Raw genomic sequence first — 143,237 nt, forward strand, 5'->3', positions numbered from 1 at the left:
AACAAAATACAAATATTACCATTAATCCTTTTTTTACTCACTAAATACAAACAACACATTAAAACCCAAAATATACAATGATTTTCATAAAACCGATGAAACACAAAAAATTTCCATTAATAATGCAATATAGACCTCAAACTCGAACAAAAATCAACCCACACAATATTTAAATAAGTAAAATAGTAAAAAAAAAAAAAAAAAAAAAAGTAAAGTTGGTATAAACCACTTTTTTTGTCCAACTTTATTGAAAAAACCACTTGTTTTTTTTTTAACCAAACCACCTTTAATTTAAGTACTTAAGTTTTTTATTGCATCACCCCGATTTCAAATCTAACGGATTGCATCTCAACCATCCACTTCCAAATCATCAACCACAGCAAAACCTTCCCTTTCATCCCAACCATCCACTTCAATTACTTCAATTTAGGGTTTGAGAATAAACAAAGACTACAATTTAATTTTTGTAGCAAAAATAGGTTTGATATTTAGAGCTTTACTCAATTTAGTCATACATTTATATAGAGGGAAGGGCCGAATGTTTTTAAGAGGGAAAAAATAAATGACTTAGGAGGGAAAAACACAAGTTGTTGGCCCCTTTGACGTCTTAGTTAAAATTTTCGTCAAAATTTGATATAGGAGTGGTGCAATAAAAAAATTTAGGTACTTAAAAGTAGGGCTGGCAAAAACTGACCCGACCCGAAAACCCGACCCGAACCCGACACGAAAAGAGCGGGTTAGGGTTGAGATTTTCGACCCGAAAACTTAAATGGGTTGACACGAACCCGAACCCGAAATTAAATGGGTTAGGTTAAGGTTGAATATCTCAACCCGAAAACGACCCACCTAACCCGAAAAAAAATTCAGGTCAATATCAGGTCGGGTCAACCCGAACCCGACCTGATAACTCGAAATAAATTAAGTTACAAAACCAAAAAAAATCGGAAAAACCTTCTAATGGGCCAGCCCAATAAACTAAAGAGGCTCCATATATACTATCAAAACCCTAAATCCTCTTCACTTCCCTCATTTCATTCAGCCGTTTTCAACCTTCTCTCTCTTAAATTTTCTCTGTCCTCAAAAACACTAAAATCCATTAGACATTGTTGAATCCGAATACTCCATCATTGTTGAATTCGAGTTTTCTCCTCTCTTCTCACTCTCATACGGTATTTAACTATTGTTTTCATGCTTCTTCTTGATAATTTATGAATTTATGCGAATAGATCTTGTTAGTTTACAAGTATACTAATTATTCTTGCTAATTTATGAATTTATGCGAATTGATCTTGTTAGTTTATGTATTTTTGTTGTTTATTTTTGCTAATTTATGAATTTATGTGAATTGGTCTTGCTAGTTCATGTATTTTTGTTGTTTATTTTGCTAATTTATGAATTTATGCGTTCTTAATTGTTCATTTTCAGCATAATCTGTTCGAAATTGTTCTGTTTTAAATTATTTTAATTCTGCATGCTCTTGTAACTGTTAGTTTCCTTTTCTTGTGACTGAAACGCATGTTATCATATGAGGTTTAATTATTCATTATTCTAATTTATGAATTAAATGCATGTTATGAGATTTAATTAGTCTTGTGACTTGTGACTGTATGTTGGCAGGAAGTAATGTCCAACGAATCATGTTCAATTGGAAATTCTTGGTGGATCAATTAGAGGTGGAGAACAAGAATGATACGCCCCATGATGACCCGATCTTGATCCAATTGCAAGCCATATTGAATCCCTAATCTGATTTGAGAACTAGAAATTTGAACTTGTGTTTTTGAAACTTGGTTTGTAATTTGTTAAGTACACTCTTGGTTTGTAATTAATAATTAGGTATCGTACTTAACTATGCGTTTTATTTTGGACTATTTGTTAGGATTGAAGCACTAAATGTTTGAACCTTTGCTTTGTTTGCCTGAAAATATAAGGGTTAGAAAAATTTAGGTGGTTTGAAACTTTGAAAAATTAGAGGTCATTTTCAGATCAGTTTCAGGTTAATTTCAGGTTAACATAACCTTATTTAAACCCAAATAAAAATTCAGGTCAAATAAGGTCCTTTTCAGGTTGACCCGAACCTGAAAAAATCAGGTTCAGGTTGAGGTTTTCAACCCGAAATGTTAAACGGATCAGGTTCAGGTCAGGGGGTAGCTGACCCGAAATCAGCTAACCCGAACACGGACCTGACCCGACTTGATCCGATTGCCAGCCCTACTTAAAAGGTGGTTTAGTAAAACATAAAAACATAAAAAGTGGTTTTTTCAAAAAAGTTGGCCAAAAAAGGTGGTCATACTAATTTTAATCAATCACTTTTTATTGTTATTTCACTATAAAGATTGGATAGTTAGCTCGCAATAAATATTACTCCCTCCTAGCACTGTCAAAACGGTTTGACAGTTCGGTTTCGGTTTGAAATCGGTTCGGTTTTTAATCGGGTCGGTTTGGAATCGGTTTAATTGTCTCACGGGTCGGTTTTGGTTCGGTTTAAATAGTTATCGGTTTCGGTTTATTCTTAAGAGGTTTTAATTCGGTTCGGGTTGTAAACAGTCCGGGTAGTAAACGGTTCGGTGCAGACGGGTTGCGATTTGTTAATGGTGCGGTGTAAACGGTTTTTATCCCGGTTCAAACAGTTTCGGGTTGGAAACAGTTTCGGGTTAGAAACAGTTCGGTTCTTTTTTGGTTCAGTTTATAACTGGTTCGGTTCTTTTTCAGTTCAGTTTTTAACTGGTTCGGTTCTTTTTCGGTTCAGTTTATAACTGGTTCGTTTCTTCGATGGTTTAACCACTTTAACGTTATTCATATCGGTTCCATTTCAAGTTTACTAAATTACGGTTCGGGTCGGTTTTCGGTTTCAAAAAATAAATTGTTTATCGAGTTGTTTGGATTCGGGCAATTAAATGGTTTTGGTTTGAAATTTGATAGTACTTGCTAACCTTTTGCGTTCACAAGTTTTATATAAAGTCGCGAATCATTTCATATTTAGGCATCATATTATAAACAAATTCTCATTGATTTTATAAATACATATTATGTTCTGTTTCAACTCTAGTCATACTGATCTTACTAGTTATATTCCCGTAAAAAAAATAAGTTTGTAAACGGTTCGATTTAATTATATTCCCGTAAAAAAAAAATCCATGTAATTATATAAAAAAGTTTGTAAACGGTTCGATTTAGAAGCAGTTTGGTTCATAAACGGTTCGGTTTATAACCAGTTCGGTTTACAATCAGTTCGGTTTTTAAATGGTTCGGTGCAAACGGGTAGCAGTTTGCTAACAGTTCGGTGTAAGCGGTTTTTTTGCCATTTTAAACGGTTTCGGGTTGGAACCGGTTTCGGGTTAGATACGGTTCGGTTCTTTTTCGATTCGGTTTTCTTTCAGTTCGGTTTATATTTGGTTCGGTTTGTTAGCGGGTTCGGTTTTTATACGGTTTAACATTATTCGGGTCGATTCGGTTTTGGGTTTACTAAAATACGGTTCGAGTCGGTTTTCGGTTTCAAAAAAATCGGTTAAAATCGGTTCGGTTCTCATTTGGGTCGGTCGGTTTCGGGCAGTTAAACGGTTTCGGTTTGAAATTTGACAGCAGTACTCTCTCCATTTCAATTTGTTAGTCCCACATACTATTTTGAGTGTTTCAAAAATAGCTACCTATATTGAATGTATTCCACTTTTAACTTAGTTTTTATCTCCTATTTTATACATATTAAATTCTAATTGGTTAAATTAAGGGAAATTCCCAACGGTAACCCTCTACTTTTTTAATTTCTCAATGGTAACTTCCAATTTTCAAAATTATCAAATATAACCCCAAATTAATAATTAATCATTAAATGTGACATTAGTAGGTTATATGCATGTTTAATGAACCTTTTTCTGTTAAATAGTCCTAACCTTGGTTAATTATTATAGTTAATCTAATTTCCTCCATGATAATTGACCAATTAACCAGAAACTGTCTTACGTTCATGATAATTAATTATGCTTTGCCTCCATGAAATGAAAGAAAAAGTGGCGGCTACTAGCAACTAGCAATAGGCCCTTAAAAGGCAAATAAAAATTATATTTAGAATTTCAATCAAGTTCCCGCAAAAAAAAAAAATTAAAAAAAAAAATCAATCAAGTTGGAGTACTATGTGAGTAAATGGAAAACCTGCTTCCCCATATCTTTACATAGATTTTGTAAAATAGTACTCCAACTTAAAATAGTATGAAGTAGAATATGATGTAAGACATATGATAATGATAAACAATAAAAAAAAAAAATGTAAATGATGATATATAACATGTCAGGTCCACTTAAATAAATAATTTAAACTAAACTACTTAAATTAAGATTAAAGCTAAATCTAAGCTTAAACACAAAAGTAGTCCAATAATAAACTAGCGGAAACTAACGCAATAGTATAATGAAAACTAATGTTCTTATTGAATGGGACAATCAACAATGCTCTACATTGCATTCTTCTTCTTGCTTTGTGCCTTTTTCTGCTTTTGTGTTGGGGCTCTCTGACAAGTCAAAATATTGTGGCCAAAATCACCACAATTACCACACCGTAAAGTCTTAGGTCTTTTCCCTTTTCTCTGCTCTTCCTCACCTCTTTTTCTATTTTTCACTGGTCTTCCAACTCCTCTTTTCATCACGGGAGGTTGAATGACTAGCACATCGGTTTGAGGCCACTGCTCTCTATCCGGCACTAATTTTATACCATTAGCATATGCCATCTTATACCTCTTTACAGAGTACCACTCGTGCACAAATCTTAAGGGGTCCAAACCTGCATGTAATATGGCCCTCATGCCATGCTTGCATGGTATTGCAGTCAATTGCCAAGCATTGCAAAGGCATGTGTGGTTGTTAAGACTCACCGAAAGAGATGACTTCCCATCCACAATTTCATACTCCCCTTGACTTGATAAGTATGCCCTACAAGTTCTTGAATCACTACAAAGTACTTGAACCATCTTAACAATGTTTGGACATACATCAAGCCTATCCCATTTTTCACACATTTCTCTTCTTGTAGCCAGCCTAACCATAGTGGCCCTCCTTATACCTATTCAGAATTCAAAAACAAAAGCATACAATTTTAAGTATCAAGTCAACAGTACGTAGTTTAATAAATTTACAATTTTAAATAACATATACATGGTTTTACTATTATTTACCTTCAAGTAAGGTTAGAACAGGTCTACACCTATCAATCCCAAGAGTGGCATTGAAGCTTTCAACAAAATTTGTCTTGTTAACATCACATTTTAGTGTTGGATTGAATTTGTGCTTTGTCCATCTCTCTTGGCCACCTAAATTGGCCAACCAAATTCTTGCAGCAGGTTTAACCTTCTGAATTTGTGTCATTGCCTTTTTGAAGGTGAATTCTAAATATGCACCACAAGCTAACCAGAATAGTTGCAACATCTTTGGTCCTGAGAAGGGTTTCTTCCAATTAACACTTAGATGCTTACAACAATACCTTCTTCCAACTTTTGGCCATAATTCTGCACAAGCCTTTTCAATGGCCTTTTTTTTAAAAAAAAAAATCAAATAATAAAACAAGTTAGTGTAACAAAAGCAAGTAGTTATAAACAATTTTCATTAATAGAATTTAATTAATATATTAATTAGTATATAATATTACCTTGTGCCTATCAGAAATTATACACCAGTCATCACCTCTATCACCTTGATGTAGAGCGTTTTTCAACTGCAGTGATCTCAATGTTATTCCAATATTCCATGTTATCAACAATCAACTCATTTATGTTAATAGGAGAGCGAGGAGGAGCCATGTCAAATGTAACCTCGGCTTGCTTTAAAGTTTCAGTTTCTTGTTTTTTGGTGAGGCGAGGTTCATTAGATTGGTCTAGAGTGGATGGGCTGAGGTTCAATATGATCACTACTTTCAGTGGCATTCACTCTTCTTGAAGCTTTAAGTGATTGTGCAATTTCAACTATTGGAGTTGATTTTTGAAGCTCCCCCACCCATATGTAAATCAAATCCCTCCCAGATAAGTCAACAAACATCTTCATTAGCGCCATGTCATTTTTGAGCTCAACATGTTCCATTTTGTGAATGTATGTAAACTCAGGATGCTTAGGCATTGGGGTTTGTTCTCGCTCAGCTATTTCCCAATACTCGATAATAAGGTCTACTAAATTGACCTTGTCAACATCTTGCACAACGATGTCAGTGTCTTTACCAGAGTATTGAAATCTCAAAACTACATTATCACCCATATTTTAGGCTAAATTATCTGTAGAAACGAAGAATAAAACCCAATAATTATTTTAGCAAAGTAGCATTTCATTGTAGTAGAATGAAAACCAATATATATTAAAGTAGCAACATAAAAAGTAACTTGTTAGTTGTTAGCTTAATTAGCATCTGTTGCATCATATATATATATATATATATATATATATATATATATATACTTGTATTAGTTAGCTTGCCATTTGTCCATTCAATATATACTTGTACAATTTAGCTTGCCATTTGTCCATTGATTACTCCAAACATATGACTATTTTGTATATAAGACACTACACATATCAATCGGAGAATACATATGCCAACACATTTTTTTCCCTTTCTATTCAATTGTATTTGCCATTCACTACCTTTTGTTTTATGTCAAAGTTTACTGATATTATCTAGCCTCGTCTTCTACTGCAATTAGTCAATGACTCTACACTAGTTGGTTAGGCAGTGTAAATTGATTACCAACATGTCGTTGGTTCTTCAATTGGGTCCAACAAGTTATCAATTTCCAGGTAAGATCACAAATTTGACCAAAAGAGTACTCTGATATAAAAATTATAAATAAAAACTAATAGCTAATTACAAGAATTTTCTCACAATTCCGTCAATTTCTATTGTCATAATCCACCCATTAATTTCTATATATTTAATCAAATAAATTTTCAGCAAAATTGACACAAATTATACAAACCCAACCTAGAATTCTACCAAAAATTTTGAAACTTTAACCTAAAATTGAGAGAATGCACTTACTTGTAATCTGAAGCCCTAAACAATTTGAAGGTAAAAAATTGGAATGAAAACACCAAGACCCCAAAAAAAACCCTTTGAATATGTTGTGTCCCTCGTTTTCAATCGTTTTCCACAAAAACTTGAATGGAGAATTTGCTAGTTTTTTTTTACGAAGAGAAGAATGTCTATAGCAGGAAATTGGTTGGCGGCACTAGCAATAAATCGATATAGTAGTAGTAATACATATATGATAATTTAACTTTTAACCATGGTTAGCAAAATAACTCATTCACCCACAACTTAACGGAAAATATTGTAATTTCCCTTTTTTTAACCCACTAATGTCACATTTAATGATTAATTATTAATGTGGGGTTATATTTGATAATTTTGAAAATTGAAAGTTACCATTGAGAAATTAAAAAAATAGAGGGTTACCATTGGGAATTTCCCTTAAATTAATTGATTATGATTTGATGACATGACTTTTAGTAAAAAAATTATTCCCTTGAATTATGCAATTATGGTTGACGGTTTCCTAAAAAAATTAAAAAAAAAAATTTAATTAAGGCAAAACTATTTATGAATTGTTTTTTACTTTAAAGTTAGATTCCAAATATTCTTCTTTTCTTATTTAATGTGATTGGTTCCATACAAATTCTTAAATGGACGTTGTTCACACTAATTTATTGTGGACCACTAACATTAGAGAAACTATAGTTGTTTTATTAGTAAAAAAAAAAAGGGTCACTATTATAGAAAAAAGGTCTCTATATTGAAATAAAAGTCATTTTGGTAATATATAGGTTATAAGATGTTATTTTTTTTAAAAAAAAATATTTTATATACCGATTAATATGAATAATAAAGGTCACTATGTTAAAATTAGAGTCATAACGTTGCACTTTAAGTTTACAATAATATTAAACGTTATACTAGTTTTAATAAAGGTTATTATGTTAAAAATAAGGTTACTATGTTAAAATTAAGGGTCACTATGTTCAATATTATGTCGGTTACGTGTTTATAAACCTCGGGTCCACAATAACATTATTGTGGACCAGGTTCACGCAAGTCTTTTTGTTGATTCCATATGGGACTATCATATTGAAACGGAGGGAGTATCTTGTTTATGTCAACCTGTTAAAATAAACAAGCATAACAGATCAAGTCTAATCTAGCTAACTATTCGAATGATTTCATAAATTGTTGTACAAACATGCCTTTTTCGTGGCCGGATGAGGCAACATTAGTTGGTGGTCTCGGGGATTAGCAACTTAACTCACCGCTCTCTCATATTCGAATTTTCTTATACTTCTGTGTGTGGATCGATCGACCAATATGGTCTCTTAAAGAAAGAGTGTCATACTCATACTCCGAAATTAAAGTTTGGGTTTTGTTTCGTAGTTTCTATGTATGGAAGAATTCCACAGGCCACAATGCCCACAAACAACCAAAATAAAGACTTCGAAGACTTTGAAAATATTAGGAGTCATACATTAATAGTTGACGTTTTATTTTTCTTTCTTAGACTTTGCCTTGTCTTTCCCTAAGAAAAGGAAAGTCCTATCATGTACTAATTTACGTATTCATTAGTATAAAGCTTCAAAATTCTGCTTTAAATTAAAAATTAACTCCTATAATACAATATATCTGAGTATATAGGTATCTAGGTAGGCTGGTATGATCTCTTATGTATGTAATAATAAAAAGTTGTGTAAGATGAGCATAAAATTAAACTATAGTTCACTTATAGCAGGATAAATCTTATAAACCTAGTAAATATATGTAGTTGTGTACTACTGAAAATGTGTTGAGCCCATGAGCAAACCTACATGTGACTGAAAGTGTTGTCCCACATTGAAAGAGAAATATTGGGATGTGTATCCCACATTAAAGAAAGAAAAAATTCGTGTCCACTTTATAAGGTTAAGGGGCTACTCCCCTCATTGCCATATGGTTTTGAGGTGGAACCTCCTTGGTCGTATAAAGTGGATACTTGTGACGGGTATGGCCCAAGCTCGTTTATCAAAATGCATCTACATTATTAGATGTTGCATGTAATTAAATTAAATGAGTACTACAAATATAAGTCACACATAGCCTAGGGTATCTACTGATGCAGTTTCATCTTGACAATCTGCAAAGTCCTATCTCGATCAACTTAGCAGCTTGATTCTTGCTGAATTTTCCTTCCAACCTTGGATCGACCATGTCTTCCATCCATGAGTCCTCTCCATTTTGCAATTTTGTTTTCGCGAAGCTTACAAAGGTTGAAAATTCTGTAACCTCTTCTTCACCAAGGCTATCATCAACTGCACAACTCGTTAGACGAGTTCCTTTCACAAGCTCTAGTACCACGACAACCCCATAACTATATACATCAATCTTTGCAGTGAGTGGCAGGTTCGTTGTCCATTCAGGAGCCATATAGCCTTTTGTGCCTCGTATTTGTGTTAAATTTGATAGTCCATGACCACCTCGATGACACAATTTTACAAGGCCAAAGTCTGAGATTTTAGGCTCAAAACCGGAGTCTAAAAGTATGTTTCCGGGCTTAACATCACAATGGATAACCCATTCGAGGCACTCATGATGAAGGTAAGCCAAACCTTTCGCCGTGCCTAATGCAATTTTAAACCTCTTTTCCCATTCAAGAACAACAGAGTTGTTAGAGGACGAGAACAAGTGGTTGTCCAAAGATCCATTCTCCACGAACTCATAAACCAAGAGCCTATGTTTCCCTTCGGAACAAAAGCCCCAAATTCTTGCTAAGTTCATGTGGTTGATCCTGCCAAAAATGCTCACTCCTATCCTTGAAAGACGTTTTCCAATTTCTTTACTGCAACCACCCTTTCATCGGCCAAAACACCCTTGTAAACGGCTCCAAACCCTCCTTTTCCTAGAACTTGCTTAAATTTTCCGGTTGCCCTCTTGAGCTCGCCATAGCTAAAATTCCTAAACTGAGTAGTAAGCATATGATATCCCTCCTCCAAAGAAGCCGAAATCACATGTTTTCTAAAAAAGAAACACCAACTTGCAACCAACATTATGACTTCGATTGTACCAATAGCTCCACCAAATGAGTATACATACACCCACTTAAAGCTTCGAGTTGAGGCAACATTATATGAATTAGGCAAGAGTACTACCTTTGAATCCCCACAAGCCAAACGCGACACATTAAGGATACTTCGATTGACCTCTAATACTTTTACCCTTGTTGGAATTCTAAGGTACAAACTATCATCTGCCATATTATACCCATTAAAAAGATCACCTTTCGTGTAACAAGACCATGACTCACCTCTTATTACATGTTTAAATGCTCGACAATGACAATCCCCTAAGCATAATTGTTGACAATCATTAAATGTAACGTTTCTTGTATAATTGAGATCAAATCCATAGTAATCGACATGGGGTAACTTAAGAAACTGAGAATCATTACACCCCTTTTCGAATTTAGGCTTGCATCCCCTGCTCCAATCACTCGAATTTACGGGTTCATAGTATGGAGGGCACGCACATTTTGGGTCCGGTGTATAAATACAAATCCCATTCCTACCACATAAACCATGAACATTACATTGTTTAGCAATAGCCTGCCATGTTACAACCCATAACCCCGACGAATTATTCAAGCTATATAACCTCAAATTACCATCATAATCCATTGTTAACCTTCTTTTAACCCCCAAACTCGAATCTAGACTACGAAATTCTAGCGAATCACTAGAAACAAAGGTTCCTATATCATTAAAACTTGCAACCCTACTACTATAGTAACTAGTTCTACCATTACCCCATATGGTATAATCAGGATTAGGCCAATATATGCTCGTAAATTCGGGGCCATCATAAACCATTTTAAGCACATTATCATTATCTAAAAAGAAACTATAATATCCAGGATTAAAAACAAAGGGTGATATTCGAGAAATCAGTTTATTGTTCTTAGTAAAAGGTTGATTAGGGAGCAAAGTATCAGTAGGAAAATCAAAGCTTTGCCAAAGAATATTACCACTTTTGTTCTTAAGGACAAGGTTCCCGGAGTCTAGTAGCTCGACTCGATCAACACTTGTTGAGGAAGTGTTTGTTTGCCAAACATTTGAGCCATCAAGGTCAGTTAAGACTAATGCACCATCTTTCCTTAGGGTGAACCTCGAGGCTCGGCCATTGACGGGTTTTACGGGATTAGCCGTCCAAATGACGGTTTTATCCTTGGTGTTGGTGTACCAAATTGAGAGATAGTAAGCATGGGTGGTTTCATTGAAAGTGTAGAAGCCACAAGTGAAGGTTTTATCAGGGGAGAAGAGAAGGTTTGAAACCGATTGCGAATTTTCGACTAATAAGGAAGATCCTCTTGAGATATAACTTGAAGATGTTGCTAAAATGAAGAAAAAAGTGGTGAAGAAGAAGATAGTTAGGATGCCCATGTAAGATTTTTCATAAGCTAGCTAGTGTTTTATAATGCCCAAAATAGCAGGTACTTCATATTTATAAGTTGATCCATTTCAACTGTTCACATTTGGTCATTTTCCAACGTAAAACCAACTTAAACTTCTTTAATTAAATCTTAATTTTGTAGTCAATTTTCAACTCGTATGAGCTAAAATTACAAAAAATTAATACAATGAAACATTGAAACTAATGAAATTAATGTAATAAAATCTAAATGCAATTGTGTTTATTATTATTGTATATGTAAATAACGTGGAATATGCGACTAATGTTACGAATAAATAAATAAACGAATAAATAAATAAATAAATTCACATAAAAATACAAAGGAAGTACTCGTATGTATGTATGTCGTTGATAAAACTCATCGAAAGTCATGATAAGAAATCGAAGTCGGTCTATTCAACAATTGCAAGCACTATAGCACTAATAGTAGCACTAGCACTACTAGCACATCAAATACGAAACTTCAAACTTCATTTGTTGGGTTGATTTTGTATACTGTATTTATTTGTCTCATTTAAAAAATATTCTATTCACAAATAGAGTAAATGAAATTTTGATCATGAATTTATTCATCTATTTTAACCAAAAAAAAGGGACGAAACATGATAAACGGGTCTGGACCACACCCGTCACAGCTATTCACTTCACACAATCAAGGTGGTTTCACCTCAAAACCATATGGCAATGAGGGAAGTAGCCCCTTAGCCTTATAAAGTGGACACAATTATCTTCTTTCTTTAATACTACGTGTGAAATACACATCCCAATACAAACTCTCACTTATAAACTCAATTGATGTTGGACAACACACCACTCACATGTGGGTTATCTCATGAGCTCAAAAAACATGCTAAATTCCCTAAATTCAAAGTGTTTTATTTAACACTATGTTATTAGCCTATATGGCTATATGTGCTGAAATTACGTCAATAAATCTAATACAGTACTAGTATACACTTCGTATGTATCTGTAATATCCCTACCTTATAAAAAGTAGAAAATTACTCTTATGAATAGTGTAATGCCAATTATACCCTTTAAAATGTGTATTTACATATATACCCTCATTAATATGTATAAGTTTTTTTAATGAATAGTATTTTGACAATTATACCCTCTAAAATATTTAATTATGTACTTATTTGCTCTCATGCATTAATGTTAGTTGTATTGGACATTTATACCCATAAACATAGTTGTTTACATACCAAAAACTAAATTTGTTATCTTAAAACAATCCGAAAGAGCTTCTAGATATGACTAGCTATGCGCGCGATAGCTGCCCTAGTTACTTGAAATGAGTAACAATGCTTCTGTCTTCAATGCTTTTAGATTTAATGTCTATGGTGATATTGATGTTGATTGGAATTTCTTTGATGTATGTTTAGTTTCTCATGTTAAACTAGCATGTAATGCCGTTGCTCATCTTATAGCAAGGTGGGATACGGGTGTGAACTCTGAATATGTACGGTTGAGTTCCTTTCCCCAAAGCATTCTTACTTTGGCGGAAATGGATATTTCCTAAGTATTAAAAAAATAAAAATAAAAATAAAAAGTTCAGAGGATGAATGACGACATTGAAAAGGCCATGTATGAATATGCTGTTTTTTTTTTTTTTTTTTTTTTTTTTTGAGGAAAATATGAATATGCTGTTGTCATTTATCAACCAAATATTTTTGGTCCATAATAATTTGATGGTCCCAAAGTTTCATATAGAAATCCTTTTTAATAAGATATTTTTTTTTTAAATTATATTTTTGACATTATACTTGAAGTTAGATCAGAAATGGGCATTCCCTCAATAAAAAAAAAAATAAATAAATAAAAAATCGGAAATGCACATTATATTTTTGACATTATATTTTTGGCGGAAATGGACACATTTCCTAAGTATTATATGCTCCGTTTGCCTCAAAAAAATAAAATCAGAGGACGAATGACGACATTGAAAAGGCCACGCACGAATTTGCTGTTGTCATTTATCAACCAAATATTTTTGGTCCATAATAAGTTGATGGTCCCAAAATTTCATATAGAAATCCTTTTTAATAAGATATTTTTTTTAAATTATATTTTTGACATTATACTTGAAGTTAGATAGGAAAAAACCATATTTAAGTCTTGTTCTATTCACCTTTAAAGAAATTATATTTAGTAAATAATTTCAATTCATTACAAAAAAAAGTAAAATTTCAGTAATAATTATTTTAGTTCAAATTTTGAAAATTGTACATAAAAAATATAATAAGAAATCGAAAAATAATTTAAATTCAACAAATTTTAATTTGGAAATAAGGTGAAGCAAATAAGTCCTTAATTACTATATAGTATTATTTTACTTATGAAGGTAAAAATATCATATCCTAGAAGCTAGGATAACACGTTTGAAGTACATATTATTGTCGAACAATTTATAATTTTAAACAACTTTTTGAATTTTTTTTAAAAGAATTACTTCTCTGATTTCAATTAGTATTATATACTCATGGATCACAATACTCCACTACTCTATACCCAATATAAACTTTGTGTTATTTTTCTAAAATAATATGTTATTCATTTATATACTTTAACATCATGTAAAAAAAAAAATGCATTTATTAAAATAACATGTACTTATTTTAAAAATAACATATATAAAAATTGAAATAATTAAAGGTTCATATCAAAGTAATTTAATTTTATAAATCTGGAGTACGGTGAAAGGATCAAAGTTGGAAAAAAAAAAAAAAAAACAACTTGCAAATATAAAATAACATATATTTATTTTAAAATAACATATAAATAAATTAAAATAACAAGAAATTCATATTAAAATAACATAAATTTTATAAACCTGAAATACCATGAACACGGTACCCTAGGAGTAGAGTAGAATTTGCGTTTTGATTTATGTTTTTAATTTATATGCATACAATAACACATTAACATACATACAAGCATTCTCGCCAAAAAAACAAAAAAACAAATAAAAAAACTTACATCCAAGCATTTTGCTAAAAAAAAAATAGAATAAATATCCAAGCATTATTTTTAAGGAGTATATACTAAGCACTCGAACATAACCAAATTGTAGTTAATTATTGTTGAGTCACATATTTGCAACTTCATCTTCACACTCGGCAAGAGCTTGGGCAACTGATTCCATAGTTGGACGCTGGTTCCTGTCATCCTCGACACACAAAAGACCTATCTCAATCATTTTACCTGCTTGGTTTCGACAGAATTTTCCTTCCAATCTCGAATCTACCAAGTCGTCGATCCATGAATTCCCTCCATCTTGCATCTTACCTTGTGCAAATCTCACAAAACTTTTCAATCCAAGCATCTCCTCTTCTTTAGCATTATCATCGACTACCCAACTCGATAGTCTAAGCCCTCTCACTAGCTCTAGTATCACTACTCCGTAGCTGTAAACATCAACCTTTGATGTAAGAGGAAGGTTTGTTGTCCACTCGGGAGCCATATACCCTTTCGTGCCTCTCATCATGGACAACTGGGATAGCCCTTGGCTATCGCGTTGGCATAACTTTGCTAACCCAAAGTCTGATATTTTAGGCTCGAAATCACTGTCCAAAAGTATGTTTTCAGGCTTTACATCACAATGGATAACCCATTCTAAGCACTCGTGATGAAGGTATGCTAAGCCTTTCGCGGTACCTAGTGCTATCTTGAATCTCTTTTCCCACTCAAGAAGGATGCTTCTAGTGGGGGAAGAGAACAAGTGTTTGTCTAAGGATCCATTCTCGACGTACTCATAGACCAAGAGCCTTTGTATCCCTTCCGAACAAAACCCCCACATTCGAGCTAAGTTCATATGATTGATCCTACCAAATGTGCTCACTTCTGCCCAAAATTCTTCCTCCCCATGGACTACATTTTCGAGTTTCTTCACTGCTACCACCCTTTCATCCGCCAAAACACCCTTGTAAACGGCTCCAAACCCGCCTTCTCCTAGAACTTGCTTGAATTTCTCCGTTGCCCTCTTGAGTTCCCCGTAGCTAAAGCTCCTAAATTGACTAGAAATATTCCGGTACCCTTCTTCCAAAGAACCCAAAGTCCCATGTTTCCTGAAAAAGAAACACCAGCTTGATACGAAAAGAATGACTTCAATTGCTCCAATAGCCGCACCAAATGAGTATAAATATGCCCACTTAAAGCTTCGAGTTGAGGCATCATTATACGACTTGGGTAGGAGTACTATCTTCGGATCTCCACCTCCACAATCCAAACGCGATACATTAAGGATATTATTGGACTCCGATGTTTTCACTCTTGTTGGAATTCTAAGGTACACACTTTCATCATATATGTAATTGTGCCCATTGAAAAGGTCACCTTTCGTGTAACAAGTCCATAACCCGCTTCTTATTGCATGTTTAAATGCTTCGCAACGACAATCCCTTAAGCAAAGTTGTTGACAATCCTTAAATGAAATGTTTTGAGTATAATTGATCTCGAAACCATAGTAATCAACATGAGGTATCTCAATAAATTGAGTATCATTACATCCCCTTTTAAATATAGGCTTGCATCCCTTGCTCCAATCAGTCGAATTTACAGGTTCATAGTACGGAGGGCATGAACATTTAGGGTCAGGTGTATATATACAAATCCCATTCCTACCACATAGACCATGTATATTACATTGTGGAGTAATAGCTTGCCATGTTACGGTCCATAACCCGGACATATCATTCAAGCTAAAAAGCCTCAAATTCCCATCATGATCCATTGTTAACCTTCTCTTAACCCCTAAGCCAACATCGGAAGCACTGAATTGTAGTTTATCACTCGATACAAGAGTGCCTGTATCATCAAGAACTGCAACCCTAGTACTATTGTAACTTGTTCTACCATTTTGAAAGACATTGTTATCAGGATTAGGCCAATATATGTTTGAAAATTCAGGGCCGTCGTAAATCATTATAAGTACATTTTCATAATCAAAATAAAAACTAAAATAGCCAGGACTAAAAACTTGTGGGGATATTCTAGAAATCAATTTTTGGTTCTTTGTAAAAAATTGATTAGGTAACAAAGTATCAGTTGGAAAATCAAAACTTTTCCAAAGAATTTTACCACTTTTGCTCTTAAGAACAAGGTTTCCGGAGTTAAGAAGCTCGGCTCTATCAACCGCGAGTGATGAAGTATTTGTTTCCCATGCAAATGAGCCATCACGGTCAGTTAAGACTAGTGCACCATCTTTCCCTAGGGTCAACCTCGAGCCACGGCCGTTTACGGGTTTATCTCGATTAGCCGTCCATACAACGGTTTTTTCCTTGGAGTTGGTGTACCAAATTGAGAAGTAATAGGCATGTATGGTGGCATTGAAAGTGTAGAAGCCACAAGTGAAGGTTTTGTCCGGCGAGACGAGAAGCTTCGATGAAGCATCTTCGACAGTCAATGAAGAGCCTCTAGGTAGATAATTTGAAGGTTTGGAAGATGCTGAAAAGAAGTAAAAATTGCAAGTAATTAAGAGGAAGAAGATTATTTGAGCTCTCATGATGATGGTTTAGTGGGTGTATTAGGCAAATATTATTTTATTAGTGAAATAGTGAATAGTAATCGTAATATATACAATAATAGTACTCTATATTCCTTCAATCCCTCTAAGTTTGTCTAAAGGTTTGGTGTCGTGTTGAGTTTGCCTCATACCCTCTTTATAGGGAAAGCGAATGAGATTAAAGACAAGAAAATGACAAAAAATAAATAAATTCCACATCCGAAAGTTCCAAAAAATAAATGACAAAAAATAATTAAATTAATACAAAGTTTAAATTTGAAAATTATTCTTTGGAGGGACGAATAGAGAAAGAAGGGTTCAAGAGAATAGTTGCTTTCCGATTCTTATGAGTTTCGTTTGTTGAATAGTTGTGACTTGAGACTTGCTAGTAAATGGTGAAATGTATGTTACAATTCTGCTAAACTTCACGATTACGTAACTAATACGGTCCAAAGTAATAACAAGTCAAAGGTAGTACAATTTTTGTGACATTGAACATGATTTATACGTAGTACATACAACCATCCGCACAAAATAGGGAAAGCAAATGAGATTAAAAATAAGAAATGACAAAAAATAAATAAATAAACCCCGCATGCGAAAGTTTCAATCAAGTTTTTTAAACATTTGAAAATTATTCTTTGGAAGGACGAATAGAGAAAGAAGGATTCCAGGGAATAGTTGCTTTCCGATGGCCATGAGTTTCATTTGTTGAATAGTTGTGACTTGAGACTTGCTAGTAAATGGTGAAATGTATGTTACAATTCTGCTTAACTTCACAATTACGTGACTAATACGGTCCAAAGTAATGACAAGTCAAAGGTAGTACAATTTTTGTCACATTAAACATGATTTATACATAGTACATACAACCATCCACACAAAATAAAATAAAATAAAAATCTTCATGAAAATAATGGTTGGCTCTAATAGTGTCGTAGGCTCAACGGTGTGTTAAAGCCACTTGTATCATTATCACCCTTACCTTGATGTCTTGAACTTTTCAAAGATATTTGGGTCTTAATTTTTTGTACTATAGAATTATGTAAGAATATTTTTTTGAAAAAAGTTATGTTCTAGATTGAATCAAATTGCCCCGTCAAAGAAATTGAATTAAAATGGATTAATCCGTATAAATTATTGTAGGGTTCTAAGACCTGGGTTACATTGTCTGATCGATTGATTTACATGCCACAACATCCAACACTTTCATACAACATGCGTAATAACAATACTAGTGTGGCATTCTCACTATAATTCACAGTGGAGTTTCAATTACACTTCCATTTATCGTTCTTCTATATTTGACGTACACATTTTCGTGTCGGGCTTGTGATGAACTCGTGTCAAGTTGAACCATATTCGTGTTGGGCTTGTGAGTGACTTGTGTTGAGACGGACCATTTTTGAAATTTGCTTGTGTCAATTTAGTGACGGACTTGAATTGTGTGGAGTCGAACCATTTTCGTGCCAGGTGAGATAGGATCATGCTCTTTAACTACCAATTCCTAGTATGTTTTTAGATCAACCTTGTTTTGACTATTGAAAGTCTTACTGGCATGTTTTTTGAATATTTGGGCAAGACAAAGGGTCAAACCAAGGAAGACCTTTGAGCTATTCACACCGAAGGACCAAAAACCTTCTTTGAATTTATACTCGTAATTAAAAACTACTGAGTAACTCATACGTTTAGAATTATTGTATTTATGTGCAGTGGCTATGTGCGCAAGGACCCAAGAGAGTTTACTTAGAATATTATGAGCAGAAGATATTTTATAGAAATTTTTTTTTTTTTGAGGGAAATTATTAGAAATATTTCTTCCTTCTAAATTGATAACTGTAAAATGATTTAATAACTTTTTAAGTGTTACTTGTATATGTAAGCTTTTATTTTTAAAAATGTAAAAGTAGCCAATAGCCATATTAATTGAATATTTTTAGCACGAGAATACCGCTACTATAAATATGAAATACCCTTGGCCTTATACTGTGTCATGTGTGCATTTAAATAACAAAACTACTCAGGCCCATAGTTTGTACATTAAATTAATACAAAGTATAAACTATAGGATACTGCCTATGCAGAGAAATTGAAAATTAAGGAATTGAGGGTTTGTGGTTGAAATTGGCCGATTGACAACGAAGAATTATATTAAGTCAAAGCATCTCGCACATATAGAATTCAAAAATACTGGTCATCTGAGCAAACATGCATTAAAACGAATCTAAAAATTCCCTAAACTTATATAGAGTATTATTTTTTATATATAGATAAGGATTCATAAAAATAATTTTTAAAGGATGAAAGAAATACAAAATTTTGCATCACTCTATAGTCTAAACTTAAACTTATAAATTCTTTTTTTTTTTAACTTAATATCAAATTAATAAATACCAAGTTGTCAATAAATAATTTAACCTATGCCATTATTGAAAAAAGTCAATGGTCAAACTGTCAAATGTCAAAAAACATACCAATAATTCAAATGATAGCCGCCATTAAAACACCTTCCACCACTCACACCTCAAACCCCTCCAAAATCCCAAACAATCCCTCCAAAAAATTAAAAAAAAAATGAAATTCCAATTAATTCTCCTTAATTTCCTAATAATCAACCTTCTAACATCTTCACCATCTTCCTCTGCTCAATCTCTTTCCTCCTTCAACACCTCAAACTTCCCATGGCAACCATCTCAGAACAAAACCCTTGTCTCCCCTCACTCGGCTTTCGCAGCCGGCTTTCGACACTTCCCGGGTTCTTCAAACCTATTCACATTCTCAATTTGGTACCACAACATATCTGATCAAACCATAGTTTGGTCTACCAACTGGGATATCCCTGTTCAAGCATCGGCTTCCTTAATCATCACTTCTAATGGTCAGCTTCGGCTAACCAACGGCTCTTCTGGGCCCACGATCTGGTCCACCCCAGCTTCGTGAACTCGAACTCCACCGGATTGTTTCTCAGGGATGATGGGAATTTGGTGTTTGGTGTTGGAATTCTTGAAGTAAAACCAAGAAAGTTACGGTGTTTATTCCTTTGACGGTTGGGATTTAATGGCTATTGAAATCCCTTAATTTTAGCTTCCTCTTATTGCTAATTTAATGGGCATTATTGCTGATTAATGTTGTTACTTAAAGACTAGCCGTTACCCTTTTAATGTTGATTAAAGCTAGCTCTTATTGGGGATTAATGGGTGGATGTTACACCACTTGATTGATGACTATTTCCCCTTAATTGTTGGTTGTTTTTACTCCCTCCATTGCCTTATAAATCAACATTATTCACCTCCGAAAGCTATGACAACAAAACCATCCATCTTTAACTTCTTACCTTCTCTTAAAATATATCCCTTCGGTTTTTGGGCAAGTATTTTGAATTCCAGTCGGGTTTGTGAGTGCACACAAATTCCGGCGCCGTGCTTATCTTGGAGGGCGACCGCTTGATGTCTACTGCACCGGGGTAGTGCGGAATCGTCTTTTAGGTCAGTGGTTTACCACGACGCGGCAATTGTCAATTGGTCTACACAACATTGAGATAAGTACTTTCGTTTAATTTGCTTATCTACTAACATTTGGTTCTTGGCAGAGTTTTGATCACCCAACTGATACTTTTCTTCCAAATCAAACTTTTGGAAACGGCACTGTTTGGTTTCTAGAAATGGGAAGTTTAGCTTTAACGGGTCAAGTAGTTTGGTTTTTAATGGGTCGGATTCGTATTGGACTGCCGCTAATCCATTTGTGAGTTTTGGTGTTGATGGGCTAGTCCAACAAAATGGTGGGAACCCGATTACTTTGGCGGATTTCGGGCATAACCAAACCCGAAGACTTACCTTGGGTGATGATGGGAACCTTCGTTTCCTTAGTTATGACCCGAATAAGCACACATGGGCTCCTGTTTGGATTGCTGTGCTTGATATTTGTCAAATACATGGTTTATGTGGGCCGGGTTATATTTGTTATAGTGATGGGTTAACTTTTTCGGGTTACAAATGTGTGTGCCCACTGGGTTATAGGCGGAGCACTGGGTCAGACTCATGTGTGAGAAAGAATCCGATTGTTGATATGGGTAAAACCAAGTGATTGTTGATATGGGTAAAACCAAGTTTTTAGGCTCGATTATGTTAACTACTCGGGTGGGTCAAATCAAACTAGTGTAAAAACACTTAAATTGGCTAATTGCAAGTCTAAGTGTAGGGCAAATCAAAGATGCCTCTGGTTCGGATTTAAGTTTGATGGGTTGGGCTATTGTGTGCTCCAACTCGATAGACTGTTGAACGAGTATTGGTCCCCGGGTACGGAGATGGCTTTCTATCTTAGGGTGGACAATTCGGAAACCGATCCAAGTAACTTTACGGGCATGTCGAAAGTACTTGATACTACATGCTCGATCCAATTTAGTTTACCGGATCCTTCTGCGGAGTCCAACAGGATGACCCGAAATATAGTAATCATAATTATCCTATTTACCACTGAAATTGCTGGTGCAGGATTCTTGTAATATTATTGTCAAAAATATTTAACAACCGTCAACCGTGCATTGCACGGGATTTTAACCTAGTATATTATATATATATATATATATATATATATATATATATATATATATATATATATATATATATATATATATATATATATATATATTATAAGTTCAGAGGACGAATGACGACATTGAAAAGGCCACGTACGAATATGCTGTTGTCATTTATCAACCAAATATTTTTGGTCCATAATAAGTTTATGGTCCCAAAATTTCATATAGAAATTCTTTTTAATAAGATATTTTATTTAAATTATATTTTTGACATTATACTTGAAGTTAGATCGGAAATGGACATTATATTTTTGGCAGAAATGGACATTTCCTAAGTATTATATGCTCCGTTTGCCTTAAAAAAATAAATAAAAAAGATTTAGAGGACGAATGACGACATTGAAAAGGCCACGCACGAATATGCTGTTGTCATTTTAATAAGTTGATGGTCCCAAAATTTCATATAAAAATCCTTTTTAATAAGTTTTTTTTTTAATTATATTTTTGACATTATACTTGAAGTTAGATCAGAAAAAACCATATTTAAGTCTTGTTCTCTTCACCTTTAAAGAAATATTATTTGTAAATAATTTCAATTCAGTACCCCCCACAAAAAAAATAAAAAAAAATAAATAAAAAATAAAAAAAAAAAACAAAAAATCAGTAATAATTATTTTAGTTCAAATTTTGAAATTGTAAAGAAAAACTATAATAAAAAATCGAAAAATAATTTAAATTCAACAAATTTTAATTTGAAAATAAGGTGAAGCAAATCATTCCTTAATTACAATACAGTATTATTTTTCATTATGATGGTAAAAACATCATGTCCTAGAAGCTAGGATAACACGTTTGGAGTACATATTATTGTCAAACAATATATAATTTTAAACAACTTTTTTAATTTCTTAAAAGAATTACTTCTTTGATTTATGTTTTTAATTTATACGCATACAATAACACATTATACAAGCATTCTGGCCAAAAAAAACAAAAAAACTTACATCCAAGCATTTTGCTCAAAAAAAATATATATATGTATCCAAGCATTATTTTTAAGGAGTATTTGTCACATATTTGCAACTTCATCTTCACACTCGGCAAGAGCTTGGGCAACTGATTCCATAGTTGGACGCTTGTTCCTGTCATCCTCGACACACAAAAGTCCTATCTCAACCATTTTATTTGCTTGGTTTCGACAGAATTTTCCTTCCAATCTCGAATCTACCAAGTCGTCGATCCATGAATTCCCTCCATCTTGCATCTTACCTTGTGCAAATCTCACAAAACTTTTCAACCCAAGTATCTCCTCTTCTTTAGCATTATCGTCGACTACCCAACTCGATAGTCTAAGCCCTCTCACTAGCTCTAGTATCACTACTCCGTAGCTGTAAACATCAACCTTTGATGTAAGAGGAAGGTTTGTTGTCCACTCGGGAGCCATATACCCTTTCGTGCCTCTCATCATGGACAACTGGGATAGCCCTTGGCTATCGCGTTGGCATAACTTTGCTAACCCAAAGTCTGATATTTTAGGCTCGAAATCACTGTCCAAAAGTATGTTTTCAGGCTTTACATCACAATGGATAACCCATTCTAAGCACTCGTGATGAAGGTATGCTAAGCCTTTCGCGGTACCTAGTGCTATCTTGAATCTCTTTTCCCACTCAAGAAGGATGCTTCTAGTGGGGGAAGAGAACAAGTGTTTGTCTAAGGATCCATTCTCGACGTACTCATAGACCAAGAGCCTTTGTATCCCTTCCGAACAAAACCCCCACATTCGAGCTAAGTTCATATGATTGATCCTACCAAATGTGCTCACTTCTGCCCAAAATTCTTCCTCCCCATGGACTACATTTTCGAGTTTCTTCACTGCTACCACCCTTTCATCCGCCAAAACACCCTTGTAAACGGCTCCAAACCCGCCTTCTCCTAGAACTTGCTTGAATTTCTCCGTTGCCCTCTTGAGTTCCCCGTAGCTAAAGCTCCTAAATTGACTAGAAATAGTCCGGTACCCTTCTTCCAAAGAACCCAAAGTCCCATGTTTCCTGAAAAAGAAACACCAGCTTGATACGAAAAGAATGACTTCAATTGCTCCAATAGCCGCACCAAATGAGTATAAATATGCCCACTTAAAGCTTCGAGTTGAGGCATCATTATACGACTTGGGTAGGAGTACTATCTTCGGATCTCCACCTCCACAATTTAAACGCGATACATTAAGGATATTATTGGACTCCGATGTTTTCACTCTTGTTGGAATTCTAAGGTACACACTTTCATCATATATGTAATTGTGCCCATTGAAAAGGTCACCTTTCGTGTAACAAGTCCATAACCCGCTTCTTATTGCATGTTTAAATGCTTCGCAACGACAATCCCTTAAGCAAAGTTGTTGACAATCCTTAAATGAAATGTTTTGAGTATAATTGAGATCGAAACCATAGTAATCAACATGAGGTATCTCAATAAATTCAGTATCATTACATCGCCTTTTAAATATAGGCTTGCATCCCTTGCTCCAATCAGTCGAATTTACAGGTTCATAGTACGGAGGGTATGAACATTTAGGGTCAGGTGTATATATACAAATCCCATTCCTACCACATAGACCACGTATATTACATTGTGGAATAATAGCTTGCCATGTTACGGTCCATAACCCGGACATATCATTCAAGCTAAAAAGCCTCAAATTCCCATCATGATCCATTGTTAACCTTCTCTTAACCCCTAAGCCAACATCGGAAGCACTGATTTGTAGTTTATCACTCGATACAAGAGTGCCTGTATCATCAAGAACTGCAACCCTAGTACTATTGTAACTTGTTCTACCATTTTGAAAGACATTGTTATCAGGATTAGGCCAAGATTTGCTTGAAAATTCAGGGCCGTCGTAAATTATTATAAGCACATTTTCATAATCAAAATAAAAACTAAAATAGCCAGGACTAAAAACTTGTGGGGATATTCTAGAAATCAATTTTTGGTTCTTTGTAAAAAATTGATTAGGTAACAAAGTATCAGTTGGAAAATCAAAACTTTTCCAAAGAATTTTACCACTTTTGCTCTTAAGAACAAGGTTTCCGGAGTTAAGAAGCTCGGCTCTATCAACCGCGAGTGATGAAGTATTTGTTTCCCACGCAAATGAGCCATCACGGTCAGTTAAGACTAGTGCACCATCTTTCCCTAGGGTCAACCTCGAGCCACGGCCGTTTACGGGTTTATCTCGATTAGCCGTCCATACAACGGTTTTTTCCTTGGAGTTGGTGTACCAAATTGAGAAGTAATAGGCATGTGTGGTGGCATTGAAAGTGTAGAAGCCACAAGAGAAGGTTTTGTCCGGCGAGACGAGAAGCTTCGATGAAGCATCTTCGACAGTCAATGAAGAGCCTCTAGGTAGATAATTTGAAGGTTTGGAAGATGCTGAAAAGAAGTAAAAATTGCAAGTAATTAAGAGGAAGAAGATATTATGAGCTCTCATGATGATGGTTTAGTGGGTGTATTAGGCAATATTATTTTATTAGTGAAATAGTGAATAGTAATCGTAATATATACAATAGTACTCTGTATTCCTTCAATCCCTCTAAGTTTGTCTAAAGGTTTGGTGTCGTGTTGAGTTTGCCTCATACCCTCTTTATAGGAAAAGCGAATGAGATTAAAGACAAGAAAATGACAAAAAATAGATAAACCCCACATGCGAAAGTTTCAATCAAGTTTAAATTTGAAAATTATTCTTTGGAGGGACGAATAGAGAAAGAAGGGTTCGAGGGAATAGTTGCTTTCCGATTGTTATGAGTTTCGTTTGTTTAATAGTTGTGACTTGAGACTTGCTAGTAAATGGTGAGATGCAGGTTACAATTCTGCTAAACTTCACGATTACGTAACTAATACGGTCCAAAGTAATAACAAGTCAAAGGTAATACAATTTTTGTGACATTGAACATGATTTATACATAGTACATACAACCATCCGCACAAAATAGGGAAAGCGAATGAGATTAAAGATAAGAATTGACAAAAAAAATAAATAAATAAACCCCACATGTGAAAGTTTCATTCAAGTTTTTTAAACATTTGAAAATTATTCTTTGGAAGGACGAATAGAGAAAGAAGGATTCCAGGGAATAGTTTCTTTCCGATGGCCATGAGTTTCATTTGTTGAATAGTTGTGACTTGAGACTTGCTAGTAAATGGTGAAATGTATGTTACAATTCTGCTTAACTTCACAATTACGTGACTAATACGGTCCAAAGTAATGACAAGTCAAAGGTAGTACAATTTTTGTCACATTAAACATGATTTATACATAGTACATACAACCATCCACACAAAATAAAATAAAATAAAAATCTTCATGAAAATAATGGTTGGCTCTAATAGTGTCGTAGGCTCAACGGTGTGTTAAAGCCACTTGTATCATTATCACCCTTACCTTGATGTCTTGAACTTTTCAAAGATATTTGGGTCTTAATTTTTTGTACTATAGAATTATGTAAGAATGTTTTTTTTTTTTGAAAAAAGTTATGTTCTAGATTGAATCAAATTGCCCCGTCAAAGAAATTGAATTAAATTGGATTAATCCGTATAAATTATCGTAGGGTTCTAAGACCTGGGTTACATTGTCTGATCGATTGATTTACATGCCACAACATCCAACACTTTTATATAACAACATGCGCAATAACAATACTAGTGTGGCATTCTCACTATAATTCACAGTGGAGTTTGAATTACACTTCCATCTATCGTTCTTCTATATTTGACATACACATTTTCGTGTCGGGCTTGTGATGAACTCGTGTCAAGTTGAACCATATTCGTGTTGGGCTTGTGAGTGACTTGTGTCGAGACGGACCATTTTTGAAATTTGCTTGTGTCAACTTAATTAGTGACGGAATTGAATTGTGTCGAGTCGAACCATTTTCGTGCCATGTGAGATAGGATCATGCTCTTTAACTACCAATTCCTAGTATGTTATTAGATCAACCTTGTTTTGACTATTGAAAATCTTACTGGCATGTTTTTTGAATATTTGGGAAAGACAAAGGGTCAAACCAAGGAAGACCTTTGAGCGGCTATTCATACCGAAGGACCCAAAACCTTCTTTGAATTTATACTCGTAATTAAAAACTACTGAGTCACTCATACGTTTAGAATTATTGTATTTATGTGCAGTGGCTATGTGCGCAAGGACCCAAGAGAGTTTACTTAGAATATTATGAGCAGAAGATATTTTATAGAAATTTTTTTTTTTTTTTGAGGGAAATTATTAGAAATATTTCTTCCTTCTAAATTGATTACTGTAAAATGATTTAATAACTTTTTAAGTGTTATATGTAAGCTTTTATTTTTAGAAATGTAAACGTAGCCAATAGCCATATTAAATATTAATTGAACATTTCCAGCACGAGAACACCGCTACTATAAATGAAATACCCTTGGCCTTATACTGTGTGCCTTTAAATAACAAAACTACTCGGTCCATAGTTTGTAAATTAAATTAATACAAAGTACTCGTATAATCTATAGAGAAATTGAAAATTAAGGACTTGAAGGTTTGTGGTTGAAAATTGGCATATTGACCATTTTTTTTCGAAGAATTATGTTAAGCCAAAGCATCTCGCACATATAGAAATTCAAAAATGTTGGTCATCTGAGCAAACATGCATTAAAACGAATCTAAAAATTCCCTAAACTTGTATAGAGTATTATTTTTTATATATAGATAAGGATTCATAAAAATAATTTTTAAAGGATGAAAGAAATACAAAATTTTGCATCACTCTATAGTCTAAACTTAAACTTATAAATTCTCTTTTTTTTTTTAACTTAATATCAAATTAATAAATACCAAGTTGTCAATAAATAATTTAACCTATGCCATTATTGAAAAAAGTCAATGGTCAATCTGTCAAATGTCAAAAAAATACCAATAATTCAAATGATAGCCGCCATTAAAACACCTTCAACCACTCACACCTCAAACCCCTCCAAAATCCCAAACAATCCCTCCAAAAAATAAAAAAAAAAATGAAATTCCAATTAATTCTCCTTAATTTCCTAATAATTAACCTTCTAAAATCTTCACCATCTTCCTCTGCTCAATCCCTTTCCTCCTTCAACACCTCAAACTTCCCATGGCAACCTTCTCAGAACAAAACCCTTATCTCCCCTGGCTCGGCCTTCGCAGCCGGCTTTCGACATTTCCCGGGTTCTTCAAACCTATTTACATTCTCAATTTGGTACCACAACATATCTGATCAAACCGTAGTTTGGTCTGCCAACTGGGATATCCCTGTTCAAGCATCGGCTTCTTTGATCATCACTTCTAATGGTCAGCTTCGGCTAACCAACGGCTCTTCTGGGCCCACAATATGGTCAACCCCAACTTCAGTGAACTCGAACTCCACCGGATTGTTTCTCAGGGATGATGGGAATTTGGTGTTTGGTTCTTGGCAGAGTTTTGATCACCCAACTGATACTTTTCTTCCGAATCAAACTTTTGGAAACGGCACCGTTTTGGTTTCTAGAAATGGGAAGTTTAGCTTTAACGGGTCAAGTAGTTTGGTTTTTAATGGGTCGGCGTATTGGACTGCCGCTAATCCATTTGTGAGTTTTGGTGTTGATGGGCTAGTCCAACAAAATGGTGGGAACCCGATTACTTTGGCGGATTTCGGGCAGAACCGAACCCGAAGACTTACCTTGGGTGATGATGGGAACCTTCGTTTCTTTAGTTATGACCCGAATAAGCACACATGGGCTCCTGTTTGGATTGCTGTGCTTGAGATTTGTCAAATACATGGTTTATGTGGGCCGGGTTATATTTGTTATAGTGATGGGTTAACTTTTTCGGGTTACGAATGTGTGTGCCCACCGGGTTATATGCGGAGCACTGGGTCAGACTCGTGTGTGAGAAAGAATCCGATTGTTGATATGGGTAAAACCAAGTTTTTAAGGCTCGATTATGTGAATTACTCGGGTGGGTCAAATCAAACTAGTGTAAAAACACTTAACTTGGCTAATTGCAAGTCTAAGTGTAGGGCAAATCAAAGATGCCTCGGGTTCGGATTTAAGTTTGATGGGTTGGGCTATTGTGTGCTCCAACTAGATAGACTCTTGAACGGGTATTGGTCCCCGGGTACGGAGATGGCTTTCTATCTTAGGGTGGACTATTCGGAAACCGATCCAAGTAACTTTACGGGCATGTCGAAAGTACTTGATACTACATGCCCGATCCAATTTAGTTTACCGGATCCTTCTGCAGAGTCCAACAGGACGACCCGAAATTTAATAATTATAATTATCCTGTTTACCACTGAAATTGCTGGTGCAGGATTTTTGTTTTGGGCCTTCTTGAAGAGGTATGTGAAGTACCGAGATATGGCCCAAACACTTGGGCTTGGGCTATTGCCAACATCTGGGCCCAAAAGGTTTAGCTATGCTGAAATAAAATTAGCAACAAAGGATTTCTCTAAGGAAAACATCATAGGAAACGGTGGTTTTAGTGATGTTTACATAGGAAAGTTGCAAGATGGTCGTCCAGTGGCTGTTAAGTGCTTGAAAAATGTCACCGGAGGTGACGCGGAGTTTTGGGGTGAGGTGACTATCATAGCACGTATGCACCATCTTAATTTGGTTCGTTTATGGGGCTTTTGTAATGAGAAGGGTCGTAGGATTTTGGTCTACGAGCATGTCCCTAATGGATCACTCGATAAATATCTCTTTAGATCAGGTCACGATGTGTGTGATGGAAGAGACGAAACAAATGAGACAGCAGCAATGACCGGTGTCAAGCAAAAGCCGATACTTGATTGGAATATCAGGTATAGGATTGCCCTCGGTGTGGCAAGAGCAATTGCATACCTGCATGAGGAGTGTTTAGAATGGGTCTTACATTGTGACATTAAGCCAGAGAATATACTTTTAGGGGATGACTTTTGCCCCAAGGTAGCGGATTTTGGGCTGTCTAAACTGAAGAAGAAGGAGCAGATTGTAACCAAGTCAAGGATTCGTGGCACACGAGGCTACCTAGCGCCTGAATGGGTGAAAAATGACTCAATCACCTCCAAAGTTGATGTGTTTAGTTTTGGCATGGTACTTTTGGAAATTGTGACTGGGGCAAGGAATCTAATTCAAGGACCTTCCTCTGTTGCAAGTGAAGAATGGTATTTGCCACATTGGGCATTTGAAATGGCAATCGAAGAAAGGAGGATAGAGGAAATTCTAGATCGTCAAATTAAACACTCTTATGATGGTAAGACGCACTTCAAATTGATTGAACGTATGGTGAAGACAGCAATGTGGTGCGTTCAGGAGAGGCCGGAGATGAGACCATCCATGGGAAAGGTTGCTAAAATGCTTGAAGGCACTGTGGAAATCATGGAACCACCAAAACCAACAATTTTCTACATAATCTAAGCAATGAGAATAACTATGTTAATACTCTTTCCAAAGATCTTGTAAAATCATAATATTGGTTAAGCACAACTTAAATTGTTTGTTTATATTATCTCAATGTATGAACCAAATGGCAGATTTTTTAAATAGTATTTCCTGAAAAATGGATCAATATCATCAACAAGCAAAAGGACTTCTCCGGCAGATTAGTTCTAAAATAAGGACATTCATCTATAAATAAGTATTGAGGTTCAAAATCAAGCATTTATATGAATACCAAAAATAATTTTCATCAAAATTACCAAGCAGTTTGTTCATTTATCCCAGTTGCAATGGACATTCACCTGATAGGCACCGGAGATGGCAACATGGCTTGCCTCTTATATAAAATCCATTGAATTACAGTTAAATAAAAGCATACCACAAAACTATCTACAAAAGCTACGTGTCGTAGCCATCAAGTTCAGATTCTGGGGTTTCGTTCAAATTTACTCATATGGGTTTCTAAAATTCTTGAGTAACTCTGGAATATCATAGCCAAGCATGTCATCAACAGCTTGAATCATCTTAGGTTTCAACTTTTCAAATTTGTCAATACTATAGCCACCTAGAACTTCCCTGAAATGCTCCACATATGGAAAATCGCCTGCTGGCAAATGGAATTCCCTCTGAACCTGTTTCGCAAAGTTTCAACGTACATAGCATGTGAGGATAGAAATGGAAAAATGAGAAAAGACAAAAAAGAGAGATACAGAAATGAATATAAACCTTGAGAAATTCATCTTCAAGATTATCAATTAATCGTTGTTGAGCTTTAGCCTTCCCCATCATCGAAGGCATCTCTTTCTTCAAGTGACTAATTATGTAAGCGTGAATCTTAGCTGCTCGAGCACGTTTCACAAATTCATTTATCTGTATGATAAGACAGTAAAATTAGTCTCTGGTCAAGGAGGGAAAAGATATGAGCAAAATTTTTTTAAAAAATAAGGGGCATACTCGTCTATCACAAGCTTTCTTTGGAATGTCCTTCAAATCAGTAAGAAGGTCATTCTGCTCTCTCTCAAAAAGATCCTTTCCCATTGGACCAATTGCTTCAGCGTCAATAGGCTTGTCATTGAATGAACTGAAAAAGATGAATCATGGCTTGATTATATTGATTTAGCACATATTAACATCTCCAATGTTTAATTGCATTAAATTACATATTAAAGCTTAGGTCACAAAACCTCAAACCACCAAAAGAAAGAGAATAAATTAATATAGAGGACTCAGCTCTGAAGAAAATATAATTAAGGCTTTAAGCACTAGGAGGGAGTAAATGACATGAGCTGAAGCCTGAAAAGTCGGTTAAATGAATGACAAAAGCTAGTCTAAGCAACAATGATTAACAGTAGTAATATAGTATACAAAGGACCCAGCAGTTTGTTACCATGGATTAAGATATTTCAGACATAAGATAAACATGCAAATCTGATTAGCCAATAAGTTAGAACCAAAAGGCAATACTTACCCAATATAAACACGAGAGACCTCAGGGGTATTTAGGACCTTCCCAAGCGACCACATCAACGCACCATATACTCTCATTAACTGCAATATATAAAATAGGCCACAATCATTAAATCCTTTTTAAAAAGTTATTTTAGATAAGTAAAAATCCATAGCCTATAGGACTAAGGATTTGTAAATCAAAGATCTTACCTGCTGGGTATCGACTTGGTCAGCTTTATTCAGAACAACACGGATTTTGTCATCATGACCGCGCAGAGATGAAATTACTCGCTTAAACTCATCACTTATGTCAAGTTTGTGAGGATCAAACAACAAAAGGATAAGGTCACACTTTGCAGCAAACCATGAGATCACTCCAGTAAAGTCATAGCTTCTCTGAGTTCTCTGCTTCTCTCCAGACAGAACTCCGGGTGTGTCAACAAAAGTTATGTGCTCCAACAGCTGATAAAAAAGATGAAAGTTTTTTAAATTAGCAAGACGCAAATTAACAGCTCGACTGCTTGACAGTAAAAATGAACTGTAGATTAATCCCTTACAGGATGTGGCATTTGCGAACACTGGAATTTTGATAAGAATGCCCCGCCAAAGTTTGTGAGACCACTGAATGGCATGTCCGCTTGAACAGCAATCGTGTTCCCAGGAACGCTCCTCTCATCAGGTCCAGACTGAACATATGACAAAACTTAGTTAACAAAAGGAAGAAGAAAGAAATGGACATTGCTTTTGATCTGCAGGATCCAGACTCGACAAAAAATATAATGCAAGCTGGAGAATACCATGACGACAACAAAACGATCTGTAGTAGGCTCTGGTCCAATATGAGCTCCTGTTGAAAGTCGGACAGCAAATAGTTCATCAGATAACCGAAAATAATGGGTCTGAACACAACTGGATGCACATGTATGCAACGTAAATGACCTGGATATTCACATTTCAGCAAATGCTTTATGAAGGTAGTTTTCCCAGTAGAATATTGTCCCAATAGCATAACCATCGGTTTGGCATCAAAATCACTGTTTGTCTGCAAAAAAAAAATACTGACTTCAAATTCAACAGCATAAATACTGTATTCATACAATCACACCGCTTACAAAAAAAAAAAAAAAAAAAAAAAAAAAAAAAAAAACACTGACTTCTAACTCACCAGTGGAGGTGAAACAAAGTCATGAAAGCGGTAGGTAGTCTCCAATGGCTTCAACTTCTCAATGTATAATCTCTTCAAACCATCAACTATGGAAGTTACTGCACTAAGGGGTATCTGGCACAAGATAATATTGAGGGGAAAACATCACTGAAACAATCAAAATCAATAACTCTTATATGGAGTATGTACGTAGTACATAATTTTAAAAATACCCACAAGTATATCATATTACTAAAGAAAACAAAAATTGCCTACCAAGAAAATAAGCTTATAAGTCTATTACAAAGATTCATTTCTAATGATTCTGCTTAATATTTAAAAAGACATTCCTGGAAACACTATTTTAAAAGAATAACACACACTCACATTGCAAAACAACACTTGTGGGTAATTCGAGGAAATAAGAAGAATATAGAAAATTATAACAAGAAAACAAATGGTAGCAAATGCATTGTTGCAAGCCTTCTTAAAAGACACATGCATACATGCTCCAAGTTCCTCAGAGAAACAAAAAACAGCAACTGAAACCAGAAAATATAGAGAAATGAGTGAAATTTCTGCTACAACTAAGCATGTCATTACCTTCTTTGAGGGCTTTGAACTGAACCAATTCGATGTAGGTGGTGACTGTTGTTGAGGAGATCCTTCAACATTAATAATAAAATGATTAGTAATAACTTAGATGGAGCCTTTTTACAACTTGTGCCAAATGAGCAGGCCTAACCATTTATTTCAGGTTCAACATATGTTGTCGTAGTCTTCTTCTTCTTCTAATAACAGAACAAGCATATTAGCTATATATTGATAATAGATAGAGTTAAATCAGTTATAATTTTAAGAGATAATACTCACAGCAAGTAGCGCATCCAGCCCTGCCATGATAGGGAGTTGGATGTCCTCCATAGCTAAAAATCACCGCCAATAAAATACAGTTAATTAATCGTATGATGGAAATATAAAGTATGATACCAGGATACAAATTTGCAGTTTATCAGGCAAATGCTACAATAGAAGTATGAAGGTTGTCCAGTTCATAATGCTTACTTTAAGTACAAGAGCAATGGATAACAAATTATGACAAAAACAAGTTCTAACTGCAGGCAACATGCCTAAGAAATCACTACCATTAAGGAAGTAAAAAAAAGTTGGAAATTCTATCTTGAGCTTGTATTATCGATTAGATTCACCCATAACCCATGATTTAAATAAAAAAATACTAGTATAAAAAATAATTGAAGCAAGCAAACCAATCAGTACATATAGACATGGTCTGACATGTGATATGATACAACAAAATCAAGATTTTAATGGTATGTACAATGCAATCATTTATTAAAGCCATTTAAATTCTTAACAAAATATGTCAAAAGTCATAACAACTTGATATATCAAAAATAGGGGAGAGGGTGGCTGAGCAAAACAGGTAGGAAAGAATGGTAAAACTTTTTTGCAATGACTTTTAGGCTAAATCTGCAATTTAATGAGCAAAAACAAAATATTCACTTAGACACTTACCTGCATTACTCAGAAGATCAGAAGTCAGCTCCTTTCCAGCTTGAGCCAAAGATATAAGCTGTAAAGATAAAATAAAAAACATTCCATCTAAGAATATCGAATCACTATATTCACTATAACAGTGAATAATTCACATAGTGCCATAAGTTACACCTATGACTTAAACTACGCTATACAAAATAAGCATTGACTTCAACTAATATATACCAACCTGCATCGCAGCAACAAATTCTTTAAAGCCCAAGTAACCTTGTCTCTTGGTATCTGCTAGTGCCCATACCTTAAAAGGATATATGTTAGAACCATGTCAAAAAGCAATCACTTTCCACTCATGCTTAGTAATAAATGTGTTGATCACCAAAACTTTTATAGCCTACATATTGAGCTGATTAACATCTACTCAATAGACAATAAGTTGATTGACAAAATTATAACACCTATTGTATAATAGACGGTAACTTGAGAATTCCCCATCTACGTCATGTTGTCACCCTAGGTGAGCACATCGTTACAGCATTTGGAATACAAAGATCGGAATAACTGAATGATCTTCCGAGATAATTTTATGGAGAAGCCATAACATCACAGCTCATGACACAAGATAATATTTCGTAGGAGATTACATAATCATTTAACATGAACCATAATCAAGCTTCACTGAGCTCAACTCCTATCAAAATACTCTTTGATCACTAAAACATTCACCAGTCAAGTAAAATAAGAGAATGAATATTGAGTAAATACACAACAAAACAACACCACCAATTGGCTTACATCGAATTCGGAACAATCCCATTATCAAACAGTTTAACATTCCATAATCCATACAGTTAGTGAGTTAGAGGTTGTTAACAAAGTTTTAGTGAAATGCTCAAAATGAAACAGGCAATAGAATACTATAATTCTCAAAATTAAATAATTGAGCAAATATCAAAACTCAAAATACCCATTCATCAAAACTAAAACATAAAATTTCAACTGAAAACTTCAGCTGAAATAAGAACCCTAGAAAATGTATAATTTGAAAGAAAAAAAAAAATCGACAAATTGTGTAAAATTACCTGCTTAAGGTCAGATCGGGACAAATTAGACATGGAAAAAAACTTGGTTGCATCATTTCCAGTAATACGACCATCTCCATCTACCCAGAAAAAATAAATAAATAAAAACACAGTAATTCATAAAATTAATTCAAACAACAAAACCCAAATTCAAAAAACAACAAAAATAAAAATAAAAAAATGGGGAAATTGATGAAAAAAAAAATACCTGAATCAGCAACTGGAAACCATAGCTGATAAATTTTCTGGTGTTCTTTAGAGCATGTAGAAATTGGGCCAGTAGTTATCTCCATTTTTTAGGGGTTTTTTTTAAAGAATTTTTAAAAATTGAATGAAATTGATTGTTTTACTTGAATATATAATGCAAAAATTCAACGAGAAAACTTAAATCAATTGAAAAAAAAAAAAGAAAAAAAAATTAAAAAATTGGGGAAGCTCCACTTTTAGTGTGATTTGGAAGAAGAGCTAACTTTAAAATTTTGAAATGGAGGAAGAGACAAACAGGAGAGGCGGAAATTTTCAGAGGCTTTATTTAATGGAAAAAGTGTCACTGTTTACTTCATTTTTACTGTAATTTTTTCTTTTTTTTTCAGGATGAACTCATGTGAAACGACGTCGTTCGTGACTTTTTTTTCACATTTTTAAATTTTTTGGTTGCATTTGTGGTTTAATAAAAATAATCATTTTGAATTTGAGTTATTGGGTAAGTATGAATTCAAATAAAATTATCTCAAGTATAATTCAAATCTAATAATTAATTTAAATTAATTATAACTAATATGGGATGCGTATTGAGCCTCATGATAGACATGGCTTTTAAAGTTTTAAGTCACATGTATTTTATTGTAACCTTTATCGGCATGTATCATGCATGTTTAATATGGCGATATTGGATTATGATATAAATTCGGTTAAAGAAAATTATGATATGATGTGACTCATGTGAGTGTACCATAAATTCAAAATTAGCAAGAGATTTAACTATTTCATTGCTCTTTTTAACGATTTAAGTTAATATGTTGATAATTACTTAACGAAATAAAAGCTGGAATCATTGAAATGTTCAAAATTCCAAAATGAAATGTAAAATCAGTTTGAGATAAACAATTTAGCACCACAATATGATTGTTGTGATAAATATTTAACTCAAAAACAAATGATCATCTAAAGGAATTGTTGAATTAGTTCACAATCCAAAAACATTACAATTACATTGTATATGTAAAGCAGGAATCAAACTTTGCTTGCCATGGTTCGATCCAAGATTCAATGATTTACAAATATCGTTTTGGAGATATGCATTAGAACAACAACAATTGCAAATATACTAAATAGAAACTTAACCAAAGCAGTAGAAAAAGATTTCATAATATGGACTGGAAATGTTCCAAAGTTATCTTTTCTAATAGGATTCAAGGGTTATAAAATCTATGTAAAATGTTTACAAAGATGACATAATAAGACCCTAAATCAGAGGTATTATTCCTACAATTGCGTAGAAACAAAATGTTTGTTGCTCGCGATAGTGTCTTTATAGAAAAAAAATGTCTTCCTACAAAGCCAAGTGGGAGTAAAGTTAGATCTCGATGAGACGAGCAACAAATGGATGTGGATAACACTACATCAGAGACGAAGGCGCATGAAATCAGCTAATTTGATAAAACATGTGTCGAAGCAAGCTAATTCAAGTAGTGAGACTTCCCGTCCTACGAGAATAAAAGGCTTCAAAGAGTTGAAGAGAATAATTCTATTGTCACTCATACCTATCGTAGGTTACTTAGGATCGAAACAAACAGTTTGTTGAAATTATGGTGGATTCTAAAATTTTCTTATTGGAATGGTTGGAATCCATACCTACAAGCAAGCTTTGGACAAGTGCCAACTCGAGAAATGTGTCATGGCCGCTTGAAGAGGAATAATTCAGAAAATACGTGGCCGCGTTCAAATGCATTACTCAGTAATCATTTGGTTTTGTAATTCTAACTCAACTTTCAAGTAACGATTTGTAGATTAATATGATCTCGACATGTGATGCAATCATATTATCAAATCGACACATGTATTGACTTAAGGAATTTGAAGTGGGAGATTGAAGGAGTTATGTCTTCGTCGAGTGCAATTACTAGATATATAATTGGATCAAATTATGGAGATAATTAAGTCCGGACATTTGGGTCGTCGTTTTGCCATAGCTATAGGTACTTACGATCTTTGGACTAGTAAAATAGGCCAAAACCCAATTGGACGGATCCTATAAGGTCACACAAAGGGGCTAGATCGAGCATTAGAGGACGAGGCCCATCATGGGCCTCATCACTCTAGGTGGCCGGCCATATAGAGGATTAAAAGGAGTTTGGGCTTCGTGCCCTAGTCTAATTATATTGAGATTATAAATAGACTAGGTGCCTAGGTTTGCAAGTATGCAATTTACTGATCTTTTGATCAAACCCGAATTAGCAAACACGAAACCCAACCCCTCTCATATTCCTCTCTCTCACGGCTCTCTCCTCCTCCTCGGCGCACGGTGGTGTCTCGTGGTGGTGGTGGTTCGTGTGGTGGTCGGTTGTCCGAAAAGGTGGTGATCGCGGTTTTCTTCAATCTCTCGACCAATCTAGTATTGGTGGACGGCTCGTTCGAATCTCGTGGACTAAGTAGAGGAGCAACACTTAGGGCTCTATTCTCTCCCTGATTTGCTTGTCGAATAGCTTCGTGGAATTCACGCTTCAAAGGTATGATTATGTGTCTTGTGTGTTATGCATGTGATTCTTGGGATTAGTTGCTTAATTGAATATGATTCAAATTATTTCCGCTGCGTAGTACCTATAAACTCCTACAACACCCTATCGCACTGTGCGGCTAGCTGCACCAGAAACGCACTGAAAAAAGTGTATATACGACTCAAAAAAAAAAAGGAAAGGTGGAAGTTATTAAAAAAAATGATGGAAGTTTTTAATGGGAGGTTATAGCTAAAAAAAAAATCTAAATTCTTGAGAGTCGAGGATTGAGGTTTTGGAGAAACTTCATTAACTGACTCTGTAATTATGTTATACTTCGTAGATTTTTTTTTTTTTTTTTTTTGCTATTAACAAATATTATACTTCGTTGCAAAAAAAAAATTCTTGTTGTTGCGAGTGATCGAACAAACACGACTACACGAGTTCTCCTACTAAGTGTAGTCCCAAATCAACAGCCAATTGGTACCACTCGACGATGTTGTATAACATAAACAAGCTTAACAAAACGGCGTCATGGAATTGAATTGATGGATGTTGGATACATGTGGTTTGTGGAATGAGTAATAGCTAATTCATATCAACGTATGGAGTCTCATGACTTTGCAAAATAGATTGACAAGTTAATTCAATCAAAAAGATTGACCGGGCAGCCCTTGTTGATAAAGTCATATATTCACCATATATTTCTTGGATTATTATCTTGACTTATTGAACTTGACTCATTACTGTCATTACATTCTTACTGTCCACTACTTTAAATTCCAAGAATTTTTTTATCTCGCATCTTCTATCATATACTTATGATCTACTAGACTCACATACTTCTTTCACTGTATTTATCGTACTATATACATTATAAAGTGTATGTGTTGTGAAGACCATTAAGCAAATAATTCTAATCTAACCCAAAAAATCAGAATGCTTCCTAGCATTTACAGCGGCAACCATATACTTGTATAAGAAACCTGTGAACAAACTAGATTAGTACCCATTACTATATGAGTGTAATTAAAAAATCAACACTTCAGAAGTGAGAACAACATCTACAATCTACATATAGAAAATGAAACATTGATGAAAAGGTGCCAATAATTAAATAATATAACTACTCAATATAACTAATGAATAGTTTTTTTTTTTTTTTTATAACTAGAGAATTATATTAAGAAAAAGACAAAGAGTCTATCAAAACATACAAGTTAATCTCACACAGGCAATGATTAACTCGTACTAGTTCTACTCCAAAAGGAACAATGAATATCTTGTACGTTAAGTGAATTGTTGCCTTGTTAAGCCTCGTCGTCACAAGAGAAAGTTATCAGAGTCGTTAACAACCTTGTTGATCCCATATTTTCTTGCTAACTTTGGTGCCAAAACTACAGCTTTCACTTGTGCCATAATCGGCTCACAAAAGCCTCAGACCCTCCTTGTAGCTGCAAGAAGAAGAGCCCCTAGAGCCTTCCAACCCAACCATTGAGCCTTCCAACCCAAGAGCATCACAATTAAGTTTTATAGTGTCAAATCCGCAGCTAGTTCGTTTAACAACAACAAGGTGTGGGACATCGATATCCGATCCCCCCATTATTGTTAAAAACTTGTATTCCATATTTGCCATAACAAAATTGCTCCTTCCATTATCCAGCTGCCAACTGGGTTTCAAACTTGTAACATACAATCTATGAGATGTGACTATGTGAGCAACAACCAAATCAACCAAATTACATTCCCTTTTACTTTTAAATGGTATGTATTTTTAAATAATTATATTATATTATTTTTGTACCGGACATATATTGTACATGTATCGTTATATGTTGTTTGCATCTATTGGCTCATATAAGTTGTGTAAAGTAAGATTTTACGTCAAACTCGCATATTGTTTTCTTATAGTGATTTATTATTTAATTATCATATTTGAATTGTATGTAACAAGTTTCTATAATAGTTAACTGAGGTCGATTGATGTCATTTATTTTAAACTTGACACCGGTCAGATTATTGTTTTTTGTAAATAGTTATATATATCTATAATTTTAATTAGAAGTTACTAAATTTTATAACTTGGCCTCCCATATAGTTTAGTCTAAGATCTGCTACTGATCCATAAGCCACCCACCATGTAATGAAAATCCTTGGTTCGTGCTCGGGACAGTCACACACCGTGATGCCTGACACAGACTTTTGGGTCATTGTAGAGCAAGAAGGACAAAGTCGGATGGAGGAGAGGGAGGCGGTGGAGGATGAGGATGTGATGGAGATGGAGGCGAAGGAGCAGCTACTATAATGGTAGAGCTAGCTTAATTAGTACTCATATAAAGTATATGAAGTACTTTTTTTTTTTTTGCAACCTAATATGAAGCACTAATAAGCTCCAATTTATAGAGTACATGTCGGTGAGTAATTGTCATATACTTTACGAAGTTACTAACCCATTATTGTATCTGTGGCTTCCATTTATGGAATACAATATATTTCTATGATTATCTCGTCAATATAATCGCTTAAAGGGTATGCCTTGGTGCGAGAAGGGGTAACGCCTATAACCAACGAACATAAACACATAATAAGCACATAACAAACTTTATAATCAACCACATAATAACTTAACACAATTTTACAAAATTCACTACCTTTTATTTTAAGAGCCGGCAAAAGTTTAGGGGCGTTAGTCTTTGCCAAATTTAAGTTATTATGGAAATATTCCACAAGAGACAGATCGGAACAAGTTCCATGTTTATTCCACTCATGTTCCTAGAATGCCTCGTCAGTGCGTGTGGTATAAGAAGCTAGGCCAGTATGCGACCAAGTCAGTAGCAAGAGGCTAAATAGCATGAGGAATAAATAAAAAAAATAATATCTACAATTGTAACAATTGGACATCTAAACTTACTTGCACGCAATTTTATTTTACTAATCAATACGAAGTACAAGTATTATCATTGACCAAAGAAAATAAAAAATGGTGAGCAAAAGAAGAGAGAGATGATTCTTTCCAGTGAGGAAGGCGAGTAGATCAGAAGACATAACATAACAGATAGAGTAAGCAAGTCAATGAACTCATGAATTCAGAATCCCAGATTTCCGGCCTCTTGCATAATATAACATAAAAGCTCTTTTATCATAACATAAAAATTTTAGGGAAATTATCAATGATACCCTTGTGGTTTTGGCTTTTATCAATGGTACACTTCATTAAACTTTCATTATCAGTAGTACCCTTATAATTTACCCTTAATTATTACTACAGTGATCTCAACGTTAAACAAACGTTAAGTTTGTTTAATTAGGAGGGTTAATGGGCTGGGGAACGCTAACTAGAACTAACAAAAATGCCCCCCTGGTCATTAATACCCCCAAAGCCCAACCACTACCATTTAATACTTCAAATTTTTTTTGATCATTCAACTTCATTGCACCCTCCCCTGTTCTTCTTCCTCTGAGCAACCCTAACTGACGCACGAGTGAAGCCTTTTCTTTGCAATTCTAAAGGTTAGTTCTCACTTCTTTAATGATTTTTGGGAATTTTGGTTGAGATTTGTTAGGTTTTACATAATGTATACATGTTTGCAAAATGTGTTTGCTTTTGTGGAGAATTTGAAATTGTTGTAGGATTTAGATCTGAATTATGCTCAATTTACATATGATCCTGTTAGATTGCTAAATTTTAAATTTTTTTTATATATTAATGGTGTAATTGTGTGCATGTAACAGTAACTTATGGTGTAATTTGCAATTGTGTGCATGTAACAGTGTAACTTATGAATTATGCTCAGTGATTGCTTAAATTTCAGTCTTTTCATATATTTAAATTGGTGTTGAGTGTGTTATTCATGATGAGTTTCTAAAGAAAGTGATTTTATACTGAATTTGCAGAATGATTGAGCATGATAGGGTTGTGTTTCGATTTAAGTACAAGATGCATAGAATTGACATTGAGGTGGACCTTGATGAGTGTAACTTAATGGATTTAGTCATAGAATTTGAGGATAGGTTACAGAAAAAAGGAGTAGTTATACTTAACCCTATTTTTGCATATGCTTATAGAGGTAAGAACTGGCCAATAAATGATGATGTGGTATCGTAAGGTTTTTTAGGACATTTCCCCAAGCTAATGTCTATGAGATTTTAGTTGGAACTGTTGTGAATTCAACTTCCCTCAATGATCTAGTGTCTGAATTTAGGAGGAACAAACTAGCTGCTGAAAGAGCTATGCAAGCAATTGGACATGTACTTGCACCTATCCATAACCCACCTCCTGTCATTGAACCTCAACCTGATAATCAACCAATTGAACATGAACTACTTGTCAATGAACCTCAACATGATAATCAACCAATTCTTGATGATGCTGCACTTGTTCTTGAACCTCCAGTTGAGATTGATCATGAAGCCAACCCTCTTGAAGCTACTCCTTCTACTAGGAGTAAACTGAAACCCAGGAGGAGATTGGTGCTTAAATACCAATCAGAACCTCAACCAACAAGGCATGCCTCTCTAGTTATCCCTTCATTGGAAGACTCAGACCCTAGGATTATAAACTATGATCCAGATGCTACTTTCACTGAAATAGAAGACATGTATGAACAGAATAGTGCTAAGCAGACTGAAAAAGAGTATAGAAGGGGTAGAAAGGAGTTTGAAAAGTACATGGACAAGGAAAAGGGTAAGGGTAAGTCTCTAGATAATGCTGAGGGAGAAGAAGTAGGTGGCTCTGTTGGTGGTACAACAAAGGGAAAGGGTAAAGGCAAGGGTAAGGGCAAGGGAAAGGGTAAGGGTAAGGGTAAGGGTAAGGCAAAGCTGTTAGTGTCTGATGGTGAGAAGTTACCCCATCTCCCATTTCCCCACACACTGTTTCCCCTGTTGAAACTAATACCAAGCAACCCACCATTTTACTGTCAACTAGTCCAAACACAAGAGGTCCAAATCCAACCACTAATCCCACACTTTTTACTAGAAAAATGCCTAAGAGTACAGTTGTTAGGAAAGGGCTATGGGTTAAGGGTAAGGCTAGAGAGTTGCAAAAGCCAAATGAGAGTGGGGAAGGTAGTCAACCAACTGCTACAAGGAAAGTCATTTTTTATGTTGATGGTGATGGTGGGGATGATCCCAGTGATTCTAGTGACTCAAGTGAGGATGCTGATGGTGGAGGCTTTGGAGATAAGCTTGATGATTCAGATGGTGAAGTGATCCCAGATGGTGATGTGCCAGAAGATGAGAGGGAAGGCATAGGACAACTTCCCCACATTGAAGACAACTGGGAGTAGGGATTCTAGTCTGGATTTATAGATGATGATGATGATGATAACTATTTTAAACAGCTTTACGGTAATGGTGAAATGTATGAGGATGTGAAATTTGGGAAGATTGTTCTTAGACCTTGGATGTTGTTCATAGACAAGGCACACTTAAGAGAGACTTTGAAAGATTATGCAGTCCAAGAAGGTTTTGCTCTGCATGTTGTAGCTGCAGATAACACTAGATACACAGTGACATGCTATGTTGAATGTTGTGAGTGGAGATTGCATGCCAGTAGGTTAATTGATGGTAAAACTTGGGCTATCAAGAAATTATGGCCTGATGTACACAACTGTACGGGCTTGGAAACATATAATCCTATATGTACTGTGAAATGGGCTGCCCCAAAAGTAATGGAAGATATTAGGGCTGCCCCTGATATTCCAGGAAAAGCATTGAATGAATTGTTGTTTCAGAGATATGGGATATACATGAAACAAGCTTCTTTATATAGGCTGAAAAGGTATGTGATTCAGGAACTGTTTGGTGGACATGATGAGTCCTACTCCTTGATGCCAAGGTATGCTAACATGATTTGCCAAACTAATCTTGAGTCAAAGGCATTTGTAGCTTGGCAGCTGAGTGAGAGCATTCCTAGGGTGAATTTGTTTACAAGTGTGTTTATCAGTTTTGCTGGGCAATGGAAGGGTTTTCTGGCAGGTTGCAGACCCTTGATTGGAGTTGATGGGGCTCATTTAAAGGGAAATTATGGTGGAATACTCTTGTCTGCAGTTGGATCAGATGGCAACAATGAAATTTACCCAATAGCATTTGCCATTGTGAGTGTTGAAGATAAGGAAAGTTGGTCTTACTTCTTCTGGCATCTCTACAACATAGTGAAGCAATCCAACAGGCAACATTGGACAATTATATCTGACAGACAAAAGGTATACACTTTGTTCACCATTTTTTTGTATACTATTTTGTGTGCACTTGTAATAATATACTACTTGCACTGACATTACTTGTATTAACAGGGTGTTGATCTAGCCCTAAAAGATGTGTGGCCTGATGCTAAGAGGAGATACTGCTGCAGATACTTGAGCAGGAACTACAAGAAAGAATTCCTAGGCCCTTTGATGTACACCACACCTTATTCTGGAGGGCATGCAATGCCACAAACAAGTTCACCTTCAGGAAAGCAATGGAAAGATTGCAAAAGGAAAGAGGAGAGGATGTTATGGTCTGGTTTGCAAACTTAGGTGATCAATCAAAATGGAGCAAACACAAATTTGATCCTAATGTATGCAATGACTCAAACACCTCTAACTTTGTGGAGAGTTTTAACTCCACTTTGGGAGTTGACAGGTGCAGACCTGTTTTGACACTTATTGAAGGTACAATTTTTTTTTTTTCAGTTAATACACAACTCTTATGGTTAGGATTACTTATGAATCGTATATGGTTGATTAGCAGGAATTAGAAGAGTGTGTATGGTTAGGATTGCTTCAAGGCATGGCAGAGCACAAAGCTGGGGGGATAATGACTTATGCCCCAAGATTGCAAAGTTGGCCAGGGACATTAGCAAAGCAATTTCCACCTACAGAGCCTTCCAGTCAAGTCCAAGTGAATATGAGATACATGAGGGAAGGTCTCAGTTCTCTCTAAGCCTAAACCAAAAAATATGCTCATGTGGGGCTTGGCAACTGTCTGGTATATGACAGGCTAAAGTCGTATCACCTAATCAAAAGAAATACCTAAATCCTCTAACTAAAGTAGATAGGGAAGTAGGGTCGAATCCACAGGGAAACTGGTCTTTCTACTCCTAATTAACTAATATAGTCTAAATTATCAAGGTAACCAAATTGTTGTTATAATATGAAACTATACTACGAAGATTAAGTTTAAGGAGAAAATCAGATATAAGAAGGTCTAGGGTCACAGGTTCACCAATAATTAATATTCCGGGATAAAACATAACAATCAATCAATCAACATTGCACAAATAACATGATTAACAGGCTCTCGCAATTTATTAACCAGCATAGATCTAACAGGCTCTCGCAATTTACTAGATCTAAGTTCCTATTGAAAATAGCCTTTAATATCGAATTAACATCTGCTCGATTCATCAATTCAATATTGCTAAACATTCACAATCAAATTACATCTGCTCGATTCATAATCCAATTGCAAAGAATTAGAACAATTCAATAAGAAATTATTATGCAAAGTCAATAATCAATAATAATAAATTACCCCTTCATATTAATTATGGATCCCCATAAACCCTAGAATTAAACTACTCGGACATAATCAAAACTAAACAAAACATAATAATTAAACAAAACATAACAGAAATCGGAAAGAGTAAAATACTGAGATTAATTAAAGGAGAAATCGTACCAAGACGGCGGAATTACAAGAGTGTGAGGAACAAGGAAAGGAAATAAAATCTAGAGAGAGAAAGTTAAGTAGAGAGAAGGGGGAGAAAAAACTAAACTAGAGTAATAATAATGATAAGATCTCCTAATCTTGCCTAATAGAATTACATTAATACTAAGCAAGAGTTAACGCTAAAACAAAACAAAACGGAAAGCTAATCGTCTCTGAGGAATGACACGCGCCCGGTCGGGCAAGGGCTCGCCCGACCGGGCCCGCCTTTTTCTCCCCAAAAGCTTTCTCGCGCCCGGCCGGGCGCGTGCACCGGGCGCATGTTGATTTGGCCCGCCCGACCGGGCGCGCCTCCGGGCGGAGAGAGTGGACTTGGGCGATGCTCATGGGCTTCGAAATCTCCAACTCTTGGGCCTCCGAACTTGGCCCAAGTCCTCAAATCTTCATAACCGAGCCCTTAATCACCGATTTGATCCCTCCAATCGGCCTTGGGCTATCGAAAGCGGTCGCGGTCTTCCAATACTTGTAGATGCTCCTCGAAAAACCCGGGAAATTGCTCCAAGTACGCAAATTCCTACAAAACTCAAGCAAAACTACCAAAGCACTGGAAAACACAAATTAGTAATAAAAGTGGCTCGTAGGTGCCAAAAACACTACTAATTACGACCAAGGGACGGGGATAAATATATATATAAAATGAACACATCAAACTCCCCCAAGCCAAACCTTTGCTTGTCCCTAAGCAAAGAGCTCCTCAATGAACAAATAAAACATGCCTCACCCCAATACAAAAATCAAGCACAAACGATTCAAGGTAAATCAAGTGAACATGCTTCAAAATCAACCAATCTTATCCATCTAATCACCCTTCATCCCCAACAATTGTCAAATAGAGCAAACCACAAGAGCATATAGAATTCAAGACTAGTGCTCACACACTCAACTCTCATTTATGTGGCGAGTAAAAGATGTACTCGATCGCTCTCCATCCCAACCCCTTTAATGTGAACAATGCCCTCCCAAACTCACAACACTCGTGTGTTTAAAAAGACATACACTCAACCTAATAGTCGACTCGGAATATGTCAAGTCTTAACTTGCATTGATAAACAACACTTTCATATTTACACAACCCTATGCACAAGGTCAAAAGGTCTTTAAAGCTTTTAATGTAAGGTTAGGGAAAAGGGTAGGATAAATTTGGGAATATGTGAGAGAAAAGCTATGCATTAAGGGATCCATATCCTAATAAACACATGACCAAAAATAATGGTCATAATCATCTCCAACAAAACTAACTCCAACATAAATCACCAAACATACTCCAATCATAAAAAACAATCCCAATACTTACAAAAATTCACTCATAAAAATATGATAATATAGAACAAGAGTGAATAAACAAACTTTGAACTCAAACTCAAATATTTACAACGAAACTCAATTTTTTTTTTTTCTTTTGATCAACCTTCACTTAGAACATTTGAACATCAAACACTTTTTTTTTTTCTTTTGCTCTTTTTTTTTTCTTAGAAGTTCACTTTCTTTTTTTGAACTTCTTCCTTTTTTTTTTCATATCATCATATTTTATTTTTTTTCAAGAAAATTCAACTTTTAAACTCATCTTGCTTTAAAATACGATCAAGAACAAATAACTTCTTAAAACCGCCCAAGTTGTGCAAATAATGTGCACACTACAAACTCTCTCTCACCTCACTCACTAATAGCTCCCCCAAGCCAAGCTTGGGACTAGTAACCAATGGGGCAAAATAGGCTTGTAATGTGGCCAAAAACAATAAAAAGTCAAGGCAACAACATGGGTAGCAAGAAGGGAACAAATGTATCTAAATAAATCTGAAGGCTACCTAAAAGAACAAATGCCTTCGTCCTCCACATGTGCATAATAATGAGTTATGAAACACTACTCATAGTTGCAAATCAATACTCAAATTCATTGACATACCAGGAACTAACACACATTCCTAACCAAATCAACTAGTCAAGCACTATATTCACAAGTAGTTGGACAAAATTGACGCATGTTTAGGAATCCAAGCAATTAAACTTCAAATCATGATCAACAAATCCACAATGCTCACAATCAAATACCAAGAATCAAAACAATTTTTCTCAAGTATGGGGCACAGGGAAGCATGATTTACAGTTCATTGGTTCGTATTTTTTTATTTTTTTGATTTTTCAATTTTTTTTTGTATTTTTCATATAAGGAAAGCAATAACCTAAACTAAAAAGCAATAAATCTAAACTAACAAAACACACCAAAAATAAACAAAAATAAAGAAAAGGAAAGAGAAAAGTATATACCAAATCCAAAAATCCTCCCCCAAGCCAAGATCGGACAATGTCCTCATTGGCTCGAAAGTAGCCCAGCTGGCTACTCATCCTCATCCTGGTCCATATGAGAGGACCCACCTGCTCCACCACTGGAACCTGCACCATCTGCACCAAAAGAGCTACCACCAAAATAGTTAGCGTGAAAAGTCCCCCCCGGCGGTCCCCCAAAAGGAATGTCCTGGCCGTACCCATGGAACGAGGAATAGTCTGTGTAAATACCATGGGCAGTGGGATCCCTATCATATCCCTGAGGTGGGGGCTGGAACCAGTCTGGGTAAACAGCATCGTCGGGAATGTTGCCCCGACGAGCATAATCATCATAAATGGGGTAGAGTCCCCTACCCTGGTTCCTCTCTAGGTAGCCTAGCCTCTGGTCGACAGAACCAATCATCTGTCTGAACTCGGTCTGGGTCTGCTCTATGCGACCTATGGCCTGGCCAATACTCTGCAAGTCCCAAACTGGGTCAGAGTCACCGTGAGGGACGGAATGGGACTGTCGGGGTGGTGATGGTGGCTGTGGAATGGGTTGAACTACGAGCTGTGGTTGAGCCTGGGCCTGCTGTGGATCCTCACCCCTAGCATGGGCAACTAACAGGGCGTAAGCGTAGGACTCTTGCCCTGGGGGAAAGGCGGTCAGGTCTGGGTTGGGCAAAGGAAAAATGGGCAAGGGTTGTTCAGTCCCTGTCCTAATGCACCAATGGGTGACCTGGTTCTCGTCTACCCGCAACCACCCAAGCTCCTCAAGGTACCTAGAGGTCATGTAGGTGTCGGGTCCCATGTTAGTCATTCGGTGGGGTCCACTCTCTACAAAACCGGCCTTCTTGATGGCTATCCTAGTGATAAGGCCACCAAGACGGATGGGGGTAGTGTGGTGGTTGCTGGCCGTAGCGTGCCTACCTAGGTGGTAGATGATATACCGGGCTATGTTCAATTTCTCATACCCAAACATGTAATGGCCAATTACAGCTAGTTCATTGGTCTGACAGTTATGGGGTTCATTTCTACCTAGGAAACATACACCGGCAAATCTTTGCCACATTTTAGGGACGGGGTGGTGGATAGGCCTAGCACTAGCATGTTGTGCAGAAACATGAGGAATACCAGTCAAAGCTAAATACACATCCTCCATTTTAAACTCAGCATGCCATTGTCTGTTTAATTCCGGTTCCAGTTCAAACAATTTACAAAATTCCACAAAAGAAAGAGTGATATTTTTATTGTTAAGCCTAAATATTAATTTAGGACCACTTTTATGGTTTTGAATAACAAGATAAGACAAAAATTCACAAGTTAATTCACGGTATGTCGCATAATGCATATCTACAAATTTACGCATACCAATATCGTTTAAAAATCTCCTAACAAAACCATATAAACCTAAAGCTTCTAAAGTGGGACGGTGTAACCACCGTGAGGGAATTACCTCTCTTCCGTAGAGCACCTCCAATTTCTCCCGTTGCTCCGCCGTCGCGATCTTGATCGTCGGCCACTGAGCGAGTTGAAGAGCTGGATCGTACTGTTGGGACGAGCTGGAGCTACCCCCGAGCAAATTTCGAGCCCTTTTAGCCGCCATTAGGTAGTAGTCGAAAATTGAATTTGTGGAAATGTAGAATTTTTTTATGTAGGAATGTAGAGGATGAAGAGAGGAGTAAGAAAATGTAAGAAGTTTTGGATTTGGGTAAGAGAAGGAGGAGAAATCTTAGAGAGAAGTCAGAGGAAATTTAGAGTTTTTAGAGAGATAAAGCCGAAGGAAGAGAAATAAAATGAGAAAAGAGGAAGAAGACGGGAAGAAAAAGAGATGGGGAAGGCGCGCCCGGCCGGGCTAGAGGGCGCCCGGTCGGGCGATCTTGATTGGCACTCAGTTCAGTTCTCGCGCCCGGTCGGGCGCCGTTTCGCCCGATCGGGCGATCACATTCGTCATGAGCTCCCTCTCTCGCGCCCGGTCGGGCGCCATTTCGCCCGATCGGGCGATCAGAGGGACCTGGGTTCCTTTCGCCTCGCGCCCGGCCGGGCGTCTCACTGCCCGGTCGGGCCAATTTCTCAAGATTTTCGATCTTCTTCTCGCGCCCGGTCGGGCGACCTTCCGCCCGGTCGGGCCAATTTTTAGTCCGTATACGTCAACTCTCGCGCCCGGTCGGGCGAAACTCCGCCCGGCCGGGCCCGAGAGCAAGTTTTGACGAACTTTTCTTCCTCAAAAATTGACTAACTCTTTCCTGTAAACTGTACCAAAAACTCATAAAACTCATTAAATTCCCTCCTCTCTCCTCTCATAAGAAAAAGAAAGAAAAACAAAAAAAAAGCAAGTAAAATACGGGTTGCCTCCCGCAAAGCGCTGGTTTATCTAGGTCCCGCACGACCTTTTTACCTCCATTGAGCTCATTTAGGAAGTGGAGTTAGGAGAGTCTCCTCCACATCCCTAATGGTAGCACCATCATGATACACTTTGAGTCTTTGACCATTGACCTTGAACTCTTCACCTTTGTTATTCACCAACTCCACCGAACCGAATTTGTTCACTTTTGTGACAGTGAAGGGACCGGACCACCTAGATTTCAACTTTCCTGGAAAAATCTTCAATCTAGAGTTAAAGAGAAGGACCTTATCACCCGGTGTAAACTCTTTTGGTAGGATCCTCTTGTCATGCCACTTCTTGGTCTTCTCCTTGTAGATGCGTGCATTGTCATAGGCCGACAATCTAAACTCATCCAACTCATTGAGTTGGAGAAGTCTCTTCTTGCCCGCGGCCTTAGAATCCATGTTAAGCTCCTTGATTGCCCAAAAAGCTTTGTACTCCAATTCTACGGGAAGATGACATGCCTTACCATAAACTAGCCTATAAGGTGAAGTACCAATTGGTGTCTTGAATGCCGTTCGGTATGCCCAAAGTGTGTCATCTAACTTCATACTCCAGTCCTTCCTAGACTTGGCTACTACCTTCTCTAAAATCGCCTTGATTTCTCTATTAGAGACCTCAACTTGACCGCTAGTTTGGGGATGGTAACCAAGCCCGGTTCTATGATATACACCATACTTCTTAAGTAAGTTGTCCAACTGTCTCTCGTGGAAGTGGGAACCTCCATCACTAATAATAGCTCGTGGGACACCAAACCTGGGAAATATGATTCTCTTGAATAGCTTGATGACTACCTTGGAGTCATTTGTTGGTGATGCTATGGCTTCAACCCATTTGGACACATAATCGACGGCCACAAGTATGTAACAATTCCCATTGGAAGATGGGAACGGCCCCATATAATCGATACCCCAGACGTCAAATATTTCAACTTCAAGTATCCCAGTTTGGGGCATCTCATGCCTCCGCGAAATGTTGCCAGTCCTCTGGCAAGAGTCACAAGCCTGCACAAAAGTGTTAGCATCTTTAAACATGGTAGGCCAAAAGAAGCCTGACTCGTTAATCTTGGCCACCGTTCTAGAGGGGCCGTGATGTCCACCATAGGGTGAAGTGTGGCAACTAGTAAGGACGCCGTGAACTTCCCATTCGGGAACACACCTGCGAAATAATCCATCTGCACACTCACGAAACAAAAAAGGATCATCCCAAAAATAATGTTTAACATCAGAAAGGAATTTCTTTTTCTGTTGGTAGGACAAGTCAGGAGGTAGAGTACCACCCACCAAATAATTAGCAAAATCTGCATACCAAGGGTGATTCTCTACGACTGCAACCAGGTTGTCATCGGGGAACGAATCATCTATAGGAAGAGAATCCTTACCCTCATCATACCTGATACGTGACAAGTGATCTGCCACTACGTTCTCTGCTCCCTTTTTGTCTCTTATCTCAATATTGAAATCTTGGAGCAAAAGAACCCACCGGAGTAGCCTTGGCTTGGATTCAGCCTTAGCTATTAGATATTTCAACGCTGCATGGTCAGTAAAAACAATGACTTTAGAACCAACAAGATATGATCTAAACTTTTCTAAAGCATATATAACAGCAAGAAACTCCTTTTCCGTGGTGGCATAATTGACTTGGGCCTCATCTAAAGTTTTGCTTGCATAATAGATAGCGTGCAAAACTTTATCCTTCCTTTGTCCAAGCACGGCTCCTAGAGCATAGTCACTTGCATCACACATAATTTCGAATGGAAGGTTCCAATCGGGAGCACATATGATGGGTGCTGATATCAAAGCCTGCTTAATCCTGTCAAAAGCCTCAAGACACTCGTCAGTAAAAACAAAAGGGGCATCCTTAAGCAAAAGCTGAGTTAGTGGTTTAGCAATTTTAGAAAAATCCTTGATAAAACGGCGATAAAACCCCGCATGACCCAAGAAACTCCTAACTCCCTTAACATTAACTGGGGGAGGTAATTGCTCAATCACTGAAATTTTAGCTTTGTCCACCTGTATGCCCTTATCAGATACAATATGACCCAAGACTACTCCCTCTGTCACCATAAAGTGACATTTTTCCCAATTTAGAACCAAATTGCATTCTTCACATCTTTTCAGGATTTTAGCTAGGTTAATTAAACATGCATCAAATGAGGAACCATAAACACTAAAATCATCCATAAAGACTTCCATGATAGACTCTATGAAATCAGAAAAAATGCTCATCATGCAACGTTGAAAAGTAGCAGGCGCATTACACAAACCAAAAGGCATTCTACGATATGCAAAAGTGCCATAAGGGCATGTAAATGTAGTCTTTTCCTGGTCGTCAGGGTGGATCGGGATTTGGAAAAATCCCGAATACCCATCCAAATAGTAAAAGAACTTATGGTTTGCTAACCTCTCAAGCATTTGATCAATAAAGGGAAGAGGGAAGTGGTCCTTTTTAGTGGCGACATTTAGTCTACGATAGTCAATGCACATACGCCACCCTGTAACAGTTCTAGTGGGAATTAATTCATTTTTATCATTTTTAACGACAGTCATCCCACCCTTCTTAGGAACCACCTGTACAGGACTTACCCATTTAGAGTCAGAAATAGGATAGATGATACATGCATCAAGTAACTTCATAACCTCTTTCTTGACTACCTCTTGCATATTAGGATTCAACCTCCTCTGGGGTTGAACGCAGGGCTTGTAATTGTCCTCTAAGTGTATCCTGTGCATACAAAAATCAGGGCTTATACCCTTGAGATCATCAATACTATACCCTATTGCCCTTTTGTGGGTTCGGAGAACCTCTAAAAGTTGAGAAATTTGTGGGTCATCCAGTGCAGTACTAATGATCACAGGGTACAATTCCTGCTCATCAAGGAAAACATATTTTAAATGGGAAGGGAGAGGTTTTAGTTCAGGTTTCTTCACCTCTGCAGGTTTTGATTCCTGAACCAAATTTACTACCTTCACACAATCATTAAGATCAGATTCCTCGGTGGCAAGAGCTCTTTCTAAATCGTCCACCTCCTTGCTCCATACGCTCATGTCACCTGCAGACAAATTTCCACAAAGAATTTCCTCCAAGGGGTCCCTTGCAAGAACCTGTGGTAAGCTTTCCTCACAAATATCATCCATTATATCAAGCACATCAATCAAATAACAATTTTCTTCAAGCATTGGACCTTTTAAAACTTTCCCTAAATTAAACGTGATATTATCGTCGCCTACAGAAAGGGTTAGTTTACCATTTTTGACGTCAATAATGGCTCCTGCAGTATGGAGAAAAGGTCTACCTAATATAATGGGAATTTGCGTGTCCTCAGCCATGTCTAGAACAACAAAATCAACGGGGATAAAAAATTTACCAACTCTAACAGGTACATCCTCTAAAATACCTAAGGGGTATTTAACAGAACGGTCTGCCATTTGCAATGTTATATTAGTAACTTTTAAATCACCCATATTTAATTTAGCACAAACAGACGATGGCATTACACTAACAGAAGCACCTAGATCACATAATGCTTTATCAATGAAGACATTACCAATATGACAGGGGATAGAAAAACTACCGGGATCCTTTAATTTAGGAGGGGATTTATTCTGTAAAAGTGCACTACATTCCTCAGTGAATGCTACGGTTTCTACCTCATTAAAGGCCCTCTTCCTAGTCAGAATGTCTTTCATAAATTTAGCATATGCAGGAACCTGAGTAATAAATTCTGTGAAAGGAACTGTTACCTGCAAATTTTTAACAACCTCCAAAAACTTACCAAACTGTTTATCCAACTTAGTCTTCAAGTGACGGTTGGGAAAAGGTAGCTTGATAACTGGTGGTGCTTCCCTACTCTTCTCCTGGGGTGCATCCTTCCCTGGGGTTGTACCCTGCAATGAATCATCAAAAATATTAGCATCAGGAATTTTACCCTGCAGCCCTGCAGGGGAAATTGGTACAAAGGAATCAGGATTAGCAATGTCAGATAATTCAGGTTCATCCTCTTTGGGCATTTGGGGCCCATCATAGTGTGAACCACTCCTTAGGGTGATTGCATTAGCATGATCCGTTGGTTGCATTCCCTGCGCTGGTAAAGCTCCCTGCTGACGAGATTGAAGGGTAGAGGACAATTGTGCTATTTGGGTGTCCATGACTTTATTATGGGCTATAATAGAGTCAATCTGTTGGTCTCTACTCTCCATATGTTTTTGCATGTTGGTCAGCATTGCCCTAATTTCTGATAAAGCAGGGTCAGAAGATGTAGTAGGGGGCTGTGATGGGGGTTTCTGATTAGCATGAGGATGGTAATATTTCTGCTGTGGAGGGGGTGCTTGTTGTGGTTGTTGTGGAGGTGGAGGATTTTGAACATTGGTGCTACGGTAAGATAGGTAGGGATGGTTCCGGTAGCCAGGATTGTAGGAATTGGAGTATGGGTTATTTTGCTTGTAAGTTTGAAAAGCATTAACTTGCTCCATTGAACTCCTGCAATCTTGTTCAAAATGACCTATACTTCCACAATTTTCACAGAAAGCATCATTAGCATTATTAGAAACAGCAGAAACATTAGCAACAGAATTAGGATTGTTAGTAGTAAGATTATCTAGTTTCTGACAAATAGAAGTAAGCTGGCTTTGCAATAAAGTGACTGAATCAACATGATGCTTGCCCTTGTTAGCAAAGCCTCTAGCATTCCCATATTGGGAATTATGGATTGCCATATCTTCGATAACCTGACCTGCATCATCAACATTTAAATTCATAAATCTACCGCTAGCTGCGGAATCTAAAATTGTCCTAGATGCATTTCCTAAACCATTGTAAAAAGCTTGAATCAACTGCCACTTCGCCAAATTGTGGTGGGGACACTCCCTCTGCAGATCCTTGAATCTTTCCCAAGCTTCATATAATGCTTCATCTGCCTCTTGGGCAAAATTCTGGATGGCGCTTCTCAATAAAGCTGTTTTCTCTACAGGGTAATATTTATTATAAAAATTCAACGCAAGAGTCTCCCAGTTAGTAATACCAAGTGCAACTCTATTCAAACCATTAAACCATAATTTAGCTTTTCCACATAAAGAAAAGGGAAAAAGAATCTCCCTGATTTGATCCTGCGTTACCCCATTCTGCCTAATAGTATTGCAGTATTGACAGAAATCTGCAATGTGAAGATTAGGATCTTCACCCTTTGCTCCACTGAATTGCTTCCTTTCTATCATCGTAATGAATTGGGGCTTGATCTCGAACTGGACTCCCTCGAGATCGGGCGTAGGAGAAAGATGCGGAAAATCTGTCAGCGATGGTTGCGAATAATCGCTAAGCTTACGAGGTGGTGGAGGTGGTGGTGTACCCATCTCTAGTTCTGAATCAGAAGAATGCTCCGAATCACTAGAGGAAGGTAATGGATTTCCAGGAATATCACTACTCCCGGAATCTGCTAAGATCTGCCTGTAAAGATTCTTTTGTCTATGAAACGAGCGTTCGATCTCAGGATCGAATGGAATGTAACCTGATCTGGAACACCTGGGCATAAACAAAGAACTAAAAAAAAACAGATATTAGTACTACCTCAAAGAACTAATGTCCCTTGAGGCAAAAAAGAAAATAATCTAAACTATAAAAACAATTAGAAATAAAAATAAAACCGTTTCCCCGGCAACGGCGCCAAATTTTGACAGGCTAAAGTCGTATCACCTAATCAAAAGAAATACCTAAATCCTCTAACTAAAGTAGATAGGGAAGTAGGGTCGAATCCACAGGGAAACTGGTCTTTCTACTCCTAATTAACTAATATAGTCTAAATTATCAAGGTAACCAAATTGTTGTTATAATATGAAACTATACTACGAAGATTAAGTTTAAGGAGAAAATCAGATATAAGAAGGTCTAGGGTCACAGGTTCACCAATAATTAATATTCTGGGATAAAACATAACAATCAATCAATCAACATTGCACAAATAACATGATTAACAGGCTCTCGCAATTTATTAACCAGCATAGATCTAACAGGCTCTCGCAATTTACTAGATCTAAGTTCCTATTGAAAATAGCCTTTAATATCGAATTAACATCTGCTCGATTCATCAATTCAATATTGCTAAACATTCACAATCAAATTACATCTGCTCGATTCATAATCCAATTGCAAAGAATTAGAACAATTCAATAAGAAATTATTATGCAAAGTCAATAATCAATAATAATAAATTACCCCTTCATATTAATTATGGATCCCCATAAACCCTAGAATTAAACTACTCGGACATAATCAAAACTAAACAAAACATAATAATTAAACAAAACATAACAGAAATCGGAAAGAGTAAAATACTGAGATTAATTAAAGGAGAAATCGTACCAAGACGGCGGAATTACAAGAGTGTGAGGAACAAGGAAAGGAAATAAAATCTAGAGAGAGAAAGTTAAGTAGAGAGAAGGGGGAGAAAAAACTAAACTAGAGTAATAATAATGATAAGATCTCCTAATCTTGCCTAATAGAATTACATTAATACTAAGCAAGAGTTAACGCTAAAACAAAACAAAACGGAAAGCTAATCGTCTCTGAGGAACGACACGCGCCCGGTCGGGCAAGGGCTCGCCCGACCGGGCCCGCCTTTTTCTCCCCAAAAGCTTTCTCGCGCCCGGCCGGGCGCGTGCACCGGGTGCATGTTGATTTGGCCCGCCCGACCGGGCGCGCCTCCGGGCGGAGAGAGTGGACTTGGGCGATGCTCATGGGCTTCGAAATCTCCAACTCTTGGGCCTCCGAACTTGGCCCAAGTCCTCAAATCTTCATAACCGAGCCCTTAATCACCGATTTGATCCCTCCAATCGGCCTTGGGCTATCGAAAGCGGTCGCGGTCTTCCAATACTTGTAGATGCTCCTCGAAAAACCCGGGAAATTGCTCCAAGTACGCAAATTCCTACAAAACTCAAGCAAAACTACCAAAGCACTGGAAAACACAAATTAGTAATAAAAGTGGCTCGTAGGAGCCAAAAACACTACTAATTACGACCAAGGGACGGGGATAAATATATATATAAAATGAACACATCAGTATACCATGCAGACATGCAGTGAGGGCAATGCTACATGCCAAAGTTGATCCATACAATTATGTGAGCTCATGGTACTCTGCTAGAACCTACAAGCAAGTGCACAATTTTGTGATTCACCCATTTCCTAATTCAAGTCAATGACCACCTATTGATGCTACCCACCCTCGGCACATCCACCCACCAAAGATGAAGAGAGGTGTTGGTAGGCCAAGTAGAAACAGGAAAAGAGAAGAGGGTGAAGACCAACCAAGGAAGAGGTCTAGAACAGTGAAATGCAGCAATTGTGGGAATTTAGGCCACAACAAAGCAACTTGCAAGGGTGGTTTAACTGGAAAGGAGTTACAGTCAGTGAAGGCAATGGTTGTTAGGAACACAAGATCAAGGGATCAGTCAAATGCAGCAAAGGAAGCTAGAGCTATGTATGCTGCTACAGAGATCTCTTCTTCACAATTGCCAAGCCAACCACAGGACTTGTCCCAATCTCCCTGAAATCTGTTTGGTTGCTGCAGCAGTAGGTTATTAGGACTGACTTTGATGTATTCAATCAGTTTTTGAACATGTTTTACCAGTTTTTATTAATGCAAGAACTTGTCTTTTTTTTTTTGGGAAAGTACTTAGCTGTGAATGCAGCATGACTTCTGTAAAGTACTTAGCAGAACTAGCTGTTTTTTTGGGAAGCAATACAGCATGACTTGTTTGCATATATATATGATTATGTTAGTACTTATTTGCTTATTTTTGTGCTCTCTCAAAACAGTAAACTAAAGACAAATGTTGCAATATAACATGAAGATAAACAACTTCCATTAATTTCAACTACAAATTCAGTACATGTTTTCAAACCACTATCTTAAAAAGGTTACTATTTCAAAGCCACAATCAACAACACCAAATACATCACTAGAGCTAATTTCACAACCATGTACATGAAATCAGCAAATTCATCAGGTGCATACACTCTGTAAATTCTACCCTTAATGCATGAACAACACCTAGCCATGGATCCTTGCCTCCCTCCTATGTCCCTTGAAATTTGGTCTTCACTTACCCACATAAAGAATTCACATAGCCTACACTTATAATATGGCCTTCTAGGATTCGCAATGGAGTTTGAAAATCTAATATCCGCAACTCTTGGTGGTTCACAATTGCAATTCATGGCTCTAAACCATGTAACTCCCCCATTCAAATTGCTTGAAGATGAAACCCTTCCAGAAGAAGCCATTAATATAAAACCCTTGAAAAAATTGTAGATTAGAGAGAAAATTTCAGAAAGAAATGGAAACAGGGAAGAGAGGGGTGAAGGTTATATATGAAATAGGAAAGAAATAAAAGGAGGGAAAAATGTTGGGATTTTTGGAGGGAGATTAAAAGGGGCATTTAAGTCTTTTCGCGTTGCCTAGCCCATTAACCCTCCTAATTAAACAAACATTTAATTAAGGGTAATTAAGGGTAAATTATAAGAGTGCCACTGATAATGAAAGTTTAATGAAGTGTACCATTGATAAAAGCCAAAACCACTAGGGTATCATTGATAATTTCCCTAGTTATTTTATGACAGAGGGAGTTGTAATTTAGTACTTGAAATCTCAAAGAGTCGAAGTAAATATCATTACTCCTGCTTAAGTTCTAGCATACATAATCTAAAGAGTATACAAATACTTCGTATACCTTGCTAGTAAAATTACTTCGTACATGGCAAGTCTTGCTGACAAAAAACTGCATAATCCAATCCAACTATTTTTCCCAACTATGTTAACAGTTGCTTTCTGCTTAGATTCAGTAGATTGGTGAACTGAAGAAAATACACAGTATTAGAGCAGCAAGACCTCGTTACATGATCTGATCATCATTGACCCAAAGAACAGCACAAGGGGTAACAAAACCCGGCAATTTCCCAATACGTAGACAAACTTGTTCTCCAGTAACAAACCTGTAACATTTTCTCATAGCCAAAAATTGATTAACCAGTACATCCATGAGAGATTTCATAGCCAGAATTTGGCATAGTTCTAGCTTCAACTTATAGGTAAACTCCACTGATGTACAAAATTCTAATATCCATTCATAAAACTTTAACGACACAAGCATCTGACAGTGCAAGAATTATTTGTTGAAGTATAACAAGAAACCAAAAAAAGAAGCTTCCTTAAACAGGTAGTTGGAACAATCTGGTCTCAACAAAAGCTACAAAGAGATCTGAAATCAAGAATTTAACCAATAAAATTGAGAGCTCCATACACTGAGATGACAGCAGAAAAGATACTAAGGCTTTCTTTGCGGGAGAGGCAAAAGCTTAGGGTCTAGACGAGTCTTAGAAAATACTTGGACTTCCATTTGACCTCCAAACATACGATGACGTGCTAACCAAAACAGCTTGTGGCGCAATTCATGCCTCTCAGCTTTTATGTCCAGTACACATTTCTGGACCCTTGTCTCAAATTGTTCTCGGGACTTTTTGTCAATGTGAGGTGACCGTAGAACAGTATATAATACTCTAGTTTCAGGCAGTGAAATCTTTTGTGTATGAGGTGGAAGGCTTTCCAAAAATGGACGGCCAAAAGAGCTAACCACTACACGGATCTTTGTACTCATGGCTTAGCCTGCTTTACAAATTGCAGAACAATTGATACAGTAAGTATAAGCCCACCATATAGCTATAAAGATATATCATTTCCACATATAACTATCAACAAAAAAAACATGAAGCATTGCTTTCAAATTAGTGAACTGTAAACAGAGCCTAGTTTTCTTCCTTCTTTAATTTTTGTGATGTGATCACTTTTCAAAAACTCCAAAACTTCCCCCAAACACCAAATTAGCATAATTATTGTAGAAATACCTTCCTTAAAATAGCTATATTGAGATTTTCTACCCTGAGTGTCGTTACAGGTGAAAAATTAATAGCACAAATATTGCCAAGATAAGCAAACAAATTATCTAGAGTGCAAAATTTTCAACCAAAGGCCACTGGTGTAGTATGGGAAGGAAGCTTGGATAAATAGGTTGGTTCTTCTTAACAAGGAAGAATTTGCATACAACCCAAAATTTAAGCCAACTCTGTACTTTCCAGAAATAATCCCCAGGCAATACTGATCATTTAGGCTTTCCAACAAATTGCTGCCTTCACAGCAAACCTTAAAGAACTTCCTAATGGGTTCCCTTGACCTTTGGCAAAATGAAAGCCTGATAGGCCTTTAAAGCATATCCGTGGTATATATATAAACTGCAAAGGATTCACTTAAGGTTCAATCATACCATAAAGCCAAAAATATTTTCCAGCTCACTATATTTCCATGTTAAATTTCATAGTCCTACAAGAGCCTTTCAGGTGCTTCTAGGATATACTAATGTAAAGATCACAAAAAATAAGTTGAAAGAAGAATGAGAAAGTATTTCTCATTTTGTCTTAGTACTTTATAAAAATTATAACAATAATAACCCACCCACCCTCCCCCCCCCCCCCCCCCCCCCTTTTCCCAAGGCCCTACCAAATTCGATCTCGGCGAGATAAAGGGTAGCACATCAAAAGTCAGCCTAAAAAAGGGAAACTAAACTTGACAATCTTGGCACTCAGAAGGTCCAACCACTTTTACGTTAGCCAGCATGTGAGCAACAAAACCGCTTTCACACAATAAAGACACAAACTCCAAAAGAACAAAACCAAGGCAAATCACTAAAGATTGGAGTAAATTTATCACATCCCTCCTTAAAATTACAAAAAACTTTCATCCACGAGGACCGCAGCTCAGTATCCTTAATGTTACACACACAAAAAAAAAAGTCGAAGTCTTCCATGTACATATCCAATGAGTTAAGGAGTGAGGATATAAGTTTCCTAATCCAAGTAACACGAACTTATTCTCAATCTAGTCACAAAGCTAGTATAAGACAAAGCATACAGTACAAAAGAGCGGAAATGATAAGTATGGAGAACCAATGACACAAACGTCTTTGCCAATCCTGAACAAATACATCCGATTCACCATCACCTCTACCCCTTTGCCAATCCTAAACAAATACATCCCGAAAAAAACAGTTTCTTCTCTTGCACGCTTAGACTTGAAAGAATTTGAAACACAAAAAAAGAAGTTTATTTGTTTTGATATGATGTGAGGAGAGACCGATAGATTGAGGAAAGATTACAATGCAGTTTGCTCTAACTTTGGAATACCAAATAAAACTTTCACTCTTCCTTCTTTTCTCTACATATTATACAAACATAGAGTAATCAAATGTAAGTGCTTTCTTCCTATTCTAAAAATGAGCATCATAGAAATATTTGAAAATGACAATCATTCTGCTTCACCTAAGCTCTATTGGGGTAACACTAAAAAAGATGTTCAAGGAGATTGTATGAATAATATAGGCTATCAGTGTAAGCTTGTTCGCTAACCTAGGAAAATTGTCATATTATTCATCCTTTCAATGCAAACAGATAGAGATGTTAGTGAATCGGATGCATTTTTGTTCAAGATTGTTAAAGAATTATATGCCATTGGTTCGGCGTTATTATCATTTCCTTGCTTACTTAAAGAGAAATCAGCCATCATACGAGTATTAGTTTTCTTTTTCTCACTCCACATTCCAAAAAACAAACAAATCCTCATTAAAAAGATTCAAACTTGAATCAACAAATCACTCCTTATATCATACTTAAAATCACAAACTTAGTATAAACCAGAAATAAGCTAATGGGCTCAAGAAATAATCTGAACAAACTCCATTTTCATAGTCCTGTCCTAAAATTATAGGGTTCTGCAACACATTAGCAACCAAATTGGATTCAATTGTCAAATTAAATAGCCTCTCTTCAGAATATGAATATCAAAATCCTAGCATTGTGATAATCTTTCAGTAATTGTATAATAAACCAATAATTTAATAAACCACATTAGAAGAACCCTAAATCGAAATAAATTAACGATAAACCCTAAATCGCGAAATTGATATTCGATGATTTAAAGAGCATAAACATCTTACCTCAAAAACTGCTTCAATGGAGGAAAGAAAGCTCACTTTGAAACCGCTTCAACGAGAATTCAGTGGAGGAGTGAGTGAAGGGGGGAGGGGTACAGCCGTACAGCGGCGTAAAGCTCCCAAACAGGTGGGAGAAATTTTTTTACAGTTCCTCTCAAAAAATGCGCTCCATTTGTTTTCAAGATGAACATGCCCTTATTATTATGATAAATCCAACTTAGGTTCCGTTCTGTTCACCTTAATTTTGCTGAACTAAAATTATTTTTACTGAACTGAAATAATTTTTCCTAAACTTAAATTATTTTTACTAAACTTAAATTAATTTTACTGAGCTGAAATTATTTTTTCTGAATTGAAATTATTTGTATTGATTTTCTATTACAATTCTTCTTTAAGAAAACTGAATTTTACTAAACTGAACTTATTTTTACTGAACAGAAATTAATTTTACTGAACTGAACTTATTTTTACTGAACAAAAATTAAATTTACTTAATATTTTTTTAAGGTGAAAAGAACAGGGCCTTACATAGCAATATGGGGTATCCATAATAATACGAGTAAGATTTTTTTAGGAAAAATACACTTTAATAATTCCAACCATTGTCGATTTACTTCTAAAAATCTCAATTAAAGTTTATTTTTTAATAATCCTAACTATGCACTGAGTTTTCCTCCCGCAGTCCCAAAACTGGTTACCTGCTGAAAAGGTAAATATTATTTTTAAAACACCACATGTCAGCATGATTGGCCTAATATTAAAAAAAATTAAAAAGGAAAAAATTAAACAAAATCCATCCCAGCCACCCCAAAACCACCCAGCCACCTTCCTGATAAGTGTTTTATTTGTCCACTTATCATGGTATTTTTAGCACAATTTTGTTGTCATTTTCCCCTCTTTACCCCCCCTTTTCCGACTCCTTTTTGTGGATGATTACAACTTTTGGCTTCCCCGTTCTTTTTTATGTGTGTGTTCGTGTTTGTAGATGCAAGGAGAAATTGGTCATATAGCATGAACATGAAGAACTATATTGGAAGCAAAGCACAAGAGGAGAGGGCGTGCAACCCCTTAGGAGAGGGCGCTCTTACCCCAAGCGCCACAATCTGCCTCTCTTTATTCCCAGCTAGGGGAGGGCGTGCACCATAGTAGGAGCGGGCGCTCCTCCCTGATCTTCCACAAACTGCCTCAAATTGCTGCAGGAGGAGAGGGCGCGCAAGATCCAGGAGATGGCGCTCCAGCCTGAGGAGCGGGCGCTCCTCTATGTAGGAGCGGGCGCTCCTACATGCAGACCTGACTTTTTGGGCGGATTTTACAATGTTATTTCGGGGTGTATAAATACGACCCTTGGCTTCAGTTTTCTGCATCTTCTTCCTTGGAGAAGATGATCTTCTTCCCTTTAGTTTTCTTAGGCCCTTAGTTCTTCTCAACCCTCATTAATTAGCTTAGATCTTCTCAAACTCAATCATTGTAATAGATTAATTGAAGATTGTTCTCTTGATTTCAACAATTTCTCAACTTTGAAGCATTTTAAGTAATCTCTTTCCTCTATCTCTTACTCTTTAATTTCAGTTTTTATTTACTTTGAATTGTTAATTTCTCTCTTGATCTTGCTTAATTGTTGTTGCATGTCCAATCTACCTTATTCCTACTACTCCTCTGAACTTATTAATTTAATGTTTGAATTGGAACTTGTTGTTTTGATATCCTTCACCATGTTTAATGAGTAGTTAATTAGCTAGGGGTTGGGTGAAGACCCAACCAAGCCATGAGTTAATTGATGTTTGTGCTTGCATGTTCATTTTGGGTTGATGATTGATTGTTAAAGAATTGGTTAATTGCATGTGTAATTGGATGGCCACTTATTGCTCATGTATTCACTTTTATGCTTGCATTGAGAGATGGAGTCTAGTTGTGAGCCTTTTCTTATATGGTTATGCTAAATTCCTCTTGATTACGGTTCCTTGTTTGAATGATGTAGTAGTCTTAGTTGCAACAATTAGGTGAGAAATCTCAATTGCTTGTGCTTTAATGCTTTCGTGGACCGATCGAAAGACAAACCCGAGTTAGTAGTCTACTTCTCATTGTTAAGACTTGGTTGGCCTATCTTGTTAGTTGAGTTTGGCTTAGGAATGCTTAGTGTTGTGGCTTCGAAAGAAGGCAACATTGAGTGCCCTCTCTATCACCCAATTTGTGTTCATGCTTGCCTAGTGTTTTGATCCATTGGTTTGGTTGGCGTCGATTCCCATTTCCCCCTAGTGTTTGTCTCCATAGTAGTTACCTAATCAAAACCCCCAATTTGTGACCGAACTAGATTGCAACCGTTTCATACTCTCGGTGTACTTACCCATTCCCTGTGGATACGATCCTCTACTTACCCTAGACTTGTCTTAGGTTGGTTTAGGTATAATTATTGTTTGGTTTTAGGGTAATTGTCCAACGACCGATTATTTCCCTCTACCACTTCCCCCACCCTGAAAATGGCCGATAGGCCCTCCCAACCCCCAAAACCACCCAGCCACCTTCCCCCACCCAGAAAATGGCCGACAGGCCCTCCCAACCCCCAAAGCCACCCAGCCACCTTCCCCACTAACCATCGCAAAACCCTAACCCCACGCCGCGAAACCCACTAAACCCACTGTGTAAAATAAGGTTTGAAGTATGAAAGATTATACCCCTCTATTTTGTAATTGAATAAAAACTACACATAGAGACGATTCTAGCAAGTATTCATATGACTATATTAAAATTCATGTACAAATCACAAACATTAGTCAATGTGGTGTATGTAAATTGTGCAAAGGTTAAATCGAGAAAAGTGATAGAGACTTATATATTTACTTCGGTACAATGTGTACCAAGATTATTACTTTTTACTCATTTTAATAAATATTGTTCATTTAATTATCAATTGAGCAAGAAATACTTTTGGGTGTACTTTGCTCCTTTGTGTAAACAATAATTTTCATTAAAATGTAATTAGTGATACAAGATGTTTTGTTAAATATTGTCAAAGTGATTAATATTAATACTTTTCACAATAACCGTGCATGGCACGGGATCCAAACTAGTATCCATAATTCATTTGTCAGTGCTAATAATAATTTGTAAAATGCTAATCTAATACTAACAAAAAAAATTTGAGTCATAATAATAAATCTATAGTATACAATATGGAGTATCCAATTTTAAGTCTACACATTTTATTAGCTATTAATATTGACATAAGGTTAGTATGTCAAGATCTAGCGATACACTAGTATTTAAGCAATTGAATATGCAATCTAATGTCTTAGACGGAATTTGTAGAGCAAGATCTAACAGTAATTTTTTAAAATTACCTCTATAGGATGCTAATAGAATTTTCAGTACGTATTAGGCAATATAGTATAATGTGCATAGACAAACAAAAATTTCTATATGTTTTGATTAAATTAAAAATTGAATCTATTAAGTATTTATTTTTCAATTTTTTTATGTTATTGATGATCACATTCTCCTTCTTTCTTTCTCTTTTTTTTTTTTTTTTTTTTTTTTTTTGTGCTCTTAACTTTCTCACAGCGGCTTATGTCTATTGAATTTCTTTAGTAATCTCTGTTAGATATCGGGAAAACTCCTCAATCTGGAGTGTGTACCATTGATCAAATATATAGAGTTTACAATGCTAGGCCTAATCACATTAGGAATCCTAGATACGATAAACATACAAAATATACATTTAATATTATCCTAAATATAATATCTATCACACCCCCGCAGTCGTAGCGGGAGGAGGTCGTACGCTAAGACTGGATCCAAATTCCAGAAATAGTTCTCCTGGTAGGCCTTTAGTGAAAATGTCCGCAAACTGATATCTAGTAGGAACATGTAGAACCCGTACTTCTCCCAAAGCAACCTTTTCTCGAACAAAATGAATATCCATTTCCACATGTTTGGTGCGTTGGTGTTGAACTGGGTTGCCAGAAAGGTAGATAGCACTGACATTATCACAATAAACTATAGTAGCCTGCCGAAGAGGACAATGTAACTCAAGTAATAAATTACGAAGCCAACATGCCTCAGAGACAACATTTGCGCGCGACGCCTCGATATTCTACTTCTGCACTCAATTTAGACAAAGTATGTTGACGCTTAGATGACCAAAACACGAGGTTGTCCCCAAGGTAACAACAATAGCCCGAAGTAGAACGCCGGGTATCGGGACAACCTCCCCAGTCAACGTCAGTGTAAGTAATCAATCGATATAGAAAAACTTAGTATAAAACAAAAAATAAATAAATAAGAGGATAAATAAGTTTGATATACTAAACAAAAAGTAGGGAAATTATATCAATGAAAAATGACGAAAATAATTGAGCACGTAAATCTTACAACTTTTTATTACACCTTTGTTTTGCATCATTTTACAACGTTTCTGTCATGCAACCATAAGATACAAATATAAAACACACTAATGTAAAGTTGGATGTTGTTATTAGACATATGACACAATATAGAAGATGAATTGCATATGTATGCATGCACACACATAACATTATTACAAACATTATCCATTTCAATGCAATGTTTACTCAACAACAAGCTTCCTACGCTTGTATCGTACCATCACATTTCCTTTAGGACTATATACTATGTCATCGCATTTGGTCTCCGGGAATGAAGAAATCAACTCGAGCTCAAAGTTCCGAATCAAATAGCTCCATATAGTCTTTAACTCCAAGTATGCAAAGGACTCGCCGAGGCAGCTATGTTTTCCTCCTCCGAAAGATATGAAAGAGAACGGGCCAGCCAACTTATCCTCCTCTCTTCCGGGGGAGAACCTTTCAGGATCGTAACTATCAGGATTCTTGTAAATATGTGGAACGCGATTAGACAAAATTGGTGACACGGCGATTATATGGCCTTTTGGGATGTCATACTTGTCACCCTTTCGAGTAGTCACGGTGAAATCTTTATGAGATTGACGCAATAACATCGGAAATGGTGGGTGTAGCCTCAATGCTTCCTTGATGCAACGATACAATACATGCATTTCAGATAGTACATCATAAGTTATTGTGTCGCCATACTTCTTCATCAACCGAATCTGCTCTTCCATTGCATCAAACCAGCTTTTCTTATGATTAATAAGGTTAGCACCTACCCAAGTAGCTGTTGTAGAGCTCGAACGTTGACCGCCATAGAGGGCGGTAATGAGCATACCTGTGACCTCTGTAACGGTTGTGGCACGACCATCTTTGTACTTGGAGTTAACAAGGCTTTGTAACATTTCATTCTCGGATTGTGGAGACGACCTACGAGAAAATATTACTTTTGAGAAAATATCATCAAGTCTTTTTCTAGCTCTATCGCGGCGCCGATGCGCTGGGATGGGTAGATGAGGGATCATCGTAGTAAGAGGTCCGCTTGCAATGTTGATTTCATTGATAAGGGCAGTTACGTCTTCTGAGAGATTTTCGCGTACTTCTCGACCTAGAAAGCATCTACTGGCTATTAAGATGATGAGATTCTCCATTTCTTGTTTCAAATCTACCTCTCCACTATCTCCCCACTTGGAAAAACAGATCTGCATGACGTGGAATTGAAACGAGAATCGTGTTATTGTCACCATAAGACTACTTTGTAGGTGGTTTAAGTATTGGAAAGCGAGAAACTAGAATTATTTTTAACTAGCTTTTAAGATTCTAGATGACATCATTATTTTCTAATTTTGCGGTGTTAAGACGAGACTTTATTATTTTTAAGCATTTATGAAGTTTGGTCTTAATAAAATCTGAAGTGGAGTCTTAAAATTCAAAACTCAACTTCAGACTCAATTTAACACTCAATTAATTTTATTTTTTTTTTTAAAAAAAAACTTTAATAATTTAATTTTAATTTATATTTTAAAAAATGAGTCTTTTGTCAAAAAAAAAAAAAAAAAAAAAAGAGTCTAAAAGATTGAAGAGATAAATTTTATCGAGTCTTAAGGAGTCTTAACATATTTATAGATTAGAAATATAAATAAATTTAATCTAAAAAGCTGATGTGACAATGAATTAAAGTCTTAAGATGAGACGACGCTAACCTTGCTCTTACAATAATTCAGATCATAATGTGGTCTTAAGATCATGGTAAAATGATTTTACACAAATGTTTCTCATTGTATTAAACGAAGCCAATAATATATAACTATATTCGAGCACATGGATATATCTTATTTTCTTTATAAACAACGAACAATAAATGTTATCAAAAATTCAACTTATAATTTTGTCTCTCTCTAATTAACACAATTGCATGACTTTACCTTGTTGGTGGGTGCACGTACTCACAAATGCACCTACATGGTCATTAACATTATTAATCAATACATCATTGCTATCTTTACTTCTACACTATTAATCAATTAACTTTACTAGTTTAGTTATAAGCATTTATCTTTAATCAATCAAATCTAACCAACTTATTTCTAAAAATTTATGCTAATGAAAATTAGAATTTAATTTGTAGACGAAGAGAGTAAAAAATATTAGAGGTAAAAGTAATGTTTTGGCCATTTCTAATTAGCGGAAAAATAGACATTGCATATAATTTTGGAATATTATATAAGAAGGGGATGACCAAAGTGAGCATTTAATATATAATACTCTCTCCATAACAAAATAAGCGCATCACTTTGATTGACATGCTTGTCAATGCATAAATTTAACTATTAATGAATTTAATTTATAGTAATTTTAAATTGCTAAAATCAATAGTATGAATATATATATCATGACTAAAGAAATTTTTTGTAATAACATATGGTTTTTACATGTTACGGAGTAGTAAAAAAATAAGTCTTTTTTTTTTTTTTTGACAGGAGTAAAAAAATAAATCAACTTACAGTTAGTACATAAATATTGCAAAAGTCCATGTGATGCATTAGTGTTTTTTTTCTGTAACATTAGGTTTTTATTTTTTTTTTTAGCATTTAAAATATTTTTATAGTGTTATGAAAAAGGGAATTAATATAAGAAAATAGAATATTTACTGCCTTCTTCTAATAAACTTCTTAACATAAAATAGCTTTTTTGTTTTTTTTTTTTTTTTTTGATGTAATCTTAACATAAAATAGCTCACAGAATATAAATATATTTGGTGTATGAAGTAAAAAATTAATTGTTGTTGAGGTTTTTATCCATTATTTAAAAGCTATAAACTTGTTCAATCCAAGATCAATTTTAAAAAAAAAAATAAAATCAGTTTTAAAAGATTTTGGATCACACCAGACTAGACTGAAGACCGGAAATTGGAATCTAAAGATTGAACCTCCGGTCTAGTCTGGTCCGTTTCATTTTTCCAGTTCGGGTCAGTTTTTATTAGCCATAAATGAATCACGTGGACGTATTTGACAAGAAAAAACAAAATGAAAAAAAAAAGGAGATAACAAGACCTGAGCTTCGTCGGTCATATAGTCAACAAAGCCACGTAGTTTATTGAGTCGAATAGAATCCTCAAAAAAGTGAAACTGTTCCATGCGCACGGGGTACTCGGCGTCATAGAAGATCCCTGGTCCAAATATAGGCACGGTGAACCCGTACACTTCTTTCTGACTGAGCTCACTCTCGCCGGCCTTGAAGAAATAAGCCGATACCTCGGGTTCGAGTAGAAACGTGATATTCTTGTGCAACACATTTATAGTGAATACACTTCCATTGGTTTCATATTCCTCCTTGAACATCTTGACGGGATTCGCTATGAAGCGAACCACTCCGCCAATGAGTGGCAGCCGCCCTTTCGCTACTGGTGGTAGGCGTTTGCTGCTCTTGAATATGAGTGTTTTGAGTATAAATTTTGCTACTAGAACAGTTGCTACGAAGATAGTTACTATATTCAATAGCTGTAGCTTATTGTTCAGCATATCAATCTTCATTGTTTTTAGATTTGGGTTATTCAAGCACTAGTTACTTCAATATATATACTTGTATATATACTTCGTATATAAGATATAGGTGGAATAATAATTGAAAGTAATAAAAAATTATAACAAAATAAAGTATAAATTAAATATATTATTTAGAAATAACTTAATACTTCCTCCGTTTTTTTTAGATGCAACACACCCTTTAACGCGGTAATTAAGAAAGGTGGAGTTTACATGATATAATAAACTTTAAGTCTTTAAAATAAGATGAGTGAGTGTTAGATGTGTAATTTAGTGGGCCACGTGATTTAAATAAGGGATATAATATAATTTTCCCTTAAAGTAATTTTCCTTTTATGGTGTGTTGCAAGTATTGTAAGAGCAACTCCAATGATTGTAGCTAGGGACTTGCTTGCAATATTAAATAATCACTAGCTACTAGCTTAACCATTGGAGCTAGAAAATGCAATTAGCTTTGTTAAGCTAATTTGCTTGGAAAAAAACTTGCTTAAATAAAACAAATTTGAATAAATAAAATGAAATTTATCAACATAAATCAAGGAGGTGTGATCCATTTAAATAGTAAGCTATTAGCTAGCCATTGGAGCTAATATGACAATTAGCTTAGAAGCTTATGTGGCATAATAAGCTAATTTGACAATTAGCTTACCATTGAAGTTGCTCTGACATTTCCTTTTTAGAAAAGTGCTGCAAGTAAAAGAAAATGGAGGAAGTACTTCGTAAGAGATATGCTTTACGCATATTGTTGAGTTATTGAATAAATTATAGTATACCCATATTGCTGCATGAAGCATTATTTTCTCAAACATGTGACATGAGAGTATTTTATATGTATGGATGAAAGGATTATTATATTGACAATTTGACATTATTGAATGAATTGTTGTATAAAGTACTATATTTGTATTAGAAGAAAAATTTGAATACCCCATATTATTGTTGAGTTATTGCATGAATTATTGTATTGACAATTTGACGTCGTTATTTAATGAATAGTGCATTGGGCTTTTGTGTAATTGTTGAAGCATTATTTTCTCAAACGTGAGATATGAGAGTATTTCATATGAGTGAAAGAAGAGAAAGTTAAACATTTTATAAGATTAAACGACTATTTTTTATACGTACGGAGTAGTATATAATTTTGTAATGAAACATCTTGTAATTAAGGTGTGCTTCCTCTCTCGATGACGGGCGTGTCGCATATCCGTATATAACGATAAATATGAGAAAGAAGTTGTCTCAATTGAAAATGCTATCGGTGTTTTGAGATGTATATATGTCTTGGAAAGTTGGTATATGTATTAATTGAGTAGTGAGTAGTGAGTAGTGAGCAGTGAGCAGTGAGCAGTGAGCAGTGAGTAGTGAACTTATTATTGCCTTATTGGGCAAGACATTTGGAGTACTAGCCGGTTATAGATTATATAGATCTTTATGTTAATCATTCAACATATTTATTTATTTATTTTAAATGGTTGGGAGGGTTCTGATTTGATTATAAATTTCACAAATTTTTTAATCTAATGTTTGCAAGCTAAATTCTTGGGAGTGTAAGAAAGGGTAAGAAAATCCCTACTACCAATCACCTTCACTTAGCAAGATTTGGACCTCAACCTTATCAAGTGAGCCAATCAATACTTTATAATGATGAAGTGAACAATACTCGCTCCTATATGTTTGTGACATATGACATCACTTAAATTCACTTCATCATCCTAGTACTAATTTGGGCTATGGTAAAGTGATCTCTTAAGGAAGTTATTCATTTGACAAAGCAGATAATAGAGTAATATAGGGTAATAAGAAGGATAATGAGTCATAATGTTCATGATTCTTATTCACTTGGATAAGGTTTATGATCAAAATAATGAAATACAATCACTTGGGGGCATTATTAGAATGGAAAATTCTCAAAAGTATTTTGACTTAGTTTTTTTATGTTTAGAAAGCAACAAGGACAAGGGTGAGAATTGATCCCAAAACTTCCTGAAATCGGGAGGCAGGAAAGCGGCTCTAATTAATCACTTGAGTTAAAAATACATATTGATACGAGACAGCAAATGCAATTTAATTAAGGAGCTGTGATGTGATGGACTGATGGAGCAACCATATATTTTCCTACTTACATTACACTACTTCAAAGACCAACCTAATTAGACGATTTGCTATCACGTATAGGAGTCTAATGCAAACGCCAGTACCATGGTTAAATCGAGATCACATTTGTAGAATTGTAGGCATTGGGGTGGTGAATAATTGAATATTTTTAAAAATAATTTAGTACGTATTTATTAGCATGTAGCAGTTCTAGGTACGGTGTAAGTTATGGGTGTTTATTGAAGAGAGGAAAGGATATGTTTGTGGTTGGGTGGCAAGAGTTAATTAAGTTGGATCAAGTAGAGTGGTAGATGGATAACACTGGCGAGATTAGTTGCAACTAATTAGAATTAGGCCCCGTTCGCTATACCTTATTTTTGCTGAAATGAAATTAGGTTTACTAAACTGAAATTATTTTTATTGAATTTCTATTATATTTCTTCTTTAAAGTTACTGAATTTTACTGAACTGGACTTATTATAACTGAACAACAATTAATTAAACTGAACTGAACTTATTTTTACAAAACTATACTTAATATTATTTTTTTTAAAGGTGAAATGAACAGAGTGCTGGTCGATCTCAGACCGGCCTGGTCCTACTAGAATTTTTTCCGCTTATGTGTAGTTTTTTGAGCCACATTTCAGGCTCATTTGACACGTGCCAATATTTTAATTATTTTTTATTTATTTTGGACAACTCATCTTTTTCATTTTTAGTTATAATTTAGGCTTGGTTAGAAAAGACAATAATTTTTGGCTCGAAACAGGCTATTTCCTCCGTCCCTAAATTACATTCCTCCTTTCTATTTTTGGTATTCCAAAATTACATTCCTCCTTTCTATCTTTGGTAAGTTTTTTTTAGGAAATCAACTCTCTTTTTTTGTTTTATATTTAATGCTTTCTCACTCATTCTTACCTAATCTCACTCATAATCCTTGTGCCAAATTACAATGAATATGATTGTTTAAAAATTTTCAATTAAGAGCATGTGATTGATCCTTTTTTTTTTTTGCAAAGGATTGATGACATGTCATGAGTAATAACTATTCTATCTTTGTACTTCCTATTGCATTATCTAATTATTGTTATTTGTCTTATTCTTCTCTCCTTAATTCCCGTGTAAATTTCCAAAGAGGAATGTAATTTAGGGACGGAGAGAGTAATATTTTTTTTTATCAGTACCCTACCCCACCCGGTTCGGCCCATGAGCAGGCTAAAGCCCTGTTGTTTAGACCTGCTCTGCTCTGTCCTGTTCTGCTGAAATCTGCTCTACTCTGCAATGTGTGGAACCTTAACTATGCTCTGCTCTGCATTGCTCTGTCCAGAAGCTCAAAAGAACAGGGCCTTAGTAGCTATGTCACTATGTGGTGACTAGGGAGATCGAGGAAAGGATAAAATGCAAGTTAATTTTTATGATTGACTTGTAAAACATATTTAGAGTTAAAACTTAAAAGAGACATGCTCATGTTATTAATAGGAGTAACAAAGTAATTTCGCCGTTGATGACCTGTATTTTCCCACTCATAGGACAAATGAAGGGGTAGCAATACTGTATAGTTTATCAAACGTTGTTTGAGTCAAAGTTAACGACACAAATGAAGCAACACCCATCCAAAGTACACGACACCAGTGCACCTCCATGTCGCCGCGACCAAGATCAATACACCATCAGAGCGCGCCCTTATTGCTGACAACCACCACAAAGAAGGCGAGCAATTACACTACTTTTTGTTAGCCTCATAAACCATTTCATTACCCCAATGTCATTCTAATTTCAGCCAAATTTGTCAATTTTGAGCAACTTCTGTTCAAATTAAATTAAAGAATGAGTTCATGTTCAAGGTTGATATATTACATCTTAGTATATTTATGGTCACCTGGAGTTGTCAATGCCCTTAATTTCACCTTTATAGGGTTTTTTTTTTTTATTATTATTGTTTTGGCCGATGACGATGCCACCGAATATGGGAGAGGTAATAAAAAGCTACTCCCTCCGTCTCCTTTTGATAGTCCCTTATGGGCATTTTTCACGAGAATTAATAAACACAAATAAGAATAGTTAAGGTACATTGAAAAAGTAAATTGACATTATGTATGCAAAAAAGTAGAGAGAGAAAGTAATAAAAGTACATATGAAAACAAAATTTACATGGGAAATTTAAATTTACACAAGTATTGTTGCAAATTGGAGGGAATTTTGGTAAAAATAAATACTACATCCGTTTCGCATTATCTGCAACAAAAAAATATTTTATATTTCACAAATAATATCCCTTTGTTGCAGATAATGCGAAACGGAGGTAGTATTAATGGTTGTTGGAAAAAGCAAATGGGGTGAACATTTTAGGACTAAAATTTACCCATAAGGGACTATCAAAAGGGGACGGAGGGAGTATTAGGCTTTTTGGGCTAATGTTAGTTTATGCCCTAATGTAGCTAATTAGGTTGTATATAAACATCACTTTTTACAAAAAAAAAAAAAAAAAAAAAAAAAAAAATAATTGAAAAGGTACACGGTACTAATAATCTCCCTATCTCAAGAAATAATACTAGAATCTAAAAGTCTGATCTCCCTATCTCAGGGAAAGACTAATAGACGAAAGATATAAACATCACTTAACGTTAATACAACTCTAGGGAAAATTACTTCCTAACAGGTAGTATCGCCAGTGGAAGGAGATGGACATACATGAGTTTCATGATGATGGTGGAAATCACTACTAGAAAAAGGGTCAATTCCGACGGAATGGTTCCGACGGACATGAAAATCCGTCGGAAAACACTTAATTTCTGACGGATTTTATTTCTGTAGGAAATTTCCGACGGATCTGGAATTTTCGTCGGAAATTTACGACGGAAATTAAAATCCGTCGGAAATTAAGTGTTTTCCGACGGATTTTATTCCGTAGGAAACTTCCGACGGATTTTTCTGTCGGAAATTAAAGTTTTCGACGGAATAATTTATGTTTCCGACGGATTTGGGTTTTTTTAAAAAAAAAACAAAATAAAAAAATCTGAAACCCTAATTTAAACCGCCCCTTCACCCTTACCCTTTCATTTCTCTCTCCTCCCTCATTCCCTGTTCTCCTTCTCCGCCCCTTTTTTCTTCCTCCTTCTTCCTCCGCCCCTTCTTCATCCTTCATGTTCTTCCTCCTTCCTCCTATTCTTCGCCCCTTTTTCTTCTCCCTTTCCCCTTTCTTTTTCCTCTGTTCTAATGAATTTTTTGGTTTTTCGCCCCCTTTTCTTCTCCCTAATTAATTTTTGGCAACAACCCAAAATTTACACCAAATCGTGAAGCCCTAATTAATTTTTTGAACAAAAGTAAGGTTTTTCATGTCAAATTCGACCATGAAAACTCTAGATCTAGAGTTTTCATGGTCGAATTTGACCTTTAAAACCCAAATTCGAGCCATTTTCGTGGATTTGTTGGTGAAATTCAAGGTTTGTACTTCTTTTTTCTATTTATTTTTGGTTGATTGGGGTGGCGGTAGTTTATTTTATTTTATTTATTTTTTTTACGGTTGTTGGGTGTTCGGTGTGGTTGTGGTGGCTTGGTGCCATGGTGGTTGGGTTTTTTGTCATATCTGGGTCGGTTAGGAGTGTACGTGGCTCGGTTTTAGGGTGAAGTGGGCTGGAATTTTTTAGGGTGAAGTGTGTTGGGATTTTAATTTTTTTTTTTTTTGATTAAGTTTTGGGTTGTGACAGTTTGTGTTGGTGGTGGTGGCGGCAGTGGTGGTTTTAGGTGGGTGGTGAGGTGGTTTTCTTAGCTAGTTTGTGTGGGTAAGGGTTTTGATGGTGTGGGTCGTGTAACGGGACAGGTTAGGGGTTGGTGGTTGGGAGTTATTTGGTGGTTGGTGGTGGTTGAAACGCCGTGCCGTACTGGTGGCGCGGCGTTTTTTTTTTAATTTCTTAAAACCAGTTTCCGACGGAATTTCCGTCGGAAATTTCCGACCGAATTGTAAATTCCGTCGGAAATTTCCGACGGATTTTCTTGGTGCTGAGAAACCCCTTTCGACGGAAAATTCCGTCGGAAATTCTGTCGGAAAAGTGTTTCCGACGGAATTTTCGTCGGAAAAAGACAGATTTCCTACGAAAGGTTTTCCGACAACCGGTTACGACGGAATTCCGTCGGAAACTGGTTTTCCGACGGATTTCGGGGTGGTTCCGACGGAATTTTTCCGTCGGAAATGACCCTTTTTCTAGTAGTGAAATGGTGGCGTTGGTGGAAGGTGGGTGGAGATCAAGGAAAGAAGACGAAGGATGCTTCAATGGAGAAACTTCAATGATATGGTAGGTCAGGGGCGGAATCAAGGGAGGGCTAAGGTAGGCCACGGCCATCCCCTTGATTCTTTAAATGATTACAAAAGTTATTAATGTTTTGCAATTAGCCTAGTTGGTTTAGTTGAAATAAGAAGGTGGTTGTGGTTATATGTGGTTGCAAGTTCAAATCTTGCTAGCTATATTCTTTTTTTTTTCTTCGAAAAAAATTAATCGCAAATTGTATTAAGTTAACCTATTATATACATGCCTTGTTAATCAATCTCCCCCCCCCCCCAATAAATTTTTTGGTTACGCCACTGCGGTAGTTGTCGATGCTGAAAATTCTAATGTTGCCTTATGACTTTTGACTGCCATAATTTTTTTTTTAAATTGGACGGTTGAGATTATTTTCATTTTGATTCCTTTTTAATTAGTAATTTTAAACTCTTTTTTTTATAATTATTTTATATATTTTTTATTTCTAGTAGTAAAAAATAATTTCTAGAAGATAAAAATATATTTAAAATATTATTTTTTTTAATTAAAATTACTAATTAAAAACAAATAATCTCAGACGTCGATTTTAGAAAATTGTGGTAGTCAAAAGTCATAAAATTACATTAGAATCATCCGTGTCGATGCAATATACAAATGGTGGCCGGTGGAGTACACAAACGGCGTCATTGGAGTTAACAAGCATCATACAACAGATGTATTGTCTTCAATATAACTCATATCGGGTTCACAATTGATTTATTTTCAATAATTTTATAATTTTTATATGAGAAAAAAGTAAAGAATTCGAGAGCTGGGAGGAAAGTTGAACATCATAACAGTGATATATATTTTTTAATTTTTTTATATTTTTTTTGTTAACACACCTTTCTATTATCACGTTTGTCAATGCATGTTTTTGACGCTTAATAACTCTAAATATCAACATTATAAAATTATAAAAAGTGGATATTAATAAAAATACATATCAAGACGATTTAAACAAGATTCCACATGACTATATTTTATTTTATCTATAAATCGTAAATGCGAGTCAAAGTGTAATGTGTGAATAATAGTGTAAAAGTCAAACAGTGTCAATTAAAAAATGGAGGAAGTATTAACTTGTAGATATTTTGAAAGAAATTGAACATCATTCATTCAATACTTAAATTGAAAAAAATTAATAATAAAAATAATTTTTTATAAATAAAATATTAAGTGGGAGATAACACTTGACACTTGTGGTTTGAGTTTTTAGATACTAAGTATGTATATAGTTATCCCTAATAAAAAAAAAAAAAAGGTATGTATATAGATATAGATATCCATAAAGCTAAGATAGCAATAAGTCTTGTATAAGGCGGCCTTACATTAATTATACTATAAGATGATCGATTTGAGGGTAACTTTAAAATTTTTTATGGTAATTTTAATCCCTTTGAGGAAAACTTTTAATTTTTAATGAGTTTGATAGTATTTTGGGAAATTCTCATCGGTAACATTATACTTTTTCATTTTGTTAGTGGTAAATTGAGAAAAATCTTATTATCTTTGGTAAACCTAAATTATTGATTACCATTGATAAGTGTTATTTTAATAAAAATTCTTGACTATAGTTAAGTTTTATTTATTTTTAATAATTAAATTATTATAAAAATATTTTATTTTAAAATAATAAAATCAACCCTAGCCCTTCCCTCACCCAACCTAGCCACTGGCAGTCCCTCTCCCTGCCGGCGGCCAAGCCTCGGCCAAAGACGCCCAACCTCCCCCACCATCGGTCTGCGACGCCCGACATCCCCCACCCTCGTTTGGCGACGCCCAACATCCTCCACCCCACCTTCTCTCTTTCCCCGCATCTTGAAACGTCCCATTTCACCACCTAATGGCCACCGCCGACCGCAACACTAACCAACCCGAAATCTAACCTCCTTCTCCGACGACTCCCCTCCCTTTTTCGTGCAGCCCAAGAACCTTTAACCCCACCCAAAACCACCTGAAAACTAAACCCATTTTCTGGGTTTAATTTGGTTTCAATACCCTAAATGGGTTTGGGTTTTTTGTGTTTTTGGGTGGGGTTTAGGATTTTTGGGCCGATGAACAGGCGGAATGGGGTCGTCGGGGAAGAGGGCCGGTTTTTTGGGTGGTTAGTGCGGTCGGGGGAAAGGGACATTTTGGGATGCGGGGAAAGAGAGAAGGTGGAACGGGGGAGCCTATCGCCGGTTGGGGTTGGGGGAGGTTGGGCGTCGCCAGGGGGTGGGGGAGGACGGCGCACAGACGATGGTGGGTTGGGCGCCGAGGTGGCGAAGAGTTGGATGGTTGTTGGGTTAATTTTTTTATAAAAAATTATTTTTAAATTAAATGTAAATAAATATAAAAATAAAAAAACAAAAAAAAACTAACTAGTTAAATATCTAGTTAAAATTCATCATTAATGCTATGGTTGACTTAAAATAAACGTTTTGGTTTACCTAAGATATTTTTTTTGTTGCACAATTAACATGAGACATATGAGTCATGACTTATGAGTGTAATGTACTATGTTTATTACAACACCAATTTATTTTCTAAAAAAAAAACCTTAAAATAGAAATTTATTTACGGGTCAAATATGTTGTACACAGTGTTAAAAAATTCATTGGTCAATAAGAAGAATAAAAAATGATACCAATTTGTTAGTGAAATATAAAACATATAGATATTGTTAAATACGTGTATGTAAATATCTATCTAGCTAACAAGTTATTTCATAATTAATTTATTATAGTATATTTTTTTAAAAAAAAAAAATTCATTAAAGTATTTTTTAATTATTAATTTTAGTTTTAATTAATAATAAGTACAAATATTTAATATTGCCGTGCATGGCACGGGAACTAACCTAGTTAAAAAGTATAGTGTTACCAATGAGAATTTCCCTCGTATTTTCAATGCGTCATTTCTAATGGATACATGCTATAAAAGTTAATGTGATTAATCTAATATGTTATAATTGTTTTTTAAGCGTAAAATATATGCTAGGAAAATTGTAACTTTTCTAGTATATAAGGGTAACTTTATATAATTTTAGGTGAATTTTAACCCATTTTACAATAACTTAATTTTTTTTTTTGACAAGTACAATAAAGTAATTAAAGTTCATCTTAATCAAGAATTATTTGTGTAAAGATATAAATATAGCTTATAAAAGAGGGGCCTAAATAAATGTCAAACTTGGAAGAAATTATGGTGTCAATAAGATACGTGCCAAACTTAATTCATAATATGATTAATATCTCATAAATTATGGTCCTCGAGCATGGTTATTTGCAACCTATAATCTTCCACAAACTTTTCTTGTAATTAATCTAGTGGGGTCCGTAGGTATTAGTTATGACAATTAGTTAGATATTACTAAGGACAATCTACATTGCTCAACCAACAACCGAATATGCACAAATCTAATATCATATCATTTTATCATTAATACATAAAGTCGGTCTCGCAGCCAGGCTATGAGACAGCGACACTTGACATCTCAGTTTTTCGCCAAGTGTCATATATGTGTGTGTGTAGGGTTGAGATCCAATGAGAAGTTTCTTAAAATGAAAAGAATACGAAGGAAGAAATGTGCAAAAGTTTTTCACTAAATGTGCATATTTTTTTCACTAAATGTGCAAAATTGATTTTCGAACTAATAAAAATTTTGAATATTCTGGAAAAATAGAAAATATGCACATTATGTTCAAAATTTATGCACATCAAATTTCTGTCAAATATTTATTTTGCACATTTAGTTCGAAACATATGCATATTCAATTCAATACAAAAATTATGCACATAAAATCCTTCTCATCCTTCTCATTTGACCCTCTCTCTCTCTCTCTCTCTCTCTCTCCCTCTCTGTTTGCGTGTGTGTGTGTGTGTAAAGAGGATTTAATTTTTTCAGTGTAATGATATTTTCATGTTTAAATTAATTAAATATTCTTTTGATATCAATAACAAATTTTATTAAAATATATAACAAATTTTAGCACATAAATATATATATTTAAGAAATTATTTAAAAAATTCAAACAAACCGTGCATCGCACGGATTTCGTCTAATATATATTATTGTGATTAGATTAGATGCCATATTATATTAGATTGGATAGATTTCTTTTGGATATGAAAATATACATAAATAATTTATAATTCTTTTGAAAAAAAATTATCTTTTATATTGACAATAGAATATTACATTTAGCAACCCACCACATATTATAATTACTGTAGAATTTTATGAATAACGACGAAATTATGCTTATAAATATGACCATGTATCATTAATTTATTTTACTCTACTATTGATTACCATTAAAGCTTTGAATAAGGTATTCCTTCCTATTCGGCTGTAGTATTTTTATGTATGTTTGTGATTTTGTTAATGAAATTAAATAAGTAAAAAAAACTACTAAAATTCGGACACAAGAGAAACTGTACAATCCAAGGGACTCTACTTGAAGTGTATTCACATCAATTTTAGCAAGGACTTAAAACTTTACCATTTTGTCACTTAAAAAGCGTTTCAATTATTTTTTTTTATGCTAATCATATTATTTTTTATTACCTTATTTTTAGAACAATGGAAGCAATTAACGGTAAAAGGTAATACTATTCTACATTATCAAAAGGTGGTAAAAGGTTTTTTATGTATAGGTGGAAAAAACAAATATAATAAGTGGTTTTTTTGAGGTTTAAAAGTCAAAATTTTCTTTTTTCAGTTATGACATCAAATTGGACCTAAAGAGCTAAAATGATCCTTAAATATTTGTGGGGGGAGGGGGGGTACATTGTGTTGCAGACTTGGGGCATGTTCACATTAACTGAACTAATCAGTTGTACTAAATAGAACTGAACTAAACTTATTGGAGTTGAACTAAACTGAACTGAATAGAGCTAAATATAAAATATTTTATAAGACAAGGAAATTAGGAGCTGAAATGAACTGATTGGAACTGAACTGAAATTAAGCAGAAGTGAACATGCTCCGTAGTAGTAGAATAAATTTAAGAGTAATGAGAGAAACCAATCCAAACATTAAAAATTCACATTAGAAGTAAGCAATTAAGCATCACCAATAATGATACTTTTCATTTCTTTACTGAAATTTCATTTGACCCCGAAAAAAAAAAAAAAAAAATTCCCTTCTTAGTCCATTAGTCCATAGTACATATAATTGCTTTAAACCATACATTTTATACAACAATAACATCTTTCAACCATACAACGATAACATCTCTTAGTACACTAAGGGCCTATTCACATTTACTGAACTAAGCTGAACTGAAATGAACTGATTGATGCTGAACTAAATTGAATTGAACTGAACTAAACTGAACTGATTGGAGCTGAAATAAATTGAATTGAATTGAACTGAACTGAACTGATAGGAGCTGAACTGAACTGAACTGAGCTGAAGTGAATATTTTATAAGAGAGGGGAATTAGGAGCTGAACTGAACTAAACTGATTGAAGTTCAACTGAAATGAACTGAAATTAAATAAATGTGTATAGACCTATAGATGACCACAAAATCAATTATTTTTACAACAATTACACCTTTCAACCATACATTTAAAGACCCAAACTAAAAATCAACAAATTTGCCAGAATCTAAATTTGGTTTAAACTTGGAATCTCAAATCCAATTTAACAAATTATTAAAAAAAATCTTAAAAAGACTAACCTTTATTTTTACGAAGATGTTGAAAAAAAACCTTGTCGCAATTGATTTATTTTAGAAGATTAAGGGGGCGTTTGGTTTGCGTATTATAGGTATGTGGTATGTGTTTTGAATGACCAAAATCCATTCCATATTTTTGGTTGTCAAAAATATGATTTTCAAAACCCATACCTCAAACCCATGAGGTATGAGGTTTAAAAACCTTGGGGGGGAGGTGGATTTGGCTCCTTTTATTCCCTTAGGTATCAAATACATAAATTAAGGGGATGATATTCCATTCCAAAATTGAACCAAACACATGCTATTAAGTATCAAGTTCTAATCCGATACCATCTTAACCCTATTCCTAATTCCAAACCTATACCACTTTGCGAACCAAACACCCCTAAATGCACCTCACAAATTTCCTTTTAGTACTGCAGGTTTGCAGTAAATAGTGGGGGGGGGGTGTTTTCCTTTTTCGGTATAGTGTGATTATTCTGTTGGATAAAACTTAAAAGATCATATCGCGAGATTAAGAGAATCTAAAGACGCAAAGAATTCAAAAGACGTCAATGATAATTCTTGATAAATTCTCTTTGGTAACAGTGTACTTTTTAATTTTCTTTATGGAAATTGTGAAAAATCGTATTAATTTTGGTAAACTTGAATTATTAATTACCAGATATAATGACTATTTTAATAAAAACTCACTAACCATGTTTAGTTTTTAGATTTTTTTTTTTAATAATTAAATTATTTTTTTAAAAAAAATGGCACCCCCACCAGCCTAGCCACCACCTTCCCTCTCCCTCCACTACCGGTCCATACCACCTCCTCGCCGTCGTGCGACACACCTTTTCGGCTAGCACCTAGCCTCCCACCCTTTGCGCCTCTTACCTCGACAACCCCCCTTACCCCACCACAAACACAACCACCAAAACCCAAATCGAGCCCCTGGCCATCTTCCTCCCCAAGCTACGCCCAAAACCCAAAACCCTAATCCGAAACCACCCAAAACCCCACGAGAAAGCAATTCTTTTAGGGTTTGGGCGGTTTTGGACTTTTAGGTGAGGATTTTGGGGTTGGGGGTTGCATTTTAGGGTTGGGAAGGGAAGGGGAGGGGATCGATGCAAGGAAAGGGGAGGGAGTGGTGGGGCTTGGGGTATCGGGATAGAGTTCACCGACGGGGGAAGAGTCGCCGACCAACAAGGGAGCGTGGGCAGAGGGGATGGGGGCTACCAGAGGGAGGCTGCCGTCAGTACTTGGAAAAATTATTCATTAAATAATGGAAATTTTGACTTTTACCACCAAAAAATTCATGAAATTGTTTTTTACCACCATGTTTTTTTAAAAGTTTTATTTTACCATCTAATAAAAAATTAAAAAAATTATTTTTTACCACCTGTCGCAAAAATCAAACGGGAATTTTTTAGTTCTTTAATTTTGGTGCGCAAAACATGTTCTTCATAGGTTTAGGGTGATATTTTGGCCCTACAGATGCAATTTGAGATCAGAATTAACGAAAAATGATTGAACATTCCTCGTTTTGCATGCTTAAAAATACCTCGAATTGCGTGAAACACACAAAACAAGACATTTTCGATCATTTTTTTTTGCCAATTTTGATCTCAAATTGGACCCAAAGAACCAAAGTACCCCCCTATACTTTTGAAAAACATGTTTTGTGCACGAAAATCGAAGAACTTTTTTTAACACCGATCAAAATCGCATACGGAGTAAGGACGGTAACCATTACTCTGTATTAGTTTCTTATGAACTAAAGTGACATTTTACGTCCCTTGGCTTGAGGGCGTCTCATGTCAGAATTTGCTATAAATAATGGATCTAAGTGGTTATTAAGTACTGTATGATAGCAAAGGTCCTCTCCTACTTATAGTAGCCAGCAGGAAGGTAATTGCCATTTGTCGGCCGAAAATATAACACAATTCTGAATATTTCAACTCTATCAAACATGTTAGAAAAGCTGCACTGTTCAAGAGTTAGCAGCAAGTATCTGTTGCCAAAGTTGAAGGTTTGTGAATTGTGATCATCTTTCTTCAGTGTGTGATAAGCTGGTGTACAAGCATATGATTCAATCACTTATACATAATGCAACAAAAGCGCCAAATGAAGATCTCACTGTGATGGTGTATCTTCGTCTTTCTTTTGTGACAAGTACCTAGCATAATAGATCAATAATATGTTAGATTAAACCCAGTCTAAAAGAGCAAAAGAATATATTAACATGTAATCACTGCAGAGGCCCTAGAGCTGGAGCGTTCAATCCGTTCAGTATAATAATGGTAAGCAAAAATAATGATTAATAACTCGTAAGACGAATGCCAGTTCTTTAGATCTCCCAGTCAGGATATCTTCGGATTCGGAGATGGTTTCAGTTTAGAAATTATCTAGCAATTTCAAGACCGTATATAAAAACCCCCACTATAATATATCCACTCTTTATGATCAAGAGGTTACTAAATACAAGTACTCCGAACTCCGTACTTTATTACAGTTTGGTCAACCAGTCAAGAACCAAGTAGATACTCTGTATCACAAAATTTGGCCCATCTGAATGGGTTGGGCATACTTTTATTACTTTTTAATAAATGGCTTGGGCATACTTAATTATTTTTTAATTAATGTGGTTTGCAATCTTTGCATTTTCTAAAATTGAAATGAAATAATGAGCAATCCACACCTTTGATTAGAACTTCCAACACCAAGGGGATGAACACCAAAATCAAAGCTACTGAAATGTTGCTACTTCCATGTTCAATGACTCCCTAGACTGATAACAAATGATATGAGACCGAATCTGTTTTCCAACTGGACTACTCATATAGACCATTCCACACTTTACAACCAGACTTCCAACTTCTGAAGTTCTAAATATTCAATAACTGGGCAAGCCAAAAAGGCCCGACCCAGCTCGGCTCCATTGAATATTATCAAAACTGGGCAATAATGTGTTTTTGAGCCTACTAATGTTTCACATAGAAAATTTCCACTAAGTCACAGTCTAATGGCGATAACCTAATCCTCTTCTTATGGGAAAGCACTAACTTCATAGAAGATTAAAAGAGGGCAGCTAAGGAGGCAAATTGGAAAACAGAGCCAAAATAAAAGGCAAGCATTTACAATCAAAGTCGAAATATAATAAACAAAGAGTTATAGAACAACAAAATGCTTTTAAACCCTTACCCATTAGCCCTTGCCCACCGGGAAAATTGGTATAGTTGAACAGTCTCATTTGAAGCATGACAAGCTAAAAGTAGGTAGTTACGAGGCTGAACCATCCATGCAAACCTCATGAATAATCCTGAATAAACGCACATTGCTGAAACACCAACAAACAGTGTTAATCAGTTGACTATCAAAACATGCTTATAAGTGTAGACTTGCTTTGCAACAACAACAATATGAACCTGCACTCATGTTGCCAGATATCATTTCAGGAGGTTTATTCATGTCCACAAGCCCCTGCCAGCTCCATCAGAAACACAGACGATAAGTTCCAAAGTTTAGTCAATAAAAGTTATTTATATGTTTTCAAGTAACGAAACATACAGCAACAACAAATCCCCAGTTGGCAACAGGGCCCCAAAAATGAGTTGTTTTAGGACCCACAGGACTGTTCAAAAATGCACGGAAAGTAGAAGCCATTTATCTCCTGTTAGTCCTGTACAAAGAAATTCAAAGTTAGATGCTGGAAAATAATGCACTCATTTCCGACGCACGCAAGCAATTGGCAGATCCTCAGTAACAAAGTTATTACAATACGAGAAGAAAAAAAAATGTACCCTCAATGAAACAAATACCAAGGATGACACAAATCAAAACAACAGACCACTTATACCCTAGGTAAGCACCTACACGGCTACACCTTAGACATAAATATTACAAAAAAAAAAAGACAATCCCAACCTAGTAAAGCAATAATTTATATGAAAGATTGATCATTTCAGCAAAACTTCTTAATGTTAACATACATTGCTTTTGCAAATTGTCATCTTTGCGAACCAAGTTGGTGTTTCGAAGAATTGGCCTATAAAAGAGCTAACAATCTCCCAGGAAAAGTAATGTTTGACATAAAAAATGCATTACAAAATAAAAATAAATAAAAACACCCTTCATCAATGGGAAGATGACATTAGAATCCAAATATCCAATAAGCCAGCTCAAAAACCAATCATAATTCATATATTTCAATCTTAAATATGAAAAGACTATCTCAAAAGGACACATAAAATTAATAGGCATGTTACATATGAGGATACTGAGTACATATCTATCACATATAGAAGAGAGTCAACAAATGAAATAAAGTTAAAAGGAACCTGTATGACATGATTTGAGAGTTGGGATATCTGGACCTAAAGGTGATGATGAAACATGTAGCATATATAATAACAGCACATATGAGGCAAAGGATCCATGTGGATGACACCATATATCAGAAAAAAAACCTTAATGGAAACTATGAGCATACTTCTATTCCCCTTTACTTCACCTATTTTTAAATTTGTAACCACACCTGATAAAATAACTATTTCTATCCTTTCCTTCTCTTTGTCTAGGTATACTTACAAGAGATTGTCTACCCATCCCAGATATCTCAAACAACTCTACCTAGGTTCATTTGAACTGCACCGGACTGTCAATATTTCAACATGGAAACATATATAAGCACAAGTACAAAGTAAAAATTATTAATACAAACACATAAACGGACACCTTTACCATTCAACATCATGTCCAAGGGCTGTGTAGATTGCGGGAGATAACCCTATCTTTGAAATTGTATATATATAGTCACTTACATAAGAAATTTCCCCAAAATGTACTCTCCTTATTGAAAATCTAAACATATATTTCTTGAAGAGTATCTATCAGGCCTTTTACAATTTATCATCCACAGAAGAATACAACAGACACTAGGAAGATTACAAGTCAAACAACACAGGCACAAATCGCGCGCATTAAGGATTAGTTTGTTTGGTTGATGATCACTCCTAAGTAAAATTAGGCTAACAAATACTTCATGAGACCAAACTTTATAAACTACTTGAATTTCACAGAAAATTTACCCTATTAAACTTCTATTGCATACATAAACAAATTCAACCATAAACCAAACTCATCCAATACACCATCTTCCTTCCAAATAGAACATATTCCAAAATAAAACCTTGGCAATTTTAAATAATAGAGACAGAAAAATACGAATAATTAGCATCAAATTTGAGAATCAAATATTAATATTTGCCCAATAATCGACATTATTTAATTAAAATCCCTAAAAAATATTATATATATATTTGAAAAAAAAAAAAAAAAAAAAAAAAAAAACCCCGAGGATATTGAAGCTATGGATGTTATTCTAAAAAAAAAATAATAATAATAAATTAGCATCACTTCCTTAGGGAAGTTGGAATTTCAGTAAGTGATTGGTTCACTTTAGAGCTATGGGAAAGTGTATAATTGATAAAATATACTAGGCTAACAAATATTTAATGATACCAAACAAAATACTGCAGTAATTTCACAAAAGTTACTCATTTAAACTTCTATTGCATTTGCATACAAATATGAATTCAACCATAAACCAAACTCATACAAATGATCCAATATAACATCTTTCTTACCAATAGAACATATTCCAAGATAAAACCTTGACAAATTTTGATACTTTGAGAAAAAAAAAAAACAATAAATTAGCATCAAATTAAAGAATCAAATACAAATGTCAGTAATCGACATTGTTCAATTGCAATCCCTAAAAAATAAATTCTTCCTCTAAACTAAAACAAAATCGAGGATATTGAAGCCATGGATGTTATTCTAATCAAAATTATACAAGAAATATGAAAGAAAATACACAAATCCCAAGAAATTGATCAATAATCTACATCAATGGTGATGAAATTATACACAGTAGCGTAAATTGAGAGTATTTTGACAAAATAATCGCAATAAGTTGTGAAAATTGAAGGATTCTAATTCGCAAAAAATGAAGGATTTCAAGAGAATAATACCTTTAAATATTGATTGAAATCTGAAATTGATCTGGAGTTGTTGATCCCCTAATAAGGTTGTAGTCGCCGGTGAAGGGTGGAGTGCTTATTTATCTCAGGCGGGGCGGGACTCTTCTTTCTTAAATTAAAAATAATTTCACAACCGATCCCCAAAGTTGACCTTTTGCCTAAGTAATCCTTCTACTTTAACGAGAGTTAGGGATGGATAGCCGTTGGCCTGTTTTCTTCAAATTATTTTCTTTTAAGTTTAGTTTCCAGTATCCTCCTCTCATAAAATATTCAGTGCAGTTCAGTTAAGTTCAGCTTAGTTCAGTCAATCAGAACAGGCCCTTAATTGGTTATAGCCTCTCTTCCAAATCAACTACTACGTATAAGAGAATTTGGGAGTTAGAGTTATGAAAAACGTGAAACATGTCAACTGTATATGGAACGTAGGGTGTATAAAGATTATTTGCATCACTTTGGTATATGGACACATGTACTTTTGTAACGAATCTAAGCTTGGTCTAGTGGTAAAGATTGTAACCTTCCAACCTTGGGTTGGGGGTTCAATCCCCACTAATGACACTTTGAGGGTGGAGATCTCATACCCTTCCCCTCACTCTCAAAGTGTTTGACCCACAAATACCGGACCAAAAAACACGTGAGGATTGAGGTACGGCAAGGGATTAATAACGTGTTCTCATAAGACCGTGCTCTAATTTGTCTTGATTAATATGAACTTATATTAGTTTGTCACTTTGTTGTCTTTTCCTTTCTTTTTTCTCAAATCCCATACCAAGTATTAGTATTATAGGGTAGTGGTTGAACTTTCATTTTTCTAACAACCATGATGTCATATACAAGGTGTGTTCCAAATAATCCTAAATGCTGGATTTAAAATGCGACTGTCATGACTGGGATGCTATGCATACAAGATTTGAAGCATCACCTTATATATTCAAGTAAAGATCTTCAACCAACAAAAATAAAAATTTGGAGATATAGTATATGTATAGACATATACAAGTAAATAGATATATCTTGCATTTACGAGTAATAATTTTGCCGTGCCTTACAAAATTAGTACTTGCGTTCATATGCTTTTTCTCCTTCCGAGTGAACCATGTTGAAACCAAACAATTTACTCCGTAATTCTGATCTATTCTAATACAAATTACATTAAACATACATTTTCTATAACATCTAAAATCGTACCAAACAAAAAATCATACAAAATTCCCCCTAATACTCTAATTGTACATCAATGTAATAAAAAATAGCATTTTATGTAGATATGTACCATTTCATTATGCCATTGGACATAAGGGACATAGAAATCAAATCAGAGTGACCAATCAAGAGGAAATCATTGTTTATTACTCTGTCAATTCTCTTCATAAAACTTGTTAATTATGAAATACCCACTGTCTTGCTAAGCAACCAAAGTACCAAGGATAATTCCACTCCAAAAATAGTATGGAGGTATGTTCTATCCAACATGAATCCATACACTGTAATTCCAGCTCTGTTATTCTCTAGGTATGTCACTGCAAACATACAAAAATATTATTACTAACATTTCTAGCTAAAATCTGATGGTACAAAACAATTAAAAAAAATAACGACTATATCTATACATACAGAGCTAAGGGAATTTCTCTACTCCCAAGCAAATGTAGTTAGTGGGGCTTAAACTCGTGACTTTAAAGTCACAACCCCACCAACTCTACCAAGCTTGTTAGTTATGATCATACTGTATGTACAAGGAGCGGAGTAAAAAGTATTCTTACCTAAGGCTTGTCTCTTTTGGTAGGAAATAGTGTTTGCAAAAACAGGAACCATCTTAGTGTTATCAAGGTCATCGTCGCCATCGCCCTCCTCCTCGTCGGACTCAGTATGTGTACAGTAGGGGAACGTAAGAGGTGAGAATGATCGAGTGATTGGAGTAGTTTGACCTTCGACAGCATCGAAAGAGTCTATCGTAGCACAAATATGCCATTTAGCAGCCAAGGATGTAATGGCCTGCGCCTTATGTGTGATCTTTGCTGCACTTCTTAGGCATATGCACACTCCGGTTACTAGGGTGACCGAGCAGAGCTACATAGTTAAAAGCCGGCCAAAAGCCGTGGTAATAATAAGTAATATGACTTTTTCCTAAAAGGAACGTACGTACGTGTTGCTAGTAAATAAATACTGTAATAAACTAATAAAAAACAGAGGAAGTATATATATGTACGTAGCAAATAAAAGAATAGAAAATTACCGCCACTTCTCCAGCAGTGTAGACATCAACTTTACCGCCATCAGACTTGGTAATGACTAGCAAAGAAGCAAACTGGCTAGCAGTGACAAGTAACAAGGTGAACAAAATGAAAGTTCGAAATCGATGGCTAATGATCCTCAGAGTCTTTCTGATCCTTAGATGCTCAAGTAAAACCATTGCAACATCCGTTTCGAGCTGGAACACCTGAGCGAAGTCCTCGAGCCTAAGGATCTGAAGGTAGCAGCTAACGCGGTAGAGTACACAAGCTAGGAAGAAGATCGAGGTTCGATATAGCCAAGAGCATTGCTCCAAGAAGCAGGCAATGGTGTGGCTCAATATTAGGTTGCCAAAGTGAGGGATTTTAGGTCCTCCTGTGGCGTACCACCAGATTTTGTAGGCTGTATCAGCAATGAAACAGGGTACCACGAACATACAGAGGATTTTGACTGATCTCTGCAAAAAAATAACAAAGGATTCAATAATGTTTATTAATTCAATTTCTGATCATTTTAACATGCAATATGTTAGCTATTCAATGGTTTATATGAAGGAATATTGGCCATAATTAGCATTGACATAAATTATGATGTATGATAGCTCAATTTTTATTCAAAATGATATTATTTAAAGTCAATAGTTCAAAACTCTAAAGACTTTTCAAGTTTTCATTATGATTTTCACGTGTCAATGAAATTAAACAAAACAACAATGTTTGAGATGAAACAAATTTACTATTGACTCAACTAGACTCTTAAGCTTTTGTAATACATTGGAGTAGCTCGAGTCAAATTAAGTTGATTTGATTTTAACCGTGTCAAGTTTGAATATTAATCTTAAACGGATTGCTCGGCTTATTACCACCATACCACTAGAAGAAGCAAATTAAAAGAAAAAAAAGGTAACATTAAACCTAAGAAGAAGAAGAAATATCTATCTAGCTAATCAAAATAGTACGAGTAGTTCGTTTTGGATGGATATGACAATGACTTTGATTAAAAAGTTGCATTCTTTAATTTCTATATTTCCTGCTATGATGCTATCAATTGAAACAATGAGGTTGATGGAATGATGATAAGCATAAACGACAAAGGTACGATTTAATTAAGATGCTTTACTCTTTTGCATATTGCTTTTGCTAGAAAAAACCTTACTTTTTTGCGCTAAAGTTGCCGAAAACTACTATATACCCATGATCCTTCTACTACCTCCTTAAGAAGGCAATTTCTTACATGATCTCGAATCAGTCGAACGTATACGTTCTAATAAGGTGACACAACTTTTTTTTTTTACATTATGCCGACATGGTCAAGTATGTGATGTTCAATCATATAGAAATATGTGGAGCATATATGGATCGAATATACTATTACTAATCTTAAATAGAAAGTAAATTATCATCCTTTTTCACTTCAATATATCTCTTACTTTTAAGGTGTGCTTAAAGTGACTTTTTCATGTTGCCATGAAAAAAAAAAGTTACAAAACTTGTGCGCATTTGATCAACTTGGAACAAAATACTTCATAACATGAAAATTGGATGCATTATTTTATTATGAACGAAGTTTTACTCAATTTTGAGGACTCTAATTTAAAAACTCTAATTAACATGGATTTGTTTATTATTAATAATGTCCATCTTTATCACTTATTATTCTCCTTACAATCAAAATTAGTCACTATGTTATCAATCTCGATCAAAATCCCAGTCTAAATTTTCAATGGCAACATATAACTCAATTCCTTCAAATACACACTAACAACTGTGATTTCCAACTTAAGACCCAGAGTTTTCGGAGGAATACCACCGACCACCAGCTAGAAAATTAAAAAATAATCACGTATCAAATTAAGATAAACTTCAATCTACGAAGTAGAACCTTAATCAATAGCAAAATCAAACAGTTGCAATATCTTTTTCATCAATCATAAGACTATATCGCATTAATCAATAACCATGACAATCTTTAAGAACATCAAAATATTTAATTTTCATTAGTTTCATGTAAATTAAACACTTGTTTAAATCACACTCTCTCTCATTCATATTATGACAACAAAATTAAATTTGATCAAGAGTATAAACCCAAATTCTTGGACAAAAAAGGAATAAAAGTTATGATGATCATATTCATATCCCAACTTTTATATATCAGTATAAAATCTGTGCAATGAAGAATAAATACCTTACTTCGTATTATTTTGCATGTTTAATTTTTTTTTTTTTTAAAAAAACAGTATATTTTATATCATATCAAATATTCTCAAATCCCCTGTTCAAAAAAACAGGGGATTAAACAAAATTAATAAGACTAGATGATTGAGAACGTACCTGAAGTTGTATGGAGTACCCGAACCGAACCCGATCACTCTCTTCATAGAGCTTATCAAGGAAAAGGAACCTCCTAAGACCAAGTTTTCTAGCAAATTTGGTAAGGTTAAGGAAAGAAAGAATAGAAATGGCCGAAAGCGAAAGCTCAACAATGGAATCAAAGGGTTGAAGATGATCTTCATCTTTACAAGTTGAACAATATAATACAAAATGAGACAAAATTGGAACACCAATACAAAACAAGAAGAAAACGGACCAAGAAAGGCTTGTTTTCCAAGGGTTTGATTGATCAACACAAGCCCATGTTAAAAAAAGTCTTAGACTTTTTAATTCATCATCTTCATATTGTAAGGTTTGTTTATGTGATTTTGGTGATAGTAGATTTTGATGAAGAATATGTTGATTTTGATGAAGGTTATGATTTTCTCTCTCTTCGTTTTCCATTTTTGTATGGGATTTTTGGAAAGTTACTAGAATACCATTGTTTGATATTTGAATTGATTGATAATTTTGCTATCAACTCACCTTATACTAAAGATTTATACGGTATTTATATACTCATATGAAGTACTCCCTCCGTTTTTAAATACTTGCTCTTTTTTTTATTTTTTACACTATTCATTCGTCCTACTTTGAATAATGTTTGTGATTTATACATAAGAAAAAATATAGTTTTCTGGGTACTTGTTGTAATCGTCTCAGTGAATAGATTATTAATTTGCAATTGTTAGAATTTATACTTATTGATAATTAAATATATTTTTGATCAAAAATTAGCATCGACATTCATGCTCAAGAGAAATGGAGCAAGTATTTAAAAACGGAGGGAGTATATAATTATGTGGAATTTATGTATATTTTTATTATGGTAATGAATTACAGTAGGAACTTAGGTTGTGTTTGATTTAGCTTGTGTATATTATCTGAACTAATCTAATTTGAAAACTTTTATACTTATTGAACTTACTTGAATTAATCTAAACTTGTTTTGTATGAAATAAGTCAAAATAAGTTGACTAACCACCAATCAATCAATTAACATGAGACATTGAATAATAATTTATTTTAAAAAGTACTCCGTACTATTATGTTTATTAATTGATCTTGTAAATAGCTTTGGGAGGATGTATTCCTAACAAAGTTTTTGTGCTAGCTATGTATATTGCTCTTAACTAATTTAAGTATAAAAAAAATAAAAAATAAAAAAAAAAGAAACAACTAATCTTAGTTGAGATTAATATTTATCTTTCAACAATATAACAAGTTATATAAACTACGGTGTATATATTATAATAAGCCACCCATCAATATAACAATTCAATTCAAGTAGTCTATCAATAATATAACAACTGATGTTAAAAATATTATTATTTGATTATATAAAAATCTTTTAAATAACTATAATTAATTAAACTAGTTAACATTCATGTCAAAATAATACCACATCCGTTTCATATTATTTACAACAATTAGATATTTTTTCTCTATATTTAATATTAAATCGTTGCAAATAATATGAAAATAAATGTAGCAGATGTTACGAAGTATTCCGGGATAAAGAGACCAATATGATGTTAGATTTTGCAATGTTTTAGTACATGGACTACAAAGTTGTTGACCTTGTTGTTGTCTTTCTCGTGAGCTGGACGACTGTGGGACCTATTAGCTCGCTTGATACGTGGTAGAGGTAAGAGGGCAAATATTACTACAAATATATGATTAGTAAAGTTTAATGACCTATTTATATCTGATGTCTTTAGTTGTTAAAATGCATATCAATATGTGAACCATGCGTATTAATTTTATGTCTTTTTTTCTTTTACAATCAAAGTTAAGTCTTGAATCAAAAACAAAGATGATATTTCTTGATTTTAGCCACAAGTAGGGACACACTTGTTACAAAAGTATTGGAGTTGAAGATGCTTTACTTTATATTATTGTATTGTTGAAAAATACTTGCTTCATGATCATTGGCTAGGTTACAAATGTTAGCTATTTGATGATTTCATAACCCAATCAACATAATAAGTGGCCGATTTATGAGAAAATATGTCTTCTTAACCTCTTAGTTGTAATACTTGTATGGAGTATGATATAAAATATTTACCTTTTTTTTTTCTTCAATCATTTTTTTATTTTAACTACATCACATAATCAAATTAATTAGCCCAAGAATTCTTTTTGATGAGAAAAATTATAGTCTAGAGATTTTATTAATTAAATTTATCTCAATATATTAATTCTGTATGTCAAATTTAAACAACTTTTACCATCCATAATATTTATAATACTTATGCAGGGCCGGCTAAGGGTATGTGCAAACAGACCCTTAGCACAGGGCCTCTTAAAACCGAGGGCCCAATTTTCGCGAAGCCCAAAAGAAAAAAAAAAGGTCACTGATTCTTTCTCTCGCTGCACATAGTCAACGTCAAATTAGCCCACAACAAAACAGCATTTATTAATTAATTATGCTCCTGATTACTACGTACATCTTTTAATTACCCCAATCAATGTCTTTTACATTGCAATTCCCAATATTGTAAAACCTTCCATGTTCAATGTATTTTTAGTTCTTCCTTTATTATTTGTTTTACCCAATTTTTTCATACTCACGTTGCCTCCTCTTTAATCAATTAGATGAATTTTAGGAGAAAAAAATTCCAATGGGAAAATTAATTTCTTAGACTCCTTAAATCACCCAATATATTTTCACTAAATCTCAATATTACGAAGTAGAAACAAATTTGATCTAAAAGGAAATAAAGTAAAATACAATAATTTCTTGTTTGTGGATTGTTTACTAATGGGATAAGAGCTAAAGATGAGAAGCAATGAGGTATGCGTATTTGAATAATAGGGTAAGTTTTTGTTTTCGTTTTAGAACAGAAATCTGATTTTATTTATGAAAAAAATAAAGAAATTCTCATGTTTACTAATGTAGTTTTTTTTAATTTTTTTGTAGAAATATTGATGTAGATTCTTTTGATCCTTTATTTATCTTTTTTTTTTTCTTTTTTTTTGGGTACTATGCCTCTTAGAATTAGAAATATACCTCTGAATATGAAAATCTTGGGAAAAATAGAGGAAAATTTTTATAATAAAAATTACAAATTAAATTATTTAGGGCCTTATTTTAAAACTATAACAGGGCCCCCAAATTGTATGGGACGGCCCTGTACTTATGGACTGTATAATTTATGCATTAGTGACGTAGACTTCAAATAACCGTTCAAAAAAAATAAATAAAAGGAGGATGTAAATCATCACCGAAGCTTCTTCATTGAGATAACTCTCTCTCGATCGATGGTGATGTTGTGTTACCTAATTGAGCAGTCAATTAGTTGATGAGAATACATAGCAGCCAAGCCAATTCATGTGATATACAGCTTAATCACAGCTTTCGGTTTGTAGAATTCTAAAGTTGACAAGTACTAGTTACACTTATATCTTGGCACCTATTAAAAAAAGGGTATGACCAAGTATTTATGTAAAAACTTTATAATTTCAACCATATTTGTGTATATAACTCGTGATAGCTCAACAAAGTAAGGTTGAAGCTTTGAGATATACAGATGGCTTCATATATACCTTAATAAATAACGTGTTACTTCAAGTGCATGGTACTTTGATTAGAAGTTGTTCTACCTAAATTAAAAAGGATAGCATCATGTATGGTTAACTATAGTATATTAGGATGTAAGATGTTGATGTCAAGTTTAAATATTTATATGACAGGATATCTAAATTTTAGTTTGGTAGTTGTCTCTGTCTTTATTTTCTGATTTTGTATATATTGATGTAAATTTTCATTAGGATTATCTTAATGTCAAGTGGTGAAAGTAGAAACATATAATAAATTGATCTAATAGCATGTTCAATTGTTCATGTACGATGTCGATGTCAATGTCAATTACGTACATATATAAGTTTTAGTATTTATTATTTAATGAAATGTACAGAAAATTATATCTTGAGCTAATTAAGTTTGAAAGTTGTTGATTTTTTATTTTATGACTTTTTATAATCCAACTGGGATTATCTTAATGTCGAGTGGAGTAGCGCATATAAAGTCAAGCATACATTTTTTTTTTCATATGCAATTGGGTGTGCCTAAGCTATGCACGACAATGCGCTTCATACGCATATGACATTCCTTTGGTCCTTTGGATGTGCAAGCCTAAGCATTGATAATACTCCGTATAATAATTAAAACGAACTTCCAGCGGCATCTAATTAAGAAAAGTTGATAGTATATTGTGTCACTCTAAATACCTTCTTATATTCAATTTATTTTGACTAATGTCAAACAAAATAAGTTTTAAAAAATTTACACAAATAATTATGGCATTGATTTTACAACTTTCATTTCATGTTAAATAAATATAAATAAGGATAAATAATTTAAATAATTAAACTCTAAATTAAAAAATGATATGATAAATCGTTGACTAAAACTTTAGTATTTGAAAGTTTGGAACCAGTTGTTAATGATGTTTAGCCTGCAAATTGTAAAATTAGTCTTCTTTCATTCTAGTTGCACCATACATCCAATGGAAAGAATCGATTAATTGAGTTGGTATAAAAATCTTTGTCAGCTAAAATTAATGTGTTTTTTACACTTTTTTTTACATCATCAAATGCTAGTTAAGGATAATGCTACGAGCCTACAAGTAAGATACTACAAGTAGTCTGATAACACTCCACAACAATATATTACTCCATATACATTAACAATCGAAATTTTGTGGATGAATTCCAAATTTTAATCAGATAATTAGAATGAAACAAATTCTTATACTAGTATAAATAAATGAAATGTTTGTTAAGTTCAAAAAACATATATCGAATTTAACAAAATCTTACTTAAACAACTATTCCGTGATAGGATTGATTTAAAGTACTCCCTCTGTCCCCTTTTGATAGTCCTTTATTGGCATTTTTCACGGGAATTAATAAACACAAATAAGAATAGTAAAAGTACATTGAAAATGTAAATTAACATTGTATGTGCAAAAAGTAGAGAGAGAAAGTAATAAAAGTACATGGGAAAACAAAATTTACATGGGAAATCTAAATTTGCACAAGTATTGTTGCAAATTGGAGGGAATTCAAGTTAAATATTAATATTAATGATTGTTGGAAAAAGCAAATGGGGTGAACATTTTGGGACTAAAATTTGCCCATAAGGGACTATCAAAAGGGGACGGAGGGAGTATATTATTATTGTACTGGTACTATATTGAGTATATTCCTTCTATGTAAGATGTTAATATGATCAAACGTTTATGTATTTATGTGCAACAGTTTATTTAATCTAGAAATTAAAATAAAACAAAAGGTTGACTAAATCTTAGTAGGTTGAAACCAGTTGTATTTTGCAAATTGTACAACTAGTCCCTTTTACTATAGTTAATCTAAATATTTAATTGCAACTTTAATCCAGTGGAAAGAAACGACAAAGATGGTAGAAATTCTGTGACGACAAAAAAACTCAAGTGTCTTAAACGTAGAATACACAAGTCACAATGTCACATCAAAGACCAAAGAAATTAAGGCAATAAGATCCTATGATTAAAATGCATGCAATTGTAATAAAAATGTTTTATTACGGGTATGTTTTTTTATTTATTTTTTAATAAAGCCACAAAGGCGGGGTGAGAACCAATCCCATAATCTTTTAGAATTGAAAATGAAGTTTTTAACCACTTAAGCTAGCCTATCCCTCTCTCTATTTCCTTACCTTATTTAAATCTATTGAGATTTCCGAGGCACTAGTCAGGGCTAAGACTGTTCGCAAACTAATTTGGAGTGGTTTGATACTTAAATTAAGTTAAATCAAATGGTTAAAAGACGGTTTAAAATTTAAACAAATCATGAAAAAAGTGGTATAGAGATTTCTCAGTTCAACTAACATTGTCAAAACATTAATTCTTAATATTTTGTGACAATTTTTATAGACAAGTGCGTAAGTGTTTATGATAATAAGTTTTTTTTTCCAAGACTTATAATTTTTTAAAAAAATCAAGGAATTAAATGTATTTAAATTATACTGTACATAGAAAAAACATCAAAATCTTGTTTTTTTAGAGTTTGATTCATCTTAAGGCCTGTTCTCTTCAGCGTAATTTCAGTTCAGTTTAGTTCAGCTCCAATCAGTTCGGTTGAGTTCCTAATTTCCTTCTCTCATAAGTAATTCAGTTTAGTTCAATTCAGCTTCAATCAGTTCAGTTCAATAAATCAAGAACATGCCCTTAGATCAAGTTGTGGCATACTCTAAGAGAGGTGTAACTGGACACATCTCTCAAAATTCAAAATCTTGTAAACTTAATACACTTCGTATATCTTAAAATATGAAACGAGAAGTAGGTGTAATTATTGATAAATATCTCATATATATTTAGTAGTTTACGTTTCTTTAAATTCCTCAAAAAGGCAGAGGCCATCATAATAACGCCCCAAATCCGATCCAGATCCGTTTACCCGTTTTTTATTTTACATATTAAAAAAAAAAAATTGTTTCTTTATTTAAAATGTTGATGCTATTACTAGTGATAAAGATTAGCCCTTTCAAGAGATGAATTTTGGATGCTCATATTGAATATATCATCGTATATGTAGCATCGTACTTTTTTCCGTCGTTTATAATTTTTATTACAAAATATAAGTGTATAAGTTAGTTACTTTGTGTTTTTACATTAGGTGTATAACATTAATTAAGGTTGAAATTAATAACCCCCAACGGAAGTTTAAAATAAATTTTTTGACCCAAACATTACATTTATTGCAAAAAATTAGGCAAAAAATATTGAACCCGTTTTGGACCCGGATCCGGACCCGGATCCGTGGACCCGTCGGATCTGGATCCTAGATACAAAAACGGATCTGAATCCGGATCCATCTGGAGCCGGTCCAGATTCGACCCGTTGCCATCCCTAGGGACAACTAACAGGCTTATAGTGTCATATTAAAAAGTTTGCTTCCAAAAATATTTTCTTAAGAAAAAGTATTCTTGCCATAATTAAGAATTGTATCTAAGACATTTGCTTTACATAAAATTTGAAATAAGCTTTCAAAATATTAAATTATTTATTATGACTATTACATGTGGTTATATACTTCATAGTTGAATAATTAATGTGTTGAGTCCTTATATTATCATATCATGTTTATAATTTGATTTTCATTATAATTAATTAACAACCGTCCATTTATTGCACGAGATTTAACTTAGGGCCTGTTCACATTTACTTAATTTCAGTTCAGTTCAGTTCAGTTCAGCTCCAATCAGTTCAGTTCAGTTCAGTTCCAATCAGTTCAGTTCAGTTCAGTTCAGTTCAGCTTTTAATTTCCCTCTCACATAAAATATTCATTTCATCTCAATTCAGTTCAGTTCAGTTCAGTTCAGTTCAGTTCCAATCAGTTCAGTTCAGTTCAGTTCAGTTCAGTTCAGTAAATATGAACAGGCCCTTAGTGTAATCCATTAAAATTCAAGAAATTGGATAACGATTGGATTCCCACTTCCAAAATGAGCCCATACTTTGCATAGGCCTAATTTTCGTGACGAAACCATTGGCCCAACCCCTTAAAAAAAAAAAAAAAGAATATTCTTACAATCACAAATTCAAACACGTAGCTCACTAATTTTCTTGCAAAATCAAAACCGGAAAATTCAACAACGCCGCCAAAACCACCGTAAAACGACGTCAATTTGAGTAATCGTCAATCAAAACACCGTCGTTTACCGCCTTTCTTCTATTTAATCCGTAATTAAAACCCAGAAACATTCCATTTTTATTTTATTCCTCAAATAATCTCATCGAGGAGAGAGAAAATGGCGGCATTTCTCCCTCTTCCTTCAAATTCTGCAACAACCTTTGTAAAATCATCTAGGATTTCTGGAAATTCCGCCATTTTCAGCTCCTTAATTCCTTTACGAAGATTTAATTCTCTTAATTCCACTCGTCTTTCTTCTCGTCGATTAATTTCTAGGTAATTCTCAAATTTGCGCTCAATTTCTGTAATATTGAGTGGATTTTGCATGTTAAATTGATTTTTATATTTTTTTTTATTGTTGATAATCTTAAATTTTGTCTGTAAGATTTTGTCATTGTTTATCGTTATTTTTATTTATTTTTTTGTTTCACAGTTTTTCTGTCAATTTTAAAGGGTGTTGTTGCAATTTTTAGTTAATTTTAAAGGCGGTTAAAGTGTAATTATGTAAGATTTTGTAATTGTTATTGTCATTTTTATGTTGCAGTATTTTGTTGTTGATTTTAAAGGATAAAATTAGATTTTCAGTGTGACGATGTAAGAAGTTGAAGTTGAATTTTCTGTTTTTGATTTTGTTGGATGAACTTTGATTTTCTGTTGTTACTAGATTGATGATGAATGTTATCTTAAGCTATTTTGTTTTAGGAAAATCTTGTCATGAATGTTTTTGGATTAAGTAAATACTACATGTGCTAGTAGTTTGTTAAGTTGATAATAGGTAGAGTAAAACAAAAACAAAAAAAAAAAAAAAAAATAGATACGAAGTGTAACATAATTTTGATGCAGTCCCCTTTCATAGTTTGCTTTGTAAAGTTCTGATTTCGATAATTGGCGACTAAGGAGAGTGTCTGCTACATCAGTCCATTAGGGAATAGTGGAATACAGTGTTGGCTACAGGAAATTAATCGTGAAATGCTAGTAAATTGAAAGTTATTGTATACTCTGGAAGTCAAATTGTAGGCAAGGTAATGATTTAGGAGGTGTGTGGGAGAATTGGGACTGTAAAGAGATTAGATTATATGGAATAGTACTAGTGAAGACTAAAGAAAGTGTACAGCTGAGAATGTTAAATTACCATGGAACATAATTTAGAAGAAGCTTAAATTGACCTTTATGCACCGCTGACAGCTCTCACTTTCCGACTTTCAGCTGGTAAGCATTTGTTCGATGAGCACTTAGAAAATTGGAACTTTATGGTAGATATTTCTGGAACTTTTGTACATGTAATTTCCTACTATGCGTCTATGCCTAACAACTAGGATCTGTAGTTGCTTATACAACCATCATTTTCAGACTTTTGAGCCAATACTTCTTATCAACTATAGAAGATTTGTCTAACCTTTGTTGGTGTCCAGAAATTTGGTAATGGGTATAAAGTATTAAACAAGGTGCCTTAAGTGGGATCATGAACTCATCATGGAATTTGATTGAAAGCCATCATCTTCAAGCTAAAATCTCACATGATCTATTGGGATATTGGTATTCAATTGAATACCTCGCACCTATGTGAAATGAAATTATCATAGGATTCTGAAGTTTTCTTATTAGTGTAACAAAATTTTACATAATTTGATAATTGGTTAATTGGACATAGGATTCAAACCTGTCCAAAGTCCTAGCTTTGGATGAAAGATTTAATTAGGTTTCAGTATTTAGCTAAACTTATTGAATCGGGCTGAAGGGTCAAATTGGTCCATGGAATTCGTATTTCAATGCTGAAGTAGGTTGTCCGACTTGTCCTGCACTCAATAAAAGGGGTCCAGATTTGTAATTTCACTATCTTTCATTGTGGCCATTATTCATTAATACTTGATAGTTCATATGTAGTATTTCATATATCATATATGCTATGAGCCTATGAGACCTCCTTTGTTTACCAGTTTACCTGAAGTTCTCCTTTAGTGATCAAAGTAATGACGTGGTTTGTAGCATGATTAATGGAAGCTTGTTTCTTAGTTTGTTGGGGTAAAAGCTTTGCTTAGTATGCTTGTAGTAACTAATTGATCGAACAAAGAATGATTGTATTAGGAGTAGTGAGATGAACAGTCTTAAATACTTCGTTCAAGTGCAAATCCTTCAGTTAGGAAGTACCTGGTACAAGGTTTAATGGGTTTAAAGCATTAGTCCTTGGGGCTATAATTATTGCTTAGTTGTTAATCAGTTTCATTTTTTTCCAATTGAAGATTGAACCAAGTATTATATTTCACATCAAAAGTTATCCAACATGCCGTTATGTATGCCTGGTTGTCTTTATTTAAGTTTGAGATATTTTACATAAGTTGTCTGTGGTTCTATTCTCAGTTGTTTGGAGCTCCTAATCTTATAACTTATCTTAGTCTTGTGGCAAGTAAGGATGGAGATCCTTAACTTTAGGATGCAATCCTCATTCAAATATCTTTACATTTATTTGTCTATCTTTTTATCAGTTATAAAAGAAAATCTTGTGCTATTCATTCAAATTTTGGAGGGTTATTTTTCAGTTACTTAATTACTGTCTTGTAGGATCAGTATCTTTCCACCTATACATTCTCCTCTAATATGCTATTTGTGACATCTGTAGCAATTTTTCCAAATTCCACGTCCAAGCTACAATTTTGCAAGATGATGAGGAGAAAGTAGAAGTGGAGGAGTCTTTTCTACCAAAGACCTTAGCAGATAATGAAGAGATGGGAAACAGTGAGGCAATGCCGTTGAAAGATTCAACACCCAATGGTTTTGAGAGATGGATCATCAAGTTAGAGCAGTCTATTAATATCACCCTCACGGTAATCTTTTTTCCTTGTTAGTTTCTTCATCTAAATACTACTGACTTTTCGAATAAGAGGTTTTATTGCAATTTTAAACTGTTCTTTTCTGCATGTTTATTTTTATGTTACTGCCATCTGAGATGAGAGTCTTCTACACTAATTTTGAACCTTGCTGGATCTTATTTAGGTCATTGGACCTTTGCATCCTTATCATATAGATTTCTGTTGCATACAAAAAGTGTATCTATGCACACACACACACAGAATGTCATCTGATATTTACATGCCTATAACGCACAGCATTGCCAGTATTACCCAGAGTCCCTTACCACTCTCTTTTGGTTTTTTATTATCTTTGTTTTACGATTACTCTTCCAGCCATTGTTGCACTAGGGCTTCTTTAGTTCTATAATAATCCCTATTGGATATTGTTTTGGATTTTGTTGAGGACAGTTCAACCTTTTTTCTAATTGTTACTTGAATTCTATAATTGTTGCAGGATTCAGTGATAAAGATACTAGATGCTTTATATCGTGACAGAGATTATGCAAGGTTCTTTGTCCTAGAAACTGTTGCGAGAGTTCCGTATTTCGGTGAGGCCTCTCGTTTCTTTGTGTAATTGTTATTTCTACATGCCTTATAACACGGAAATCAATAATTTAGATTGTGCATCTTGCAAGCATACTGTTTTCATAGTATAGCATGATGAACGAATCTGAAAGGCAACTTGGCCATTTCTTGCATATTTTGAAGATAATTCCCTAAATATATTGCAAATCAATGATAGAAAACTTGAGAAGCTTTTATCTCATGTGAAACACTCCGAGCATGCTTAGTATACCTAATTACCATATATGCATAGACTAATAAAAATAGGGGAACGTAGCACTCAAAGAAAGAGACAGAGTAACATAGCACTCAAAGGAAGAACTAAATTATTTTGAGACTTGATTGTCCCATTGAAGGAATTACTGCCTTCACACCCTCTTATTGAATTTGTTTCACTTATTTTCAGAAATTGATTAGTACCGATATAATAAAAAAAATCTAGTTAACTATGTTGCCTTGAAGCTTTTATTTTATTGGTAAATGTGATGCTCTGTTCTTCTCCTGATATGGGGGTGGATTTTTTTGTTTTTAAAATTGTTTGTATACACTTTTTGGTTAAATAAGCTTTAATAAATCTCCATTCCTATTTTTATTATTTTTTCTTAAAAAGTCCTCTTTCCTATTGGCAATCATATACTTCGTGCTTATTTACAATCCACTATACGTTTTGATAAATGACTGTTCTCTTGGCAGCATTTATATCTGTGCTACATCTGTATGAAAGCTTTGGTTGGTGGAGAAGAGCTGATTACTTGAAAGTCCATTTTGCTGAGAGCTGGAATGAAATGCACCATCTTCTGATCATGGAGGTAGGTTCTTCTGGGAATTTGCTTGGTTATACATACAGTGAGTGGCTGTGATATCTGTACATCTGCTAGCTTGCCTATCTTCACTTGTATGCACTAGCCTGTGGGTACATGGCCTATCTTCACTTGTATGAACTAGGAGATATTGTGGCCGTTTAATATGGCCTGTGTTTAATGTAGTAGGAGAAATTGTGGCAGTTTCACATTCAGGCTTTTGCATAGTTAAACATGTAGGAGAGATTGTGGCAGTTTTACTTTCACAGTCAGGCTTTTGTTTGACCTTACCAGAAATAGTCTTTTTCTGTTTTGTTCTTGTATGTGTTTGTGTGCTAGAGTTGTCTTGAATGTCTATATGCTTCTTACTGTAGTATGAATAGTATCCCGAGTGGTTGGTTTTACTATATTAAGGTGCTACGATCTTCCATAAATGGCCTGGAATCGTGTCTGCTCAGTTGCAATCATTAAGGTAGTTGGTGAGGTCATGTGGAAGCTCAATCAAAGCTTTTGAGTCACACCATATTTGTGCATTATAACTGATGCATGAATCCCGGTTCTGTATGTAGAATTTGGATTTTTTAATTATTTATTTATTTTATCCTTGTACTTAACCTCCAAATACGCAAAGATTGCTTCTACTCCATCATATGCTAGGAGTAAAATTCTTGGATTGAATGTAGGGGAAAATGGCTTGAAATGTGAGGATGACATGCTTATGTCATCTCTAGTGTCCATGCCTTCAGAGAGATTGATTGATGTCTTTAAAGCTTTATTGGCTCTGTCAAAAAATTCTTTTGTTGTTGTTATTGTTGTTGTTAGTTAATTTTTATCTTAAATATTCTTTTTTACGGAATGCAGGAATTGGGGGGAAATGCTTGGTGGTTTGACCGTTTTCTTGCTCAGCATATCGCTGTCTTTTATTACTTTATGACGGTTGGCATGTATATTATCAGCCCGAGAATGGCTTGTAAGTATTTAGGTCCTTCTACGGTGGTGCATTATTTTTTTACTTTTATCTATCTCACTCTAACTTCTCGTTGCTTTTTAATAATAAAGGTTGTGGTGATAAGCATTGGGCTTTTATATCTTACTTTATTTGAAAGTTGATTTTTATTACAACTTATGTATCCAATGTGGGTACTTTGTGCAGATCATTTCTCTGAATGTGTCGAGAATCATGCATTTGAAACTTATGACAAGTTTATCAAGGTCCAAGGAGGTGAGTTAGTCAGCTTTTGCTTTTAAGTTTGGCTGGTGCAAAATATTGTTTTCCACTCTTTTCCCTACATCTGCACCTTATTCTCTAGTTGTGTTCATTAGGCAGTTTCTAAAGTTGTAGTGATTATGTAATGAATGACCTTGTTTATGAATTTTCCCCTTATGCTGATTCACAATTGATTGTTTCTGTAGTAAATGTTGATAGTATTCTCTTGTTCTTGTGTAGATGAATTGAAGACGTTGCCTGCGCCGGATGTGGCTGTGAAGTACTATACCGGAGGTGACTTGTACCTGTTTGGTAAGTCTGTTGATTCCATATCAGATTCCTTTGCCCAAAGTATATAGTATTCTGATCACTGTAGCTACTTATATTCACAGACGAATTTCAAACCTCCAGAGTTCCCTGTTCTCGAAGGCCAATAATAGGTAATTTCTGAATTTGCCTTTTTTTTTTTTTTTTTTTTTTTTTTTTTTGCATCGTACTTACTTTTATGTTTTAACAGCCATTCTATTAAAACCTTTGAAAACTGGTTGGTTGAGCTATCATAATAGCATTCACTGTGCACCATGTATCCATGACCATTTAGTATTGTTAGACATTATTTATAAGTATCCTCCAGTTGAGCTTTTTTCACGTCACACTCTTGGATATGTTTCGAGTTTGAAACCTGTATCCAAGTTTGAGTATTATTGGTCATAACTTCTATATAGACAGGTGGATAGTACAAATTTTGCTGCATGTTTATAAATGAAATGGGAATAGCTTATTTTCTAAAATTTAAGAAATTGTCAACCTTTGGCTGTATCAATTCACTCTTGGTGTAACTGTGTAAGTGCAAAATTAGTTAATAAGCTAGACAAAGTAAATTGCCAGAGAATCCGTTGGAAGTCAAACACCTTAATCCCATAAGGGGGGTCGGCTACATGAACCAATGTGAGGACTTCTTAGGAGGTCACCCATCATAGTACTACTCTCAGTTATTGTGGCTCATGTTAACGCCTTAATCCCATAAGTGGGGTCGGCTACATGATCCAACATGAGGACTTCCCAAGAGGTCACCCATCCTAGTACTATTCTCAATCATTGTGGCGCTTGTCAAGCGATGTGACAAAGTTTTACAATGGCTGTTACCGGCCTATTGTAACGCTCCTCCTCTATCCGGGCAGTAGAGTTAATCCGTTGGAAGTCCTTCCTTGTTTAAATTTATTGCTTATTGCTATTGACTTGCTATAAAGCAAAAGCTTTGTGGTTTTAGCCCCTTTTTTCAAATTGTTAATAATATTACCTGTGGGAGTAATGGTTCCCGCCCCCCCCCCCCCCCCCCCCTTTTTCTTTATTTCTTAAAATGGTAAACGCGGTCTCGAGGGCTATGGATAGGAAGCTTAATTACGAATCAATTTAATTACACCAAACAATGCATTCTACAACAACAACAACAACAACAAAGCCTTAGTCCCAAAATGACCAAAACAATGCATAATGTTTCATAAATTTCCAACTTCCATTTCAAAGATTATTTATGATTTTGTAATGCTTATGATATGTTTCATATCCCTAAGAGCTATATTTGGCAAAATCATTTTATTGGGGTTGGGGAGGCAGCGGGGATGTTCAAGGAGTATAACATTGAACATTTTCCAACATGACTATGTTGCTGCAGTATTGCCTATTGTTGTGTCTTCCAATACCTAAAATGCAATTTAAAATTGTAATTTATTTGCTGGTTATATTTCTATGGTATGTAGTTATGTACGATATGAACTGAATTGCATATTCTTCATTCAAACCTGCTTTCAAGTTTGTTAACATGGCATATTAAACATCCATGACTATGAGTTGGCTTATTATTGGCTGTTGCTGCAGAAAACTTGTATGATGTGTTCTTAAACATCAGAGATGATGAAGCTGAACATTGTAAGACAATGAGGGCTTGTCAAACTCATGGGAACCTCTGCTCTCCTCACTCTACAGAAGATATTGATAATTCTGGATGTGTTTTGCCTCAAGATTGTGAAGGTCTAGTTGATTGTATAAAGAAATCAGTTACAACTTCTCCTGCAAAGAGTAAGTAAGTCATTGCACAGTATAATATACATATATAGCAGAACTTATCACAATGATAGAAAGTAGCTACTGAAATCATTTAATGCAATAAAAAGGTTTTTTTATGGATTTTTTTTTCCCCTATTCTGTGTTTCTTGCTTAGTGCTGTTTGATTTTTCTGTTCCTACTATCTACCCTAGAATCTGGATGCCTGCTTTTCATGATTAGGGTAGAATCTATAAATGTTAAAGGCAAGTAAGACTGTAATTATACTACAGGCTCATTAGTATTTTAAGATACTGCAGTCCTTTGTATACCCATTTTTTTTTTCTCTGGGCATTTGGGGTTGCATCACATACATTTCTTAGTAGTTTGTACGTAGTTCCTTTTCCATGGATATATTCATTCTTTGCAAGCCCCACTCTTAACTTCTGAAGCTGTCTGTTACTTTCTTGAAATGTCACTCTAAAATATTGAATCTACTATGCAAACCCTTACCGTGTTAGCTTCTCTATTAAACATTGCGTCCACTAGAGCATGCAATAGATTTTTTTTTTCTTTTTTTGATTTAAATGAGGAACAGCTTCCAAAGAAAAAGATTAGCAAAAGTACTAAAAAAAAAATAATAAATAAATAAAAAACACTGAGGAGGAATATGGAGTCGTAAGGCTATACCCCTAGCATCCTCTTCTAGAGCATGCAATAGATTAATACTTCGTATTTTGATTGTTCTAAATCTTGTTATGGCTAGATATTGATACTATTATTTTAATAGACATGTACACATGTATGGTTGTTAATATTATTTATGATCTAAGAGTTAAAACAGCTAAAGCAACAAAAATTTTAGTTCCCGAAATGAAAACTGGAGACTAGAGAGGGAAGGTACGTTGCATCTGCCTTGTAACCGTTGTAGGTATTACATGTGTTTGGTCACAAGACCTTTGGGCAAGTGTTTTGATGTTGGCCTATCATATCTTGCCTAGGTGGTTGGGTGATTTGCAATTAAGCTTGTTAGTTATGATTACTTTTGTGTGTTTTGTGATAAGACCATGCATATGCTAGTGCACTTATGGTATACACACACTTACGCATCAGTCGTGTTACATTTGGTGTCCCAGTTTCTCTTGGGTTTGTCCTGTAGTGAAACTGGAAGGATCAACTCCAATAATTATCAAGTTTCTCTGTTACATTTATTTGTCATAAATGTAACTGATACAGATCCAGCTTATAAATTACTGGATTTACATAACATAGCAGATCATTTTACTGCAGATTTCGACTTTGCTAGAATGTTAGGAGATTTAGTCTCATGAGTCATGACGCATAATGCCAAGCAATGTGGGTTGTTATTTGTCTCTATCCCCTTTGTGGAGCTCTTTTTGATCTCCTGGGAGAACCGTTTGGTCCAGGTTGTGGCTGTTATTGATGCAATGCATGTCGATAAGGGATCATTTGGAATGTTGAAGGGTTTCCACAGGAACACATGAGTAGATATTTTCAGTTACTTATGTAAGTTTCTTGTGGGCTCAAATTAATAGAGAAGGACAAAGTTTAGAGAGAAAGTGAACAAAAATTGTGGATGAAAACGACAACAGTTGTTATGAAAGTATGGACATTATGAATGGTGCTTGCACCTGTTGGAAACCCAGGCCAGTGGATGCCTGGAGGAGGTACTGATGTGATGGTTGATGTGTGTTCTTTCAGCCGAACTGTTCGGTTCTGTTTTTCGATTGTTTGGGTTTGGGGTTGAATATGATGCGTTTCCTGTGAAGTTCAATCATAATTGAGAAGTCGGTACGTCCATAATAGCTGAGGGTATCAAGATTAGTTTGTGATAAGTTTCTAGTGGAGTGTACAAAACATTGATTCAAGATTTGTTCTCATCTCTTTTGTATCTATTCACCAACTAGTGGGGCACAAAACTAGTGGAGTGAGAGTGACTAAACCTTTTTAAGGATTTTTTAGATGGTAAACTGCGGGCCTCATTAGTTAACTATGTCAGGGCAAGCACCCCTTTTGGGATATTTGCTCTTTCTGTCTAGCCCTTCTCCCTTATCATGACTCGATCTCAGCCCAACTTCGTAACACCTAACACCATAGGATAGCTACCGAGTTACCCTAACTATAAACTGTTGTATGTGGGTCACAAGAGGTGTCCATGTTTGATTGGTGGCGAAGTTATGATAATGGGACTAGTGTTTCCAGAGTATAAGGTAAACTCGAGAGTCTAAATATATGTGCACCTTAAAGTTTTAAAAATGCGGATTAGTTGAAGTGTTACCTTCTTGCTTGTGTACTAGATCTGTTTATTATATATTGGCTTGATTATATAGTCTAGAGAGTAGAGACAGATGTTTACGTTTTGAAGTGTAGCTTATAACAAAGCATCTTGCCAAGGCAGGTTAATTTTTTTTTTTTTTTTTAAAAAAACTCGGTCGGCCTATGATTAACTCCTCTTCAATTTTATTTTATTTTTGTTATACAAATTAGCAAATTGTAGGAATGCAGTGACCTAAGGATCCAAGCTCCATTGTGAAACAAGTTACGTGTTTGTTATACTCCTTGGCTACATACATTTGGGCGAATGGGCGACATGTGGTGTGTTCATCTGTGTGTGTCAAGTACTCAAGTGTCATGCGCAGTGCATGATACAGATTGCGTCTATGGGAATGCCTACATGCCCAACATATTGTGCATGTCTTGACATCACTAAGAAATGAATTGATTTCGGCACTTCAAATATTGATTTTGGCACTCTCATTATGAAAACACATTTCTTCTTCTTCTTCCGACATACCCATAATGGAGTTGTGAAGGATTTGTGCCTTACTAACCTTGCATGTCAAGTCAGTAAGTCACCATATATGTTCAATCAACCGTTAATCTTCCCATTGTCTACCATGGATTCATGGATATATCAAAGGTGGTTGGAGCTCGATGATGGGAAGATATTAACTTTATTACTGTCAAGTCTATTCAACCATTAATGTACGAATTAATGAGTGAATGTGAGATTGTAAGCTACTTTTGTGGTTGGATATTAAACTATCATTAATTATCATCAATCTTAAACTCTATGATTAGAAGGCAAAAATATTGCCTTATTGTGTGTCAAAAAAAAAATAGGAAAATTTGTCAAAAATAAGCCAACCTTTGCGTGATTAGCTCAAAATAAGTCAAACTTTCGATTAACTCAAAATGAGTTAACGTTTAAGAGGTATTTATTTTAAATAGGTCAAATGACCTACAACTTATTATACAAGTCATTTTCTTAAGTTTTTTTTAATTAAATTTATTTATTTTAATTTATTATTAAAAAAATTAAAAAAAAAATACTCAGGCCACCTCCAGTCCTCCACTACTAACCACCTCCTGCACCGACCACTGCGCACGCCGCCTTCCCCACCCCTTTCCACCGCCAGCCCTCCCATCCTCACCCACCGCATACCTCTTTCTCTTTCCCCTGCTTGAACGCCGGCCGACCTCCTTTCTTCCCTACATGACCCTTTCCTTTACCCCCTCCCTAAACGCCGCCCTTCATCGACCGAAATTAACCCAAACCCGCAAACCCGCAAACCCACAAAGAAACACACCTCAAAACCACCATACCGGCATACCCCTCGAATCCCTACCCTAACCATCAGAATATCACCGAATCTACCCCGAAACCCAACCCTAACCACCGAAACACACTTCTTCTTCCCCAAAAAAAGCCAATACCCACCCAAAAAAAACCTACTACCCAGAAATTCGTAAAGTAAAAATAGAGTGAGCAGTGGAGCATAGACGGCGGTGGAGCGGTGAGAAAGAATGTGATCTAATGATTGGCGGTGGGTGGGGGTAATCGGCGGCGACTTGTAGGTGAATAGAGGTCGGCGTGGGGTGGGGTGGGGTGGGGCTGTTCTGCGTTGGGGAGCTCAGGGATTTTTCTTGATTTTTTGTTTTTATTTTTGTAATTTAATTTAAAATTTAAAAGGAACCAATAATTTAATAACACATGGTATAATTTACTTAAATAGCCGGTTACCTTCCTAATCAATAGGTTATGAGTCATTTTGGGAATGTATCCCATAAAAGTTGGCTTATTTTAAGTTAATCAAAAGGTTGACTTATTTTGAGCTAACCGTGCAAAGGTTGGCTTATTTTTGACAAATTTTCCAAAAAAATATTACCTTATTGTACCTTACTCTTAAAAAACAATCGAGATATGACTTTACACTATCTGTAAGTTCATCCTTCCGTTAAAAAGTAGTTGTCATCTTAAAGTAAGAATTACACATCATTTCGCTGGCATTTAATTAAAGTTGGTTGATTTTATTATTTGATTGAAGTATGTTTTTTTGAAGGATAAGTTAGTTTTTGAATTCAATGGTGAAATTACAAGTTTTTGTTCATATTCTAAATTAGTTTATTGATAACTTGTTATTTGATATGATTTTAGGGTGATTTTGAGCCTTGTTTACTCGATATATTGGCATTTTGGTTCACTTCTATCCTATTTTCATTCAATTTTTGTGTATCTCTTGCTTCACGGGTTGTTAGTGTTTTTGTTGAGATTGTAGGTCTAAAAACGATCATTTAAGGCATATGGATGATAAACCAAGGATAGAAGCCGTGACAATGGAGCAAAATCAAGGAAAATGTGAAGAGAAGGGCCTAGAAGACCCTGCACGGACGTGCCATGTCCTGCACGGCCGTGCAGGACAGTCCCAGCCAAACCAAGCTACTGCCCGATTTGGCACGGACGTGCAAGGCTTCAGCACGTCCGTGCATCTCAACCAGCACGTCCGTGCCATAAACTGCACGGCCGTGCAGTTAGCCTGGCCAAATCTGAGCTACTGCCCAAATCTGCACGTCCGTGCTTAGGGTGGCACGTCCGTGCCACCTTGGCTGCACGTCCGTGCCACCCCTGGCACGTCCGTGCGCACCTGCAGAAAATCCCGACTCTTGTTTTCTCCGTCCTTTTTATTTGAGGGTCATATAAATACCCCCTTAGACTCTATTGTACGACATCTAAGTTTTTAGTGCTTCCTCTTAGTTTGTAATTGTAGAAACACAAATACTCTAAAATCATTAGTTAGATTTTAATTATTAGCTTGGAATTTTCAATCTCAATCATTGTAGAAGACAAGCTCCACCATTGATATTCAAGTTCATGCTTCTAGTAATATTTTTCTACTCTCTTCTCTTATTTCTTCTTGCTTTGTTGTTAATTATTTGCTTGATTCTTGTATGTTTAGATTGTTAATTAGCTTAATTCTTAGTTTAATTATGTTCATGAGTTGTTGAAATCCTTAATTGCTTTAATCTCCATGGATTGTGAGTAGTCTAATTTTCTAAGGTTTGGGTAAAACCCTCGATGTAGTCACTAATTACTTGTTGCATGTGCTAATTTGGTACTTGTTGGGTGTTAATTAGTTGAGCTTAAGTGGTTTAATTGCTTAGTTCTTGTATATGGCCATTGCTAGAACTATTATCCAAGCTTTCTCAACGAAGGATCGAGAGATGAACTTGAGTTAGCTCTCTTATGCTTGATTGACTTGAAATGCCATGAGAATAGGAATTTCTAGTCAAGGGAATGTTTTTGTCATCGTGATTATGCTTTAACACTTGTTTTATGCTTTGTAACCACGAGAGTAGGTTGTATTCATGATTCAAGTAATCCCTCTAGCTTGAGAGAGTAGTTGGGTGCTTTAGATGATTTCCCCTATTTTACCCCTTATTTTACCTTGTTTATACATGCTAATCGTGATTTGTGATGAAGTTGAGTGGTATAACCTGAGCCCTAGAATCCCCTAATTACTGTTAATTTCCCCTAGGTTTAGTTAACCGGAACTAGTACTTGTTACACCAAACCAAACCAACTTTGACTTCACTTAGCTTATTTATGCGGTAGTATTTCGGTGGTTGATTCAACGCCTCTCTTGGGTTCGACCCTTTCTTACCCTTGCTATTAGCTAGTGAGACCGAGATAGGACTTATTCTTTGGTAGGTTCAACGACGGCTTATCATGTATCAACCATTACTTTCCAAAGAGGAAGATATTTTTCATGGAAGAGGAAGATTTTTTTAAATCACCCAAGATAGAATCAATGATAATCTTAGAAAAGATATTATTTTAGCATGTCCATTCCTTGTACTATCTATTTTGATCTTTCTTCCTTCAATTTCCTTTCCACCTTTCCATTCATCCCCACTCGTTTTTTTTTTTTTTTTTTTTTTTTTTTTTTTTTTTTTTTTTTTTTTTTTGCATAAAGCCATCATTAAACTTAAAGAGGATTTTGCATAGTACAATAAATTAAAACAACATAAGCTACTAGAGGCATTTGAATTTTGAAACCCTTTGCAAAACACATACGGAGCACTATATACTAAGCTCAAAAATGACTAACCTTTAAGCTACTTCTACAAATGAGATCAAAACATTGCCTGATTTGGAGGGGTGATGAATGCTTGAACAAGAAAGCTACATACACCTATGGACCGAAAAAAAACTCAAAAAATAACTGAAAGAAGGTTATCACTGAATAACATATGTTACTCTTTCAGCCACATCTACTATTTTTACATATAATATCTTATTTCCAGGAGGAAGCTTCATTTTATTTCGAAAATAAACAAAAATAATCAAGCAATATTTTCATAAATGAATCAACAACTTTATAAAATCAAACTTTTTCATACTAAAATCAACAAGTGTGGAGCCGCATTTGATGAAAAGTTGTTGATTTATTTACGAATTTGCCACGTATTTAACAAAATTTGTTTCTATTTCTAGTGACCACATTTATTTTTCGAGTGATCCAATAATTGTAAATTGTTCATATTTCCCCCAAAATAATCGTAACTTTTCATGACAAAGGTGTGAAGATTTTATTATGTGGTAAGAAAAAGAGGAAACATTAGAAAACTCTCCATACGAGGGGAAGTCCTAATGCATCTGAAGAGAAGATAAGAGTTAAAGAAGATTGTTACAAAGTCTAATTAATGTTCATACTATCAATAACTAAATGATCGACATTAGCAACCCAGTCATTGCTCTATTTACCTCTCGAAAAATATGTCGAGTGTTGCAATTGTCAAACTTGCTAAGGAGGTAGCTTATATCTGTAATGATATGCTCGATCTGCCATGGAATTGACCAAGTACCCATAACTTAGTTGATGACTAACAGATTATCACCCTAAATGTATATGTTCTTGACCCCTTTCTCGAGAGCTAGAAAAATGCCTTGTTAAGTAACTTTTGCTATGAAACCTTGGGTATTGTCGAGATCAAAGGTGCGCGCTCCAATCATTGTCCCAGTATAGTCCGTTTCTAACAATGATTCCCGCCACTGCACCGTTGTGAGAACTAAACCGTTAAATTCGAGTTTGAATGAGTTGATGGGTGATTGGGTGGTGCTTCTCAGGCAACCATGAGGATAGATGAGGTAGGAAGATACAAACCATTACTCCACATATCTACCATACCATAAAAGGTGAAATACCCCAAAGGAGATGAAATACAAAAACACACATAAAAACCACCTGAAAAACACAAAACTCATATCTTCCTCCCTCAAAAAAAAAAAAAAAAAAAATCTTGATATCATTGAAATACAAATACTTGTTCTTCAAAAGACAAACTCACCCGCCATATTAACGTGGTCAGTTTCCACCCTCATATTCATTCTCTCTCTCTTAAATTTCCCTCTCCTTTCTTCTCTGACACGTCAATCTTCTCTCTCTAAAACCTCCCTACTTTCTCTCTCCCCTCTCAAACCTCGAAGAAATCGGAAAACCTCAACAATGGCGGAAAACTCCATTGGAGAAGGAGCTCTAGTTCCTTTCGTGAAATCCGATTCTCCGCCGCATGAAACCGGCGGTGATTCCATCGCCGGCGACAAGGATTTTCTCTGCCCTATTTGCATGCAGATTATCAAAGACGCTTTTCTCACTGCTTGCGGTCATAGTTACTGTTACATGTGTATCTTCACTCATCTTCTTAACAAGTCTGATTGCCCTTGTTGTGGTCGTTTTCTCACTCCTAAGCTTATTTTCCCCAATTTTGCCCTTGATAAGGTTCGTTGCTTTCATCTTCTCTCTGTTTTTGTTTCTTTGTTGATAATGATTGAGGTTTCTTGTGTTGAATTTGATTGTTTAAGTTTGAATTTTCGTTGTTTCTGAGTGCAATGTATATTGATTTTTGAGGCTGATTATAAGAATTTTGCTTTGTAATGGTGTTATGTGGAGCTATATTTAAATTATTTTGATATTTGACTGTGATTTTTGTAGGTTTTTTCGTGTTTAATTGCGATCATTTTGTAAGATTAGGTTAATTTTCAGAGAAATGTGGCTTGAATTTGGCTGTGTTTAGTTTATTCATAAGCAATTGATATTGCAGCTTTGTTCTTGGCTGTTGATGAAATTTTTATTCAGAATTTTTCGTGTCGAATTTGATTGACTTATGTAGAAAATTCCATAATTGAGTGAAGTAAGTGTTCTCGAGTGCGTATATTTGATGGAATTGAGATTTTGGGAGATAATTTTGTGGTTATGAGATAGTTCAGGTTATAGGAATAAAAATTTTGAGATTTTTTCTGTTTTAGTTCAGGTTATAGTTCAGGTGCAAGGGTGATCAAAAGTTTATAACTTGTGGTTCATGTGAACCAATGGTTGCGGGACTCACTTTTACAGAATCTCAGTTTGGAATACCAGTAATTCTTTATCTGGCTGTATGATGAGGATAACATTAGCATCGAGCTTTATCCTTGTCTTCCATGAATCTAATCTAAGTAGAAAACTTAAAAGCCTCAATAGCTGTGATATGGGAAGAATACCCAGAATTCTCTGCTTTATCGGGTGTGTCACGTGTGGAGACATTGTGGGTAGTGATTGGTGTATGGTGTTTAAATGGCATATGGTGCATTTTTGTTTCCTCTCTTGCTCTCTTTCTCCAGATCGATATTATTGCTAACAAGAACAGTATATTTTACTTCGAACAAGTATTATATCAGGGAATTTGGACTTTGGGAGGGAATAATGCTAGTAGACTCCTTCCCTTTCCTCCACTCCATGGTAGTTAATCAAGTAAGCTGTTTCTAATTTATGTTGAAATTCAATCTATAACCAAGCAATGTGTCTCATTCTGCAGATATTAAAGAGGATGACTGATTATCAATTTGCAAAAAATGCCTCTTCGAGTGAACAACTTCGCCGTGCACTGCAGCAGGTTAGTTGACTTCCGTAAACAGTAACTACAAATCGTTGTCATTTCATCCACTCTCTAGCCTGCAAAATTGACTTTATCATATTGTGCTAGGATGTTATCGTTTACCCTTGTCCAAAAATCTTTTGAATTCATTATGATTTAAGTCATTATATTCCCATAAATAATTTGCCACTGTAATACATTTAAGGTTTATGATCCTATGTTGCTTTGGAAGTGAATAAATTGAAGTTTTCACTGGAAACTAATGAAATTTATCAAACAATATTGTTTTCATATAATACCAATCATTGGGAATTTTTTTCTAACTGATTATTCCTGTAACATTTTCTTCCCACTGGTATCGGTCTGAATTCTTAAAACAAATCAAATTGGTGTGAGTGAAGTAAATTGTTAGAATATTTCTCCATGTACTTAATTGTATGCTTAAATTGTGGCTTTAATTCTTCTTAAATTGGAATTCACTCTTTGATATAACCTGTAGACAGGATTGTGACGTGTCTGTGAAGGACCTTGACTGCCTTTTGTCTCTACTTGCGGAAAAGAAGAGAAAGATGGAGCAAGAGGAGGCTGAGACAAACTTGCAAGTTCTTCTTGAGTTTTTGGTCTGCTTAAGAAAAAGAAAAGTGGAAGAGCTTAGTCAGGTGTGTTCAACTAAATTAAAATCATCCATGTGATGTTTGATGCATTATTTCTCCTGTAAGAGTTAGTGTTTTGTAGGTAATACATCCTAATATTATTGTTTAAAAAGTTGAAGTTGAGTAGGAAATAGTTGCATTGGCGTAGAATGTAGTGTAAGGCCCTTGATATATAGCCTATATTGCATAAGAAACATATAAAAGTCATCTTAGGGAGCTTTGCATCATTCTGTTAACAATGTGAAGCATTATTGGATATTTGGATGCTCTTGTTTTTCTTTACCCATTGATCCTCTGTCTAACCTCTACCAATGGTAATACGAATTTATTTCTTATACATGATAGAAATATCTTTGGTTGAATGCTTAGTAAATATAAGTATCTTTTATTTTTTATTTTTTAAAACAAGTGAATGAAAGTATCTTAACTTGCTACTTGTGGACTAAAAAAGTATATAAACATTTTAACACCCTTTTGTGACAAGGTTGATTAACACTTCTATCGCTTCTTCATAGGGTATCTATTAATTTATGGTGGTATAGCTGAAAAAGGTCAAAATATTGCTAGATATTTTTAGCCAGCTTTTTTTTCAACCAAGTATTAAACTCGTAGGTTTTCTCAAACTTTCTTGTGTTTTTACTTCAGTGTTTTTCCTCTCTTTTTATCTACCTGTGCCCCTTTTAAGCAAACTTTCTCAAATTTTATTTGTATTTTCCACGTTTTTGTTTTTACTATAAAGAGTTTACACTACCCCCGTTTTTTGCCTGCTATGTTTTTTCTCGTTTTTTGCCCACTTTCATTTTATCACTTTTCTTTAAATTTTTTTTTTCCCTCTTTGGGGATGGTTCCTTATGGTGATTCATGTTAGCCAACGTATTAGCGACACCAAATCATTTGGGGCTAAGGCTTTGTTGTTGTTGTTGTTGCTGCTGTTGTATTAGACCCGTAGCATTGTGTGTGTGTGTGTGTTAAAGCACACATGATGTACTTTATCTAATACTATGTTTTGACTTATCATTCTTCGGTCCTTCCTCCTCGTCACATGTGAGTTGCATCTTTAGTTTTTTAGTTGTAGTTGTACTTCTTTAATGTCCTATGTAGACAATGTAGTTGTACTTCTTTGCTGTCCTATGTAGTTGTACCTCTTTACTGTCCTATGTAGTTGTACCTCTTTACTGTCCTATGTAGTTGTACTTCTTTACTGTCCTAGTGGCAAATAGTATTTTAAATCTATCTTATTGTGTTCGTATAGATACAAAATGATCTCCAGTACATCAAAGAGGACATAGATGCTGTTCAAAAGCACAAAACAGAATTGTGGAATGTAAACAAGAGTCATACAGCTAGATTGAGACTGAGAGGAGATGATTTTGATACAAAAGGGTTTTGTGATAAAGTACAGAGGCCTGTGGCTGGTGGTTCTGGTACACAACAAGAGACATTTTCAGGAAATCTTCAATGTAAAGGAGGCAATTTAGGTGCTCCATGCTCTCAAGAACATGTAGAAAATAATATTCGTGCAGGCTCAGAATTGCAGCAGCAGGCTCCAACAGAAAATTTTAAAGCAAGAAAAAGGCAGGTCGAGACACAGGTTTGTATTTTTGAAAATTTTGATGATCGCTATAATTTATACGTAGTAGCTTGTATTTAAAGAAGTCCAGAAGTATTTCTATTACACTTCACATAAATTACATGTGTGCTGTTATGTTTTGTTAAATGAAGATTAACTGACCAGCCTACACCCCCATAATTCATTCAGCTGTCATGTGATGTCATGATGTTAGATCTTGCAACTTCTTGATGGTGGTTCAATAATTAACCATAGTACCTTCCCTTGAATTCAGCTGAAGTCTGCATGTATATGAAAGATGTATGTCAGTATTTTTAAGCTGCATGATGACTCTTAGCTATATAGCTAAATAGGTTAAAAAGTTGACCAAATTGAAGCTTCATTACAGTAGATTCAATTGAGAAATTTATTAATTTGTTATCAATTAATTTTCTGCAGTTCCCTGAACTGCAAGAGTGTTACCTTCAAAAAAGGAGAAACTGGGCCAAACAAAAGCAATCAGCAGAAGGAAAAGATATGAATCATACAAATAGTTTAGGCTATCATGCAGGACTTGAGGATTTTCAGTCTGTGCTTACTTCCTGTACTCGATACAGGTATATCTGTATATATTATATCTGTTATTTGCAGTTATTGCTTTATACTCCCATAGTTGGATTATTGAAATGTCCAATTTTTATTTTTTTTTTGGGTGGAATTGTACAGCCAGTTGAGACCTATTTCAGAGTTGAGGCTTGGCAATGTTTTCCACGCTGCCAATATCATTTCCAGGTAGGTCTTTTCTTTGGAATCTTAATTCTTGCGAGTGACTGTGCTCCATGTCATTTTTTTTAGTGTTTAGACTTTAGAGAGCCACAAGGGCAGGGTGAGAGTCGATCCCGGTATCTCCTAAAATCGGGAGGGAAGCTCTGATCACTTGAGCTATTCCTCACTCTCAAACTACTTGCTCCATGTCATTGATATACTGTTAACTTTGATATGTGATTTTTGATGATGAGAGGCTCACTTGTACCTGTTTATATGCTAAGTATTGGTTTTGTAGATTTTTTGCTTGATTGTGGTCATTAGCCTATAAGCTAGAAGCTTCTGTTTTAATAAATGCACTGCAGTGTGTCATTCTTTGCTGACTTTACAGCTTAGTGATTTATTCTAAAAACAATGTTTATGAATTTGGCTAGTGATGGACATGCTATGGACGCTCTAGAATGCTATGTGGAGATTGTATCTGCTTATGGAAACTTTTATTGAAGAAATGGGACTAGCTACTTTCTCAGTGTCTTTCTATCTATCCTTTTTTCACCAGAATTTAAAAATATGAAAGTAAAATTTTCCTTGCATCTTATATATCTGCAAGTCTATGTGTGGTAGTTAGAAATGTTCAGCTCATTCTGTATAATCCTTTGTCAGAATAAGTCACGGTCATCCTGATTGTAAATGGTTTGTTAGTGTATGATTTGCCCTGAAATTTGCTTCAATTTAGTGGTAGAGAGGACTAAATCTGAATGCTTTTTTTAGTAGAACTAGCTTTGACCTTTGCATCATGTTGCTCATTCTTTCTTTTTGTTTGTTGTCTTATTTCATCCATAATTGATTATCAAGTTACAACATGATTTACTCTGAATTGCCCCTTCACCACCTTTGATATGTGTTTTTCCTTTTGCAGCATAGAATTTGACAGAGATCATGAATTGTTTGCTACTGCTGGTGTCTCCAAGCGGATTAAAGTTTTTGAATTTTCCTCTGTAAGGCTTTTCATGCTCAAGAGAAGGATGTACAATACTTCAACATATTTCATCTTTACATTTTATTTCCCTAGCAACCCCCCACCCCTACCCCTACTTAAAAATGACGAAGAAAGAATAAGAACTTAAGAAGGTTTAAAAGTTTGGGGAGTAAACACATTATATGAATTGAAGAATTGTGTTCCATGCACACATATTACCTCTTGCTTTACCTTAAATTTGTCCGGACATGCTCATTTTCATAAGATCTTTTGCTCTAGTTTTTACTTGAGTACCTAACCTTGGGGACAAATTGATCTTCAGGTGATTGATGAACCAGCAGAAGTGCACTGTGCTGTTGTTGACATTGCTACACGATCTAAATTAAGCTGTTTGAGTTGGAATAAGTATACCAAGCATTGTATTGCCAGCAGTGATTATGAGGGGATTGTAAATGTTTGGGATGTTGCTACTAATCAGGTGGTATTAATAGTACTAATAAGCTGTTTAGTTGTTCTACATTCTTAGGCTACTGGTTTGGTTTTACTTTGATTTATGTCAATAATGCTAACTTCCTTTGCTAGAGTGTTGGAGAATACGAGGAGCATGAAAAACGGGCTTGGAGTGTGGACTTTTCACGTACTGAACCTTCACTGTTGGTATCTGGTGGGGATGACTGCAAGGTATATAAAGCTAACCTGTCTTTTGGACTATGCTTTTCAAGATACTGCATATGCATCTTACATACATAGGGCTTCCTTTTCACAAGAATTTGAATGAAAGATTTTAGGGATAAGTGGTGGGATTTATCCAACGTGAAGGTCAAATATATGTTCTTTGAGGTCAAGTGAATATCCATCCTTTTCATATCTTATAATGCATTTTTTTACGGTATATGATTTTGGACCTGTCTTTTCAGTCAGTGACATTTTTATGAATTATTTGTCATGGTGAATTTCTTGTTTAACTAATTAAGGGTTGTCATTGACAAACACCATCTCGTCTTATAAGTTACAAGTGGCGAGGCTACATATTATCGAGTGTTGTTGAATCTGGTGATGGTGTACCATTTTAAAGCTTGAAGTTCTCTTGTGGCAGATCTCTTCTCAAATTGGCCTCAGTGTAAAAGCTTAGGTTTTACTAGTAGGAAATAGCACAACAGAAATAAATGATAGAAAAGAAAATGGGAGATGAAGCATAGAGAATTATTTCTGGAAATGAACTTGATGATAATGCTACTAGTAGGAAATCGCGAACAGAAATTAATGATGGTAAAGAAATTGGGAGATGAAACTTAGACAACTGTTTCTTGAAATGAACTTGATCTAAGTCATTTAAATTATGGAAAATACAAGTTCATATCTGAGATGCACAATTATTGTTTATCACATGTCATTTTCGTAAATAAATCAATAACTTTATCCTTAACAGCAGGTCCCATAGCGATGATGATTGGATAAAGTTGTTGATTTAATTACCAAAATGTCATGTGATAAACAATTTTTGTTTATCCCAGTAATTGACCCGGGCTTCCTAATTAAATTTTCATACGTGGTGATCCATTGGGGATTGTCACTCCCCCCCCCCCCCCCAAACCCACACACACACCAAAGAAAAAGGATAAAGGAATCTGTGATGAAATTAGTTGCATGCATGTTTTTGAAAGGAAGCTAATATTGTAGTTAGTGAAAATTATGCTCATTATGGATCCATTGCATTTTGGGTGTTTTTCAACAGGTTAAAGTTTGGTGCACCAAACAGGAAAAGAGTGCTCTTAATATTGACTTGAATGCAAATATATGCTCTGTGAAGTGTAATCCTGGATCTAGCATGCATGTGGCGGTAAGTGTTCCTCTTCATATTCAACTCTGTAAGTTTTTGATGTCTTGTGAGATATAGCTACGTGACTGTTTATTCTAATTTATTTCAAAGGTTTTCTGGACTTCACCCCACTGTCATAGTGTCATATACGTATCACAGTGGAATCTTTGGCCTTTTCTATCCTGAAGTGTTCCCTCTGTTTAGAATTTATATTTACATACTTAGGAGGCTAGGATATCCAAAAAAGATTGTGACTTTCATAATTTAGTGTTAGTTTATGGTAAAATATTCATAATTGAGCCCATAGTGGTGACCTGGGGAAAAGGATATGAATGGCCCAAGCATGGAATTTTTTTTTTTTTATTTATTTATTTGTTTTCATATCCTTAATTATGAGGGCTTGGGACAATGTGAATTAATGTTGGACGAAGAAACGAGTATTATTCTATTTTTCTTTTTCAGTGTCTTTTATTACTTCTAGTAGTACTTTTAATGTTGGATGTTATCTTGCGCAGGTGGGCTCTGCAGATCATAATGTTCACTATTATGACTTAAGAAATACAAGCCAGCCTGTTCATGTCTTTTCTGGTCATAGAAAAGCTGTTTCTTATGTTCATTTCTTATCTGCCAACGAACTTGCTTCTGCATCAACTGACAGCACTTTGCGCTTATGGGATGTCAAGGAAAATAAGTTGGTAATATTTTAAGTATCTATTCTGTAGAAATTAGTTACTCCTGGGAATTATAAACTTTGATATGCAGCTTCAAGAAGGATAAAAGTGAAATAATTAATAAATTCTCAAGTTTAATATCTTTATGACTTGAGGGGCTTATGCACGCCTAAGTTTCAGTAGTGGTGGTATTTCGTTTATTCAAAATCTTGTTGAAAGTGGGGCTCAAGATTTACATTAATCAGAAATATCATGTTCATTCTTTCGAAAAGATAGCTTAATCAATTACATTCGTTTGCTCATTTATTTTCCACTGCATTGCAGCTTCAGGTGTATAGAGGTCATGCGAATGAAAAGAATTTTGTGGGCCTCACAGCAAATAGCGAATACCTTGCTTGTGGCAGTGAATCAAACGAAGTCTTTGTTTATCACAAGGTAATGCAAATATCCCAAAATTATAGGACATTGCAAACAATTGTAACTTTCTCTCAATTTATTACAGATAATGTTTGAATCAATGAACAGAGTCCTTATAGAAAATAAGGCATGGAAACTACTTGTATTGCAAGTGCAATATCTTTGGTAATTATATGGTCAATTCAATTTCGCTCTCACTTGCAGGCTATTTCTAAGCCTGTTGCTCGGTACAAGTTCAATTCATCAGAACTATATGATGCTGATGAGGATCGAGGATCACACTTTATCAGTGCAGTTTGCTGGAAGAGTGACAGCCCAATGATTATGGCTGCTAACAGTCAAGGAAATGTCAAACTACTTGCTCTTGCTACCTGAAATAAGTTACAGAAGTAGATATGACATGGAAAGTACTTATAACTTCCTTCAAGCAGATTCCTTTTTTGTATATAGTCAGTTTTAGGAGTTCATTATTGAAGGAACCATGTAATTATCTGATTTGCTCGTTTCTTGTGGAAGAGAGCAGATATGATCATAGAAAACGTTTAAAATCGATCTATATGGTCTTTCAAGAGTTCTAGTCTGAAGGTTGGCAGGTAATGATGAGATATTTTTGAAGCTATATCCCATATAACTTACTTTGTTGGCTTTCTGCAGTGATGTAGTACTCAATACTCCGTACATTTGACAGTCGTTTCCATGACTGCTAAGTACACATTTTGTATTGCTGCCACTACTTGCTCATAATCAATGAAGTAACTGCTTCTTATGTACTTCATATTAAGGATTGAATGATCGATCTTTTTGAGGTGGTTGAAATTTTGTATGCTACCAATTGGCTGTATTTGGGTAAATGTCAACAAATATATGTGCTGATACTGCCTCTATCGCCTCTATGTTACTTGTTAGAGAGTTAATTTATAGAGCTGGTATTGCATGACAACCTTTAATCAGACTAACAAAAGTAAAAAATGTCATAGTTACATGACTTGATAGTCTCTTTTAGCTAAATTGTCCAAAGTTTATCATTACCTGTGTTCAAAATTCCATCTAAGCAAATGCAATGTACCACTAAATTGGCTAACACTTTTTATTTCAAAAAAAAAAATGTAGTAGACTAACTGAAATTGGGTTTTTTTTTTTAAAAGAAAACTTAAGATAACTTATTTTGTTGTAATTGACTTATTTTGTTGACCTTTCAACAAAAGTAAAACTTATTTTTGTTGAACTTTTGCTTAAGTTAGCTCATTTCTTGTTTGACTTGACTTTTTTTTTTTTTTTTGAAGACTTGACTTGACTTATTTTAGTTTAAATTAATTTATATGAATATTTTGAAAAGCAAATTGCTACCTACCAGTAATAAAGTATTATCACCTACATCAATTGGTGTCTTTTTTTTTCTTAAGTTTAGATCTTACATGTGTATTTGATTTAAAAGATATTTTAATTGTACTATATACATATACAGTGATTTATTGACTAATGAAGTAATATTCTTATGTAACATACTTTTAGAGCTTGGCATGATTCGGTCTAGCACTCTGGCACATTGATATAGGTCGTGTATGGGCTTCATTTATAATAGATCAGTACGAAGTACAAATATTTTTGAACTCATTTCAAACACGGCCTACATACTCGAGTATTCTTGGTCATATTGCTTGCTCTCCACGACTCCATATACACTTCTTTTTAATATCAAAACCATTACACACAATAGCCTCATAATTCCAACCATAACAAAAAGTAGAGATCATCAAATATCCTCCATGATTCCCTGATTCTCTTTGTCTTCCACCTCTCCAACTTCCTCATAAAATCCCCACTATAAAATATCCCTTAAAAACAAAATACATCGTAACAACATTAACTAAATTATATTTTAAAATTTAATTTTATATAATAATAATAAAAAAAAAAAAAAGGAAATCCATCGACTTTTGTTTCCCGATTTTTGGCGCGAAAATCATGAAAAACGACAGTTCAACAACAGAAGACGGCGAAAATCTCTCCTTCCTCTCGACAATCGGCGGCGTTAATGGCGGCGTCGGAGTCGGGGACGGCGAAGAGGTTTCTTACGTTCCGCCATTGAATTTTGCGATGGTTGATAATGGCATTTTCAGGTCTGGATTTCCCGACACTTCTAATTTACAGTTTCTGCAAACCCTAGGCCTCCGATCAGTCATGTAAATCCTCTCTCCTCTCTTTTTTTGACCTCAATTTTTAATGTTTTAATGATTTTTACTTTATATTTTTTAAAAATTAATTTTGTTATTATTATTATGGTGTGATTTTGTAGATGTTTGTGTCCAGAGCCATATCCGGAGGCGATCGTGGAGTTCTTGAAAGAAAATGGGATTCATCTCTTTCAATTTGGCATTGAGATGAGCAAGGTTTGATTTACTTTTGTTTTTTCAATTTTTATATTTTTGGAAAGTTTGATCAATTTTTTTAGGCTTTAATTTGAATTGGTCAAATGAATGTTAAGCATGAAGTCAATGAAATGTATGGAGTGACTTTGTGAGTAATATTATAATTAAAGTAAATTTATGAAATTATTTTTGTCACCTTTTTACATTTATTTTAATTTAGCCGATAATTTAGAGCCTAGTAGACTAATTAATCCGTTTTAAGCCGGATTGGAATCTAATAGGGGAAAAGATTCTTTTGGTTGATACAAACACTTGTTGGTGGTTTCAGGACTTCTTATCGTGAATTTGTGGATGAAATGACTTGAATTTGGGATCTATTCACGGAAAAATGATTAAGTTGCTTATTGTGGAAATGAAGAATAAAGATTAAAGAATAAGGAATTAAGAATAAAGAAGATTATTTAAATATTTAGCAACAAATGTAGAAAATCTTGTGACTGACTTCATGGGTGTAGTCATGGCGAATTCAAACTTTGAAAGCTTCTTTGTATTCTGTAGCCAAAGTTGGAATCTGCATGAAGTGATGGTTGTTGCTGCTGTTTTCTGTGTTGTAGAATGATGGGAGTAGTAGGTAACTGTGATTGTCAAGTTACTTTGAGAATGTTTTTCAAACTCAATTCATGTTAAAGCTCACTGCTAACTGGCACGAAATCTATCATTCTTCTAATCAGCTCAGATGATATGGCTAACTGAGCAACCAAAATTTTCAAATTAAACTGCTGAAAATGTGTTGAGAGGAAATGATGAATGAGAGTTTGGAACCACCATGATGTGCATTGTACAAACTACGTTATTATTGTGACGGATTGGTATTAGTGATTGTTTCTGTCCATATTCTCATGTGCCTTGAGCAACCTTGTTTTGAATTGCAGGGCAATATCAGGGTTTTTGGTTCCCAGAACTTAATAATATAGTTACTATGAAGTAGATTTTTGGCAAATTGAGTGTTTTCAGGATTTAAAGGTCTTCATGCTGTTGGAGGCTTAGAGCCGACTTTTGAAATCACTAAATTTATAAACTTGAGTTGTCAGTTTTGTTTGTGAGATATAGCTCATGTTAATCTTCTTGATACCCCAGCTACTAGAGACTGCTACTTTGCTAGCTGGTTCAAGACATGGCATACCTATTTTGTCACATACTTGAAGAGTTTTGCTCTGTTTCAATCTATTCTCCTATGTTTTATGTTTGATAGTGTGTAAACTCGTTTGAAAACATCACAGTAACTCTTATGCAAGCTTATTAATCAATTTTATGCACCACTACTCTTTGATAAACTTGTTAGAGTGTATACATAATGGGTTAGCGCATTAGCTAACATGTTGATCATCAAGTTTGAACTCAAAGATTGATAGAGCGTCAATGCAGGACATCTTTTTTACCCCTCAATCTTGTGTACAATTTATGCAGGAACCATTTGTTAATATTCCTGAAGATAGGGTACGTGAAGCTCTGAAAACTGCTCTAGGTATGTAGAACTTATTAAACCATAAATCTACATTCAGATTACAGTTTCAGCTTCACTCGCCTTACATCTTTTTCTCCTTTCCTGTGTCACGCAGATGAAAAAAACCAGCCAGTTCTTATACACTGCAAGCGTGGAAAGGTATGATTGATATCTCTGTATATCTCTATATCAGTTGCATTGTTTTAAGCAGTAGCAGACTAGCAGTTAGGTAACCATCTATGCTATGTATGCAGCACCGCACAGGATGTCTTGTGGGATGCTTAAGGAAGCTGCAGAAATGGTGCCTGTCCTCAATCTTTGATGAGTACCAAAGGTTTGCCGGAGTGAAATCTAGGATATCCGATCAGAGATTTGTGGAGACGTTTGACATTTCAAGCTTGAAAAACACCCCAATGCAATTTTCATGCTCAAAGACTAGTAGTAGATAACAAATCAAATACCCTTCAACATTCTTATATCAGGGTTGCATTCAGCTGCTACTCTGCTAGTCATTGTACAAATTCCATATAATGTTCAAGATTCAGGAATAGTCAGTTTTCTTATATTGTATGTGCTGCAGTATCCTCTCTTTGACAGTAACAAAGATCAAATTAATCACATTTTTTGCATAATTGAAAGTATCATTTATAGTTGTAAATCTCTTCGAAATTATTCCAAGTACTCCATTACTCCAAATTTGTTCTTAGATTGGATTGTTTTACTAAGCCAGATCAGTTTTCGACATACAGTAGTTCAAGGTTGATTTATTTCCGATATAGTTTGAGCTCAATCAGCTTTCAGTTCGAGCTCAATCAGTAGTTCGAGCACAATCAGTTTCCAATACAGTTTGAGTTGAACAATCAGTTTCCAATACAGTTTGAGCTCAATCAGCTTTCAGTTCGAACTCAATCAGTTTCCGATAGAGTTCGAGCTCGATCAGTAATCAATACAAGCCTCAAATCTCTTGGGATAAAAATGATCATTCGACAAACCCACTTATTACTAAATCTTTGTTCTCAGGTTAAAGAGCTAAAATAATTCATAAGCATAACTAACACATCATACAAATTTTGTCAACAAAAATTTCAAAAACGATATCCATCAAAATAATATCAAAATTAAATCGAAAAATAGTTTCAAAAACTGTTTTAAAATCAACACTTATAAAATAAAAGCGCGTCAGCAAAATAAAGTTGTCCACAAGGAAAAGATTCAAATTTTCCATTCGTGTCAAATTTCTGCATAATATAAACCATCATATGCGCTATATTTAACATTAATTTATCATCAAAATCATCGGAAAAAAATAAAAACACATAAACCCTAGAAAACAGATTAAAAATGTAGGCGAGTCAACAATCGAATCGTCAATAGAGAAAAAATGTACAAGATGACGACTGAAACGATAGCTCGTCTTCATTTTTGCCTTCTTTTTCGATTGATGAAAGATAATTATAATTTATCTTCCCTCTAATTATACGAACTGAGGCTTAATTTCATAATTAATATGATTAAAATTGACAAGACATTGAACAAAATGTAATTAAAATTAAAGGAAGATCGAGATTGAAAATACTACTGCTAATTTAAAAACGATGAAGCTAAAGTGAGTGAAAGATAGAACAATACGATTTCAAAGCCAGGTTTTATAGGAGGGCGGTTACTAACTTTTGTAACCCTAGTTTTGTGTTGCGTCATTTACCATTTTGCCCTCATTATTCCTTTATTTATTACTTTTATTTTTATGAGGCCTTCTTGTTGGCTCTCTTCATTTCATTTTCTCTCTTGTATTTTTTTTTTTTTTTTTTTTTGGTTGAAATTTTCTCTCTTGTATTAGTTGTATATATTATACCTTCAATCAGGAGGATAAGTCTTCTGAGCTAATTATAATGCAACTATTGACAATTAGACAATATTTTTATTTTTAAGGAACAAGATCTAGCCTGTTTTTCAACAAATAAAACGATTGTTATGGGAGTCTTAAATTTCACCCTAAAATTGACGTAATGAGATTTGTGACCTTGTTCATGACACATCACTTATTCAATGACAATTTCAGAGTTAGAGTAATAATAAAAGTTATGATGTTGAAGTGCAAAAATATGTCAAGTTCATGGCAATAAATGTTATAAATGAAATTTTCTACAATAAAGCGATATCGAACTATTGATGTCAATGTGTCAATACTCAGTAGTAATTAAAATACAGGTAATACTTTGTTTAAAAATAATAAATAAACTCATATATTGGCTTGTCATGAGTCATAGCATTATAACTTAAATGACTAATACATCGTCATTCATAGGTGTATTCTATTCTTGGGAGAAAAATCAATTTTCAATATAATCACAATTTATTTTAGGGGTCGTTTGGTTTGCAGAGTGGTATGGGTTTGGAATTAGAATTGGTGTTAAAATGATATCGGGTTGAAATTTGATACTTAACACTATGTGTTTGGTTCATTTATGGAATGAAATTTCTCACTATTCATATGATCTTTGTATCACGCTGGCTCTTGATACCATGTCAGTGGCCAATTCGACCAAAAGTTTAAGCTGATGGTTGAGGCCCAGGAATATGTTATATACTCTATCATTTACAAATTAGATTTATCGACAACTCAATCCAAAGTAGGTGGGAAGATGGAATATCAACTATAAATATTTTAATACCAAAATGAAATAGGGAAAAGGGATAAATACATTTTTGGAATGGGCAAAAAGAAGAGATTGAGCTCCATGACTTGTTCTTGAACCCATTTTTTACCTTTTTTTTTTTTTAGGGTTTCATTTTTCTCTTTCTTCTGAAAGCTCTTCCATAAACCCCATCTTATACCTCTCCCACCCTTTCTAGAACATTCATCGAGGGGTGTTTATCATTTCCATCAAATCTATCTTCACCATTTTTCTGGGTTATCTCAAAGGCGTTTTCTGGGCTATCAGATAACACCAATCTATCATCAAAGGTCAGAACTTTCATTATTTGTAAGTGGGTTATCTTCATTTCTCTTTTATATTATCTATTATTATATCAATATTCATAATTTAGAATACCCAATTGCTCAAATAATTCTAAAGATTGAATCTTTTTGATAAAAATTGCCTGAAATTCAGTGTTTTTTGTATAATTCTGGGATAATTTTGAAATTGTATGGGGAAGTCTGGGGGTAGGAGAAAGAAGGGTGCAGGAAACCAAGGTGTAGCTGGTGATGCTGCCCCTAACAATGCAAACATTGCTAGTAATGGTAACATAGATTTGGATTCTGCTGTGTTTCTGAAAAGAGCTCATGAGCTAAAAGAGGAAGGAAATAAGAGATTTCAGGCCAAAGATTATGTGGGTGCCCTTGAGCAATATGATAGTGCTATTAAGCTAATCCCCAAAACCCACCCTGATAGGGCTGTGTTTCATAGCAATAGGGCTGCTTGTTTGATGCAAATGAGACCAATTGATTATGACAGTGTCATATCTGAGTGCACTATGGCCCTTCAGGTTCAACCTCGTTTTGTTCGGGCTCTTCTGCGAAGGGCTCGAGCTTATGAGGCTGTAGGGAAGTATGAGATGGCTATGGCGGACGTGCAAATTCTGTTGGGTTCTGATCCTAATCATGGGGATGCTTTAGATATTGCCCGTAGGCTTCGGACGGCTCTTGGGCCTCGTCAGGAGGCTCAACAGGATCTCCAGAGCCGCCCATCGCCTGCTGCTCTTGGGGCTTCTGCTGTTAGAGGTGCACCTATTGCTGGCCTTGGCCCATGTTTGCCTGCTAGGACTCCACCTAAGAAAGGTGCAGGGGTTGGTGGGGGAACCAATGGTGCATCTAGTAACAAGAATGACAAGCCACAAATTGCCGCAACAGAAAATGGTCCTGATGTCAAAACACAAATGCCAAAGGTTGTTTTGAAACCTGCAACTGGTTCTTCTAAGTCCAATGATAAGCAATTGAAGGGTAGTCTAAAAGAGCAAGCACCTGCATCATCCACCTCCATTTCTGCTCCTAGGCCATCTCAAGTGGCTGCCATTCAATGGAGGCAGTTGAAGCTTGTGTATGATCATGATATAAGACTAGCCCAAATGCCGGTGAATTGCAGCTTCAGAGTTTTAAGGGAGATAGTGGGGCAACGATTTCCATCGTCAAAATCTGTTTTGATCAAGTACAAAGATTCCGATGGTGATTTGGTGACTATAACTTGTACCAGTGAGCTAAAGTTGGCTGAAGCTTATGTGGACAACCTTGTGCCTAAAGATCCAGAAAGTGATAAGTTAGAGTCATTTGGAATGTTAAGATTGCATATTGTTGAAGTGAACCCTGAACAAGAACCACCAATAGTAGAAGAAGAAGAGGAGGAGAAGCCTATGGACAGCGAGGAAATCAAGGGAGATGATGGCTCTCACTCTTCGATTGGTGATTGTGGAGTGGATTCCATCGGGACTGAGGCAGACAAGACAGATGACAAGACATCGATAGAAATCCATAAAGGAAAGCCAGAGGTTGAAGAAGGAGAATGTAAGGAGGTGGAGATGGATGATTGGTTGTTTGAGTTTGCTCAGCTTTTCCGAAACAATGTTGGTATTGATCCTGATGCTCATGTTGATCTGCATGAGATTGGAATGGAACTGTGTTCTGAGGCTCTTGAAGAGACAGTCACAAGTGAAGAGGCACAACTTCTCTTTGACAAGGCTGCTCTGAAGTTTCAGGAGGTTGCTGCATTGGCTTTCTTTAATTGGGGAAATGTTCATATGTGTGCTGCAAGGAAAAAGATCCCGGTGGATGAGAATGCATCTCAGGAGGTTAAGGCGGCACAGCTGCAGAAAGCATACCACTGGGTTAAGGAAAAGTATTCCTTAGCCAAGGAGAAGTATGAGGAGGCACTTTCGATCAAGCCAGACTTTTATGAAGGGTTACTTGCTATGGGGCAGCAGCAGTTTGAGATGGCAAAGCTTCACTGGTCTTATGCTCTGGCAAAGAAAGAGGATCTTTCAAGCTGGGATTCAATAGAGACATTCGAACTCTTTGACAGTGCAGAGGAGAAGATGAAAGCTGCTACTGAAATGTGGGAAAAGTTAGAGGAGCAGAGAGCCAATGAACTGAAAGACCCAAATTCAAGTAAGGTGGAGGAGTTGCTAAAAAGGAGAAAGAAATCAGGAAATGATGGAGAATCCTCAGGTAAGATTCCTAGTGAGCCGACTCCTGAGGAATTGGCTGAGCAAGCAGTTGTAATGAGATCACAGATTCATCTCTTCTGGGGTAATATGCTATTTGAGCGCTCTCAAATTGAATTTAGATTGGGAGTTGCCGATTGGAAGAAGAATCTCGATGCTGCTGTTGAACGTTTTAAGTTAGCAGGAGCTTCAGAAGCTGACATTTCTACAGTTACAAGCAACCATTGCTCCAATGGAGATGCAGCTGGAGGAGAGGAGAAGAAAGATGATAATGCAGTTGTGTCTTCTGAAACAGGTGTCCAAGTTGAGGCAACGTGATTTAAGCGGATATATTATGAGCGTTCCAGTTTTCCAGGCAAGTCAGGAATGTCACTAGCTTGAGATCATCACCTGGGTGTCCTGTAGAGCAAGGTAAAAGACGGGGTAGATTTCACCCCTTTTTGAAATGCATAATCCAGGGCCGTATATCGGTGCTCGGTTACTAAAGCAAGAGTATATGATGGATGTTGATGGTTTCAGAATAACATGTGCTTATGATGCTTATGTTACACAAATGTAGCATTTTTGTTATCTTCATAAGTTAGAACCTCTGATTGATAGATTAATTTTTTTTTCTTCATTTGTTTGGCTTGCTTAAACTTAATATTGAATTTTTGAGTGCCAAACTTTTCATATCTGTAATGTCTCAATCTTTGGGTTTTATGCTTCAGTAATTTTTCTAACTTTCTAATGCTACAAGTCCTTACATAGTTTCATCTCTAAGTTGTTTTGAGCTCATGGCCCTAGTGTGGTGTTATTATCACTCTTGTTTCTCTACAAATCTAAACTGTCTCTTGATTCTTGCAAGTTGCAACCGTGCCTGACTGGCTGATGGCCTCTCATAAATCATAATCTCATTGCCGCTTGTTTTGATCTTTCTCTCCAAGATGGTATCCTATTGACTGTGAATTGAGTGTATTGACCCTATTGGATTTCGAGATGAGTGGAGTCTTAAAGCTAATAGCTTTGAATTCTTGAATGAATCATTGCTGGACAAACATGCCAACAAAATAATGTTGCATTGTGTTTAAATAACTGTAGTGAGTCTGTTGATGATGTGTTTCAAGCTCGCTATTAACAATCAAGATTTGCTGACAGACAGATATTCTGCAATGCAGTTGCAGGTTGAATAGTTGGCCAGTATTACTTCCTAGGAGTATTTTAGAAGTGTTATTCAGATCTTAATTCTGTTATTGTCTATCGATGGATACTTTGTTTTCTAAACATGATATCTTTTAGAATTGAAGTGGCATATGCTTGGTCTCACTAGAATTCAGATGTTGACTGCTGCTGTCTTCGATTCTTTGCTTGCTTGTAGTCATTATGGTGTGTACGCCTAAAGGGTCCTTCATAGACTGTCAAAGTTCACGCGAGTCATCTTCCCCTGGAGATAAGGTAAATTTCGTTTATTTAGTGATACAACTTGACTGCAATTGATTATCCCCTCTATCTAGACTTGGTACTCGTGTTGCTTAAATTGACTGTGTACTTGCAAAAAAAGTAATCTTGTTGTTCATTTCCTCCATCCCAGAGCTAAGTTAACATTGCTTGATGACCTGGAGATTAAATAGTGAGAAGGAGTATGAGAGAAAAAACTAAGAAAATAACTTACCAAAAGTAGTATGTCAAGTTGTCAACTTAGGCCCTGTTCGCTTACGTTGAAATTCATTTCAGTTCAGCTCAGCTCAGCTCCTAGTTTCCTTCTCTTATAAAATATTCATTTCAGTTTAGCTCAGCCCAGTTCAGTTCAGCTGATTTCAGTCAATGAGAACAGGCCCTTAGTTATGGGGCGAAAGGAATATGTAGTTTCATTTACCTACTAAATTATTATCGTGTTTTGAAGCTGCTTTTATCTTATAATTGTATTATTCCCTCTTATGTGGCTATACATGGTTAGTGTTTCTCATTGGTTTTGTTGGCATCACAATTCACAAAAATTTAGGGACAAATCATAGCCTGGAATAATTGCACTTTAATGTCAATAATTAGTTTATATCCATATCACTACTGCAATCATACTTGTATGTATTACTGTGGCTCCTAGATTTTATTCTTTTGACAGTAGAAAGACAAACAGAGGTTAGGAGCCATGATTGGGCTGAATTCCACTTCTGCTTTCCCATCCATCATATCACTTATATGCTATCTTAATGCATTTGTTTAAGGTTTTTTTGCTTGTTTAGTGGGCTGCTTTGGTAGTAATTAGACCGCCTAAGAAACCCTTCCTAGTTTAAAAGATAATTAGGATAGAATTGATGCTAGCTATCTTTTTCTCCTTTTTAGTCACATAGACTACACAAAAAGACATGGGTATCCAATTCAATGAAATCTTTATGATGGATTTTCTGGTTCTTTGATTCTCTTGCTCCTTTTGTCAGTTACAAGCTATGTTACTCGAGCTCGCTATTTTAGACAAAGTCGAATTATAACAAGTCTCATATCCATAGTGAAATGTGGAGTCAAGAGTAACACAGAATCCCTTTTTTTGATATTGTGTTCATCTTCTTGCACTTCTTTTTATTTCACTTTTCTATTTTTAACAAGATGAAGATACTATGTACTTGTATATTTTAGTTCAGGCAGATTGATTGGACTTTGGCCTTGACAAACATAGAATTATCTGCTAGATTCTGATCATGCTTCAAAGATACCATATTGCAGAAGAATACACCTGTTATAATACTCTACCATGTATAATGGTTAGGCACATCTTATTGTGTAACCGATAAGCTGCAACTCGACTGCTGTCTTACTCTTCTGTCCTTAATATCTGATCTTTGGAATATAAATCTGATGAACACAAACATGTAGGAAAATAACAATCTTTCAGATGAACAATATGTGTTGCTTTTACTAATGTTCCATTGTTTTTTATATTTCTTTCCTTATCTTCGTGCATATAATATAGCATATGATTCTTGCTTCCAGTAACTGTAAAGTATATGTACTTGTTTATAGCCATCAGAAGCATGAAGTATATATTGATAATCGAGTGGTGATTATTTTAACATTCATATTAGATTCTGTTGATTATATGCTTTACAAGTTGATTACAGACTTAACAGCTAACTGTTTGGGGAAGAAATGTGAGATATTGGTCCATCACCTTAATAATTTATTTATTTTCTGGGCCATTCTCTTCATCTACAGCTGATGGAAATTAATGGTTGAATGTGATTATTGCTGGTTTTTCAAGAAGTGGACCAAACGATATCTTGATCCGTTTGTATAAGATACCGTCTTTGTTATTGCAGGAGTAAGGCTCTCTTAAACTTGTATGGCTGAGATTATCTGGTGGTTGAATGTTTATTATTACATTCGATTAGTTCGAATAAGATTGCCACTCTGTTTATTGTAGAAGTTTGAGTACATTCAAGTATTCAATCCCCTTACCTTGCCCATAACGGGACCAGGGGAGTTAGTTTAGAGGTATCGGTGTATTATTGATGTTCAAATTCGATCTTTTGTTATGGTTGGTTGTTTGTATGCATTACAACTTCACTTGTCATTTCTTGTTTAACCTTACTTGATTGTCTAGAGATCCATTAAAAGAACTGCTTATGTATCTTAATTTATCTTATGTGTACAGGGTACAAAACGAGAGTCGTTTGTTCCCATCACATATGAGTATATGATATGACTTAGAAGTTAATTTGACATTGACTTGAACTCGGCTCATTAACTGTTTTATCTTCGGTTTTGTATATACTGTTTGACTACAGCTGATCATGGTCAAGCTATGACCTTCGATCAAGGGTTGAGGCCGAGCACGCCTAAGACTAAAATGGTAAGCAATTGCTATTCATATTCAGGCCGAGCCATGACCTTGAATAAGGCTGCACCCTGGCCGGAATCGAAGACATGACCAGCTCTATAAATGACTATCCAGATATTACCAATCTGATATTAGAGGATCATTTCAATACATAGAATTATTGCCAAGACTACAACCATTATATTCTGTACAAAAAGTAAGAAACTGCTGCTGTGATTTTCAAAAAAAAAAAAAAAAAAAAAAAAAAAAAAAAATCAAATCTTGCCCAAATTTGGGTGTACTTTTAAGGTTTAATTGTTGTAGGTTCCTAGCTGTCTGCATTGTCTAATGCTCAAATAATTGTTGTACAGGAGTAGTAAAATATATTTTCTTCTGTCTGCAAAGTTGAAGTTTTTCCTGTCTAGAATTCTCTACACATTTTCAAATAGTAGTAATTGCTATAATAATTTTCAAAGTAAAGGGGTCAATTTTCTGACTTTTTAGCAATTTACAAGTAGTAGCTGTACAAGTTTACATGTTTGAACATTCAAAAAAAATCAGCAAACACCACCTAACTTAACCTTGTACAGATAATGTCATACTTCTATGTTCAAGTAACACTAAGCTCACTAACACATGATGGTTATGGTTTAAGTGAAAGATGATCCAATCTCGACATCGCATTTTTATTTATGTTATATATCTATAAATAATATGGAGTACGACACCATAAATTTAGTTCTGTAAGTTGAAATCATCACTTCACGAAACTTCTAAATACAGATATCATAGGTTGAGTCGTGAAGAAATGGAGTGTGAATATTAAAGATAATTTATGGTAGTGAATCTAATTCCTTGCAAAGAGCCTCAATCTACAATGTACAAGTAAGATTTATTCATTTGATTAAGTGAATATGTCATGAATGCAAGTAATCTTATTCTATCTGAGAATTATATTGTACATTTCAATCCACATCAATGATCCTTCTTCAACCAAATATTTTTACAATTTCAAAATAATGTTGTTTGTCTTTAATTATTGTAAATTCTCATGATATTTTTATGATGTTTACCGGAACATTCGATCTTTAAAAGCGAAAATAACAATCATTTAGGAACAGAGGGATTGGTTTCAAAAAAAAAAGGAACAGAGGGATTAAAATTAATACAGATTACTGTTTTACTTTTTAATGGCAATGTCATGAAAAAAAAAAAAAAAAAAAAATACTGTAACAACTTAGGAGGATTCTGTTTGGTAAGTGATGAGAAAATGTGGATTTTTGAATACCAGAAAAATTCTCAAAGATCACATCAGAATTGGTAAAAAAGATCTTTCTTCTTGCAATAAAAAATTCTGTTTGTTTCTTCCTTTTTATTAAAAAAAAAAGAAAAGAAAAGAAAAGATTCCAGCTCTTTTACTGTAGATAAGTGTAGTACAACTTCAACAGAACAATCAAATGCAACTTTTAAGATGTCACTTTTTTTTTTTTTCTCAAGATTTAAAGCTAAGGTAAAAGATCAGGCACATAATTAAAAAGACTATTTTATTTAATACAATATTTAAACATAACTTTTTTTTTTGGTCACTCTTTACAACAAACATAAAACACACACATTGATAAATGAGATTCTTCTCATAATATCAAACATAATAAACAATGAAAAATTCCAAACACCTAATCATAACAACAAACTCTAAAACAAGTTAACTTGACTCTTTTAGATATTATATATCTCTATATATTATTAGGTAAACACATCATTTGATTAGGAAAGGTTGGATTATAATTAATTAATTAAGCAGTTGCAATAGGACCCAATTTGACAGTGTTTTCTACTGCCTTCATAGCCTCAAATCTTGGTTCCTTCTCCTGGAACTTAAGCCCTGCATAGAGTTTCATGTAGTCCTCGAACACGAATTTCGGGTAGGCTGAACTCTTCTCCTCCTGTTTTTCTAGCAGTTCAGGCGCCGGGTAGATAACGGCGTCGCTGCCCGGGTTGTAGAATGAGGCTATTGACATCCTGTTCCCATCTGTCTGTGCTATCACCCGGTGCATCACACTCTTGTACTTTCCATTTGTTATAACCTATAGTCAAAATTTTGGTGTTAAGACTGTTTAGCTAATTATGCACAATCAATCATGATTATTAGTTTTGACAAAACATTACAGCATGGACAAACTGTGATAAATTCAACGTGACACGACAAACTCAAACATGACACGACAAGTTTATATGTTACGGAGTATGATTTAGGTTTGTGATGCCTAATTTGTGAGCAACACGAATTTGATTAGACATAATATGAAATGTTTTCATATTTAGTTTACTGTGTACGTATCTACATTAGTAATGTTTTACTGATTTAGACAATCGACAAATTACGTATCTAAGTGTAAGGCTCAACAGTTTTAGATAATATCTATGTGTGTGATTTTGGCTTAACTTGAGATTTAAATGCCCATGCTCATATAGTCATATCTAGTATGTACGTATCAAAATGGTTAGAAAATGTACGTGTCATGTTAATGTGCTAAATAAAGAAATTTAAGAGTGGGGATTGATCCTTTTTTCTCCCTCCTCTCTCAAAGTGTCTAGCTAGTCCGTTATCAAGAGTCAGGTTTACTCGTGTAGGATTTCGACTCGATAGTAGGACAAAGAAAGTTAATTACCTCAAGTTGGTCACCCAAATTGATGACAATGGAGTGCTTCGTAGGTGGGACATCAACCCATTGGCCATCTTTAAGAAGCTGCAACCCACTGACTTTGTCATCTTGAAAGAGGAGGATGATCCCACCAGCATCAGTGTGGGCCCTGAGCCCTTTGATCAGGTTTGGCTTAGGACATGGTGGATAATTGCTAACCTTTGTACCAAAAGTGGGTCCATTGGCTCCATAAAATGCCTTCTTCAAGTACCCTTTTTCTAGCCCAAGGTTCTCACAGAGTAAGTCCAAAAGTTGCTCTGCTAGCTTCTCTATTTCTCCTGCAAATTCCTTCATCACCTTCCTAAAAATTACACATCACAACAAAAAAGTAATCAATTTGCCGCAGTAACATGATCTGTACGTATATTTAAGTCTACAGAGGTTCAGATATACGCAACCTTATTCATAACCCAAAAAAAAAAAAAAAGTTCACCTGTATTCATCGCTGAGATCAGGGATCTTGGCGATGTTAGAGGTGGGACGATGGCGAAGGAAGAAAGTGCTTTCCCAATCAATATCATCAATCTCAGACTGAGCATTTTCAAGGCCTTTTTGTGCCACCATCTCCTTAAACTTTTGTTCCATGCATTTCTTGTAGTGTTCTTTTGTCACTCTTTCCACAGTGTCCAACAATTCAGTTGATATAGGATGTTTCACCACCTACAACACATGAAATAAAATAAAATAGTGTTACACATATTGTACTTATTTAATAATTGTGTAATGTAATAGGTAATGTACTAAATATATATGAACGAACTAGTAGCACTATCAATTCGGGTTGACTGTATGATTCAAAAATTACCTCGAAAAAGCCCCAGTTTTCACAAGCATCTTTGATTTTCTCCATAATAACATTCCTCTCATCACCATTAAGCTTTTCCATGTTAACAATTGGGAAGTTGTTTTCCATTTTTTCTATCTTTTTTCACTCTTTCTTACGAGTAGAACAATAGAACTTGAAATCTTACTTGTAATTGGTAAAAATGACTCTTAGTAGTGTATACAACTTTGACATGTATTAGTAAAGTTTTGGGCTCTATTTATAGGCAAAATATTATAAAGAATGCTCAAAAGTTTATGGAGAAACCTGCAGGAAAGTAAGAAACCTGATTTTTTATTTTATATTTTTTTATTATTTCAAAAATATATTAAAACCTTGGATATAATATGTACACGTGGAATTAGATGTGAACACTCTTCATGGGCCACATAATAACCATAAAAATTGGTCTTGACCATCTTTTCTTGTTCAGTGAGGGTGGGCCCATGCCCAAGTGTTAAACTATTAAACAGCCCAAATTAACAAGTTAGATGACATTTTTCCTATTTTTCTTGGATGTTTGGGGTAGGGGCCAAAATGCCAAATCATTTACCACACCTTTTAAAAAAAATTTGCATGCGCCAATCTTTGCTTTTCTTTCATGTTCTAATGATTAGGTTTATTAAATCAAGGTAATAAATTTCTGTTATTCCTTACAAAATTGGAAAAAAAAAAAAAAACCTATTTTCATCACTTTTTATTTGTCCTATTTGTAAATTGGTACTTAATCATGCCCTCATCTTTTTTATGAATAGGGTTAAATATGTATAATACCTTTGAGTGAATGATGTTTTATGAATCAATATACCTAAAGATTGCGTAAGTTGTACATTTTTCTTAAGTATCCTAATCTTAGTGTTGAAACACTAACTCCTCTTAAATTATGGACCTGCAACAATTACGTATGTAGAATTATGTTGAATGTGACTCGTGCCTTACTTAAGTTTATTGAAAAAAATATATACAATAACAATGCTTTCAACCTTTCTTTATTCCTAATTTGTGTAATTAAATTAATTTCTATTGTGTATTTATTGAATCCTTTCATAATCTACTAATATGAGATTAAAAGATTATTGGTGTGATAAGAGCATACAATATTTTGATCGAATGGATTAAACTAGTAAGGATAATAGGATATAGCTTGTTTTGGTGTCTAGAGAGCCATAATGGCGGGTGATGAGAATCGATCTTAGAATCACCTTGAATCGTGAGGGGAGCTCTAACCACTTAAACTAATTCCTCACTCTCATAGAACATAGCTCGTAAAGCTTCATAAACCTTTTATTTTATCCTAATTTAAATCCAATATTTAGTAATCAATTGCTACCTAAGTTGTCTCGGTGGTTATCGTTGGATAACAACTCATTTCATGTAGTTAAATTTCTAGCCATTTAATTTTCCACAATTTAAGTGTTTGAGCTGTTTCATAGTTTCATATATGTACATGTTTCCTCGTATATTTTTGAACCTTCTTCCTTTTTTTATGCCATCAACTTGTTTCTATTTTTTCATATGTTCAATTTTCTTATTCTTCCTCTTAAAGGTATTCATTTATTTTGTATTATTGAGCAAAATGTTAATTTCTTAGATTTGTGTCTCAGATTTTTTTCAAAAATTTATTTGCTAAATATAGTGTAATATAATGGACAACCTTATGTGCACTAATAGAACGCCAAAAAAGCATGTAAAATTAACTTCTAAAACCTTTTATAAGGTGATGTTATATGTTATCAGCTGTGCTCACTTGTATTCTCATTTTGACTTATTTGTCAGCATAATAGCATATATAGACTTGAACGTAATTCTATTATGTACTTGTGTATATATGTTCCTTCTTTACCCTTAGCTTTAGAAATTTCCTTCCTTTTTTGTGTTACGTGTGTCGTCATTTAATTTCTTAATCTTGAATTCATTTGATTTCCCCTATATAACTAATTGAGCTGTGTTCTTGATTTTTATAAAAGAAATAATTAGTCAGAGTCAGTTTTAATTAGCATTATTAATCTATTCCAATTACTAAATATGAGTAACTTTATATACAAATACAAGTGCTAGATAAAAACAATTTATTTTCATTCAATTATAATACTCTCTCTGTACCTTTTTTAATAAATAAAATGAAATACTACTATAAGCTTCATTTATATATCAGTTTCAATGTGTTAGTTCTTCAATTGAAGATTGAGAACGAGTCATTATGGCTATAAGACAATTCTCACCATTGCAATTAATATTCTAATATTTGTGTGCATGCATCAAGATTTATTATATCAATATAAGATGGTTGTAACAATGAAAATTAATAGGACCAATACTAAAATATATAATTAAATACTCTTCCCCCAAATACCACACATTATATTTGAACTTTCAATAATGGAAATTACTTGTAATTGCAAAATCTTGGTTTGATGTCATCATCAACAATTGATTTCATAAATTAATTAGGAATATTCTATTAATTAATTAAATATTGATTTAATTATTTTTAATTGTCAGAATTGCAAAACCATGGGCATTTCATCATGAAGTCATTGATGTACCAAAAATTAGGTCATTCAAGTCATTCCTATGGGCCTTGATCTCTGATTTGACAGAAATTTTTACATTTTTACCAACCAACAATCAAACTTTTGATCCAAGTTTTACCCACTGTTATGGTAGGCTATACTTGCTTGGTCTCATTATTTCATTCTTTCACTTATACTTTTCTTATTTTTACTACTGCTACCTCTTCGTGCTTAATTTTAGTCTATTTAGTACTTTTCAACATTTACTACAGGTGAATCTCATGACACAATGCACATATAATTGTTGTACACCCAAGTGATTAAATGAATA

The 143,237-nt window shown here is 34.9% G+C and overlaps 12 protein-coding genes, 1 long non-coding RNA gene, 1 other non-coding gene and 3 pseudogenes across 19 annotated transcripts; 7 read left to right on the forward strand and 10 right to left on the reverse strand.

Annotated features, from left to right (window-relative positions):
* Window positions 1-9,084: 9,084 nt before the first annotated feature.
* LOC145612092 (putative receptor protein kinase ZmPK1) lies at window positions 9,085-11,430 on the reverse strand (annotated as a pseudogene).
* A 2,898-nt stretch (window positions 11,431-14,328) lies between these two features.
* On the reverse strand, window positions 14,329-18,559 carry LOC145612623 (putative receptor protein kinase ZmPK1). The gene has a single exon (XM_081667958.1). The coding sequence runs from the start codon at window positions 16,965-16,967 to the stop codon at window positions 14,553-14,555; it is 2,415 nt and encodes an 804-aa protein (XP_081524084.1). The 5' UTR covers window positions 16,968-18,559; the 3' UTR covers window positions 14,329-14,552.
* Window positions 18,560-19,541: 982 nt separating this feature from the next.
* Window positions 19,542-21,527, forward strand: LOC145610885 (putative receptor protein kinase ZmPK1; annotated as a pseudogene).
* A 771-nt stretch (window positions 21,528-22,298) lies between these two features.
* On the reverse strand, window positions 22,299-26,573 carry LOC145610140 (putative receptor protein kinase ZmPK1). The gene has a single exon (XM_081665407.1). The coding sequence runs from the start codon at window positions 24,986-24,988 to the stop codon at window positions 22,574-22,576; it is 2,415 nt and encodes an 804-aa protein (XP_081521533.1). The 5' UTR covers window positions 24,989-26,573; the 3' UTR covers window positions 22,299-22,573.
* Window positions 26,574-27,394: 821 nt separating this feature from the next.
* On the forward strand, window positions 27,395-30,051 carry LOC145610141 (G-type lectin S-receptor-like serine/threonine-protein kinase At2g19130). The gene has a single exon (XM_081665408.1). The coding sequence runs from the start codon at window positions 27,538-27,540 to the stop codon at window positions 29,923-29,925; it is 2,388 nt and encodes a 795-aa protein (XP_081521534.1). The 5' UTR covers window positions 27,395-27,537; the 3' UTR covers window positions 29,926-30,051.
* Window positions 30,052-30,148: 97 nt separating this feature from the next.
* On the reverse strand, window positions 30,149-35,643 carry LOC145610143 (EH domain-containing protein 1-like). Of its 2 annotated transcripts, none has more exons than XM_081665410.1 (16): window positions 35,345-35,643; window positions 35,137-35,216; window positions 34,287-34,355; window positions 34,076-34,133; window positions 33,413-33,465; window positions 33,285-33,327; window positions 33,143-33,204; window positions 32,561-32,674; window positions 32,335-32,437; window positions 32,193-32,242; window positions 31,953-32,081; window positions 31,606-31,857; window positions 31,415-31,494; window positions 30,901-31,027; window positions 30,673-30,816; window positions 30,149-30,578 (listed from the first exon to the last, which is right to left on the reverse strand). In XM_081665410.1, exons 1-16 carry the CDS (start codon window positions 35,427-35,429, stop codon window positions 30,393-30,395), a joined length of 1,635 nt encoding a protein of 544 aa, XP_081521536.1. In that variant the 5' UTR covers window positions 35,430-35,643; the 3' UTR covers window positions 30,149-30,392. The 2 variants fall into 2 exon arrangements, with proteins under 2 accessions (XP_081521536.1, XP_081521535.1); XM_081665409.1 differs by having other exon boundaries at window positions 33,285-33,330.
* Window positions 35,644-43,207: 7,564 nt separating this feature from the next.
* LOC145610886 (uncharacterized) lies at window positions 43,208-44,827 on the forward strand. The gene is made up of 3 exons (XM_081666148.1): window positions 43,208-44,053; window positions 44,144-44,354; window positions 44,583-44,827. Exons 1-3 carry the CDS (start codon window positions 43,208-43,210, stop codon window positions 44,825-44,827), a joined length of 1,302 nt encoding a protein of 433 aa, XP_081522274.1.
* A 14,419-nt stretch (window positions 44,828-59,246) lies between these two features.
* Window positions 59,247-62,398, reverse strand: LOC145612194 (uncharacterized). Its single transcript, XR_014106551.1, has 2 exons — window positions 62,244-62,398; window positions 59,247-59,863 (listed from the first exon to the last, which is right to left on the reverse strand). It is a non-coding gene; the product is annotated as an uncharacterized LOC145612194 (long non-coding RNA).
* A 4,406-nt stretch (window positions 62,399-66,804) lies between these two features.
* Window positions 66,805-70,134, reverse strand: LOC145612467 (obtusifoliol 14-alpha demethylase-like). The gene is made up of 2 exons (XM_081667836.1): window positions 69,655-70,134; window positions 66,805-67,803 (listed from the first exon to the last, which is right to left on the reverse strand). Exons 1-2 carry the CDS (start codon window positions 70,132-70,134, stop codon window positions 66,805-66,807), a joined length of 1,479 nt encoding a protein of 492 aa, XP_081523962.1.
* A 13,922-nt stretch (window positions 70,135-84,056) lies between these two features.
* On the reverse strand, window positions 84,057-88,366 carry LOC145612289 (mitochondrial pyruvate carrier 1-like). Of its 2 annotated transcripts, none has more exons than XM_081667662.1 (5): window positions 88,227-88,366; window positions 85,759-85,870; window positions 85,617-85,671; window positions 85,393-85,528; window positions 84,057-84,367 (listed from the first exon to the last, which is right to left on the reverse strand). In XM_081667662.1, the coding sequence occupies exons 2-5, from the start codon at window positions 85,852-85,854 to the stop codon at window positions 84,325-84,327; spliced, it is 330 nt and encodes a 109-aa protein (XP_081523788.1). In that variant the 5' UTR covers window positions 85,855-85,870; window positions 88,227-88,366; the 3' UTR covers window positions 84,057-84,324. The 2 variants fall into 2 exon arrangements, with proteins under 2 accessions (XP_081523788.1, XP_081523787.1); XM_081667661.1 differs by having other exon boundaries at window positions 85,759-85,861; window positions 88,227-88,343.
* Window positions 88,367-89,325: 959 nt separating this feature from the next.
* Window positions 89,326-93,331, reverse strand: LOC145611259 (uncharacterized). Its single transcript, XM_081666572.1, has 4 exons — window positions 92,801-93,331; window positions 90,472-90,924; window positions 89,999-90,305; window positions 89,326-89,755 (listed from the first exon to the last, which is right to left on the reverse strand). The coding sequence occupies exons 1-4, from the start codon at window positions 93,242-93,244 to the stop codon at window positions 89,619-89,621; spliced, it is 1,341 nt and encodes a 446-aa protein (XP_081522698.1). The 5' UTR covers window positions 93,245-93,331; the 3' UTR covers window positions 89,326-89,618.
* A 7,058-nt stretch (window positions 93,332-100,389) lies between these two features.
* Window positions 100,390-108,138, forward strand: LOC145611260 (ubiquinol oxidase 4, chloroplastic/chromoplastic-like). Its single transcript, XM_081666573.1, has 9 exons — window positions 100,390-100,789; window positions 103,131-103,335; window positions 103,817-103,910; window positions 104,620-104,735; window positions 105,588-105,696; window positions 105,880-105,948; window positions 106,174-106,245; window positions 106,326-106,373; window positions 107,812-108,138. Exons 1-9 carry the CDS (start codon window positions 100,632-100,634, stop codon window positions 108,018-108,020), a joined length of 1,080 nt encoding a protein of 359 aa, XP_081522699.1. The 5' UTR covers window positions 100,390-100,631; the 3' UTR covers window positions 108,021-108,138.
* A 4,847-nt stretch (window positions 108,139-112,985) lies between these two features.
* On the forward strand, window positions 112,986-124,817 carry LOC145612384 (E3 ubiquitin-protein ligase COP1-like). 4 transcript variants are annotated; one of them, XM_081667760.1, is made up of 13 exons: window positions 112,986-113,158; window positions 117,130-117,207; window positions 117,693-117,848; window positions 119,095-119,433; window positions 119,851-120,008; window positions 120,118-120,183; window positions 121,076-121,154; window positions 121,458-121,613; window positions 121,718-121,816; window positions 122,871-122,975; window positions 123,470-123,649; window positions 123,950-124,060; window positions 124,247-124,817. In XM_081667760.1, the coding sequence occupies exons 1-13, from the start codon at window positions 113,150-113,152 to the stop codon at window positions 124,415-124,417; spliced, it is 1,707 nt and encodes a 568-aa protein (XP_081523886.1). In that variant the 5' UTR covers window positions 112,986-113,149; the 3' UTR covers window positions 124,418-124,817. The 4 variants fall into 4 exon arrangements, with proteins under 4 accessions (XP_081523886.1, XP_081523888.1, XP_081523889.1 ...); XM_081667762.1 differs by having other exon boundaries at window positions 113,002-113,158; window positions 117,689-117,848; XM_081667763.1 differs by lacking the exon at window positions 112,986-113,158 and adding an exon at window positions 115,767-116,057.
* A 927-nt stretch (window positions 124,818-125,744) lies between these two features.
* On the forward strand, window positions 125,745-128,519 carry LOC145611616 (inositol diphosphatase DSP1-like). Its single transcript, XM_081666956.1, has 5 exons — window positions 125,745-126,225; window positions 126,339-126,432; window positions 127,879-127,936; window positions 128,031-128,074; window positions 128,170-128,519. Exons 1-5 carry the CDS (start codon window positions 126,008-126,010, stop codon window positions 128,362-128,364), a joined length of 609 nt encoding a protein of 202 aa, XP_081523082.1. The 5' UTR covers window positions 125,745-126,007; the 3' UTR covers window positions 128,365-128,519.
* Window positions 128,520-129,256: 737 nt separating this feature from the next.
* On the reverse strand, window positions 129,257-129,393 carry LOC145612891 (small nucleolar RNA snoR111). The gene has a single exon (XR_014106801.1). It is a non-coding gene; the product is annotated as a small nucleolar RNA snoR111 (small nucleolar RNA).
* Window positions 129,394-130,603: 1,210 nt separating this feature from the next.
* Window positions 130,604-133,744, forward strand: LOC145611727 (protein CLMP1 pseudogene; annotated as a pseudogene).
* Window positions 133,745-138,392: 4,648 nt separating this feature from the next.
* LOC145610276 (1-aminocyclopropane-1-carboxylate oxidase-like) lies at window positions 138,393-140,591 on the reverse strand. The gene is made up of 4 exons (XM_081665594.1): window positions 140,376-140,591; window positions 140,004-140,230; window positions 139,538-139,871; window positions 138,393-138,952 (listed from the first exon to the last, which is right to left on the reverse strand). The coding sequence occupies exons 1-4, from the start codon at window positions 140,481-140,483 to the stop codon at window positions 138,662-138,664; spliced, it is 960 nt and encodes a 319-aa protein (XP_081521720.1). The 5' UTR covers window positions 140,484-140,591; the 3' UTR covers window positions 138,393-138,661.
* Between the last annotated feature and the right edge of the window lie 2,646 nt (window positions 140,592-143,237).

This window comes from Chenopodium album, chromosome 24, assembly GCF_948465745.1.
Source record: "Chenopodium album chromosome 24, dcCheAlbu1.1, whole genome shotgun sequence".
NCBI lineage: Eukaryota > Viridiplantae > Streptophyta > Magnoliopsida > Caryophyllales > Amaranthaceae > Chenopodium > Chenopodium album.

What these genes read in the sequence shown, in the direction of transcription:
- LOC145610141 (XM_081665408.1), top strand. Translation starts at nt 27,538, where the DNA reads ATGAAATTCCAATTAATTCTCCTTAATTTCCTAATAATTAACCTTCTA.
- LOC145611616 (XM_081666956.1), top strand. Translation starts at nt 126,008, where the DNA reads ATGAAAAACGACAGTTCAACAACAGAAGACGGCGAAAATCTCTCCTTC. An exon ending in CTAGGCCTCCGATCAGTCAT is followed by an intron (nt 126,226 to 126,338) that starts GTAAATCCTCTC and finishes GTGATTTTGTAG; the next exon opens with ATGTTTGTGTCCAGAGCCAT. An exon ending in TACACTGCAAGCGTGGAAAG is followed by an intron (nt 128,075 to 128,169) that starts GTATGATTGATA and finishes CTATGTATGCAG; the next exon opens with CACCGCACAGGATGTCTTGT.
- LOC145610276 (XM_081665594.1), bottom strand. Translation starts at nt 140,483, where the DNA reads ATGGAAAACAACTTCCCAATTGTTAACATGGAAAAGCTTAATGGTGAT. An exon ending in AAAACTGGGGCTTTTTCGAG is followed by an intron (nt 140,231 to 140,375) that starts GTAATTTTTGAA and finishes CATGTGTTGTAG; the next exon opens with GTGGTGAAACATCCTATATC. An exon ending in GATCTCAGCGATGAATACAG is followed by an intron (nt 139,872 to 140,003) that starts GTGAACTTTTTT and finishes TGTAATTTTTAG; the next exon opens with GAAGGTGATGAAGGAATTTG.
- LOC145612289 (XM_081667662.1), bottom strand. Translation starts at nt 85,854, where the DNA reads ATGGCTTCTACTTTCCGTGCATTTTTGAACAGTCCTGTGGGTCCTAAA. An exon ending in ATCTGGCAACATGAGTGCAG is followed by an intron (nt 85,529 to 85,616) that starts GTTCATATTGTT and finishes TTGGTGTTTCAG; the next exon opens with CAATGTGCGTTTATTCAGGA. An exon ending in CGGTGGGCAAGGGCTAATGG is followed by an intron (nt 84,368 to 85,392) that starts GTAAGGGTTTAA and finishes CTATTATGCTAG; the next exon opens with GTACTTGTCACAAAAGAAAG.
- LOC145610140 (XM_081665407.1), bottom strand. Translation starts at nt 24,988, where the DNA reads ATGAGAGCTCATAATATCTTCTTCCTCTTAATTACTTGCAATTTTTAC.
- LOC145612467 (XM_081667836.1), bottom strand. Translation starts at nt 70,134, where the DNA reads ATGAAGATTGATATGCTGAACAATAAGCTACAGCTATTGAATATAGTA. An exon ending in ATATGACCGACGAAGCTCAG is followed by an intron (nt 67,804 to 69,654) that starts GTCTTGTTATCT and finishes CACGTCATGCAG; the next exon opens with ATCTGTTTTTCCAAGTGGGG.
- LOC145610143 (XM_081665409.1), bottom strand. Translation starts at nt 35,429, where the DNA reads ATGGAGATAACTACTGGCCCAATTTCTACATGCTCTAAAGAACACCAG. An exon ending in CCCGATCTGACCTTAAGCAG is followed by an intron (nt 34,356 to 35,136) that starts GTAATTTTACAC and finishes TATCCTTTTAAG; the next exon opens with GTATGGGCACTAGCAGATAC. An exon ending in AATTTGTTGCTGCGATGCAG is followed by an intron (nt 34,134 to 34,286) that starts GTTGGTATATAT and finishes TTATCTTTACAG; the next exon opens with CTTATATCTTTGGCTCAAGC.
- LOC145612384 (XM_081667763.1), top strand. Translation starts at nt 115,785, where the DNA reads ATGGCGGAAAACTCCATTGGAGAAGGAGCTCTAGTTCCTTTCGTGAAA. An exon ending in TTCGCCGTGCACTGCAGCAG is followed by an intron (nt 117,208 to 117,692) that starts GTTAGTTGACTT and finishes ACCTGTAGACAG; the next exon opens with GATTGTGACGTGTCTGTGAA. An exon ending in ACTTCCTGTACTCGATACAG is followed by an intron (nt 120,009 to 120,117) that starts GTATATCTGTAT and finishes GGAATTGTACAG; the next exon opens with CCAGTTGAGACCTATTTCAG.
- LOC145610886 (XM_081666148.1), top strand. Translation starts at nt 43,208, where the DNA reads ATGTATGAGGATGTGAAATTTGGGAAGATTGTTCTTAGACCTTGGATG. An exon ending in TTATATCTGACAGACAAAAG is followed by an intron (nt 44,054 to 44,143) that starts GTATACACTTTG and finishes TTGTATTAACAG; the next exon opens with GGTGTTGATCTAGCCCTAAA. An exon ending in GGAGAGGATGTTATGGTCTG is followed by an intron (nt 44,355 to 44,582) that starts GTTTGCAAACTT and finishes GTTGATTAGCAG; the next exon opens with GAATTAGAAGAGTGTGTATG.
- LOC145612623 (XM_081667958.1), bottom strand. Translation starts at nt 16,967, where the DNA reads ATGAGAGCTCAAATAATCTTCTTCCTCTTAATTACTTGCAATTTTTAC.
- LOC145611259 (XM_081666572.1), bottom strand. Translation starts at nt 93,244, where the DNA reads ATGGAAAACGAAGAGAGAGAAAATCATAACCTTCATCAAAATCAACAT. An exon ending in GGTACTCCATACAACTTCAG is followed by an intron (nt 90,925 to 92,800) that starts GTACGTTCTCAA and finishes ATTTTTTTGCAG; the next exon opens with AGATCAGTCAAAATCCTCTG. An exon ending in ACACTGCTGGAGAAGTGGCG is followed by an intron (nt 90,306 to 90,471) that starts GTAATTTTCTAT and finishes TTAACTATGTAG; the next exon opens with CTCTGCTCGGTCACCCTAGT.
- LOC145611260 (XM_081666573.1), top strand. Translation starts at nt 100,632, where the DNA reads ATGGCGGCATTTCTCCCTCTTCCTTCAAATTCTGCAACAACCTTTGTA. An exon ending in TCTCGTCGATTAATTTCTAG is followed by an intron (nt 100,790 to 103,130) that starts GTAATTCTCAAA and finishes TGACATCTGTAG; the next exon opens with CAATTTTTCCAAATTCCACG. An exon ending in AGGTGACTTGTACCTGTTTG is followed by an intron (nt 106,246 to 106,325) that starts GTAAGTCTGTTG and finishes TTATATTCACAG; the next exon opens with ACGAATTTCAAACCTCCAGA.